The 144,179-nt window shown below is 36.2% G+C and overlaps 4 protein-coding genes across 6 annotated transcripts; 3 read left to right on the top strand and 1 right to left on the bottom strand.

Annotated features, from left to right (window-relative positions):
- Positions 1–48,977: 48,977 nt before the first annotated feature.
- Positions 48,978–126,009, bottom strand: brf1b (BRF1 RNA polymerase III transcription initiation factor subunit b). Its single transcript, XM_051138049.1, has 19 exons — positions 125,809–126,009; positions 125,067–125,267; positions 114,517–114,597; positions 110,674–110,847; positions 107,515–107,546; positions 105,385–105,457; positions 94,932–95,081; positions 92,032–92,125; positions 91,003–91,129; positions 90,571–90,610; positions 90,113–90,208; positions 89,664–89,954; positions 76,317–76,381; positions 74,454–74,535; positions 74,060–74,112; positions 73,147–73,418; positions 53,942–53,996; positions 50,106–50,289; positions 48,978–49,740 (listed from the first exon to the last, which is right to left on the bottom strand). Exons 2-19 carry the CDS (start codon positions 125,245–125,247, stop codon positions 49,703–49,705), a joined length of 2,088 nt encoding a protein of 695 aa, XP_050994006.1. The 5' UTR covers positions 125,248–125,267; positions 125,809–126,009; the 3' UTR covers positions 48,978–49,702.
- btbd6b (BTB (POZ) domain containing 6b) lies at positions 98,619–104,298 on the top strand. Of its 2 annotated transcripts, XM_051138054.1 has the most exons (5): positions 98,619–98,774; positions 100,581–100,875; positions 100,964–101,054; positions 101,147–101,265; positions 102,873–104,298. In XM_051138054.1, the coding sequence occupies exons 2-5, from the start codon at positions 100,670–100,672 to the stop codon at positions 103,903–103,905; spliced, it is 1,449 nt and encodes a 482-aa protein (XP_050994011.1). In that variant the 5' UTR covers positions 98,619–98,774; positions 100,581–100,669; the 3' UTR covers positions 103,906–104,298. The 2 variants fall into 2 exon arrangements, with proteins under 2 accessions (XP_050994011.1, XP_050994010.1); XM_051138053.1 differs by lacking the exon at positions 98,619–98,774 and having other exon boundaries at positions 100,116–100,875.
- Positions 114,765–123,318, top strand: LOC127182646 (uncharacterized). 2 transcript variants are annotated; one of them, XM_051138045.1, is made up of 19 exons: positions 114,765–115,034; positions 115,129–115,190; positions 115,279–115,365; positions 115,442–115,563; positions 115,672–115,815; positions 116,695–116,772; positions 116,861–117,028; positions 117,753–117,849; positions 117,982–118,205; positions 118,295–118,460; positions 118,656–118,864; positions 118,945–119,062; positions 119,148–119,353; positions 119,566–119,683; positions 119,763–119,932; positions 121,601–121,698; positions 121,790–121,896; positions 122,008–123,033; positions 123,169–123,318. In XM_051138045.1, exons 1-19 carry the CDS (start codon positions 115,012–115,014, stop codon positions 123,171–123,173), a joined length of 3,228 nt encoding a protein of 1,075 aa, XP_050994002.1. In that variant the 5' UTR covers positions 114,765–115,011; the 3' UTR covers positions 123,174–123,318. The 2 variants fall into 2 exon arrangements, with proteins under 2 accessions (XP_050994002.1, XP_050994001.1); XM_051138044.1 differs by having other exon boundaries at positions 114,766–115,034; positions 121,790–121,905.
- A 236-nt stretch (positions 126,010–126,245) lies between the features above and the next one.
- xrcc3 (X-ray repair complementing defective repair in Chinese hamster cells 3) lies at positions 126,246–131,374 on the top strand. The gene is made up of 7 exons (XM_051138059.1): positions 126,246–126,608; positions 126,692–126,829; positions 126,942–127,154; positions 128,777–128,931; positions 129,009–129,221; positions 129,872–129,918; positions 130,274–131,374. The coding sequence occupies exons 1-7, from the start codon at positions 126,554–126,556 to the stop codon at positions 130,515–130,517; spliced, it is 1,065 nt and encodes a 354-aa protein (XP_050994016.1). The 5' UTR covers positions 126,246–126,553; the 3' UTR covers positions 130,518–131,374.
- Positions 131,375–144,179: the final 12,805 nt, after the last annotated feature.

The following is a 144,179-nucleotide window of genomic DNA, read 5'->3' as shown; positions in this document are numbered from 1 at the left end:
GCACATCCACAGTGCATCTTAATTTTTATATTCATTTTTATTTATATATGTGTGTGTAATATGTCAAATAATAAAATATATATAATATATATATATATATATATAGATATAGATATAGATATAGATATAGATATACATAGCATATACAATTACACACATTTAAATAAAAAACTATAAAAATTATCATGAAAATAAATTAGATCAGAAAAGATCATCTACATCGTATTGCACTCCCATGGTGCACTGCAAAAAATGACATATTTTAGTATAGTTTATTTTTATTTTTATTATTTTTATATATTGAATTAATGATTTGCAGTTTTCAGTGTAAACTACTAAACATTTATTCAATATAAAATATTTGACCTTTCAAAGTGTATAAAAATGAATGTGTTGTATTAAAAACACTAGACAAATCATTACTTTAATAGTTTAATTTAAAATAATCATTTTAGATCATTACAAAATTGTTACTGACAATTGTCATTTGATTAATAACCTTTCTCTCAATAAATCAAAATTGTTACTTTAGGCATCACAACATATAAATATACAGTATGAAATTATATTACACATTAGTTTTGAGATTTGCTAAAGATTACATTTAACAGTGTTAATAAATTATTAGTGTTATTAAACAACAATTTGTAAGTTTTAAGAACAAAAGTAAATGTTAGATAATGCAAATGTGATCTAAATGTCGTGAGCATGAGTAGTAAAATATCCATTATCATCTGATATTTCCAACACAGATGGATCTTTTTTTTCCCTGATAGCTGAAATGGCACCTAACTATATGTTTGCTTTAGAATGAAGCACTCCAGAGAGCAAAATAAACTAAAATAAAATAAAATGTATAATAAAAAATAACAATAATAAAAATAAAATAATAAATAATATTAGAAAACCTATTCAGTATCTGTAGACTTTGTTCAAGTTATTTTTCCTTTTTCATATTCATCTCGCTTTGCTTTCACTGTTTATTTCTTATAAAGGTGATTGCAGTGAAGGAGAGACAGCCTGTAATTAGACAGTCTGCTCAGTCTTCACGTGAACTGTGAGTGGCCCTCCCATTGGGGGCCGCCGGCCCAAAAAGAGCAGGAAGACCTTCTGAGTGACAGGCAGGTCAGCCAACCCTCGAAACACATTCTTCTTACAGACCTATTAATGAGGCTTTTCGATTCATCGCAGTGCCGACAGATGCCTCTCCAGGGGCTGAGGAGAAATGAGACCCTTTATTCATGAGGCCAAGAGAACCATATTGATTAAATGAAGCAACAGAGCTGCTAACATAATGCTGGTGGAATTATTACATCATCCAGGGGTTACAGAAGTCTTTCAGATTATTCATACAGTCACAGTGAGAGTTATTCTAGTAAATAAATCAACTTGGCCAAATTTCAGCTCTATATTTCCAAGAAATCTCTGTTTTTATCCTTGAAATGTACACAAAGTAGTTCAAAAGACCACAGAAGTCAGGGATACGCCTCAAATAGGTATACGTCCCGCTGTGAGAAAGCATCAGCACACATAATCAATTCCACATCCCTCCCTGCCTCTTTCCCCGTATCTCAGTCTCTCAGAGGCTGGCTCACATACTCAATTAAGAAGATTAACATCAAGCAAGAGGGGAAGTGTGTGCTGAGTCTCTCTGACTGGCTGTGGAAAAAAAAAGGGAGGAAGGAGCCAGGCCATCCACTCTGAAGGAAATCAATGCAGAAACACACCCCGAGCCACAGACAGTGCAGGGCGATACCTATCGGCCGATGTGACGGCCACGCATTACAAGAACGATAACACTAATCTTTTCCAGCAAACTGTTGCAAGTGGAGGCTTTTGGAGAAAAAGACACCCATGTCGGAAAAGAAATAAGTGTGTTTTCCAGATCATTCGGTGAAAAGAAAATAAAGATGTCATCTAAGATGCATGGCCATTCGCAATGCATTTCCACAAGGAATACTCTGGTAATCATAACAACTGAGCTGAAAAACTGCTTTTCTGTGACAGACGAATACTGTATGGTAAATTTCAGCCAAGCATGTAACATTTCCTCAAATTATCTTTCAAATATTTCTTCCAGGATTAAATCTGATAACAGTAATACACTGTATAGTTCAAGTTGACATTTTTCTCCTGCCACTACAAGTACTAACAAAATACAAAAATAAAGACAGTATGCAAGGGATAATCAACGGTTTGCCGTGCATTAAAGGATTTTTAATGCACGATGCGGGGGCAAAGAACCACCTGACGCGAGTGCATTTAAAATCCTTTAATGCACGGCAAGCCGTTGATTATCCCGCTCATTCCATGGTCATTTGCCAAGTTATAGACAAGCTAAAACTAGCATTGCTCTTTGCTGCGCAATATTTGACCGAATGGTTAAAAATGAGTTATTTTAGTCAGTTACGGCATGTTACTTTTAGCATTCTGCTCGTTTTAAATCAGACACAGAGATGAAACAGTGAGGTTAGATCCCATATATTTAAATGAATTATAGGATTTATTTCAATTATTTATTGATCGAGAGAGAGAGAAACAGAGAGTTGACAGTTGTGTGTGCGTAAATAAATGAGCAATATCACACCAGTAGCCATGCAATATGGCTGTATATTGGCACAGCTGTGTGTCAGCGAGGCCGCAGGTAATCACAGCGTGCCGATATACAGCCATATCATAGAGCTACGAGTGTGATATTGCGTTTATACAACAGTTTCACTGCACAAGTGTGTATATGCACAAGAAACAATGGAGTGTCTATAAAAATCCTGTTTTGTGCAAAAATACTTCCTTCTGCCATGGATTCAAATCTCAGTTTGACAGTTTAACAGCTGAGCCCAAGCCTCCATTACTAATTCAAAACATCACTTTACAATTAGTAAAGGAGTAATGTTGAGTTGCTTCAAGTGTGATTACCTACATCTGATACAGCATTCATTCTTCTCATATCCACAATAAAACATGAGTTTGAATGTCTGCTGAAAAAAGGGATATCTTCGTCGTATTATCCTTTCATCTTTTAAGGGTGATTTCTGATGACAGCACTGCTCAGTGCATTTGTTGGCTGCGTCTTACAACGTGTTGTTAAAAGAAAAAAATCTTCCTTGTTTACAACCTCGTTTCAGCCTTGTTTAATATAAAAGTCTTTACTGCTCACTCACTCCTAAAAACAGTCTCTTGTCGCCATTTAATGGCAGAACAATTTAACTAAAATTACCATCACACACCATTTCCCAACTCTGTGCTCTGATACAGCATTAAAAATAAATATAATGTGATGAGATTTTGCCCTCAGCCAAAAATAAGATTTTAGATCATTTTGCCCTCAGCTCTGAAACAAATAATAGATTAACAAGACCAAAGACTGCTTGTTAGATTTACCCAAAATGAATTATATCTCATGTTTTACCACTATAGAGACTTCAAAGCCAGCAGCAAATTCCAGAAGATCTGGCCAAGCTGAGGCTTTTCTTGGTGGGTTCATGAGCACTGAATGGCCGCTGATGGCCTGGAGCTCACACGTCAAAAAACGTCGACGCAAATTTTCAAATAGACACTATCTTTATTAACAAACTGCATATTTGAACTATAAATGTACATTTTCACCTGAAAACCTCTTAAAATTACATTCCGTGACACAAAAACAGTAATATTTTTACAATTATAATGGATTTGGGCGTCCGCCATGACACTCGCTGTGAGAAGTACAGTACTGCAAGCAGAGTGATACAATTACAAACAGTGAAACAGCTGTTTTAGTTCTGTTGGACTTTAATATTGCGTTCTTATTAGCCAATTGAGAACTAGAAAAGACAGTTGTGTAAATATACTGTATATAGAGCTGGGATAATCGACAGTTTTTGAGTGACAACAGATAAATTAAAGATTTGTAATTCAAATTACTTAAAAATAGACAGAAATGAACTACAATCAATTGCAATGCATCCGGCAAAGCTCATGCATCATTATCAGTGTCTAATCCTAACAGCAGGAGTGAACATGCTAAATAAAGTTGGTTTGTTTTTGTTTTGATTTCATCTGTGCTCTTCGCTCCTCTCATCCTTGAGTATCAGAGAAGCATGTGTGAGCTGAGAGCAGAGGCTAATTGCAAATCAATAGGCTGCAGTTGTTTCCTACGATTAGAGAGTGAAAAAACAAGCTTTGCGGCCTCACCACGTGGCAGCTGGCATGTGAAAGAGCCATAATCATCTCCACCCTTGCTCGTCATGAGCAATTAAGCTTTGGATCATGGAGCGATCCTTATCACCCTAAGACAGACCGACCCATGAGGCCACGGACAGCCACACACACACAAACACACAAACGCACACTTCTATAGAGGCTCTCAGTAACACTTATACATATAAATGGAAAATATAAGATGTGATACTAATGGATAGCTAAAGGGATGATTGGGAAATGAGAGTACTGCAACCCACAATCCATCACACCACATGATCTCTACTTCTATATATACGGTATGTGCCGGGAATATACGTTAAATGGGGCATTTATCACAGAAAATATGTCAGTTTCCATTTCTGCTGCATGAAGATTTAGTACCCTCTGCAACTGAAGCGCAGATCTCATGTTAAACAGAGGACAATAACGTGTAGCTGTCTTCTTATCAATGTTGTTTATGGATGCTTTAATAAATTGACACTCACTTAACAACAAATAAAGATATAAGCTGTATTCACTATAGAAGCTCCTCTCACAGTTTACTTGCTGGCCTTTCCACCTTCCTGAATGCAAATCAAAGGCTTCTGTCACGCACTGCCTCACAACCAATGCATTTACACTTAATTATAGTTTTTTTACAGGATAGAGTGGACAGGAGCAGTAATCTCTCTAGCTGTTGTGTAAACAGATCCAGTTACACCATGGAGATAAGCATTTGTACAAGAGCTCAAGTATTTAGTTTATAGTATTTTGTAGGGATGTAGTAATAATACATTTTTGGCCATTACCAATAAACATTATTTTCACATGATGGACGCTTTTTAAAATGTATTTTAACATAGGCGATTAATTTTTCCAGTTTAGCGGCATTAAAAATATTTAAAGGGGTCATCGGATGCAAAGTTCACTTTTACATGTTGTTTGAACATTAATGTGTGTTGGCAGTGTATGTACACATCAACCCTATAATGATAAAAATCCATGCAGTAGTTTTTAATTAATCTGTAAAAATAATATCCCCTTTTTAAATCGAGCCATTCTCAGATGCTTGTTGGTGTGGCGTCACACCGACAGAGAGTTGATTGACATGAGCTTTTACCTCAGATCAGCTGTAACAGTCCAACCTCCACTGAGCAGAGCTCATTAACATTTAAAGCGACCTTGACCAGAACCTTGAGCTGATTTTGGCAAGGTAAAAAAGGTGTTGTTTTACACAACCATTGAGAATTTTTAACCAAAGTATATTACAGACTTTTCATTAAGACCCTAAAGAATCATATCAACTTGTGGAAAATGGGCATCCGATTACCCCTTAATGCGGTTAATGCACGGACGGGGCTAGGGTTGGCCACCCCACTGACAACTGCTGCTTCTGTCTTGTTTCATACCAGAAGTAACCTGCTCTGTCTTATCTGTCAGCATGTTGTCAGTTTCCTCGTTGCGTGAGAACATGATGTGTAGCGTGAGAACGGCATAGTTTGTCGGACATAGCAACAGTATCTAAGGAGGGCTGATTTTTGTGAAGAGTCAGTTATACTGTAATTCTGAATGGCTATTGTCAATGGTTAAATACTAGGAAAAAAAGAACAATTTCCTAAAGACATGAGTAATACTGGTATCAGTGACACTCACCATCAGTCATATTTAACAAATATTAAAAATATACTGTCTTTATGTTGTTTCTACATTCATTTAAAGATCGAAAGTGTAAAAATAAAATGAATAAAAAGTATATTTAAAAACTTCAACGTTACGTGGAATTCATCATGATTAATCGCAGTTAATTTCAGAAAAAATGTGACAGGGCTAATTATTTGTGCTTAAGTAGCTATTTAAAAAAAATGAATCTGTAACGCTTTACTAAAAATGTTGAAAAACAAGAATTAACTATGAGCAATTTATTTTATAGCATTTATTACTTTTAATGTTTGTTCATGTTAGTCTAAATGCATTACTGTGAACCAAGAGAACTTTTAATTAATTAAAAAAAATGTAAATGTAGAAATTAACATCAACTAAGATTAATAAATGCTGTAGAAGGTTTGTTCATTGTAAGTTCATCTTAACTAGAAAAATTAACCTTATTGTAAAGTGTTACCAAAAATTCCAAATGAATTCAGAATATTCAGTTTTTAGTGTTGTTAAAAATTAACTGTAAGTGAGCATTCAATAATGGCAAAGGTAATCTGAATGTAAAAATAGTAGAAATGAGCATGTACAATATATGCAGGGGTGCCCATGAGTTTTTTAGTCTGGTTCTCATAAGAGAGATTTGGTTTGCACACTGCACATAGCATGACCCCATTAAATATAACTTTAAAAAAATTAATTAATAATAGTAATAATAATAATAATATCATTGGACTTAATTCATTTATTTAAATAAAATAATAAACAAAATAATACTATTATATTTAAAAATAAAAAGGGAGTATTAAATAAAAAAACAATTATTTTATAGTAAACTTAAAAATAAAATGATAATATTTACTGTTTTTTGTATGAATTCATCATTTTCAAACCTAAATTAGCAAGCTTTTATGTTGGTGGGTTGTCGGCAAGTAAGTATATGCGTTCCCGTGTTTAGTGCTTCCGATTCAAGTGCGTTCAGAGAAGAGCATTTGCAATCCGCTTTAAAAATGTCAGCGAATAGCCTAGAATTATGTTTTCATTTTGAACAGAAATCTTTACAGTATTACAGTTTGTTGATTTAAAATGGTAATTGTGCATTAACAGCTGTCAACCATGTCAGTACACAAACGCACACTCTGAACGTATTTATACAGCGCATGGAGACCACTTATGTGCACCCCTGAATATATGCCAACATGCATAAAAAATATCTAATATCAGCTGATAACCAAAGTATATGTCACCAATATATTGTGCATCTCCAATAGAATATATGTTGTTATTTTTTAAGCTACATATTCACTATATTTGTTTGAGAATTGGGTAAAAATATTGGGTACGTCATCCTTAATATCAGTGTAAGATACATTACTGCAGCTGCTGCAAGCACATTGAAATATCAGCAGCATATTTTATATCAGACAGTTGGTTGGTCCCACTCTGCCTCCTCTTTAACAGAGTATGGCATGCTAAACAATAAAAAGTTCATAAGTATGTGTAAATAAAATTTTATGGAAATTAAATCATAAAAAATGCTATTAAGTTTATCTTGTGTGCACTCACTGTGCTATTAAAACAAAATTAAATATTAAGTAATATATTTTTCTATATATTTTAAACAGATTCCCGTTTGAGTCCACTAAAAATTATAGCTTTTCTCTGGGAAAAAATGGCTAATTTCCTCTGCAGAATCTATTTAATGATGAAAGCGAGCCAATACATTACCAAGGGAATATAGTTCCAGACCAAACAATCCAATAAAGACAAATCAGCAAAGCCCTGCCGACGGGCTTTCAGGATGTCAGATATTTCATAATCTGATTGTTGTGGGAGCAATCTAAGATATTTGATGTTGCGGCAAGATCTGACTTAGATTCATAACACTGACATTTCATGTTGCCATGTGGATTGTAGGGCATATTGAAAAGCAATTATTTCAGCACAGCACTTAAATGTGAACTAAGCAGTAATTTGTTCCACTTAAAGTTTTACAACTAAAGGAACAAAAAGAGCAAAGATGGTGGTATGCATTTCATGTACTTGAAGGGGGATCATGCACCAGCTGACAAACTATAGCGGTTGCTGACAAACAGCTTATTGAATTAGCTGCAAAGGCAACTTTTATGTTTTATTTTACATCAGTTTTATTTTAATAATTAATAAGTTTTAAATACATTTAGTCAATAATAACACCATTGTTATGAACCTTGTGACTTGTGCACACTGTGCTGTCTATTATAAAAGAGCACTTGGCTTTTAGTTGTTGTTTATCTTCCTTTGTGAAAGAGAGATGCGTTTGTCACAAATAGGCCATCTCCGTCTCTCATCCTCGTGATCAATCAATGAATATTTCATATGCCATGTGAAGTAACACATTAATTATTAACAGGGTCTGTTGCATAATCTCACCCAAAACACAGCATTTTTTCCTGCTTCTATGCCAGAAAATGTTCTTTTAACTCCAACATAAAGTCTGTTATCAATATGAAGGGTGTCATTCCTCCAAACATACAGAGTTCTGAAGAAGAAAATATCAGGTTAGTATTATTAGTATTATTCAGAGAAAACCAAACTGTATTCCAATTAACACATCTTAAAGAATTAGTTAACTTCCAGAACAAACATTCACAGATAATTTACTCACCCCTTGTCATCCAAGATGTTCATTTTCAAGATGTCTTTCTTTTATCAGTCATAAAGAAATCATGTTTTTTGAGGAAAACATTTCAGTCTATGATGCCCGTGAGTTTGAATTTCCAAAATGCAGTTTAAATGGGGTGCTATTATGCTTTTTCACTTTTTGATGTTTAGTCAGTGTGTGGTGTGTATCTTTAAGCACAAAAAAGATCTACAAAGTTACAAATCTCCTAAAGGGAGATATTTCGTTTTTAAAAAATCCCTTTTCAAGAAATACAGTGTTTTCTGCATGCAATGATGTCACAACAACGCCCATTAAAATATAATCAAATTAAATCCTGTCTACGGAAATTTGAATTGTTGGGGGGTGGACAGGTACGAGGTGGGGTATTCAATGCAGCGCGGTGGGTATAAACACAAGCATTGACTAGAGTGGCCGCTTCAGAGCAGTAACGCACCGCAGACGTGTGCAGTACAGGGGGTCGAAACACATGCCGAAGCCAAAATCTACTTTGGTTGCTGCGTCGGAGCCGTAACGTGCCACAGACATGTACAGTGTGTGGTAAGACATTTATTCTTCATACAGTGTAGATAGCTTCACTTGTAACGCAAGTGTTTTTAAAATGCATAACTTGCACTAGAATTGGCTAGGCTTATCAATGATGATGTTCTTTGATAATGTTAGGCTGCTTTTAGCCTTATGCTGGAGCTGGTTTCGGGCAATGAAACTAAGTATGTAAATCATTAAATAAATAATCACGAATAGCATAGTAAATCAGCATAGTATTTACTCACCCTCCATGCATCCTAGGTGTATATGACTTCCTTCTTTCAGACAAGTGCAATCGGAGTGATATTAAAACTTATCCTGCCACTCCCAAGCTTTAGAACGGCATAGACGGGTGTTTTTCTTCATCAGTCCAAAACAAGTCCAATAATATGCATCCATCGACGGCTCACACGGGGGGTCAATAAAGGCCTCCTGTAGTGAATCGATGCATTTTTGTAAGAAAAATATCCATATTTAAAACATAAGAATCACTTTAATCTATAGCTTGCGTTAACAGTTGTACACGGAACTTGCGTCCTAGACAAGAGGCATGGCAGTACTGTAACACCGTCTAAGCTGTTCGCCAATCGCAACGCAATGGAAGAGCTAACCAATCACAACACATTTCGTTTTACGGAAGGCGGGCATTCATTAAACCTGGAACTAATTGAGTCATTTGTGCCAGGCTGGGAGAAATGTATTGTAATAATGTAAATTATGTTAAAAACAATGCGTTTTTTTAAACCACCAAGCATGAAAGCATGTTCTAGTACACCACCAAAACAAAATCAAAACTTTGTAAAAGAGCATAATAGCACCCCTTTAAATGATCCCAGTCAAGGAAGAAGGGTCTTATCTAGCAAAACGATCAGTCATTTTCTTAAATAAATGAATGTTTATACACTTTTTAACCACAAATGCTCGTTTTGTCTAGCTCTGCGATGCACGTGTACTCTATGCACTCCGGTTCAAGACAATTAGGGTATGTCGAAAAACTCCTATCTCATTTTCTCCTCCAACTTCAAAATTGCCCTACATCCCTACATCTGCCTTCAAATGCAAGACATGACAGCGCTTGTTACTGTGTGTCATGTGCACGCTCTAAGGCGCAAATCATTCATTAGTCAGGAAAAAGAGCCACAGGCTTCCCCGAATTCAGCAACTCTAAATTCTATTATTGATACCGTGCACCAGTCTCCTAGGAAATGACTATTTTGTTCACAGGATGGAAATGGTGCTTATTCTTAAAGGTTTTATGTGATATTATAATTTTCCACACAAGCTAAACTAGCTATTATCAGTACTCTCATGGTACAGTATATTTCAAACTATTACGTGATTAATTGACATGTGCTGTAGGCATTTCAAATATAACTATATAACTCTCACCACTGAATATGTTCAGAAAAGAAAAACTGAGTGATGGAGACTTTTAGATAGGTGTAATAGCAGCCCAAAGGGCTTCTCACCCTCTGGAGCTGTTTCACCACCTTCTGGAGGCCCTGCAGATCCATCAGCACATCATGGCAAACAGAAGTGATGTCTGACTTATGGGGGCAGCTAAGGGAAAAGAAGCATGATAGAGAGATAGCCCTTCCTGGGAAAAAAAAAAACACACACACACACACACACAAAACACGATGTTATTTAGATATCTTCTTTGTCATTCAGAGATTTAATGAATGATACATAACTTTTTAGCCATGGAGATTTATGGAGAGCGTCTGCCTTTATGCATCCGAGTCATCTGTTTAATAAGCCTTGATTTATTTTATGCAAAACGAAGTGTTGTTTGACCCATGAAAACAGACAAAGCAATCAAGGTAGGTTAAAAGCAGTCTAGATTTTCCATGAATCACACTAGACAAGCCAATTAATTAGGTACTGTAAAAAAAGATAAATGTTTTTTAATAGAATACACTAGAAGATACTTCAGACAGATACCATAAAATCAGAGGCATGCGGTGGTCTTGTGAAATCAGGAAGCCCCTCGCTGCCTTTGGGTGTTTATTTATACACATTTAACAGTTACATGTTTCCTGTGTAAACATAATACCATATGTTAACTCCATTTGAGGTTTACACAGTTCATAAGTTAAATGCATTGAATCAACATTTAGCTGGTTACAGTATCAACAAGAAACTAATATTACGATATGATGTACAGGTATGTTTACATTCATTTAACATACTGTTTATTTCCTAATTTCTTAACATGTTTATGCTTTTTAAAGATCTTAACAATTCCTCGGAAGTAATACAATTACTTTATAAGCTTTTATTTGATACTATTAATAGTAGTTTTAGATATTATTATCAATTCACTTTGTCGTTGATCTCTTGATCCACCAACCGTTGATAAACAACGAATATGTCATCACAGGCACCTTTAATCACACAGGTTAATTTCAAATAATTGACATCGGAGTGTAATTACTCTAACTATTTTTAGCAGTTTAAGGCATTCCGGCCTGTTTTAATAACTACTTTCTCTTTTTGATCTTCAAATAGGTCAGAATCTAACTCATGTTAGAATTATGCAGCGACGCCATTACGAAATGACGTAAACTTCAACCGCACTAAATCGCTTTCTTGAATCAGTTAATTTAAATGAACCACTCGAAAGAATCGGTTCGTGGACATGAATTGGATTTATCACTCGTTCGCTCCTACTGACACGCCAATCCTGTCACTTGAGTCAAAAGAGATGTTAATTCTCTGTAACTGTTGGTGCTGTGTTATATTACAATTTATAATTTACATTCTACTTTTTTTCTTTTGTTTATCTTTTTCAAATGTACAGATTATTTTGTCAACTATTTTTATGAAACACTCTAAACTGCACTTACAACAACAACAAAAACAGATTTTCAATATAAAGTGAGAGATCCAGGGGTTTATCTGTCTTGGCCTGTTTCTTTACCCTGAACCTCTCTGTTTCCTGTCATCTGTATTCAGGTATGTGTTTTTGTACTTCTGTTTTGGACATCCTGTTTGATTCCCACTCCCAGCAGTTTAAGGGTTCCTGTTTATGGTATTACAAAGAACTGCACGGTTTTGTATTCAAATGCACAAGGATGAAATTAATCAAAATTGGTTGCCTGTTGCTGCTTAAGCTGATTTTACCGGGGGTCTCATCAGGATACAGAGAGCAGGCGTTTATCACAGTAGGGTGCACATGAAGACTCATTATGCATGAATATGAGGCAGATGTTTATCTGTAGTCTCCAAAACAGCACGAGAAAACATCAGTTAATAGTTACTGTGCTGCCATAATGCACTCACTCTTACCTCATATAGTAAGACAAGTTAATATGTTTATTGATAATCAATGCCGCTGCATGAAGTAATGCAAATTGCTGAATTTGCTATTTATAGACTCTTGGATTAAAGTTGTGTTACATGTTGGTCAAAAATTTGGAATAATTATGATTTTTTTAATGTTTTTTTTTTTTTTTCAAGTCTTGTTAATTTGATCAAAAATGCATTAAAAACGACGATATTGGGAAATATTATTACAACTTAAAATGTTTTCTAAATCTGCAGAACATTTCTGAGAACTGCAGTGCAAAATCCAGCAAAAGCATACTTCATAACAAGATTTCCATTCGGTCCACTTGGAATTAGATTTTCTATTTTACATTATTTATTAACACAGTTTCGGATCTTGTGAAATGAGACGCCACTCATCAAAACACACACAAGTCTCTGTCTGTCTCTCTGCAGCGGGCAGGATCCGTCTCGCACTCTTGTCATCTGTCCTATGCGGCATCCTGGCATACTGTTCTCACTCCATCCTCAGAGCCGGAGGGGGGAACAGCGGACGTCTCAGCTCAGCCGTATCATGGTTAATGCCACATGTGGTGCTGCAGCAGCCCTTGCAGATTTTGACAAAGAAGAGGGAGAGAGAGAACGAGACGGAGAGAGGATGAGTGCAGGGTTAGTGGAGTCTGGAGAGCTCTGGCATCCCCATCGTGGGCAAGTCTCCCTGTACCTGACAGCTTGCCTGCACCGCTTCAACATAACCTTAGCAGCTTTACTGAGATTTGCTCTCCACAGGGTTTAGTTCATTCATACGCTCAAGAATCCAACACCCCTCTTTTTCTGCTGCGATGTCAAGAGGTTGGGACAGAGAATTGGCTTGTGGAGAGAGACTCAGGCTTGTTTGGCTAACTCAGAGTTCCTCAATAGCTATGTTTCCATCACCTTGTTTTTTTGAAGTATCAGAAATGAGTGATGGAATCACCAAATTTCAAAAAAATTCACAAAAAAAAGTTTTTTCATGCTTGCTTGAAATTTTATGCTTGCTATCACTTGAGTCAAAAAATATATTATTCTCTGAAACTGCATCCGGTGGTGCTATTAATTAGACAATGTTACTTTATAATTAATATTGTAGCATGCTAATTTTTCACACAGTATTTTAGAGCATAATTGAGGGTTTGAACCTTCTGAAGTAGTTGCACAGAAGTCCCTCAGTTGTCCTTGGTGTGAAAAGACAGATCTTAAAATCATAGTCATTGTTGGAAAGGGTTCAAATAAACAAACGCCAAAAACCAAAGAATTTGTGGGACCTAAAGGATTTTTCTGAAGAACAGCAGGCAGTTTAACTGTTCAGGACAAACAAGGGACTCATGAACAACTATCACTAAAAAAAAAACACAGCTGTGGATCATTCAGGTAAGAACATAGCATTAAGAATCAAGGGGGTGTAAACTTTTGAACCGGGTCATTTTTATTAATTCATCTATTATTTTCTCTTGTGGACTATATGTAAACATCTTTTAGGTGAAATATCTTATTTAGGTCAGTACTAAATAAAAAAAGACCTCTTATTTTGGTAAAATAATTAACATTTTCCAGATTCTGCAAGGTGTGTGTAAACTTTTGACTTCAACTGTATATATACTTTTAGAAACATTTACCCTTTTTTTGCCCAGTGTCTAATGGGCAATGCTGAAAATAAGTCAGGAAACTGTGTGATATCAGTTTTGTCCATAGGAAGTTAAATGAGACAGATTTCCTTTCTCTAAACCTGTGCAATTAATCGAAATTCCCCATAAAAAGAAAGCAAATAAACGCCACAAGCTGAATAAACAATGCGCTGCCATAAGTGATGAAATCTGTTGTTTAACACCTCTGAGGAAGAGTTAGCATGAAGCAACTTCTCATCGCTTACGAGGTGATCTTGCCCACTTTCCTGGAGGCTGAGCACAAGAAGGCAGCCAGGAGGCCGTGTGAGGAGGAGGCACTGGAGGGCACTGCTGGCATTAGAGAGCCAGGCGGATTCAAATCTTCAGGGCTGGGTGCCCAAATGCTGCCCCATATTGCTGTCTGGCAGTGGAGCGGCGGCAGAAGGCGGCATGTGAAACGCGAGCGTGTTTGTCGCCACTCTGCTCCACACAAAGCAGACAGATGTCTTCATTATCGTAAGGAATAATGATGAAGGATCTGGATTATGATCTGGCAAATAAATGGGAAAATACAGATGGATACGAGCAGGAAACTGAAACACACATGCTCTCACACACTTATATTCAATAATGCCATGCTGTTATACCATTGTCCATCTGAAAGGATCCTCACGGTTTTCCACGTTCATGCCTCGCGGAGTGCAACGGTAATCAAACTAAGAAAACAAAAATAAAAAATGAAGCTACTTCTGTTTATTTACCTGCAGCACTGAGGCAGTAAAACGGGAAAGCAGAGAACATTTGATATTAAACAGATTCTCCTCTGTGTTTACATGCCCACGTAACCTAGTCTTGAAAACAAGCAACAGACAGCATACAAATCAGAAAGAGAAAATCCTCAAGTACAGACTATGCTATGATTCATTAAAACAGTCGAAATCATTTCTTGTTTACTTCGGCCACGACACTGAAAATAAAAAAACAATCATCTGAAGCACTTGGATGGCATTCTTTCAATGGAAATAAAAGACTGTGCAGACTTTCCCACTAAACTGAAATGAAATGTGTGGCCTGTGAAGTGTACTGTAAAAGCATCAAACAGCAGAGTGAGCACCATTTCCTGTGCCAGTACACTAATGGTCTCCCTCGTTCTCTTGTGCTTCAGTGTTTTGTGACCTTTGTATCTTGGCGTCTGACAGCCTTACAAAACTGATGTCCCCTTTCTGAAACTATGCGCTTTTTAGCATAAATAGTGTGTTCACACTAAATACCAAATAAGAAAAAGTGCACTTCGAATACCCAGATGATGAACGCCGACACATGTGTTGTGGTACTCTCGTGAATGTGCGTCAAAGACTGATACGGAAGGGAAGAAACTGTTAAAAAAAAAAACATTATTTTTGTTTTCTTTGTAGCTTGAAAAATGAAGGTTAAACCACTGATGTAACATGGACTATTTTAATGATATCCTTACTAACATTCTGGGCCTTGAATGTGTCAGTTGTGTTGCTGTCTATGCAGGGTCAGAAAGCTCTGGGATTTCATCAAAAATATCTTAATTTATGTTGCAAAGATGAACGAAGGTTTTATGACAATAATTAATGACAGAATTTTAATTTTTGAGTGAACTGTCCTTATACATTATGTCAGTTCACTTGGCAGCTATCTTGTCTTTCCCCATTCAAATAGCGATTACCTATAGAAAATAGTTTAGCATTTCCAAGGTGGCTGTTGAATGAACTGACTTGGAGTGAAACAAGTGATATGTTGGCCACGTACACACTGCAGCTAAATTCGGTTGTCAGTTCACATTTTACTCCTTAATCGCGATCTGAATACACATAATTCAATAAAATAAGAGAGTAACAACCACATTCGAAAACCGCATAAACTCCTGAAAAATACAGGGAGTAAATACAACCGCATTTACAGAAATTCTACGCAGTGTGTATGGAACCAAACTGAACAACTAGTTGTTAATGACGTATTTAAAAGTGTATCAGAAATGTGTCTTCGTCTTTATGTGAGATGTAATAAAATAACAGTGAAAGAAGTCTTAAACTTAGCACATTTTGACACAGGGCTAGTTGTGCTCACAAGCCCTTCGGTAAAGTGTCAGCATTGCCAGATCTTCATCTTCAAGGACAAGCACAAAAAAAACACTAAAACACCTAAATGCTTTATGTTTTATAACACCAAACAATCATATATCTCATATCTGAAACAGACCACTTTATTAACTCCGTAAAGTGCCTAATTTTATGAACTAAGACCAAACAACGTGCCTAAAAGCGCTTGTAAAAATGAGGAAATGCTTCCTGAACATAAGCAAAACACAGCACATCCAAAGCCACTAGATGGCAAGCCTGCAACCATTAGCCGAAAAAAGCGTAACGGCTAAAGCTAACGCACCTGGCAGTACATGGGAAAGGACACCAAAGGCTGTTTTCTTCTAATGGATGTCAAGTCGATGGTTTTTACCACGGAAAAAATGCAGTTTTATTAGAAAAATCACTGACTTTTTGCGACAGGTGGGATTCAATTTACGGCACTCATTTCTATGGTATCCATAAACGGAGACTGAGTGTCGCACAACTCTGACTGAAATTCAGTGATGTCAATGCTGTAATGTGATTGGTTATTAAGGGACATGTGATCCAAGTTAGCCGTTACGCTTTCTCCAACAGTAACTAATACTCTCTCATCACCCTGTAGTAAGAAAATCTTTGGCACGTCTATCAGCGGTTAGTCTCAGCCTCATACGTCACGCCCACAGAACATTGGCTAAACGTCTGATGCATATGGCACACTTAGCTGGAAACACTTCAGGAGTTTCTAAGTCGTCATCGGATTGGTTAGATTTTACAGGATTTCCAGGAGACGTGTGTGTCACGTTTTTTAACAAAAGCCGTCGTGTCTACAGCTGTGACAAGGAGAGCCTATTAGGACCAACTAAACCCTGGATTTTCTAAAGTATGTGAATAACGTAAAGTTTGCGGCACTGAACCTTCAAAATATGTCAGAGAGTTTTACACACCGGTCTGTTATTGTGGCGACATTTCCACGACCCTAAATATGACGCGGCACAATACAAAACTTGATTCGTTGCTTTACCTGCAGGCCTTGGCCATTCAAACTGGCCAAAGTTCCCAGACCTTCTGCCATCAGTCTGAAGGTCTGGCTAAGCAAGGCTAATCAGAGGTAGTTTAGTTCAAATCGACGGACAAAGACTCTAGACAAAAAATGGCAGATACCAAATGTCTAAATTCTTATTCACTCCCGCAAGACGCCAAAAATTGCTATGGTTACAAATGTGGGAATGACCATACACACGGAACGATAATTTACAGCACTCACTCCCACATTCAAATGCGGTTGTCACACCTGAAACTTGCAGTGTGTACGTGACCATTAAATATTTTTCTTTGGATACTTGCTACTTAAAATGGGGGAAATTCTCAGGATTGTTTCAATAGCATATAACAAATCAGCAATAACATGTCAAATGTTGCTTCTTCAGCTCAAAACAAGCCAATGTAGTACATTCTGGAGGCTAAAAGGCAGAACTTCCATTTATCCTCTTTGTTTTTCTACGAGTGGTTTGTCTCCTCCTTCTTATAGACTGTCTGATCTATTCACAGCCATTATTCTAACTGTAGAGAGCATGGGTTTCCACAGTGTAATGTGGAAGTGTGTCAGGAGACCCACAGACTGCAGTGTGGGGAGAGGCCATCTGCCGCTCTGCACCCTGTCTCCATCCTCAATTAAACACTCACCAATACAGGCACATTTACAGATACCCAGTGAAATCTGAAACAACCCTGACCTTAGTCGGGATGCCATTCAGCGCAATTAGCAATGTCAATTAGTCCGATTCCATGTGTTCCCCATGAGTCGACTCAGCTAATAATGAGCCATATCATTTGGCAGGAAAGTGACTTATGCTAAATGCTGAAAAGACCTCTGTGACCCTGGATTTTCATATTCGACACCAATTATGCCGTGAGCCAAAGTGTACCAGAGCACTGGCGCCTCTCACACTCAAAAATATAGTTTCATTAACATCATTTATTCACTGTCATGCTGTTCCAAACCTGCGTGCCTTTCTTTTTTCTGTGGAACACAACATTTTTATTTTGAAAAATGTCTTCAGGTTTTTATTTATGCAGAGTGATTTTGGACCCACTGACGTTCATTGTACGAACAAATTATCTTTTTTGTGTTCCACAGCAGTTTGGAATGACATGAAAATAGGTACATGACAGATTTTTCTTTTCTTTTCTTTTTTGGTGAACTATCCTGGTAGTTTATTTTACAGTTCTGTTCCTCATGTACATACTATGTACTTGTTATAGTAGTTACAATAACTAGGTAATAACTAACCTGAACCTACCCTTAAACCTAACGCTACCCTACCTTATGTTACTACTTTCTTAGATAAAAACATTGTAAGCAAGTACTCATATTGTAAAATACCTATCCCTTTAAGGGATGTATACACAAAGCGATACACAGTGCTTACAAATCATTAGCTTTCAATGTGAATTGGTGATTGGTGAGTAGAAATGATAGAAAATGTTATACTAGTACCTCCCTTTGTTTGTGTTTTCGGTCAGTGTTTACAGCCTTCAGCAGCTTAGCCTGTTAGCTTAGCATAGCATCAGTTATTAAGAAAAGCTCTTTTGATTAGCTAGAACAAGACATCACCATAACACTGTTTTTGATCAGGCATGAGGATATGACTTCACCATCTCACCATCTTTAGTAATAAAATCTGTCAGTGTAAACAGTGCATTACAGTATGTGAGCAAGCGCTTCCCTCTCAAACTTTTATTCCTTCTTTCTCTACATATGTTGTAAACTAAGATCACAGCAGATGGTGGCAGAGAACTAGGCTGACAGCTGGTACATCACATCATACTCTTAAATAACAAATATAATCGTGTCTGTACTGTGGAAAATGAAAACAGTGAATACAAAGAACAGACAGCCCCTATCCATGAGTAAAAAAAATGCTTAACCTTGACACTAATGCAAAGCATTTTTTTCCATCCTGGGGAACAATGACATGTAATTTATGTCAGTGCCATGCCTGAAATTGTCATTAAACCTGCAAGTCTTAATTTCTTAAAGAACAGGTCTTACGGTCCTTAATTATCCTGAGACGTGGGGGAACTGACTGGGGATCAAAATTCAAACACCCACATGTCAGGTGGAAAACACAAAAGAACCCTTCACATAATGAGCCGCCATATTTTAGGGACATAATCAGGAGTGAATTTGAGATTTGGGATGTGAGAAAACACTAAAATGTTAAAAGGTTAACTGGCAAGAAATGACATAACCCTCATCAACCACCAAAAAAAAAAAAAAAAAAAAAAAAAACATGGGTTGACATTGTTTTATAATAATGGGATAAAAACACTATTTTAAGGTGTCCTTGTTACACATATTACATGTACTTACAATCAAAATAAAAATAATTACGTGCATGTTATCCTAAATCAAACCCTAAGTCCTAACCCTAACCATACAGTAAGTACATGTAGTTAATTAATATTACTCAGCACTTAAATGTATAATTACACTGTAACAAGGACACATTTAAAAAAAAAAAGAGTAACCTATATATATATACAGTTTCAACTTTTTCCTCGCAATCACACGTTTACACAGTTGAGGTAAAAAGATTACATACACCTTGAATCTGCAAAATGTTAATTATTTTACCAAAATAAAAGGTATCATACAAAATGCAGGTTATTTTTTTTTAGTACAGACCTGAATAAGATATTTCACATAAAAGTTGTTTACATATAGTCCACAAGAGAAAATAATGACCCCGTTCAAATGTTTACATAAACTTGATTCTTAATGCTTTGTTGTTACCTGAATAATCCACAGATGTGTTTGTTTGTCTTGTTTAGTGATGGTTGTTCATGATCCCTTGTTTGTCCTAAACAGTTAAACTGCCTGCTGTTCTTCAGAAAAATCCTTCAGGTCCCACAAATTCTTTGATTTTTCAGCTTGTTTTGTGTATTTGAACCCTTTCCAACAATGACTGTATGATTTTGAGATCCATCTTTTAACACTGAGGGATTCAAATGCTTCAGAAGGAAAAACAATGCATTAAGAGCCAGGGGTGAAAACTTTTGAAAAGAATGAAGATGTGTACATTTTTCTTATTTTGCCTAAATATCATATTTTTTTCATTTAGCACTGCCCTTCAGAAGCTACAGAAGATACTTTATGTTTCTCTGAAGACAAAATAAGTTAAATTTATCTTCAAATTCAAAAAGTTTTCACCCCCCGGCTCTTAATGCATTGTGTTTTCTTAATCAGTGAGCATTTGAACCTTATCATTTTATCCTATGACAGAAACATGCTTACATTGTCACAAACACTGCTGTTAGGATGGTGAAGTAGGCAGATGAAGACGAAGGTAATTTCAATAATATGATGTCCTTTAATGGGTATCCAACAATGACAAAAAAAGAGCTAACACACAGGGTAACATCTACATTAACCGCCAAACACATAGAGTTAAAGAGGAAGACTTAAAAGGAAAACTAACAAGGGTAAAACAGGTGCAGGTGTGTACTGATAATGAACTTAACAAGGTAATGAGCAGAACCAAAAAAAGGCAAACAAGCACATGAAAGAGAAACTGAAAAAGTCCAAACAGTGCCATGGCGTGACATACATTATATACAATACATATATTTAGGGGGGGGAAAATAAATAAAGCTTATTTCGACATGAGCAGGTTCAAGACCCTTTTCCAGTAATTAACCAAGCAAAATGTCTACTACATACAGTATAATTATATTTAGAAACGGAGTGCGTTTGAACTTTAAAGGTTGTTTTGAATGAGCAAACTCACTGAATTGAGACAAAATGTGTTTACTGGATCAAACAACCACTGGACTGGAACATACAGGGAATGGAATGGCATGACAAACATGCCATAATATTTATGACAATATTTATTAAATACCATAAATATAATTACATATTAGAATATTTAATAAACACATATACATAAACGTTATGCATATATTTGTTATACATTATATATATTATATATATGTGCATGAGCTGTGTACAAACGCTTTGTGAAGACTTCCCATAAAAACAACATCTGGCATTTGTGCCACACTATCTGTTCACTCATTGTAAATGAAGGTTCTCAAAGGTGATCCATGCATTTTTCCGTGCAAGATAATCGGATGGTATCTCAATAATTAAAGAGCCATTAGAGGTGCAACAGTCCTCGCTCTCCTCACAAAATGACAGTGAAGTAATGATGTAGGTTTTGAAAACAAATCTGTAATATGGTACCTGGTGTGGCAAGGTCTTTATAGTACTATTAATTATGTATTGGCACCACTGAAACATCAGCTATCATTTCTGAAGCAGTATGTCAACCACACAGTGCTTTATCTGCTCCACTGCATGTACATTCATATTATGCGATACATGCTATTATTCATAAAAGGGAATCACTGTGTGCTGACTGATATGTGTAATAATAGCACATGTGCATGAGTCAGACAGTTGTGTAAAAATATGAATGGTTATATGGAGGGTGCAAATTGTGGTGAGGATTGCATATTAACAGCCTGTCAACTAACATACAAAATGAGCACTGGATTATATGGCCTAGTTATGATTATCATAAACTGTCACTGTAATTATGTGTGACGTGCTTGGATAAGTAGGCCTGCCATCAGCATCAGATGGGCCTGTCTGAATTTGTTTTGTTTTTTTCTTTGCAAAAAAAGTATATTGCTGTGTACTTTTATTGATATTTTGCCAGTTTAAGGTAGTCTAATGTATATTCTTTTTTTCATGACCCTAATAGCTGCATATACAAAAATGCAACATTATTTAATTCAACACACAAAACTATGGAAGCCCATTTCTGCCAAAAAATGTATGTGATTTATAGTCCAATTTCGAGGGGATAAAAAGACTGATATGTTCTTAGAATTTAAGAATTTATATCACACAATCCTGACTAAAAAATATTCTGACTCATATTTTGCAATTGTGAGCTTGTACCATGCAATTCTGAGAAAAAAGTCAGAAATAGGAGTTTATATCTCGCAATTCTGACTTTAATCCTCAGAACTGCAAATGTATTTCTTAGAACTGAGTTTATTTCTCAGGATTGCGAGTTTATATCTCACAATTCTGACTTTATAACATGCGATAGCAAGTTTATAGTCAGAATTCTGAGAACGAAGTCTGAATTATCAGTTTCATAATTCTGACTTTATTCTTCAGAAGTGCAATTTTATTTCTCAGAATGGCAAGTTTAGATTTTACAATTCTGACTTGATAACACACAAATGCAAGTTTATATCACAATTCTGAGAAAAAAGTCAGTATTATCAGTTTATATCTTGCAAATCCGACTTTATGACACACAATTACAAGTTTATATCTCACAATTCTGAGAAAAAAGTCAGAATTATCAGTTTATATCTCGCTTTCTGACTTTATTCTTCAGAATTGCAATTTTATTTCTCAGAATGGCAGGTTTATGTCTCACAATTCTGACTTGATAACACGCAATTGCAATTGCAAGCTTATTCTGAGGAAAAAGTCATTTTGTATCCTGCAATTTTGACTTTATTCCTCAGAACTGCAACTTTATTTCTCAGAATTTAGTATGTTTCTAAGAATTGCGAGTTTATATCTCACAATTCTGACTTCATAACATGCAATTGCAAGTTTGTATCATGCAATTCTGAGAAAAAAAGTCAGAACTGAGTTTATATCTGGTTATATCTGGTTTTAATTCTGACTTCATTCCTCAGAATTGTGACTATTTCTCAAAATTTAGTTCATTTCTCAGAATTGCGAGTTTATATCTCACAATTCTGACTTTATGACAAGCAATTGCAAGTTTATATCTCACAATTTTGAAAAAAAAAATCAGAATTCTGAGTTTGTATCACACAACTTCGAGAAAAAAAAAAAAAAAAACTTTTTTTGGAGATTTTGAAAATATTTTGAAAACAGATTACTGAAGTACAATTAAAAAAGAAAACTATTTCTTTCTTCTATGTCTTTCTACTTAAAATTTCATGTTTAATTTAATGTTACTTGCTAAACTTTATTTGTTTGTTGGTTGGTTGGTTGGTTGGTGGAATTTACTAGACATTTCTAAATCCTATACAATTGTTTTTTTTTTTTTTTTTTTAGTTCAATAATGTGTGAACGGTTCACATTGCGTTTAGCTCTTTAGTACTATAAATGTTGTAACTATAACATTATGGGGAAAAAAACATCTTTCTCTCAACTGAAGGCCATTCATAAGTAATCGTGTATTCTGACTACACTCATTTTTGCAGGCAATATATCAATCACATACATTTCATTATATTATAGTGGATGTTTTGGAGTGCAGCTGAGCTACTGTCATTGAGATTAATGAAATGCTAAGATAGCTTTCTCCGTGTATTACAGACCTCCTTATGCACCCGGCGCCGCTCATGCGTTGTAACGCGACACTCAAAGTTCAAACAATTTCAACTTTGACCCCATTTGCTGCTGACCTTTCAAAGCGTGGCCAATGATTACCAGACAATACACAAGACATATGAAACGTCCGTGCAGTGACTGCTCCCATCTTGCCTTTTAGAGCAAAATACAACTGAAAATATTTTAAAACAGTCAAAATTCATGAAGAGTTTTCAAACGCCTCATCTTCTTTTCCTTTGTACAAATAGTTTCTCAGTTCATGAGCTAATTTAAATTCAAGAGAATTCTGCAGTAGTTTCAACTTTTGATACAATGTATCAGAAGTCATCAGCAGGACGTTGTTTCTGTTTTAAGCTCAAATACATGCTTTTTTCTGCTTACTGGGTAGTAGAAGGTCTTGCTTTCTTGCTATCTAGAAAAGTAGTAAGCTTTCTGCTATGCTTTTCATGTGGAAGTCAAAGCGACGCATAGCACTAACAGTAAACCCCTGATGCAAGTTATTTAAAAGGGTCTTAAAAGTGCTGAAAATAAACTGCAAATTGTACACATTGACACTTTGAGAAACCTCAGCAAGTTTAGGGCATTTTAATTTTCCCTCACTTCCCTGTAATTCACACCACTGTGATTGGTTATGCAGTGAGAGTTGCCCTCTGTGACTAAATAATTTTAGTTTTTCCATTTTTGTCTGAATTTCTGATATGTACAGTAGCCTGTGTTTCCAAAGCAATATCAAAGAGCTTTATGTAGACAGTTCACAGAATCTATCTTTAAATTTAACAGTTTTTTTTTCAATGTTTTTAAAAAAAATGCTCACCAAGGCAGCATTTATTTTATCAAAAATACAGTAAAAACAGTTATATTGTCAAATATTATTACAATTTTAAATAACTTATTCTTGTAATGCAAAGATGAACTTTCAGCATCATTACTCCAGTCTTCAGTGCTTCAGGATTGATTAAAAAAAATTGTAACAATGACTGTCATTTTGATCAATTTAATGCTTCCTTGCTGAATAAAAGTACAAATATCTTTTAAAAATAAATAATAATAAATAAATATACACTACCAGTCAAAAGTTTTTGAACAGTAATATTTTTTATTTTTTAAACAAGTCTCTTCTGCTCACCAAGCCTACATTTATTGACCCAAAGTACAGCATAAACAGTAACATTTTGAAATATTTTTACTATTTAAAAAAAACATTTTCTATTTTAATATATCTAAGATGTGATTTATTCCTATGTAATTTAAAGCTGAATTTGTAGCATCATTAATCCACTCACATGATCCTTCAGAAATCATTCTGAAATTCTGATTTGCTGCTTAAAAAACGTTTTATTATTATTATTATTATTATTATTATTATTATTATGTTGAAAACAGCTGAGTATAGTTTTTTCAGGTTTCTTTGATGAATAGAAATTTCAGAAGAACAGCATTTATCTGAATTAGAAATCTTTCGTAACATCATAAATGTCTTTATTATCACTTTTGATCAATTTAAAGCATTCTTGCTAAATAAAAGTATTAATTTCGATACTTAATTGTCCAAAAATAAATAAATAAATAAATAAAATAAATATTATACTGACTCCAAGCTTTTAAATGGTATAGTGTATAATGTTACAAGAGCTGTTTATTTCAGATAAATGCTGATCTATTGGATCTATTCATCTAAGAATACTGAAAAAATGTACTCACCTGTTTTAAATATTGATAAATAGTAATAATAGTAAATGTTTCTTGAACAGCAAATCAGCATATTAGAATGATTTCTGAAGGATCATGTAACACTGAAGACTGGAGTAATGATGCTGAAAATTTAGCTTTGATCACATGAATAAATTACATTTTAAAATATATTCAAATAGAAAGCAGTTATTTTAAATAGTAAAAATATTTCACAATATTACTGCTTTTGTTGTGTTTTGGATCAAATAAATGCAGGCTTGGTGAGCTTGGTGAACATTAAACATCTTACTGTTCGAAAACTTTTGACTGGTAGTGTATAAATAAATATTTTATTTTATATATATTTTGATCATGTAATTATGTATTTAAATAAAAATGGTAAGCATAACAAAATAAAAACCTGTTTCTTTGAAGACTCATTATGGAAGTCATTATGCCACTCAGTCTCAAATATGGTGTCCAGCAGAACCCCTGTGGAGTGTGTCCATCTGTTGCATCCCACCCTCTCTGGTCTCTCCGATCCGTGCAGTGTTCGCCTCTCCACCTGCACTTCATAAAAACACTCAATCTGACCTCTATTGTTCAATTCATGTCAACACAAGGCTGAAGGTCATAGTTCTCCCTGGGTCACTGACCCTTGCTCTCAGGAGACATCTGAGAGGCCTCACGTGGAGTTGCCATGGAACTAGACTGATCAGAAGTGATCAAAACAGACACGGCGTGTTTATGAGGGTGTATGATTAGAGTTTGGGGTCTGGATCTGAGGATTTAGCCCATCCAGGATCTGGCGACCAAAGGGAGCGCAGTGAAGCCAATCGCCTCAGGGGGCGTTTCTGCTCCGGGCCTCTTAATCTATTAATGAATTCAATTACAACAGCCGCAGTGTGAGACACAAAGGGCTGAGGGATGTCTAACCGGCCCAGAACTTCACCACAGAGACTGACGCATAATTAGGATTCTCTGTGCCTAACAACCAACAGGAAATACAACTTCAGAGACTGGTTAAAGACTGAGGGACAGTGATGGTGTTAAAATTAAAATGGTTGCTGTTTTTGATCATTAAAAAATAAAGCTGAAATAAAACAATATAAACATTAGATGAAAAACTTGAAGAAAAGAAAAAGAAAAGAAAAATGCTGCTTTGGTAAAAAACTGAAATAAAGCTGAGATTCCTGGAGCTAAAACTGAAATACAAATGAATTAAATCTATATATAAAAAACAACTAATTAAAAATTATGCAAAGCACAAACAATTAAATCTCACTAGCCAATCTCAACTAGCCTAAGACATGCTATCAATGATTCATGCTAGCAGCATGCTAATCATTGTATCAATGTAAAAAAAAAAAAAGCTGGCAATGTATAAAATCATGCAAAAATATGCTAGCGGCAAGCTAACCCTGCTGAAAAAAACAAACAAACAGTTAAAACCAGCCTAAGCTGGTTAAGACCAGCCAACCAGCCTAGGCTGATTTTAGCTGTTTTTTTTTTTTTTTTTTTGTCAGCAGGGAAATCATAGTAAAACATGCTAGCAATAGGTTAAATCATGTTAACAATGGGCTAACAACATGCTAGAAACATGCTAACATGTTATTTATGCCAAAAACACCCTATCAACATTCTAATCATGTGAGAAACATGCTAATAACATGGTAATCATGCTAAAAAGTCATTTTATCAACATGCTAATCATGTTAGAAACATAATTAACAACATGCTAACTACATGCTAATCATAAATATGCTAACAACATTCTAATCATGCTATAAACATGTTAACAAAATGCTAAAAACATACTACCAACATGCTAATCATGTTAAAAACATGCTTGCAACATGTTAATCATGTTAGAGCCATGTAAACATGTTAAACATCCTAGCAACATGCTAATCCTGCTATAAACATGTCAACAACATACTAACAAAATGCTAATCATGCTAGAAACTACATGGAAATCATGCTAGCAACATGGTAATCATGCTATAAACATGCTAACATGTTAATCATGTTATAAACATGTTAACAACATACTAGCAACATGTTAATCATGTTAGATCAATGGTAACAACATGTTAATCATGCTACCAACATGTTAACAACATGATAGCAACAGGTTAATCATGCTAGAATCACGCTAGCAACATGTTAATCATGTTAGAGCCATGCTAGCAACATCTTAATCATACTAAAATATCCTAGCAACATGTTAATCATGCTAATAACATCAACATATTAATCATGTTAGAGCCATGCTAGCAAAATGTTATTTATACTAAAAACAAAACATCCTAGCAAAATGCTAATCATGCTAAAAACATGCTAACAACATGTTAATCATGTTAAAGCCATTCTAACAACATGTTAATTATACTAAAAACATCATAGCAACATGGTAATCATGCTAGAAACATGCTAGCAACATGCTAATCATGTTATAAATATGTTAACACGTTAATCACTCTAGAAACATGCTAACAACATGCTAATCATGGTAGAAACATGATTATTAACATACTAACTGAATGTTAATCATGCTAGCAAAATGCTAATGAGATGCTAGTGACATGCTAATCACGCTATAAAAATGCTAACATGTTAATTACGCTAGAAACATGATTAACAACATGTTAACTACATGGTAATCATGTTAACATGTTAGAAACATGGTAATCATGCTAAAGTAAGTTAACATGTTAATCATGGTAGAAACATGATTAGCAGTATGCTAACTGCATGTTAATCATGCTAGCAACATGCTAATCACGTTATAAACGTTAACATGTTAATCATTCTAGAAATATGCTAACATGCCAACACTAGCTAGCATGCTAGCTAATCACGCTATAAAAATGCTAATATGTTAATTATGTTAGCAACAGGTTAACTACATGGTAATGCTAACCATGCTAGAAACATGCTAATGCCATGCCAACTATGTTAGAAACATGAATAGAAATATGCTAACTAAATGCTAATAATACTAACAACACACTGATTATGCTAGAATCATGCTAGCAACATGCTAATCATATTAGAAACATGCTAGAAACATGTTAACAACATGCTAATAATGCTAAAAAATCTATGTGTGTGTGTGTGTGTGTGTGTGTATATAATGTGTGTTTGTACTGAAAACAATGACTAGTTCATTAAAACTAAAACCAAAAAAGCATTTTCATTACTTGAAATAAAATAAACATTAAGTGAAGTGAAATAGTATACAAAAAATACATATATTTTATTTCAGCTACTTGCCAAGAAAACATCTTATATTCATAACATTGAGAAAAAATAAAATAAATATATAAAAACTAATAATAACTACAAAAACTCAAATGCTCAAATGTACTAAAAACGCAAACTAAAATTAAAATGAAAACAAAAATTAAAGTCACTCAATATGTTTGCACTAAAATACTGCACAATAAGAAGCACAACTGTCATTGAATTCGCACCTGAATCGTAACAAGCAAACATCACTCAGCTCAGCCTTTTTCAGGTTTAGAGAACATCTTGTTATCTTAAAAAACAGCTGACAGAAAACACACGAACCCCACAGGAAGGGCAATTTTTGCACGAAATCTGCCAACACAGATTTCATTCTCTTGGAAATTATTGTCAGGCCTTAGAGTGGCGTTGAGAGAAAGGGTAATTTAAAGAATGACAGTGCAAATGGATGAGAGCTGATCCAGGGAAAGATGGAGGCGCCCTCACAGCCCAGGAGAGGCGCTGATTTATGAGACCTGAGGGAGGGGATCAATGCTAACCTCGGCCAAACCTCCCTACTGACACCACAACCACCCAAGCCTGCCTGAGCCCTTACCCTACGGCCCAGAACGGGATGAGGGGAAAGTCAAAGTCAGCCCTGAGGGAAAGGGATGGAGGAGCCAGTGCCGATGTCTCTTTCACCTGGTTCTCCTCCCACATTATTCCATCTCTGTTTCCAAACACCCACACACAAGCTGGAATGCATTTCCAACATGCACATATGCTATTACAAACATGCTTAATATGCAGTTGAATATAAAACACAGTCTGATTAGTGTCTTCTTTGCCCTCCAGCATTAGTCCTCTAAATAAAGTCATTCCAATCCTGGCTGTTGTTTTATTGGCCCTGCGTAGGATGGAAAACAACAAGTTCATTTTTAAATGGACAACAGCAACACTAAAGCTATTTTTTCCATGTTGATTGAGAGGTGGCAAAAAAGTGCATATTTTTGAGTATATTAGTGGGATATTTAATATCAAGTGTGTCAGTACATGACTAAAATCTGACATTTTGAATCCAAATTTACATATCATAGCATCCAGTTTTATTAAATGAACAACAAGAATATGTTGCAACAAAAAGCCCTTGAAATTTACATGAAAGCCAATACATTTATCAACAGTTTGTGTACAGTTTGTGTGCATTTTCATGTTTAATGCAGGCAGCTTGTAAAGATCTTAAGATTTACAATATGCCAAGTATCAACAACTAAAAAAAATAATCATTTGTTTTATTTTAATTTTTTTAGTTTAGTTTGGAGAAAATGTATTAGTTTATTTTATTTTTTCCTTGATATTATATTATATTATATTAACAGTGTGAAATGGTCCCTATTCTAAAGTGTTACCATATTATATTATATATATTATATATATATATTATATTATTATCACTTTTTTTGTTGTTCTGCTGTATGGAAGGCCGTTTCCACCACTGAATAAAAAAAAAAAAGTATTTTGACTTTTTATCTCACTTTTTTTTCTCACAATTGTGAGGGTACTTTTTGCAATTCTTAATTTTTTTCAGAACTGCGTGATATAAACTAAAAATTGTGAGTTACAAAGTCAGAATTGAGTGATATTAAGTCAGAACTGTGAATTTTAAACTCGAAATTCTGACTTTTTCTCAGCATTGAGAAAGAGTTATAAAGTCAGAATTGAGAGACAAAGTCAGAATTGCATATTATAAACTTGAAATTCTAACTTTTTAAAAACATTCTGACAGTTTTTACTCAGAATTGTGTGATATAAAGACAGAATTGCGAATTGTAAACTTGAAATTCTGACTTTTTCGAAATTCTGACTTTTTTTTTCTTTTCAGAATTGGGCAATATAACTCAGAATTGCAAGCTATAAAATCAGAATTGCGAGACAAAGTCAATATTGCAGATTATTTTTTTTTTCTGACTTTAAACTTTTCTTACTTGAAATTCTGACTTTTTTTCAGAATTGCATGATATAAAGTCGCAATTGCAAGTTATAAAGTCAGAACTGTGAAACAAGATCAGAACTGTGGATGATAACTTGAAATTCTGACTTTTTTTTACGCTGTCTTTTTCTCTCAGAATATTGTGATATAAACTCGGAATTGCAAGTTATAAAGTCAGAATTGCAGATTATAAACTCTATGCAAGTGCAAGTTATAGCCTAAAATCCAAGTCCAAAGTCAATTCCTCAGACTTGTTACCTAAATCTCGCAATTTTGAGTTTATATCATGAAATTCTGAGGGAAAAACGTTTATTTATTTATTAATTTTCATTTTTTATTCAGGGGTGGAAATGGCTTCCTTAGTGCTCAGTCTGTTTTTCACACAAAGCTATCATATGACTGCAGAAGCCTTGTAATATACAAATGCTTTTGTTCTGCAGATTGATCCTTCACAGTTGTTTTACCCATATTTTAAATTATGCATTGCATTGTGTTTCAGAGTTAAAAGAAATATCTGTAAACTTAACAAATAATGTCCTGGCAGAAAATGATAAGTACCTTATTTGTTTTTCTACAGATTTTTATTGCTTACAGTGATGCATGCTTTTATTGTATGAAAAAGAGCAAGATGAACATGCATGAAAATATCTCCTTTTGTGTTTCACGGTCAGGTTTAAAACAAGTGAAAATGACAAAATAGTTACTTTTAGGGGGTGAATTGTGCTTTAACTGTGTCCTTCTATTGCAATTCATTCATTTAATTAACACAAGCCGTGTGAGAGCACTAACTGCTTTGATATAAAACTAATTTCCGAGGAAAAAGGATGAGTTTTTATTCACACTTAATGATGCAGATAAATTTGGACAAGAAGAGGATGATAATTACACTTTTTTTGCTCTTTATGAGTATCCGAATAGCCCTGCAGGTCAAACAAGACAAGAGAAACCCAAATCAAAAACAGCTATTTTATACCTCCAGCACGCATGTCCATTATTCACACAAACCGTGAAAACGGCTCCAGCAATTTCCTAGGATGGAATGAACCATAACAATCAGGGTTATTTGTGATCATCACAACATTTTGGGAACAACAGACAGACGACACAGTAAGAATGAAGCACTTTTACTGCACGTTAGAGATGTTCCTTTCCGAACGCACGATGAAAAGGCCATGGGTGATTTGTTTCTATCTGATTAGACTCTTCAGGGATAGAGGAGACGGTAATAAATAACTATGATGAAAAACAGCATCAATCATGTTTAACCACATGTACAGATAAAAGCTGTTCACTTATGGCTATCATTTACATCCATTTATCAGCACTTGGGACTTTTTTGCCAGTGTGTGTCAGTGTGGGTGTGTTTAATTTAAAATACTACTAGCTTTACTGTTTTTATGTGTACATGGACACACTGAGTCTATAATATAATGACAGTGTGCATTCACATATATAGCCTATTCTCACACTGCACAGAAAAATGTGGTTTTTAAATCTGCTGTTTAAAACTGACTGCACTGTCATTTTTCAAGTGATATAATCTGATCAGGTTGTTCAGACGGTTTGTTCAGTCAATATCCAGTGTACAACATCGGTTGCTATAGTAATGATGTAAACGTCAACACAATGTCAGCAGGCTTTCTCACATAACAACTGCGAGCTGTCAGTGTGGAACGAGAGGACGGAAAACTGGAAATTTTGCCTCTGCTCATGTTTGTAATGACATCTGAACTTGCAGAACTCATGAGGTGTGTGAGAATATAAACAAATAAGGGATTTTATTGTTTACTGTTTGCAAAACTGCTTCTCATTTGCTTATTCGCTATTTACTACATAATGAGCACTACATAGGTCACTATACATGTTTAAAGGGGTCATCGGATGCCCATTTTTCAGTAGTTGATATGAATCTTTAGGGTCTTAATGAAAAGTCTATAATATATTTTGGTTAAAAATTCTCAATGGTAGTGTAAAACAACACCCTTTTTACCTTGTCAAAATGAGCTCTGCAAAAATCATCCTATTCTGATGGATTGTTCCTTTGAATGCAAATAAGCTTTGCTCGCCCCGCCCCTCTCTTCTCTCTGTGGAGTGATAAGCTGCTCTGAGAGATTTTTTTACTTTAACCACATTTAGCGCATTTAGCCGTGACACTTGCTAACTAGTACGTTATTAGGAAAGATGATTGCAGAGATTCATATAAAAAAACCCTTATACTCATTTCTGCCATAGGTGAAGCTGGATCATGAATGATTTGCGCAAACATAGACGCATTTATCTATATCGGGAGGCGCATTCCCTTCATAAACAAATGTAATCCACTGCATCTTCATGACGACCACTATGTTCATTATTACATCCAGCAACACAACACCTCAATTACTCAATCTGAGATATTCTTGTCTAAATTACATCCCTGCTCTGGCATCGAAACAATGGAGGTTGGACTGTTACAGCTGATCTGAGGTAAGACGATCATGTCAATCAACTATCGTGGGAGCGGCCTCTGTCGATGTGACGCCACAACGACAGGCATCTGAGAATGGCTTGATTTGAAAAAGGGAATATTATTTTTACAGATTAATTAAAAACCACTGCATGGATTTTTCTCATTATAGGGTAGATGTGTACATACACTGCCAACACATTAATGTTCAAACAACATGTTAAAGTGAACTTAGCATCCGATGACCCCTTTAAAATACATATAGCGATGAGGCAATAATCATTTGGTTTTACTGAATAAAACTGTTAGAATACATAATGTATGGTAAACAATAGAGCTAAAGTACATAACGCATTATAGCAAATGACTATAAAGAGGGCGCCAACAGCCTGACAATTGTTTTTACACTTTACTGCACGATCTAATCCTGGTTTAATATTGACTTAACATCTAATTCAACTGTCCACTTCGTGATTAATGTTTGGCCATTTGTTTACCACAGAAATGCTACAGCCACTGTAATTTCTTGAATATGTGGACATCAAAACATGAAAACGTAGAGTAAAGGTTTGAGCTTTTATTTTGAACAGTCAGCATATTAATGCATTCTCCTGTGTTTGTATAGGTTTATAAATGAATTACTTTACAAATGTGATGAAATGGCGCACAAAACAATATGCAGAGATGGAGTTTAAGACGCTCCACACATGGACACATGTAACCTACACGCATATAAATAATTAATGAGCATATATTAAACCTGCATTGCATATATTTATTTAATTGAATCTGAATGTTTGTGAATTCACAATAGCATTTATTATGGTTATTATGCCGCCAAGGAAATTTTTCTAATAGAGTGTTTTCACGACACGTGATCAATCAGACATGCTGGCGCCACTGAATATAAACAATGCCACTGAACCGAACGGAACTCACAAATTTTGCTGATTATTGCTGCTGAAAATGGTCAATTATTGTCATGTTTTGGCCTGGGACTGGGAAAAACATTTGGAGTAGACTGCCAAAAATGAGAAAAAATCAAGGAGAAAAGTGCACAAAACTGTCTCAGGAACAAAAGACTAAACAAGGATTTCCAGGGTGAGAATCTTGATGAAATTCTTGTTTGTTCTTATCATTTCCGGTCAGGTAGGTGAAATATTAGTCTAATATCTCAATTAATACTGCTCGTACTTATCTTTACCACCTATTAACTTCAGTTTGTCAAAATATTGCACCCTCTCCTGCTTACTAAGTCCTTCTCTATATGATTTAGCAGCTTCCACACCTTCAACCTTCAACATCCATGAAACCGTTCCATTCTACAAAAGGTTCTGTAGATTATTAAACTGTTCTTCACACTAAGAAAAATGGTTCTTTTAAGAACTGTTCACTAAATGATTCTTTGATGAACCACAAAAAAGCTTCTTCTGTGACATTTCTGTGGCAAAAAGCCAAGAGTGTATATGAAAAAAGAGTCGCCTGACTGAAGCCAGTAGGTGTGTGTATGTGTGTTTGCACCTTTGTGACCAAAGGACGACGATGCGTTATGACTGAAGTGACGAATCGCCCTAAAATTTACCCTGATTCTGATTATCACATGAGGCCACATGCAGCTGAGCTCCTATTAACTGAATTAATGATGTTTTAGGTGGGCTGCATCTCTAACAGTGCTGTTGATGCATCTAAAAGGAAAGAAAAAAATAAGTATTGGTAGGGAGTAGCATATGTGCAATGCACCAGATAGTCCAAACACAATGAATATAAATGTAAAAATCAACAAGAACTCTATACTAAAGATTGACGATAAATGATGGGACATGAAGTGGTAAATGTGAACACAAATTAATGCCTAATTTATAGATGTCTGTAATATGAGATGGAGAAATTGTTGTTAGTAAACAACTTAATGCATCCAGACCAAAAGACGTCAGTAATGAGACCAAAACCAAAGTGCTAAATTCACATTGGTAACTTGAATGCACGTCTTCCAGTGTTGGCCGCTTATGGGTATTTTAGCTGTACAAAAACAGTCCAATATGCTGCTTGATATTGCAAAGTGCATTTGTTATCGTATTATTTTTATTCATTACCATAATCATAAACACACTGGTTTGTAGTGCAAACCTGTTTACCTATTGCAGCTAATAAAGTCTTACACATTCAAAGAAAAAAAGCTTACATCTGCATTAAAATAAGGTACAATATGAATCAGTTCACTGCTGTTTGTCTTGCAGAGACTAAGGACTAGTCTATTTATAACGCATGTCTGTTGTCAAATGTATTTACATTCATGTTCTTTTATTTGATTGTAATGTTATGAGTCAACAATACACTTGAGTATCCTACCAAGCACAAAGCATGACTGTATATGCGAGTGGGTGAGACAATTAAGTCTGATTGGAAGTGTGCTGAACATTTCAAAGTCAGGTTAAATGAAGTGTGCTACACTCTAGATTGAATATCCAGACTGAAACGTATGACTTCCTAAGCACTCTCAGTAAGTTTACTATGGGCATCAGCCAAACATTTCATTATATTGTCAGCCTCCTCTGTGGTCCAACTTTAGTTAGGACGCTCAAGCATTTCTGGTCAGCTCGGAAATGAAGCGTACCTTTAGGCTTTCTTTAACAAAAATAAATAACTTGATGCAAGTAAAACAAGTTCTCAGTTTAGCATGTCAGGCATGTATTGTCTTGTCATGGTTACCTTGTCTTGTTTATTACATTTGAGGCTGATACCGCTGTATCATTTACAGGCTACAAGTGAAGTGTCTGATGGTGAAGAGATTGCTGGAGGCTTTGATGATCAAAAGCAACATTATGTCATGATATTATAACAGATGAATGGGACTTTCCCAAAATGTTTCCCACACAGATGGTGCTGCTAGAAAGACGACAAGGAAGAGCACTAAGAAGAAGCCAATGTAGCCAAATTGCATTGTTTTCATACTATAACAAAAGGTTAACCATCATGTTCTGTTTTGGTCTCAGAGACACCAAGTTTGGCAAGATCTAAAAGTATACTTAGAAAAGGATAGTCTACCCAAAAATCCTAGGCGTAAATAACTTTCTTCTTCAGATGAATGCAATCGGAGTTATATTAAATATAGCTGCAAGCAGCGATTACCAGGTTCAAGTGCTTTAAGGCATTTAAGGACATATGTAAGAAGACATTACATATTACTTATCAAGCCTTATCAGTTCAATGATTAAAAAAGCATTTTTGGCAAATCCAGGTCATTTACCATAGAAATATGATGTTTTTTAACGTTTATGACCTGTTGCATGTGCTCACCAGGTTTCGTGAAGTTTTGAGTTTTCATTTAGGCTTTATAAGTCTTTTGGGTATATTTGGACAGGCTCCTATTCTCAATTACCATGTTATAGCTTCCCAGGGCAAATTTCAACCTTTTTTTGTTAATTATTGACCTAGAGAGTCCAGAGAATTACACTGCAGTGTTTTTTCCAGATTGAGTGAAAAACTTAGGACTAGTTCACAAAAGTATTTTTTTTTAATTTTCTCAATCATTTACGGTTTGACTGACAGCAGTGGTTCTAGAGGCAAAGTTGTTTGGAATGAGGGGGGTCTGTTATATGATATGAATATCATGCGTATGTGTGGAAAAACTGTGCAATATACAATCGTTTACGCCCTTGAAAAATGTGATATCACCCCCCAGTGGTCAATTTCTTTTAAATTTCTCACAGACCTTTAGGGCCATGAGCAGTGTTGCCAAGAATTGGGCTGCTTTAACTCTGTTGCTGCGAGTTGTTTTTCATGTCCGCGAGTTGAATCGACCCCAATAGTGTGATATTTAGCCCTTGGAATCTGAATTTTACCAGGGGAACCCTGCCAAAAAAGGGAACGCGATTTTTACTGAGGGACCCCCCTCGAAATGCGATTGGGCTAGATTTGAGTAGCAATTGGGCGGGTTTTGTTGTGAAAACCTGGCACCCTGGCCATGAGTCAAACAGGCCAAATGAGTTTCATTCCAATCAACCTCCGTTAAGCTTTTCTAATAAGAGCTCAAAGTTCATTAGCCTACGGTGGCCATGTTTTTTGAAATACACAAACGTCCTTACAGTCACTTGTGGGATTTTGGACCAAGACTGTGCGTAGCGATTTTCACGTAGATACACTGTAAAATCTAATTAGTTGGGCTTACTTAAAAAAAGCATGCAAACCGATTGCCTTAAAAAAACTAAGTAAAGTGAAATAAGAATAGTATGTTGTACTGACAAATGCTTAGTTAGTATAGTTTACTTACACGGGAGCTCTAGTAACTAAAAAAGAACTGTAGGGGGTACTTAATCATTTACTTTAGGCTTACACTTGACTTAGTATAGCTACTCACTGACTCCCAGAGTGCATTGCGGCATGAATAAATTATGCAATTGCTTTGTTTTACTGTTGTTGTTTTTATTTGCTAATTTTATTTACTGACTTGTGTCAGCAGTAACACAACAAAAAGAGAAAATAAAATAATATAATGGTTATTGTCAAAATTAATAAAAATAAATAAAATTGAATTGTTACCATTGTTGTGATTCACATGCTGAATGTTGAAGTTTGTGACTTGAGCACATTATCACAAATATTAAAAGACTGTCTCAACCCAATAAAGTTTCTCAAGGTGTTTATGAAGAACAATAAAATTGTAAAAGATCATTAATAAATATAAAAAATACATTAGCTAAAGAATTGGAAAGATTTAGCTAATCGAAATATCAGAACTCGAAGGTTACCTTCTAAAAGCAACCAACTTATTACTTTTTTTCCCTTGAAATCAAAAACTATGACTTTATGTTGCATTGCTGCATCAATAGGAAGAAAATTATAATAAGAAAAGCAAAGTTTCAAGTGCCCAACCAAAGAGAACATTAATCACTATAATGGTAAGTAAAAAAAAAAAATAATAATAATAAAAAAAAAAATAAAATAAAATAAGACACACCAACAACATTTTATGAAAATCAACATCAATTTATGAAGTCAGCTTATGTGATGTTCTCTCAAATATATAGTTGTACTGAAACAACATTCAAGATGACTTTGGGAAATGAGTGAATGTAACTATGAAAAATAACTGCAGATTAACAATAGCCACCTCAAAAAAATTGCTTTTCTTCTTCTTCTGTTATTTTGCAAATTAGCAACATATTAGTGCACTGCTGCCTCTCACTGGTTTATTAATGTCATTGGTTTCTTTGTGGCTACTTGAATATTTTAAGTAAGCGTCACTCAAAGTAGTAAGTAAACTGTTTTACTCGCTTGAAAGTAGCTGTAACTTAATAAAACCTAGTAAGTATAGCAACTAAGTAAAGATAACTAATTATATCTAAGTAAGGTAAACTATTGGATTTTACAGTGTAGGGCAAACGGTTGCGTAGTTATGTCTGTTTTTATGTTATCTTATAGCGCCACCAAGTGACCAAGCTCTGTGGACTGTGAATTGAAAGTTCAACTTCTTTTTATCATTATTAATATTTACTCTCCAGAGAATCTTCCTGCACTGGTTTGGTTCTGATCAGGCGAAAAACCAAGGACTAATTTGCAAAAGCAGGTTTTTCAAAATATGGTAAATTTCCAAAATTTCCGAATGAGATGTTGACGTTTAAAAGGATTCCAGTTACGTAAGACACTTGAGCCTGTGACAAACGGTTTAGGAGTGATGAGTGATTTCATAGCGCCCCATTCAGGCGAATTGAGGTGAGTTTTGGTGAGCTGGTGACATTGTAGATGGTGTGAGTACTACCATCCTTCTAAGTTTCAAGTCTCTACGACTTACGTTTTGGTCGGCCCAATCAGTTTTACATGGATATTGCTGGTCCTTGGCCTCTCTATCACTTACAACAGGGTTTCAGTGCTACGCGCTTGACCCCCTAAAAATGTCCTGGCTCGTCCAAGCTTTATAATGGCGGTGAATAGTGGTTGAGATTTTGAAGGCCAAAAAAGTGCATCCATCTATCATAAAAAAATACTCCACACAGTTAGTCAAGGCTTCTGAAGTGAATCAATGTGTTTGTGTAAGAAAAATATCCATATTTAAAACATTTCAAACCGTAATCTCTAGCTTCCGCAAATTGTCGTACACGTGTTCATGAGAGCGTGGCAAATGATGTAGCGTAAGCTACAGTGAGTAGTCCCCCAAAATCAGGCATTCACAGCCATTATAACGCTTGGAAGAGCCAGGACATTTTTTAATACAACTCCAATTGTATTCGTCTGAAAGCAGAAAGTCATACACCACGGATGGCTTGAGGGTGAGTAAATCAAGAGGTAATTTTCATTTTTTGGTGAACTATCCCTTTAACAGACTGAAAGACATGAGTACACTAAAGTCAATCCTTAATTAGCATGAAATGCACAATAGGAGAGAAACCAACCTAGATATAATTTGATGCAATAGGTGTAAAAATAGATACAGAAACATTGCTAATTTAATTTACAGACTTTTCATTTACAGACTGCTTGTTCTGACATTTACATACTTTACAGATGTATTTAATATCAATAAAATAATGTAACCGAGTATCATTGTGCAACGGCATTGCAGCTAATGTCACACGTTGTCCTGTGTTATTGAACTGCCCCTCACCTTTTGCATCGCACATGAGAACGTAATTAGGCACTCTGGTTAAATAAAGGTTATTTGAAAAAACTAGAAGAGAATAAATGTGTGGGCTTAAGGAGCGAGGCAGGAGAATGCACAAGTGGCGGAGAAGCAGATGGCTCGGAGGGGGCTGGGATGGGGCTCGTTGTATTTAAATAGATCACTTGAATGGGACCCTGGCGAGTTTGTCTCTTCATGGTTACGGTATGTTATACCTCTTAATGTGCAAGTTACATTCTATTGTCTGCACCGTTGGGCTTTTGTGCATAATTAAGAGGCATGTGGGATATAGGTTTGGTTTCGAAGGTACAGAGGATAGGGGGTCTTCCTCTGTTAAACTGTTTCCCAGAACAGCCGAGCAGTGAGGGGATGCATGGCGAGCTGCCCCATCATGGCGAGCGCGGTAAATTTAGCAGACAACAGCACAAGACGACTCTGCAGGGAACGAAAGTGCAGAGGATGTTTTCTACATAGTGTTCCGTTACAAGACGGTGATCATTTGGAGATGTGACAGCATCTCTATGTGCCTGCGTGGGACAACCTCTGAACGGTTACATAATTGGTGCACTGCAGGAAAAGAGAGATAGGTTGCGTATATCTCTAGTTCAGTCTGCAATAACTCAAAGAGATGCAGAGAGACATGAAGAGTACGGCAGAGCAGGGGGAGACTGAGAGAATGAAAGGACAACTTTCAATGGGGAACTTAAGATATAAGGAGGGCATATTGTCTTACACAGTTTTGCTGTTAGAAACGTTAATTAGGGGGTCTTCATGAACTGTCTGCGATATACACGGGTTAAAATTCCTCAGTGGTTGTGTAAAAAAACAACACAGTTTTATCTTGTCAAAAACAGCTCTGTTCACAGCGACCCATTTTGCTGCATGTCTCTTTAAATGATAATTAGTTACGGCTCACCCCAACCCCCTCTATTCCATTTTTTTGGTTTATTCGGTGGAGCATTATCATCAAAAACAAAAACTAATCCACTGCATCCTCAGTGGCTCCGATGTCTGGAGAAAATGAAGACTTTTATGTTCACTTTTACAAATACAAAACACCAGCATTGCTTACGAGACGTTGTCGCTACAGCTGAGAAAATGCACAGAGAAAATGGCAGGCAGGTTTTGCACACACACTGCTAAGACACATTTACAGGTGAAGTCATACGTTTACATTCACCTTGCAGAATCTGCAAAATGTTCATTATTTTACCAAAATAAGAGGGATCATACAAAATGCATGGTTTATTTTTAGTACTGACCTGAATAAGATATTTCACATAAAAGACATTTACATATAGTCCACAAGAGGAAATAAAAGTTGAATTTATTAAAATGACTCAGTTCAAAAGAAAAAATGATCCACAGCTGTGTTTTTTTTTTTTCAAGAGTCCCTTGTTTGTCCTGAACAATTAAACTTCCCTCTGTTCTTCAGAAAAATCCTTCAGGTCACACAAAGTCTTTGGCTTTTCAGAATTTTTGTGTATTTTAACCCTTTCCAACAACAGTTGTATGATTTTGAGAACCATCTTTTCACACTGAGGACAATTGAGGGACTCATATGCAACTATTACAGAAGGTTCAAACGCTCACTGATGCTTCAAAAGGAAAAACAATGCATTAGGAGCTGGGGGTAAAAACTTTTGAACAAAATGAAGAGGTGTACTTTTTTCTTATTTTTTCATTTAGTACTGCCCTTCAGAAGCTACAGAAGATACTTACATGTTTCCTAGAAGACAAAATAAGTTAAATCTTCAAAGTCATGAAGTTTTTACCCCCAGCTCTCAATGCTTTGTGTTTCCTTCTGAAGCATCAGTGAGTGTTTGAACCTTCTTTGAACTAGTTGCACATGAATCCCTCAGTTGTCCTCAATGTACACAATCTCAAAATACAGTCATTGTTGTAAAGGGTTTAAATACACAAAAATGCTGAAAAACCAAAGAATTTGTGGGACCTAAAGGATTTTTCTGAAGAACAGCAGGCAGTTTAACTATCACTAAAAAACAAAACAACACAGTATTAAGAATGAAGTGTTTGTAAACTTCTGAAGAAGGTCATTTTTATAAATTTAACTATTATTTAACTACTATTATTCAGGACAGTACTAAATAAAAAAAATAGCACTGCAAAAAATGCTTGTCTTGCTTTTTATTTTTCTTAAATTTTTTGTAATGTTTCCAGCCAAAATATTTAAAAAATCTAAAATCAAGAAGGATTTTCTAGGCAAGCAAAAATTATTGTCTTGTTTTCAGAAAAAACAAGTCAAAATTAAGTGAGTTTTTGCTTGAAACAAGCTAAATAATCTGCCACTGGGGTAAGAAAGATGATCTTGTTTTCTGCTTGAAATAAGATTATTTTGCTTACTCCATTGGCAGATTATTTTGCTTGTTCTAAGCAAAAACTCACTTAAATTTAATGCCTTTTTTTCTGAAAACAAGACAATAAGTTTTGCTTGTCTAGAAAATCCTCCTTGAATTAAGAATTTTTAGATATTTTGGCTGGAAACAAGACAAAAAATTCAAATAAGAAAAGCATTTTTTGCAGTGTGCATTTTGTAAAATAATTAACATTTTGCAGATTCTGTAAGGTGTATGTAAACTTTTGACTTTTAACTATATATGCAAACACCAAGTAAAAGTAAATTTTGCATCTGATCTGTTTTTTTTTTAAGATGTATATGCTTAGTTTGGCCCGGCCTGAACCAACATAGTGAAGATCAATGAGGTCATGTTTACTCTCACCTGAGCCCAATGGAGTGACTGCAGTCAGAGGAGACAGATGAGCTATCTGCCAGCACACAGCATACAGAAGAAGCGTCACATTGTATAAATCACACAGCCCTCTACCCTCAACCTCCAGGACACAGCTGGCCTGTGGCTCACAGGAAAATGATTACTCACAATCCACAGGCTTTACCGTAGCTCGAGGCGAAGAGCCGCTCAAAACAGCCTGTGACTAGGAAGGGTGCAAACAGCATGATATGTTGCATTTGCTGTGAAATCTAAAGGGACTGTATTAATCACTTATTCATCACAACCATCATCACCGTCATTGTATCTAATGAGTGTCATAAGACATTATCATCCATTATTTTCCACTTAATGTCTACGAGCAGCATCTGTGGCATGATGTTGATTTCCAAAGAGGGTAATTTCAATTCATCCCCTCAGCTGTAATAAAAGAAAAAACAAAGCGCATATTTTTGTTAAAATGCATACATGAATTCTTAAAGGGATAGTTTGGTTAAAAATTAAACTTCTGTCATCATTTACTCACACTCATGTTTCTTCTGTGAAACACAGAAGATGATATTTTGAAGTATGCTGGTAACCAAACAGTTTTGGTTCCCATTGATTTTCAATAAATTAAAGGCTGGGACACACTAAGCCGAAGGTCGGGCATCGGTCAATGTCGGGCCGTAAGCCCACGTCTGACGAGTGAGAACTCTGATTGGATGCTAAGTTAAGGGAACGAGTCAGTGCCAGAAAATTAAAGTGAAAGTGATGAAAACAAGTAAGTAAATGAAGGTGGCACAATCAGAAGACTGTTCTAATGTTACATGATCTTACCCAAAAAATCCAATATGTGAATATTTTCATAACAACATGAGCCGCTTAAAATGAAGAAAGTTATTAACTGCTTTGTTTACGTTTTGTATATTTGCGTTTTTTGGCATTTTTTATCCTTGTTTCGGTTTCTCCTTTTGAATGCTGTATATATACTGAATAACTGCTCATATATACAGTTAATTCCTTTTTCCTTATTAATATTAAATACTATTTGCAAAATGAATACTTCAGTCATATCAGTAACCTTATAAAATCTGTTATTTTGCTTTAACAGAATTAGGGTCCTGTGAAATCAGTTTTATTTTATTTTATTTTATTTTGGAATGACATGAGGGTGAGTACATAATGACATAATTTTCATTTTTGGGGGAACCTTAAAGGTAAATGAGGCATTCCTTATTAAAAAGTTTCTTAATAAAATAGAATTAGGGCCCTATGAAATCAGTTTTATTTTTTTCCCCAAATTCTGTTTTTTTATTTAATTTTTTTTTTATTATTTTAATGGATTCTGGATTCTGTTTCATTTCTGTTCTTCTGTTTTCTATTCTTTCTAGAATCTGTTTTAATGGTTATATTTAAAAATAATTAATCAAAAAGCATGTCTAATTAATTAGAATTATGAAATGTACACAATTTATTAAAATAACTATGGAATATGTTTCCTTTTTCCTCAAATTCAGTTTTATTTTTATCAGTTTTCCATTAATTTTTTTGTTAAAATGTTAATGGTTTAATAACATTTTAATAATCAACAGCATCTGTAATTAACTGATTTTATAAATGATTATTATTTTATTTATTTCTAATTTTTCAGAAATACTATGTTGTGCATTTACATTTTTCTGGTAAATAAATGTTTGTAAATAATTTCTTTCTGGTAAATAATGTTTTAATAATTTTATTAGTAGTAGTAGTCTTACTACCATTACACTAAATAATATATTTCTGTCACAGTTTCCTTAAGTTAAACTAAACTTTTATTTTGAAAGTTTGCTGTGAAAACCTTTACAACCATTGTTTTTTTCTAAAAAAAAAAAGGTAAAATGCTTATGAAAGTGACTTTCAGAGCAGTTGTAGAGATTGCGTTTGTGTTCATGTACTCATATACTGAGGCGGCAGAGGCTGAAAACACAGAGAGCATCATATGCTTCAGTATGTGTGTAAACGAAAACCCCATGTCTGCGCCATTCATTCACACAGAGACATGCAAAACATGCAGGATTCATATTTAAATAGAATTTTTGTGGCTTTGTTCACAGACACTAGTGCATGTTGCATTTTGATTTAAGTGTACTGATCTACTTTCGATTTATTTGGTAAATTACGGTACATTCCCTGTTATACTGTAAATTCCATTTTTATGACCGGATTCTGTTCGTGTTTTCTGCATTGCGGAAATCACAGGGCCCTACAAAATAAATGAACCCTAACCTAAAATGACTAAGAAAAGGGTATTCCCATATTGCAAATGGAAAACTTTTGCATGTTGATACACCCAAACCACTAGGTGTCAGTAAAACTGACGTATCATCCACCAAAACTGAGTCCACCCCTAATTAAATACACATTGGGTACTCAAATTTACATAAATCATCTTTTGAGGTGGAGCTACATTTTTAGGTAGACAAAATACATTACGTGTTCATTTTTACGAACCTAGGGACAAAGTCAAACCTACAAGAAATGTAATGTAGAAAATGCACATCACCATCATACTAGTTGTGGGTGGTTTCCTGTTGTTTAATGGCCAAAGTCAAAATACCCTACCTGCTGTTCAACAGATCGCTCACATCTCTCCTTCATCAGCATCCTTCAAGCACATTGTCTAAAAAGAGTAACAAGAAAGGTAATGAGCATTACTCTCCTTAACAAGCTGCATGGAAACATAACTAACTTCAGTTTGGCCTGGTAATTATAAAACACAGTCCAGCAATACCTTGCGGTCATCTACGGGATGTTAAAATCACAATGTTGACCTTGCTCCGAGAGGACCGTGTGATTAATATACCAGCTCGACTGAAACCAGAGCAGGTCTGCAGCCAGACAGAGTGGGAAGCAATTTGAACACAATGCTTTGAAGAACTGAACCCGATACAGTTGAAGTATAAGGGCACCCTGAGCCTGCATCTGTGGACAAATCAAATCAGATGTGAGTGACAGGCTGCAGAACTGCAGAAGCAGACCATTATAGTGTCTTGTTACCCTTCAGTCTGATCAGCAGAGCGGGTTAAATGGGCTGCAGTTTCTCCGTACTCTCGAAAGCAAACACATCTCAAACCTCCAGGTAGCAGCCGTGTGTGAATACTGCTTTTCACACAGAGAGGCTGATGGTTATTTAGGGGTAAATGGTTCAACTGGATCTCTTTGGAGGCTTTCGTTCTAATGAGCTATCTGCTGATGAGCTCTTTCAGGATATATGAGCCACAGGCAAAGCCTGACGCATTCGTCTGACCGCAGACTCATAAAAAATCTATATCATTAGCTATTACAGTACTCACAAATGAAAACCGGTTTTGTATGTTTCAGCTTTTGCGGTTCTCGAATGCTCGGATCATAGTCGCACAGAGACATTAAGCTCAGTTCTTCTAATGAAATTCGGGAAGCACTGATGAATCGAAGTCTAAAACCACCTTGACCATGACTCCTGAACAAATCTGATATAAGACATTAGCAATTGTATTGTAGACGTGCAGCATGTGGGAAGTAAGTCTGTGTGGATGTGCAGCATGCTGTGGTTCGCCAAACTGGGGTTTGTGAGGGAACTGCAGGTGGTTTTTGAGTTAATGAAAAGCTAATAAATAAACCATAAAAATGACAATAAATAAACAATTTTGAAATACAAAATCTAAAGGTTTACACAGCAAAAAAAAAAAAAAAAAAAGCTTAAATATTTTACTGGTTTACCTCACTGTAAAAAATGCCGGTGAATTTAACAGTAAAAAACTGTAAAAATGCTACAGTAAAAACATGTTAAATGGTTAACAGTAAAAGACTGTAAAATTTACAGTGAATAACCATAAATTGACATTCCCAGAATTCCCTGTGTTACATTTTTTTATTTGATGTTTTTTTTGTTGAAATAACTCTTTCTTCTTAGTTTTTACTTAGTTTTGTACAATAGGGTTGTATGTTACATCTAATGTTGTTAAATTAATGTTTATTGCATTATTTCAGTTTCATGTGTGTTACCATGATGGTGTTTAGTGATTGTGTGAATGACACTGTGCATCTTCTATGTATGTTAATATTTAAAAGCTGTTTGCGATGAGCTTTCGTTCATCATGCCACTTTCTCATCACCACCTGCTTTTGGTGGTTATCAGTGTATTACAAAGGTACAAAACAGATTTCAGTACTTCAATAAGTTGGTAAATTAACATTATATCAGTTAATGAAATTACAGTATTTACCTGTAAATTTAAGTGAAAACCATAAAATGTTAAACGTTGCTACTGTAACTTTTACAGTAAAACTCTGGTAACCACAGCTGCCGTTTTTTTACAGTGCTGCTTTTTTTTTTTTTACAGTGCTGCTTAAGCAAAAGAAAACCACAAACATGCAAATGAATTTTCCAACAGAGGGTTTGCAATTACATCACGGTTTGGTCAGACACCCGGATGCACGGCCCTATTGGCTATACTTGGATGAAAACAACAGCATAGATTGCATGGTTAATGTACTACTGAAAATGTTGTTCTGCTAATTTATGCTGTCTAAACCTGAATGTGTGGAAGTGTGGAAATCATATGGAGAAGAACTTAGTAAGCAGGAAAAGGTGCAATATTTCGACAAACTAAAGTTAATATGTGCTAAAGATACATACAAGCAGTATTATTTAAGATATTAGCCTGATATTTCACCTACCTGACTGGAAATGATAAGAACAAACACAAATGTTATCAAGATTCTTGCCATGGAAATCCTAGTTCAACTTGGCCAACCACAAACGCCTTTTGTTCCTCAGTTTTTTGCATTTTTCTCCTTGATTTGTTGTAACTTTTGGCAGTCTATAGTACTCCAAATGTTTTTTCCTGGGCCGACTGATTAGTACAGCCCAAAACTTGACAATAATTGGCCATTTTCAGCAGCAAAAATCAGCAAAATATGCGAGTTTCGTTCGGTTCAGTGGCATTGTTTACTTTCAGTGCCGCCAATATTACCATTTGATGAGGCCTTATGAAAACACTAACTTAAAATCTTAAAACCTCATATTATTCACTAAAAACCTTAGCGAATACTTCAAGTAAATGTCAAAGGATTTCAGTAGACAAAAACCTTTAGTAATCTCTGCTGTAAAGAACTGTACAGTAGTTGCTTAAAATGAAAAATATGAAAAGAAATAAAAAATAAAAAACATAATTACAGTATGAAGAAACTCGTTCTAAACTCGTGGAACACAAAAGGGGAATTTTTGAAGACTGCAGTTCTTTTTGTTCGCAGTATACCAGTATTGACTATAATCGTGATATTAAATATATCAGTATAGTGTTAATTGTCGCAATATATCTGTGTTGGCGATATTTGAAAATGAATAGTCCACATTCGGTAACATGACACACACTAATTCAGCGTCAGCGCCATTATGGAGCGTTAAACTCTCACGTGTGATTGTTTAATTCATATTTGACACTGCAGGGCGCCCACGCACAGAAAGTCCAGAAGTATAACTCATACTAGTAATAGAACTAATTCATTATATGGATAAAGCAGCTGAACAAAATACAGAAAGAAATGTTTTGTATGATGAAACATAAGAATGAGGATCAGCGATTATAGTGATTATATGGTTTATATGCCATCTCAGGTATTTTCATATGGGTAATTCATATTTATAATGCAGTGCTAATCCTTTATCATTGTATACAATAAGAATCAGTTCACAGAATTAAGTTATTTGAAACACTCGATTGACACTATAACGCAAGTCTGAATTGCTAAATGTGATGTTTGAAGTGAAAATATTATGTTATTCTCTTAAATTGTCTTTGACACTGTGCTAAACTAAAAACGGTTAGCATTTTTTGGTCTCTTCTTTTTAGTGTAGTTCCTTTTCGTGCAATGGTGTGATTTATTGGTCCAAAAAATTCTAAAATGAAAAATAAAAAGAAAGAATAAATAAATAAAGTTTAATTGGACTGATAGCATGATTTACACTACCAGTCAAAAGTTTTTGAACAGTGAGACTGTTTTTTTTAAAGAAGTTTCTTCTGCTCACCAAGCCTGCATTTATATGATCCAAATTACAGCGAAAATACAACAGTTTTCTATTTAAATAATGTATTTTATTCCTGTGATTTTTTAGCTTAAGTTTTACTCCATTCGCATGATACTTTAGGAATCATTCTAATATTCTGATTTGCTATTCAAAAAACATTTTTATTATGTTGAAAAAAGTCGATTTTTTTCGATTCATGATTCATAGAAAGTTCAGAAGAACTGCATTCATCTGAAATATAAATCTTTTGTAATGTTAAAAATGTCTTTATTATCACTTTTTAACAATTTAAAGTATCCTTGCTAAATAAATTATATTTATTTTTAACTTAATATTAATTTCTATAATATCTAATAAAAAAGGGTTTCTTGAACAGCAAATCAGTGTATTAGAATGATTTCTGGAGGATCATGTGATCACTAAGGCCTGAAGTAATGATGCTGAAAATGTAGCTTTGATCACAGGAATAAATTACATTTTAAAATATATTCAAATAGAAAACTGTTATTTTAAATAGTAAAAATATTTCAAAATTTATTTATTTTGCTGCTTTTGCTGCACATTAGGTCAAATAAAAGCAGGCTTAGTGAGCAGAAGAGAGGTCTTTAAAAACATTAAAAACCTTGACTGGTAGTGTATGTATTATTACTATTTAACATTTCAAGATTTCTGTAGCTATCACGAGATATCGTTATTGTGAATTTGTGAGGCCACGATAATCATGTAGTGAATAGTCCGCTATCACGACAGCCCTATTTTCCACTCAATTACAATGGGGATGAGGGCATTGAATCATCAAAAAGAATGCAACACCATAAAATCTTCATAAAACATCTTCGTATCAATTTATTACCTTACATTATAATAGTGTAATGTATTCAGAAATCTACACCTGATGAATATTCAATAAAAAAAGATGAGGGTCATAACATTGGTATACAACACATTAACACTTATCATAATCCAACATTTACTTTTTCATGGAATTAAGAAATATAACAGTGCACCTAACAAAATACTGTTATTATGTACATATACACAGACATAAAATAGCTAAAACACTAAAAGTGACAATTTCACAGCTTCCTACAACATATTTACAATCAGTGTTGTACAAGTGTAAATGTTCAACAAATGGCTATTACATTGTCTCAAAATGCTTTCAATATTATTAGCAAGCTGAGCAGACATAAATACCCTTACCAACAAGTTCAAATCCTGCACCTGTAAAAACAAATTCTCTGAGACACTCAGGAAACTTCGTCAGTGCTTCCTGTCTCTTGAACTTTTTAGTGGCAACTCCAGCAAAGTGCTAAAATTGTTTTATGTTCTTCAGTCTGAAGCTGCCAGCCACCTTCTGCCATTGTAGCTCATTCATCACACAGATGCTGCAGTTTAACCAGTCATATAATGCACTGTGAGAGAGAATGACCTTTCGTAGATGTGCAGCATATTATAGGTGTCTCAAATGTGCTTTAAATTCTCCTCTCCTCACTATATGGAGTAATAGAAGTGGATAGGAGGATAAGAAGAAGTTCAGGGAACAGACGATGGGGTTCAGTCTAAAACACCTCCTCATCTTCAGCTTCACATCCGTAGTCTGTAAAGAGAAATGTTGTAATGAATTCTGTTGTTTATGGATAAATGTTGAAAAAAGAGAACGGTAAAGATTAGAAATTATATTGGTAGACTGCTTTTAGGACACTACTGTGACAAGCAACTATTTGTAGATGTACGACTTGCAGAGGAGAAGCGATAGGAGCAGTTTATCAAGATGATAAACACTTCAAATGCAGTCTGTCATGAATGCTGAAGAGTTACAGCCCACTTAGCATTATGCAATTTGTCAAAATGAAGAGCCAGACCTTGGAACTAATCTAGGAAACTCTTGATCATTGAACCCTTGAGCCGTGACTTCATTATCCTTGTCAGTGACACGGCTACAATTGGCTGTGACATACTGACCGTTTCCACCTATCAGCTCCATGGCGCTAATGCAAGACTCCTCCGCCTCTTCCTCATTGTCCTCTTCTTCCTCAGCGGGTTCCTCATATGCCACAGGCCCACTTTCCAAGACGGGAGGAGGGGTGGGGGCCGGAGGGGGCTCTGGGGCTGCAGGGGGCAACATCATGGCACTGCTGGGAGAGACCTGAAATAAATAATGTTTTAGAACAATAAAATGAAATTTTACAGTCGGATATAAATCGTGCTTATGTTAGTGATGCCGGTTCGCATTTTTGTCTGCAATGTGTTTTGATCCCTCAATCTGTCTAATTGTCTTCATAATGTTCAATACAGAAGTGCAGTGGCAAAGTGTGCATCTAATGCATTGAATTGTGCTGCTCATGTGGGTAATGTAGATTTAAATCTGGCCTGCAACAAGTCCTGATCCTATTTGCTCCAAATAATTTCCATAATAATGTCTAATATACTGATTCTTAGTTAGCATCATAGTATGGTGGCTAGCAAATATGCTTCTGATATGTTAAATCATGGTGCCCATGTGGGAAATGCAGGTTTGAATCTGGCCTGCAACAAGACCCAATCACATTTCCCTGCTTTATCCTGAATACTTTCCATATTATTATTAGTGGCTAGTATACATGTATTTAACATGTTGAATCATGGTGCTCATCTGGGAAATGCAGGTTTGAATCTGGCCTGCAACAAGTTCTGAGCCCATTTCCTGTGTCTTCCAAATAATTTCCACAATAATGTTCAAAAAACTAATTCTTAGTCAACACCATAGTGTAGTGGGTAAAATATGCACACCTAACACATTAAATCATGCTGCTCATAGGGGTAATGCAGGTTTGAATCTGGCCTGCAACAAGTCCCAATCACATTTCCCTACTTTATCTTGCATAGCTTCCATATTAATTTAAATTTAAATTAATATGGAAGTTATGCAGGATAAAGTAGGGAAATGCTATTTTTAGTCAGCACCATAGTGTAGTGGCTAGCATATGTGCATCTGATGACGTTGAATCATGGTGCTCATGTGGGAAATGCAGGTTTAAATCTGGCCTGCAACAGGTTCTCTCAAATAATTTCCAAAATAATGTTAAAAAAACAAATTCTTAGTCAACACCATAATGTAGTGGCTAAAATACAATATGTGCATCTAACATATTAAATCTGGCCTGCAAGTCCTTATCCCATTTCTCTACTTCATCCTGAATAATTTCCATATTAATTTAAATGTTATTTTTAGTCAGCACCATAGTGTAGTAACTAGCATATGTGCATCTAACATGTTGAATCATGGTGCTCATGTGGGAAATGCAGGTTTGAATCTGGCCTGCAACAAGTCCAGATCCTATTTCCCTGCTTTATCCTGAAAAATTTCCATATTAATTTAAACGCTATGTTTAGTCAGCACCATATTGTAGTGGCTAGCATACGAGCAGCTGACATGTTGAACCATGGTGCTTGTATGGGAAATGCAGGTTTGAATCTGGCCTGCAACAAATCCTGATCACTTTTGCACAAATATTTTCCATGCTCAATACTGATTCTTACTCTGCACCATGGTGTAGTGGCTAGCATACGAGCAGCTGACATGTTGAATCATGGCGCTTGTATGGGAAATGCAGGTTTGAATCTGGCCTGCAACAAATCCTGATCACTTTTTCACAAATATTTTCCATGCTCAATACTGATTCTTACTCTGCACCATGGTGTAGTGGCTAGCATTAGTGCATCTGACATGTTGAGTCACAAGGCCTGCAACAAATTCAGATCCCTTTTTCACAAATATTTTACTCTGCACCATAGTCTACTGCATCTGAAATGTTGAGTCATGCTGCTCATGTGAGAAATGCAGGTTTGAATCTGGCCTGCAACAAAATCCCAATCCCTTTTTCACAATAATTTTCCATAATATTGCTTAATAATGATTCTTACTCTGTACCACACTGTAGTGGCTAGCATTTATGCATCTGACATGTTGATTCATGGTGCTCAAATGGAAAATGCAGGTTTGAATCTTGCCTGCAGCAAATCCTGATACCTTTTTCACAAATATTTTCCATAATAATGCTCAATACTGATTCTTACTGTGCACCATAGAGTAGTGGCTAGCATTAGTGCATCTGACATGTCGAATCATTGTGCCCATGAGCATTAACATGTTGGAGCGTATGTTGCTCATGTGCTCCAGTTGTGACTCTGGCCTGCAACGTGTGGTGATTCCCCTCCCCTTCTCTTCTCCATAACAATTTCCTTGTTATCCTCTACTATCTGTCCAATAAAAAGAAAAAAACTAAAAATAGTGATTCTACACAGTCAAGGAAAAAACTGAGATTAAATCCAAAAGAACAAGCCCAAGTGAATCAGGGCTACATTTCCCAGCAGGCATCTGTGTAAGGAAGTACAGCTCAGGGGAAGCAGAGGCCTAAATCAATTATCATGTTGTGAAAAACGGAAGAAGAGCATGAAAGTCTCAGTGGTAATTATAACACAGACTTGCCGCTGTACCGTGAGGCCGCTCTTCAGGCAGTGCCAGTAAAGGCGAAACAGCAGCAGCGGGGTTCTTGTAATAGGGGCTGCCAAGCTTGGCAAACGCCTAGAAGACGCCCTGCAGCTCACCTTTGGGTTACACCCAGAGTGAGCAACCCGGGCTGGGATCACAGAGACAAGCAGAGGCCTAGTGGCTAGAGAATCTGGGCTAGGGCATTAATGATCTCATTAGGAAGAAGAGAATTAAGAAAAAGATAAAAGATAATATTCCAGCACTTATACTTCTACAGCTCCTTACAACATCTGAACTAAGACCCTTTATGCATGTCTCAAGCACTGCATGCATGCTCTGCTTGTTCTTGTTTTGTGGGAAAAAAAGAGAACGGCTAATGTTTCTTTCTTAAGAATGAGTCTCCTCTGAATCTCTCTGAGAAAGGCACAATACCTTATATAACACTGATTTATTTCAATTTATCTTGGCAGCAACCTGGATGAGACAGCAGGGGGCTTCATTGCGAGAGCAAATTTGACCTCTGCAATCATTTTGTGCGTGATTTTTCCCCAACAACAGCTATTTTGTCTATTTGTACATGCACATCAGTATGGTTGCCTTCGGGCCACATTGCTGCTCATTCAAGCCTGACTATTTTGAAGAGAGACACTAGCCAGCACAGAGGCAGTCCATCAAATTTTGTGGCTTGGACATTATCACAAATATTGACTTTCAATTAAATGTATATGCCATATTTACCCTGTATTGTGAAATATGCTGGTTCGCTATTTACTGCCGTGACATTTAGCTATGAAGTTTTTGATTATTGTGATGGAGTTACCACTGAAGTCAAGTAGGGTTAGTCAAGTGAATTTGATTCGACCTCTGCTAAGCTGATATTCATGAAATATTGTTCATTAGGTCAACAAGAAAACAGACCACGAGATGCCATTCAGTAATCACATTAGATCTTGGGTTATGAAATGAGGTGCATAGTCCAGTACAGGATAAAAAATTCTTGCCATATATTTGTTTTAAATGTCCAGGGCAGTAGTTTCTATCAAATTGGTCGCTACCAGAATAACCAAGGTTTGTGCTGCCATCACCAAACATTTAAAATAATACTAAGGATTAATTTATAAAACTTAATTTTGCATATTGTTGGGCATACACTACCAGTCAAAAGTTTTAACATTAAAAATCTTACTGTTCAAAAACTTTTGACTGGTAGTGTATTAACATTTGAAAACATTTTTGTATCATAAAAATACATTTTAGTAATGTTCGATTACCATTTGATGTCCAATGTAAAACAAACTTATTAACATATTAACAATATTCAACCTACCGGTGTGGCTGCTGTCCTCTTCTTCTTAGGAGCGGATGATATTAAGGGGCGGAGTCTAGAGAAAGCAAGGCAGAAAGGTAAAATACGTATTTAGTGAATCGTCAGTGGCCTCAGCTTTCTTCAGAGCAGCTTACACATTGGCATAAGAGCTCAAGAGCTCATAACGGCCTAATTTTCCTTTTAAAAATATGAAAATATGAAGCATACTTCCTGCCCCCTCTTTACTCCCACCCCACAGCAGATTACTGAGGCATATCTAAAGCAATAGATTCACACTGAGACCTGCACTACTGGGGCTAAAGAAGCCCTGTGGCGCTGATGAAATGCTTAGCTTACACTTCCCGGCGACTGGATTTAAACATCAAACACAAGCACTATTTTGGGCTAATATTAAAGAGACCAGTATAAAACATTAATTAGTTTGATGGGGGAAGGGGAGAGGGGAATAAGGGAACTTTCTGAAATGAGAATGACCTTGATCCGGGTTCATGTTAGTCTGGTGTAAACAGTGAAGAAAGTTATTTAAAGGGATAGTTCATCCAAAAATGAAAATTCTGTCATTAATTACTTATCCTCATGTCATTCCAAACGCGTAAGACCTTTGTTCATCTTCAGAACACAAATTAAGATATTTTTGATTAAACCTGAGAGCTTTCTGACTCTGCATAGACAGCAATGCAACTACCACGCTTAAGGCCCAGAAAGGTAGTAAGGACATTGTTAAAATAGTCCATGTGACATCAGTGGTTCAACCATAATTTCATTAGCTACGAGAATTCTTTTTTTGTCATTTTTGGGTGAACTATCCCTTTAAGTAAAAAATAAACATGAATATATTCATGTACACTGCCATTCAAAAGTTTGGGATCAGTAAGATTTGTAGTGTTTTTTAAAGAAGACTTTTCTGCTCATCAAAGCTGCGTTTATTTGATTAAAAATACAAAAAAATTAAAAATAAAAATAGCTGCAAGCAGCGATCACGGGCCCAAGCCACCAGTGCCAATGCGACCCTGGGGGTATATGGAAAAAAATTGTGAAATATTATTGCAATTTAAAAATAGTGGTTTTCCATTGTAATATACTTTAAAACAGAATTTATTCCTATGATGCAAAGCTGAATTTTCATCATCATTACTGATATCTTGGAGATAAAATTTCTTTGTTTAAAAGAAATTAATACTTCTATTCAGCAAGGATGTGTTGAATTCATAAAAACAGTAAAGACTTATATTGTTAGAAAAGATTTCTATTTCGAAAAATGCTGTTCTTTTTTACTCTTTATTCAAAGAATCCTGAAAAAAAAAATCACAGGTTTCAAAAAACATATTAAACAGCACAACTGCTTTTAACATTGATAATAAATTAGCATATTGCAGTGATTTTTTGATCAAATAAATGGAACTTTGATGAGCATGAGACTTATTTAAAAAAAATATTTTAAAAATCTAACATATCTCCAACCTTTGAACGGCAGTGTATAATAATAATAATTATTATAATAATAATAATAATAAAATTATATAATGCATTTAAATTCTACAGCACCTTTCATAAATAAATCTGTCTCACAGGCAAAAATAAATAAATAACTACAGCAAGACAATGACATACTGTAATAACAATAATGATGATGATTTTAATTCTATTATATATTTAATTTACATAGAACCTTTTACACATAAAATACAACTCAAAGTAGTGGAAATAAATATAATTATTATCATTATTAATAAAAAGCTAACTTTCACCAAGATTTTCACCATATTTTTGAAAATCTGAATGCTTGAAGCTTGTCGCATTTTAATCTGGAAAAGTTTACTGATTTTGGAGCATAATGGCTAAAAGCAGTTCTACCAGATCTACCAGAACAAATAGTATTATTTGTTGTGTAAGGTGTCTTCGAATTCCCAAAGCTTCAACTGAACGTATTATAACTGGGCAAGCACTGGCTATTGATAAAAAGTTGCCTCCTAAAGATGAAGGTGTTTTTACAGTGAATATCACTGAAGATGCAAGCCCAAAAAATCCACAAATTTTAGAAAGCTGCACCATTCTGATGTCTAAATTTATGGTATACTTGCACAAATATTGTTGAACAATGCATATTCACATTAGAGTCTCAATATTGTCTAAATACACAGAACACCCACACAAACACACACTCTCACACAGGCATACAGACACAAAGTAAAGTGCAGAAAAGCTGGGCAGCGACTGCGCCTCCCTGGTGAGATCTCCCCAAGGACTTAGTGAGAGCACTTTCTTGGCCGATAAGCGAAAGTGCTGCTAATTAATCTGCTTAAGGAAGAGAGGAGAAGGAGGAGAGAAAGAGTGAGCGAGAGAGAGAAAGTACATGCTGAGAAAGGGGCTTCCTTTGTGGTAACTCATTAGGAGTGGCGGCCTACATTAGCCATCTGCAGCATGCTGGCCAGACAGAGCCCAGTCGAGTCTGTCGTGGCCAGATCTGCTCCATGCACCGGTGTCCTGGCCCTGGCACACATCCTCAACATAACTCCAGCATTCGGATTATCCAACACATTACTGGAAAACACAATCACCCCCGAGCGGCCTCGCAGAGTGAATAGTCTTGGGAAGAGGCGCAGATCTACAACCCGAGTGTGACTAATACACTTACAAATCTTCAGCCATGGAAGTAAAATGGCCTCCAGTTAAATCTAGAGCACATATTGTGTATCGGATGCCTCTGCTTGCGGGGATTGAGAAACGTAGATAATCTTACAATACTGAATGCATGAGCTCAGCTGAAGTGAGGGAGGATGCTGCTAAAAAATGAGCCAGGCGGAAGACCTGAGCAAAAGGTTCATGTGGTTGTTTTTCCTTTCTTCTCTTTTTCGTTTTTTAAAAAACATCGAGATATCTTTAAAACAAGAACAATTTATATGAAAAGCAACTTATGTAAAATAAGACTTGTTTTCATATCATATTTCGTGAAATATGCAAGTTTACTTATGGTTAAAACAAAAAGCTGGTGAGGAAAATATACTTAATTCAAGACATTCTCTGTAAACAAGCCATCATTTTGTTGTGTGGAGTCGACTGAGCTGTAAGTGGGTCCTCAAAACACTACAGTAAAGAGCATCTGCTATAAAGTAAACAAATTACTGTTATTTACCTTGTTTTAAAGGTGCTAAAAGGGATGTTAACTGCTTCACTAACCTCCGCCACTGAATTAGACCGCCCATCTCTACAAACTCCTGTCCTCCAAACCCAATGTCAGCTAACCTGGCTGCTCAAAATGACTGACAGGTAGAGAACGCCTCTAAATGTTCAGACTAAAATAGCCGCCTGTGGTAAGATTCACTTTTGGAAAAAATCAGGAGGCTTTCGGTAATATCTGGGTCATTCCACGAAATTGGTGCCTTTTCCACTTGGAAAAATTGAAAACTAAAATAAGTTTAATCAATATTTTTTATACAGCCACAAAATGAAGACACCTTAAAATGACAAGAAATTGTATTGTGCCATCTCAGGCTATGTACTTTATTATTTTATGACTATTTTTCTATCTCATGTTTTGGTATTTTTGTCAACCCTTTTACCAACAAAGCGTTACTAGATACTATAGTTTAATTAGAACTCATCTGCTGGATGGCATAGGCATTAGCTCAATAATATACCGAGGGTGACCTTTAAAATGTTTGAATTTTACACAGACAATATTTAAAAACAGGGTCAAACATAATCAATGTCATTCGTGTTACCCACATCAAAACCTGTTACTTTAAAAAGTAACAGGTTGACAGTAACAGGTTTGACGATTTCAAACAAATTCGTTCATTTCTAGCTAACAGCCAAGTTCACAAAAGCACATATTGTACACTTTGAAAGGATTTTACTTGTAGATAAAGATCATATTAAATGTAAGAAATAATTGTTTAAATTTACATTTTAAAAATGGTAACAGCATTGACGTTGCATGATGGCTTCCTCAGTCAAGCCTCATAAATCATCAAAAATAGAACATTATAGAGGAGTGAGAGAAACAAGCTTATGTTTTAAGTGTTGAAATCCTGATTGAGAGATGATGTAACCTCCTAGAAATGATGTCACTTGAATGTACAGTCTTTTACAAGGGTTTTTTGATGAGGGTAACAGGGCTGACATGAAATCAGGGAACACCAATAAAATGATTTATATTTTATAGAAAATGCATAAAAAAATGCATACTTATGCCAAAAACATTGCTTAACAATGAGACTATATTTACAAAAGTATGCAAATTTGATTTTTATATAATGTTGCCTTCATTTTGTAAATTAAAAATCCTGCTGAAAAAGAAAAATCATAGTGAGAGACAGGCCAAAAACCTTACCCTTACCAGCATAAATGCTATTTATTTAAAATAATATCTAATAGCCTTTTTTAATGTACTATTGATGAAAGCATACTTAGTATTGTTTTTAATTTGCACGTTTATTAGTTGTTATATTAAATCTATGGGACACAAAAGACACCGATTTCACAGAATAACCCATCTGTCAGATAGTACTGTGTGTCCATGTTGCATGTTAGTCCAAAAAGAAAGATTCACTTACACAATATACTCTCTTTCAAAGAATAGGCACCGAAACTGACTCCTTGTTTTGACCAAAATCTAAGACAACACTGACATATTTTACATGTATTTTTTCCATATTAAAAATATAGTTAAAATAGACTATTTCTCTAATTGTTTTGTGTGTACTATGAATTTTATTATACTATTGTGTTAGTTTAGCAAGACTGTGATGATGCGTTTTGACAGTTATTAACTGTCTATTTTTGGAAGTCATAGATATGCTGTCATTAATTTATTCTTTGCTATTGCAGCAAATGGGAATGTAAAAAATATATTTGCTGTAGTTTCCATTCCATGATCACTTCTGGTTCTAAGAACCTCAAGAAATGTGAAATGGGTCCACTGTGAGCCAAAGTCAAATCTTGCTGTGCAAATAGCCGGTATAAATCAGGATGTTGTCTAACATCACGTACTAAACAGCAGGATACGAACTGGCCACACAGCCAGCTGATGTTCAGGTATTTAATGTGTAATGTGCAGTTATGTGACTAATGGGGAACCCTGGGTATTAAGACTTGTATGGCTTAATATAACATAAATAATGTGTCTTATTGAAAAATGTAGTAGAAAACCCCTGAAAGATTTATGTTATTTAAAAAATCCATATTGTTTTATACATATTTTGGACTATAGGGGCGTCATTATTTCGTTGAGGTAACATGGTTGCACTCGGTGAGCTACTGGCGCTACCTGTTGCTTTTTTACCTCAACTCAACTCTGAATACACAACTTAATAAAAATAAAAAATAAAATAAAAATACTGATACAATGCCACATTGTGCACTGTTTGGTTGCAATTTTCAGTTAACGGACAACAAAAGAAGCAAAGCAAGTCTTCATTGCTCTCCTAGCGATAAGAAGAGGGGGAAAAATGAAAGATGCCTGTGGACGAATAAAACTTCCTAAAGACCCGCATCTTTGTTCTCTCCACTTAAGCCCTGATGCCTTTGAGGCTCTTAGTAGACCATAGCTACTGAAAGAGCTTGCAAACGGCAGAGACAAGAAACGCTAGATGCCATCCTGGCAGGATGTAAACATACTAACCATTTTACTTAATTGAAATAACGGTGCCCCCTATAGTCCAAAATATATATAAAACGATTTAAAATTTTTTAAAAACATATTTTTTCATGCTTTTTCTACTACATATTTCAGTAAGAGACATCAAATTTGTTATATTAAGCCATATAAGTCTTAATACACAGGGCTCCCTTTAAGGCGTCGTCACATTTACATTTTACAGTGAAATTGCATGCCATTTTAATAAGAATCCATGGGATTAGAAATTTTGCATTAATTTTGTTAAACTTTTAAAAACGATAACTTACTGTTTTTACCAATACAAAGCTGCTTGGTTTGGAAGTAAGTGAAGTAAGTGGTGTTTAATGCATCATTACACTATCGACAAAGGAACTACGAAATAAAATTTCACTGAGGTCTCGCTAATGTATGGAAGACAACAGAACACAGTGTTTTTGAAGGTAGCAGCCTATTAAGACAGCAGACAGCCAGGCATCTCGTCAAGATTTGGATCAGAGCCATTAGCTCTCAATCTGATGCACGTCAGACATTTTCGCTCGAACACAGACAAACACCAGCTCCTGAGTACAGAGAACACTGACCCTCTCATGGCCGCCTCTATAAATCACTGATGCAATTTATGACAGACCGTCTGTTCGTCTCTAAACACATTACAATCAGCCGGCTCGGCACACGGGCGGCACTGGAGCCCTTTAACCGGCAGAATTAACAGCTTAAACTCCAGTGTCAGATGGGCAAAACACTGTAAACACATTCAATTATTCTTCAAGAGCTCTTCTGTGTGTTTAATAGCGGGTATCCGCAGCCCAGAGATGTCAGATCAGTGAGCAGCAGAGAAAGAGAGAAAATGCGAGATGCACACAGAGAACAGGACCGTACATGTATCTCGAGGACAAGCTCTAAATATGACTGTTGAACTCTGCTCTTCTCTGTCTCTGTTTCCACAGCGCTGCCCCTTCATGCCCGGCAGGGGCTGACCACATCACAACCCAATCCCCCATAAGCCTCTTGGGTGCCACACTCACATATTACACACATGACTGAGAGTGACACTAAGCTGAACGGCCTCTGGCATGTGACCTGGCCAACTGGGAACCCTGAGGGTCCTGTATGTGTTTGGAGGTTAGATGTCAAAATGGGTCCTGCGTAACCACACATTCAGTATTGTGTGTGCATACTCTGAAAAGCGAAGGGTAAGTGACCAATGATGTCAGTAGGTGTGTGTTTGCTCTGTGAGCTAAGTGTGAATTACAGTGGAGTGTGATGCTGTGGCGTTTGCTAATGCACCTTGCTGGGAAACTGGTCTGCCAAAGACAGGGGTCACACTAAGGCCACAAACCAAATATGCAAGACATGAAATTATGAACAAGGCTGATTAAATTTACTCAGTCGTTTCGATTAAATTAAATTCCAGATTGTGTATGCTGTGTCTCATTAGATGCCTATGAATTAGTTTACTGTGAATACAAATTTGGGTACAGGCAAGGGTCTTGAGAGACTAATGAGTTAAAAGAATAGTTCAACCAAATAATAAAAATTCTGACATTAATTACTCACCCTCATGTCTTTCCAAACTCATAAGACCTTCATTTATCTTCAGAACACAACAAAAAAGATATTTTTGATGAAATCTGAGAGCTTTCTGACCCTGCTTTCTGACCGTTTCATAAACAAGGTGCAGATAGAGTGTAAATAAGAGATTCATTGTGCAATGTAGAGAGCTTTGTTGATTATAATGAAACTTTGTGGGAATGCGATGAAATAAGATGAGTGACAGCTTTTAATGATTTTTAAGGGAGTTTGTAAATGAGATTTTGTTTCAATACAACAGTTAAACAAACACAAAGTTAATATTAAGTGACTAACACTGCCTGACTGTAACACTATTGCCTGATTTTGCTCTATTTTGTCATCAAAAATAGTCTAAAACAAGTCACAACTGAGCCGCTGTGGATCTCTGTTCAAACACAGCGGTGTTTCGTTTATGAATGAACGTGCGTTTTTAAATGAATGTAGTGAGTCAATGCTTCAATTTCCCATTTATAAAGACAGTCACTTGCTTTATTCCTGAATTAATCAGAAGTGTGAATGAATCAAATGAATGAATGATTCAGTAATCTATGACTTGCCACCAGATTTTGTTTTAAAATTATCTTTTCAGTTATTTAAATCATTTAATATTTCTATATTCAAAGTTTTATATTTAAAACAATAATCTCAACATAAATTTATGAATTTAATTGCACTCATGCCACCTCTGAGCCTCATTAAACATCAAAATACACCTACAAGACACTTTTGTGTTCTTTTTTTAGTAAAAATTAATTTTAATACTGATTTCATTTGATTGGTAACTTATTCTTATTCTACTTGTTCTTATTCTGTTGTTTTAATTAAAAATTTGAAAAAGCTTAAAAAATAATTTTTAAAAAATCTGACATAAAAGATGACAGTTTTAATAAAGTTAGAAAAATTACAAAGGTAAAAATAAAATTTCCCTTTAAATCACTCTAAGGAGTCAAATATCACCTCATAATGGGAAGGATAAGTTTTGATTATTGATTAAAACATGCACCTAAAAATTTGACTGTGGTCCTAAAGTTTTAAGTTAGGAGCACAAGTGCTCCTAAATATAAAAGTAAGCGTAGAGCCCTGAAACAGCTAAATCTGAGTCAAATGTGACAGAACACAAGGCTCAGTTTAATTTATTGAGTAATGAATTTGATTACATAGAGAAAAGTCTGTCAAAACATTATTTTCAGATGATATACTGTACACAGGAGGTACAACATCAGGTAGCATCTGTGCATTGCTTCCCCCTCACAGGATTTTCACAGGTGCCTGGCACTAGGCGAAAGTGTGAAGTCAAAATCGGTACATCTGCAGAACAGAACTGTGACATCTTAACCGAAAATAAATCACCAGAACCAGATGGACGACCTGCATTATTGAACAGAGTGCTACATTTTGCGTGTCCCTCTTGTGACCTCTCAGGAGGAGGTAAAAAATGGGCCAATCCACAGGTCAGACTGGGTTCCCCTTAGGGCTGAATGGGTGAAGCTGGTGAGGACGCCCAGTCCTTATGCCAGGCTTCACACGCCCCCCGGCAGCCCGCTCCCGCCCCGGGCCAGATGGTGAATGAGCTGGCTAATGGAGCGAATTCATGCAAGACAAATTTGCCCACTTAACAATCAATCCCAACACTGCTCTGTCATCAATAATTTCCTAGGATCTCCCAGGACTCTTTCAAATGCAGGATGAAGCACTGATGTAAACACCATCAGGTCTATGAGAGATAAAGCTTTGAATAAACGAGCAAGCAAACAAAAGCATACACAAATGTTCAGTATGCAGTCTAAAGCATGTTTCCATAAATATATAAACATAACTGAACCTGTTTGGATTTAATAATGTTTGGATTTATTAATTGTATTACGTCTTGTCTAAGTCTGCGTGAACTATGGTCAAGACAGTATGTCGAAAAACTCCCAAGTTGTTTTCTTCCCCAACTTCAAAATCGTCCTACATCGCTGCAGAAGTACCGACCCAGTGTTTACAAAGTGAACATGCAAGGAAATCAAATGTCCTTTACAAAAAAAAAGGTAAAACAGCGATGTAGGATGATTTTGACACTGAAGAAGAAAACAAGACAGGAGTTTTAAAAACATACCCTAACTGTATTGACCCGGATTACACAGACTATATATGCGCATCGCAGAGACAAGACGAGACAAGACAAGCGTTTGAGGTTAAAAAGTATATAAATTGAATTTGTTTCGAAAATGACTGATTGTTTCGATAGGTAAGACCCTTCTTCCTCAGCTGCGATCGTTTAAAGCCTTTTGAAGCTGCATTGAAACTGCATTTTGGAAGTTTAAACTTTGGGGCATTATTGAAGTCCACTATATGGAGAAAATTCCTGAAATGTTTTTCTCAAAAAGCATAATTTCTCATTGACTGAAGAAAGAAAGAAATGAACATCTTGGATAACAAGGGGTGAGTAAATTATCTGTAAATTTTTGTTTGGAAGTGGACTTCTCCTTTACGCTAAAATCAATTTAATGCACAGCCTCTCGTGGCTTTTTGCTTTAATAACACAGGATAAAAGCTTTGGTACTTCTAGTCTAAATTTACACAGTTGTTTCCTCATCCCCCAGCTACAGATTAAACATACATGTAATTCTAGCAGCAAAGTATGTATAAGTATTTGAGCACCAAAGCTAACAGTCTATTCACATATGGGTTATATATAACACGTTAAAGGCTGTAGGGCGGAAATCAAACACTTCCACTATTACTGATGTGTTCTTATGGGCTTTGTAGCTAGGCAACACATTTAAACGGCTCTTAGTGTGATCTCATTTTAAAAAAAAAGCTGGCCCAGACTCAGCCATTTTCAGAGGGAGCACTTCTGCTCCACCGGGCCCATATGCCAGTCTGTCAATAATGCATGTCGATGAAATCTGACAGGGGGGAAGTAATATTTCTGTTGAGCCAATATCACACGGCAGCTGGCTTTGTGTAAATAAATCTAAGAGGGGAAAGGAGTGTAATGGGTGGAGGCTCACCACCAGCTTTGGGTGCCACTACGCAGCTGTAATCCCTGCTCTCCAGCTGGGGGTATAAGCGTTTAAGTTGTAGGGGCAGTTGGAGAGCAGATTGAGGGGCAGGGCTAAGCATAAAATTCAAATATTCATAAATAATTCAAAATTAATTAGCTAAAATATATTTATCAGAACTCCAGAATGCAACTAAAATGAGTGCAAAGACTACAAAAGGCAACTACTGAAATTTGTCAACTAAGTTAATTCGTTTTAAAAGTCAAATGCTCCATAATCATTTAACATCGGATTCCAATTTTCCACAAGTTGGTATGATTCTTTAGGGTCTTCATGAAATGTCTGCAACATATTTTGGATATAATTTCCCAATTGTCGTGGAAAACAACACCATTTTTACCACAGCCGTGTTGACAGCAACCTGTTTCGGTGCATAGCTCTTTAAATGAAAATGAGCTCTGCTCACCCCGCCCCTCTCTTCTGTGGCTCTGAAAATGTCGGAGAAAATAAAGACTCTACAACTACAAATACAAAACGCCTGCATTGCTTACAAGACACTGTTGTCGCTACAGCTGCTCGAGTGTGGAGAAAATGGTGGACAGAGGGCGGAAATATGCAAATACGGGACAGTCCGTCAGCAGTTGTGGGCGGGGCTTGAGCAGTATGATGTCGTATTGCTCAGAAAATCAAAACTGCTTGATAATTAAGCATGTTGGGTTTCTTGAGGATTAAAAAAAGGAAGTGAATTAATTTTTATTATTATAGGGTGGTTGTGTCCACAAACTGCTAGGACACATTTATATGCAAACACCATGTTAAAATTAATTTTGCATCCGATGTCCCCTTTAACAGCCCTGTTTATGTATTTATCATGCTCAAAACAAATACAAACCAAACCTTAAACCTTTATTTGAAAAATAGCTTCTAAAAAAACATAAAAAATATTCCAACCAAAAAGGTGAAAAGGTGAAGGATAGAAAGCATGTAAACAAAACCAAAACATCAGGCAACAGGGTTCAAACCAGTGTCTAAACTACTTTACCACTAGTCTCCAATGACCTATAATAGCCAAACCCACTATTACCCCTTTAGGAGTGAACCTCATTCCTCCTCAAAGTGGTTGCACAGCTAGAAAAATATCAATAATAACCATCAAATATCACTGAACTAAAACAGTGGGGAAGCTTACACAGAGTCTGTCTGCACTTAGAAAGGGGAAAAACAACGGCAACACATAACAAAAAAGCATCCCCATCCTCTTCCTGAAGGACAAAGCCATTATGCATTCAGCTTCTTCTTTCAGATCTAGCATGATGGAGGAGATATAGAGGATAGACATGCAATCTGACCCTGGAGGAGGCAACAATTAGGACCCAGTGGTTTCTACACCTCGTGGTGACAAGGCATCTTATCACACTTCCTGCAGGCCAGTGAGGAAGGCCCCCAGGGGTCTGACTCGGGGACAAGGCTTCGAGAGAAATAAAGATCCATGGAGGAGAAGAAAGGTGTGATTATCCTACTTATACCTCACCCTCAAGCAGTCCACAGCAACAGAGGGGAGGTGGGATTTGTCACTGGTTTCACTATTGTGACTTTGTTCAGTATTGTGACTGATTTCACTACTACTTCATTTGAGATGGATATATGGCAGATCGCAAGGAAAGCATGTCAGAAATGTCACAGAACTTGTAAAAAATAAATAAAATATTTAAATATCTGAATAATATCAAATTTTATTTCTACACTATCAGTCAAAAGTTTTTGAACAGTAAGATTTTTAATGTTTTTAAAGAGCCTGCATTTATTTGATCCTAAGTACAGCAAAAACAGTACAATTTTGAAATATTTTTATTATTTAAAATACCTGTTTTCTATTTGAATATATTTTAAAATGTAATTTATTCCTGTGATTTCAAAGCTGAGTCATTTGATCCTTCAGAATTCATTCTTGCTGCTCAAAAAACAATTATTATTATTATTATTATACAGAAAACAGCTGAGTAGAATTTTTTCAGATTTCTTCGACGAATAGAAAGTTCAGAAGAACACATACGTGAAATAGAAATCTTTTGTAACATTATAAATGTCTTTATCCTCACTTTTGATCAATTTAAAGCATCTTTGCGAAATAAATGTGTCACACAAGACTGGAGTAATGATGCTAAAAATTTTTTTGATTTGATCACAGAAATAAATTACATTTTAAAATATATTTAAATAGAAAGCAGCTATTTAAATAGTAAAAATATTCACAATATTACTGCTTTTGCTGTATTTTGGTTTAAATAAATGCAGGTGAGCAGAAGGGAATTCTTTATAAAACTTTACAAATCTTACTGTTCAAAAACTTTTGACTGGTAGTTTATATCTCATTTTTATACAGCTAAATAAAATCTGCTTTAAATTTATAAAAATTACAGCTGTTTTGAACTATCTACTCATCAAAGAATCCTGAAAATAAACATATTCTGACCCTAAACTTTGAACAGTATTGTAAACATTTTGAATAGGCACCCCAAAATTACATATACAATACATGCACGCACAAATGTGCAATACACTAAAATACACACTGCCTTCAACACTCATATTATTCACAGTCACCAACCATGGCACTGTTGAAGCGACTTCTTGATCATTGCCTACCACCAAACAAAACAGTGTGTGGGAGTGAGAACGCCCTGAACCGATCACACACGAAGAATTTGACATGCCGTGAAGCCTCCATGGAGCAAGTAGCAATTTTCTTCTCATCAGAAAGGACCGCTGCTTAGTAACAGCTTTCGCCCAAAACCTGTAGTGCTTTGTGTACGACAAAGCGATCAAAACCTCGCAGTGGCAAGGAAAGTGCACGGGAGGTTCTATCACCTGCAATCACAATAACATCTGTACATGCATATCTGCCCCGTGCCACCAGGAGAGAGAAGTTTCCATTAACGGCTTCGAGTCAGTCAGGGAAGATGAGTGGGAGAAGACGCCTGCTGACACAGCTCGAGAAGTGTGCTGTGACTGAGTCAACCTCCCTCTGTGACTCTAGTGCAGATGGAAGGAAAGGGTAGGAGAGCTCGCAAGGTTTTCAAGACGGCCTCTCGGCATCACCTGCAGATCTCTGGCCCTGTAACATCTGCTGAGGTGAGTGACGGGTGTGGAGGAAAGTCGACGGGGAGGGCTACAGAGCACAACAGGCAAGTTTTGGAGGTAAAAAGCTCATTAATTTTCTCCATACCTTAACAGTAACGTTTCAAGACGTGAGATATGAGATTTTTATGATTATATATTAGTGGTGTCACTATTAATCCCACCTAACATTGAAGTTTTTAAATATACTTTTTGCAATCATTTCACATTTAATCTTCAAATTAATGTAGGAACAACATAAAGAGTATATTTTTAATATTTGTTTTTTTTTTTATGACTGAATATCACTGATATCAATATTACTGATGTCTCTTGGAAATTTTTCTTGTTCTTTTTTTCCTAATATTTAACCATTGACCCTAGCCATTCAACATTACGCATTTTTCACGCAGTGAAAAATACATTGCGGAACAAAGACGAAACTGACAACACGCTGACAGGCAAGACAAAGCAGGTTACTTCTGGTATCAGCTTTAAAATGTAATTTTTTAAAGAAATTCAAACAATAAATACCATTTTGTAGCTATTCTGTGTGTCGTGACAGATTACTGTATTGCCTTATTAGATCAGTCAACACATGAAACGATTGTCTTTTCTTATTTACTTGAAGCACAAAATAAACATGAATAAACATCAGAACATATTTATTTCAACCACATAAGACAATTTTTTAAGTTTAATGCCACTGAAGTTAATGTACTCTCCTGTCTGATTTGTTTGTCGGACAAAATAGCAGATTCTGCGTTATGATTGGTTAGATCGCTAAAAATGTATCTTGAGCATCAAATCAGCATATTAGAATAATTTCTGAAGGATCATGTGAAACTGAATACTGGAGAAATGGATGCTACAAATTAAGCTTTGCATCACAGGAATGAATTACATTTTAAAATATATTCAAATAGAAAAGTATTATTTTAAATTGTAATAATATTTAAATATTTAAATTATTCTATAACATCTTGTCTATCATCTCTGAAAATATCTTAGCAAAATTCAGTTGTTTAGTGCAGAAAAACAGCGATTTATTGCAGCAAGCAGAAATAACTGTCTTGCTCTTATGTTAAGAATGCGCAGCGGAGGTGCTTTCTCCTAACACTACACCAGTTAACCTATCAAAATAAACCATGTAACATATTTAATAAATGTGTATCAATGCAGATTCCCTGCCGATCCTGTGTAAACTACGGCATGAAAACTTTTTTAATTTATTTATTTTTTAATAATGTGATATGGCAGAGCGCAGTGCTCACTTAAACGATCTTACTCGTCTCAATCTGCTCAATCTTGGTGATGTCAGTGCCCTTAACATAATGTTATAATGGACTATTTCACATCCAGAGATGAAGGATTGGATGATGAAGTTACTGAAGAGGAAGAGTCTGATGACGGTCTATTATATGCACAGTGTGCGAACAGTTGTGCTGCGCTCACCATTCTAAATCTAAACTACAAGGTACACTATTTGTACTATCTAAACGTACAAGGGGTGATCAAAAGTTCAGAGACTATGCCCATGATAAACAATGGAAAACAGTCCTCTGCAGTATAGAGCTCCTGATAGTCAGCTCTCGTTAAACCCGTGAAGTGAAAGTGAAACCGTCTCACTTTAAACCTGTTTTTCTCAAAATTCCATTCCTGAAAATCATAGCTTTCATCAGTCAACTTAAGACTTTTGGAATAGGGCTTAAACCCAGCTGTCATATGGTATCAAAACCTAACAATTTCACCATGTGTTGGGTCTTCCTAGATCACATTGTAGATCATTGATCAACTATGGATTTTCTTCCCTTATTATTGTGAGCCACTCTAAAATCCAGAGTTATCTGACCTCACTATATGAAATGAAACAATCCAGCTGCTTTGTCTCGACTAAACATGATTCCCATCAGCAGGATGTGGCTCCCTTACTCCCACCACCAGACATCCTCTGAACTAACAGATCTCAACCCACTGATAAATGGCATTCTCAAACAATAGACCCCTCCATGCTGAGAGACCCGGCCTAAAACCTTTTCACCGAGCTTAGAGGTCGAGAACCAGGCAGAAGATGATTTTAAGAGGTTCTTCCTACCGCCTTATCTCACTTAGGCCTACGAGTACAACCACAAGAGATTTTCAGCAACAAAAGTCTTTAGAGAAGGACTTTGCTATACAGCCAGACGGTTCCAAGCTGGTCCTGGGTCAACGTGACCATGCTAGAAACAAACAAAATGACTCATTCTGCTGCTCTTGTTGCTAGGAGGTGGTAAAGGGTTTTTGGCGACAAGGAGCTCCATTGAGACGGACCGAATGACACACTCCACGGTCGGTTGCCTTGGTTTCCTGCCCTCTAGAACGCAAGTCGATGGGGTCTAACAGTATGGACATTGAAAGCCCGCTGTAATAATGAGCGAAAACCCATACTGCTGGAAGTGGACTAACGTTAGGGTGGAAACAATGACATTTTAGTGTGGGAAACCGAGTCAGACAGAAAGAGAGGATCTGCGAAACGCATCAGGGCACCCGGGCTCATTGGCTATTTCCGGATGTGCCAGGCAAAATAAATGAGAGGTCTCAGTGTACTCAGCGTAGGCCTGGTGGAAAGCACATCTCAGGAACTCATGCCATCTGACCTTAAGCTAACATTTACAAATCAATCTCCACTCACATTGTCATGGAGCTAAAAAAACCAGACTGTATATGGTGGAGAGCAGAAATACTTATACTTCTCCTCTCCCAAGTCCCCAGGGTCGACGCAGCTCCTCAAATTGTGAGTCTGATTTCAAAGCGGTAGCTGTTACTGTAAAACGAGGATCAGAAACAGGATCAGGCAGCACGCTGGAGCTGGGAGGTGAAGCGTTCTGTCGGGCTGTCACTTTTTCTGAGGTACGCCGAGAAAAGAAGCATAGACAGGTCATCCTCACGCAACGAGATCAGATTTACACTTCAAAAAGCAAATCCCAGCAGTTTTAAGAACGGTAAGCTTTTACTAAAAGGCAAAAAGGTTTGAAGAGGTGAAAAAAGGAGGAAAGAAATTAAAGAAAAGGAACTGGGTGGCAATTATCTTCTTATCTTTTAGGAGGAGTGCTTCCTTGCTGTTAGATTGGAGGTCGTGCAGAGGTTCAATCTGGCAGCTGGTGTGTGAGGCTGGTAAAGGGGGAGGGAAGTTGCCAATTCTACCTGGTTAGCAGAGCATCTAGAAGAGGTCTGGTGGCTACTCAGTGTAGTGTAACAACAGTACCTATATAGATCTATGACTAATAGATCTATTCAGGACCAAAAATGACTTGTGTACCAACTCATACAAGAAAATATCTTGAAGAAATGTGCTTTGATCAGTTAGAGTGTGAGTTTTCTGACAGATAAACTGCATGCATTGTGAACGATGAGCAATTGGGCAATTGTAGACATTTATTTCTGCAGGCTTAGTCAATCGAGAAAAGAAAATGGCTACAGGTTCTTTTGAACCATTTATCTCTAAAAGTACTGCGTGAAATATCTTAGACAGTTTCTACTTGCAAGTTGTGGCAACAAAACTAAAACTCTTTGCCCTCCCATGACAGCTCATTACTAATGTTCCCATGTTTCAACAGGAGTGGAAACATGCTCTCTCAACTGGAGCTGGAACTAAATTTAAGTTTATCGTCCAATTTGTTCCAGTGTCATCAGCCTACGATGATTCAATATTTTAACACTGGCCTCTGCTTTTCTGCCAGCTGATGGGGCGAACAACAGTTCAAGCAAAGTGACTTACATCATGCCTTGCAACACTAGAGGTTTTCATGAACAAATTTTGGTATTAAATTAACAAACTAATTAAATAAATTAAAAATGGCTTTTAGGACGTAGACATAGCCTTTAATATGAAATTCCTGAATAAATTAAGGAAAGAAGTATTACTTAAGAAAAAGAAATACACTACCAGTCAAAAGTTTTTGAATTTAAATTTTTTTTTAAATGTTTTTTTAAAGAAGTCTCTTCTGCTCACTAAGACTGCACTTATTTGATCCAAAGTACAGCAAAAGCAATAATATTGTGATTTTGTTTTACTATTTAAAATACCTGTATATATTTTAAAATATGTAATATTTGTAAAATGTAATCTATTCCTGTGATCAAAGCTGAATTTTCAGCATCATTACTCCAGTCTTCAGTGTCACATGATCCTTCAGAAATCATTCTAATATGCTGATTTGCTGTTCAAGAAACATTTGTACTATTATTATCAATATTTAAAACAGTTGAGTACATTTTTTTCAGAATTCTTTGATGAATAGAAAGATCTAAAGATCAGCATTCATCTGAAATGTATCTGAAAGACATTTATGATGTTACACAGATTTCTATGTCAGATAAATGCTGTTCTTCTGAATTTTTTTATTCATCAAAGAAATCTGTAAAATTTGTACTCAACTGTTTTCATCATAACAATAATAATAAATGCTTTTTGACCAGCAAGTCAGAATATTAGAATGATTTCTAAAGGATCATATGAGTGGAGTAATGATTCTGAAATTTCAGCTTTGAAATCACAAATAAATTACATTTTAAAATAAATTCACATAGAAATTGGTTATTTTAAATAGCAAAAATATTTCAAAATTGTACTGTTTTTGCTGTACTTTGGATCAAATAAATGCAGGCTTACTGAGCAAAGGAGACTTCTTTAAAAAACATTAAAAATCTAACTTTCTAAACTTTTGACTGGTAGTGTAAATAAACACACTACTGTTCAATGGTTTGGTGTAAGTTTGTTGTTTTTTTTTTAATTGGTACAAAAACATTTTATTCTATTCTATATGCTGAAAAGGTATAACATTTTGCACAAAATGTGTTCTTAGCATTGATAATAATAAGAAATCAGCTTATTAGAAGTATTTCTTAAGGATCATGAAGATCCTAAAGACTGGAGTAATGATTCTGAAAATTTAGCTTTGCCATCACAGGAATAAATTACAATTTAAAATATATTTAAATTGAAAACAATTATAAACTTAGCATTTTTTGTATTGATGAATTCTAGGTGAACATTAGACAAATCCTAGCAAACCCAAATCTTTGAATGGTAGTGCAACAAAAACAATAAATTTTTAAAAATATATTGCATTTCCACCAGACAAAGAGAGTGATAACTGTAGCTGGCTACGTTTTTATATCTTCAGGATATCCATTTATATTTCAAAAATCTCAAAGGTAATAGAAGTAATGTTATAGTTTGTTTCAAACACATTCATGAATATAAGATTGAAAAGAAAAGGGTCAGTAAATTGCCTTTTCGAAGCTTCAGGATATGAGGTCTCCGACAGCGTTCATATGTCTGATTCATCATCATCTCACCATTCAGTATGAAATTAGTAATTATCATTAACGAAATGGACTGGAGGAAAGACATCACACAATGAGAAATTATCTTTCAACGCCAAAGTGTAGAAGTCATGATCTTGCGCTCCGTCTGTCGTATATTCATTACTTCTCTCACAGGGACGTTTGGAGCCCTGGAGGACTATTAATTGGAGAAGGGGCAGGCTCCCAGCATGCACTACAGGGTGCCAGGTGATGGCAGACAGACAGTCCTGGCACTGAATTGATGACAAGCTTTCTCCTGGTGGAAATGACTGTGAAGGTCAGCCAAAGGAGCAAAGCAAAGACAAAATGTTGGAGGCCGACAAGAAGAAAAATGTAGTCCTCCAAGGGCAAAGAAACTGCCTTTTTGATCACGTTCCTTTGTCTGAGGAACAAAAGAGTCTCTTTGGCACAAGGAACAGGTCCCTGTTACTACATAAAGACAGACTTAGTGGTTTGAGGGAGTGAAAAAGCAGAAAAAGCTGCAAAGCTGAACTCTGAGCCAACAGTAACCAAGTAAATAAATAAATAAACAACACATTCGCTCTTCATTAAATCCTCACCTCTTGCCCATGAGGCTTGCAGGTTTTGCGAGGCCAAGATTGCTCTTGTTTGGCTGCTTCTTGCGGCGGGTCAACTTTTTGCGGCCAGAGCCACCGGCAGGCACATCCTCCGCTTGCTGAGCGGCGTTGCTCCCGCTGCCCTTGCTGTTGAGGTCCCGCAAAACATCATAATTGATCTTACTGGAGATCTTTTTCTGCTCCAGCATCTTCTCTATGGCCTCTCCCGCAGTGCTGGCCAGGATCGGTTCCCGCTTCTTGGACGGCTTCTTTGGCTAGACGAATTGGAATAGAAGTTGTTTACAGTGAAAAACAAACATTGGAGTCAGTGCTTAGATGGCTCTTATTCATAGAGTCCTTTGGCTTTCTAAAAACACATCTGAAGGCTAAAAGCATACTGGTAATTCTCTTAAATCTCTTTGGGCATCTGGGTATCATTTAAACAGTGCATTTCCCCCATTGGGCCTTGATATAATGATGTCAAGCTAACAGCTGTCAACAACAAAGTGACAGAATCCCATTAGTAGCCTGGAAAAGCTATCAAGGCCTTCTGATCTGGTCACCGCTGACCGTGTTCCTCATGTAGCAAAGGGGAACAAGTCTCTTCGCAGTCACAGTCACAGACTGCTGTACCTGAAATTGCTATTAGGCTCAAGGCACCTCATTAGAGGTGCAGAGCAGGGCCGGCTAATCCAACCCCGACTGGGAGGCACGGTGCAGATGTCAGAGCAGACAGGTTAAGGAGAGGCGACACTGAGAGCCTGGGGTGAAACCAGAGGAGCAAGTGAAGTTAAAATGGAAAGTATGCAGTCTCGTAGGACCTGCAGCTGCTAAGTGTCTGAAGACCCCGGCATGTGAGGGAAGCCCACGTCGACACCATAAGAAAAAGGCAGACGTGCACACACGACTTACTCACCTTCTCCTTATAGGTCCCTTGTTCCTTCTCTTTAGCTATTCTCTCTTCTTTTTCTGAAAAAAAGAGAGCACACAATGCCTGTGTTTTAGAGTAGACACAAAAAGCAATAAAAAACGTTGAGCAGATTAACTTTAGGAGGTCAATCTTTTAGTTATCACTAGTATTTTTCATTTATATATATTTTTTTAAATCAAACTTAATCTCACAAGGTTCTATCGTATAATGAAATCGCACGAAGTAGTTCACTGTGCCAGTATTTAAAATCAAAATCCTTCCTTCCACCCAATTTTTTTCTTTGTGGCTGAGCAGTCGATTGGTAAGACACATGCCTCTGACATCAGCACAGATCTAGTGTTAATAAATGCACTACGCTCTTCTTTTCCTATTCGCTTACCTTTCTGTTCCCTCAAATACTCCTCGTTCTGTTTCATCCACAGCTCCGTCTTGGCCTCCACCTCTATGTCGTTCAAAATGTACTGCAGAGAAGATAACTGGCCTGATAAGTAATGCTAAGAGGTGATCATTTGTAAATCTGGCATGCAGAACATCAGACTGTTTTTTGAACTACACATGACCTGCTAATATTCAACAGAAGTTTCAAGCTCTATTTTCAGAGAACAGCACAGTAATGTGTTACATTGCAAAATCTAATTTCTCTTGGTTTTCCACAAAAAAAAGATGTACTTGAAAAGCAAAACTGCATAAGACATAACACATGCTTTTAGAGACTATTATATTATATGTGATCCTGGACTACAAAACCAGTCTTAAGTAGCACGGGTATATTTGTAGCAATAGCCAAAAATACACTGTATAGGTCAAAATGATTGCTTTTTCTTTGACGCCAAAAATCATTAGGATATTAAGTAAGGATCATGTTCCATCAAGATATTTTGTAAATGTCCTACCATAAATATACCAAAACTTATTTTTTATTAGTAATATGCATTGCTAAGAACTATAAAGACAATTTTCTCAATATTTTGATTTGAAACCTCAGATTCCAGATTTTCAAATAGCTGTATCTCGACCAAATATTGTGTAATCCCACCTAACCAACTACCTAAAATTTCCCCTTATGACTGGTTTTGTGGTCCAGGGTCACATATTACAAGCAAATTTGTAAGCAGAAATCCAACAATGTTTTGTGAGATCTATGTCTTATTACCTTACAGAATTTTGCTTCAAGAAAATGTTTCTTCTTGTTAAGATGTTTAGATATTTTACCAGAAAAAAGTGATAGACGGAAATACTGATTAAAGGAATAGTCAAAGACTATAGAAATACAAAGACGGTTCACTCTTATGACACTTATGACTGGGAGAAACTGCAACGCTCAATATGAAAGAAACGCTTCTAAATGAAAGAGCCAATCGCTGATTGGTAAAGTCATTGCCTTTAGAAGCTCTGGTTCCAGTAGAAACCTGAGGGTAGACCAGACAATCTGCATGGTCTAGCCTGAAATATAAGCTTTTTAAACGCTATTTGAGTATTAGAAACAACATTCATGGGGCAGTTCATTTCAGATTTTGTTGCTGATTTGAAATATGTCATTTACTTGCGAGTTCAGCTAGCAGTTTTGGAGATTTCAGGATTCCCCCATTCATTTAGATAGGACTTGGTCTTGTATGAGCTGCCCGGAGGCACTGCAAATATGGCAGGCGAGTGAACAGACTATCCTTGAAAGGGACTTTAGGTTTGTTCACCCAAAAATGAAAATTCTGTCATTAATTACTCACCCAGATGTTGTTACAAACCTGCAAAACCTTCGTTCATAAACTGTTGATGAAATCCGAGAGTTTTCTAACCCTTCATAGACAGCAATGCAACTAAAACATTCAAGGTACTAAGGAAGGACAAAAACAGTCCATGTGACATCAGTGGTTTAACCTTAATTTTATGAAGCTATGAGAATACTTTTTGTGCGCAGAGAAAACAAAAATAATCAGACTTCTGTCTCTTGTAGCTTCATAAAATTAAGGCTGATCCACTGATGGACTATTTTAACCATATCCTTATCACCTTTCTGGGCCTTGAACGTGTTAGTTGCGTCGCTGTCAGAAATGCTCTCGGATTTCATCAAAAATATCTTAATTTGTGTTCTGATCTTACGGGTTTGGAACGACATGTGAGTGAGTAATTAGTGACAGAATTTTCATTTTTGGGTGAACTATGCCTTGAAGAAAATTATTTTTGCAGTGTAAGTGAAGTGAATACAAAGGTTTATCCATAAATCCATTAATAACAAACTACATACCTTTTCAATCTCTTCTTCGTCAATCCCATTCAGATCTAGTTCCCCATTATCTGATTTATCCTCCACTATAGAAAGACAAAGACACAAAAATTAATAAAATGAGCAAAACATGATGACAAAGGAGTCTGACTATGTGATTTTTGGGGGAAGCAATTCCCATCAGATAGTATGCAGGCTATTCAGGTGAATTTTCCATTTCAGTGTGAAACTGAAGAAAACTGTCCTGCTTGACTGGAGTCTGCAGCTGTCAGCGATGGTACACTACACAGGAAGTACTTTGGTGGCATTCTTTCAATAATACACGCACTGCCAGCTCTTTGTTGTGTAATTGCCATTAATAGGCTTAGCCGTGATGTGAAAGGATTTTGTGTTCCTGAAATACTTTCCCAAATTGTCTTAAAATCCACAGTGTCACATTTATTAATCCCTAAATTAAAATCTCATATTGAGGCAAATATGAACAGCAGTGTTACTGTATGCTAATACAACGCCCTGATGTAACCTCAGATTCATATAAATATGTGTTATAAACACCACCTGAATACAATTAGCATGTGTCTGTAGGAATATATAAATATAAATGAGATCAGGGTAAGACGAGAACTGTAAATAGACATGATGAAAAAAACAGTCACAAAATATGGCAGCATCTCCGCCTGTAAATGGGAATATAATGGTTAGAGAATTAAAAACATCTGAACATTTGGAATGCAATAATCAATAGTGTTTACTCAAGATGGACCAAGTATAAACTATCTAGATAACACAAAAGAAACACCCTAATTCCAGTTACCATTTGTTTTCAGTTTTCCGTGATCTAGTCAAGCTTACCCTTTTTAAAAACCTAGCCAAAGGATTGAACTAAAGCAAATAACATGCAAGCCTTTCTCTGTAAGAGTCTTTAAAGCTGATTTCAATATGACGAAAGTGCTTTCTCCAAATATAAAGAGATGCAAAAGTTGGCCTGGGAAAAGTGTGATTGGATTGGTGGAGCCTCTGTGGATCAAGACCAGATGTTCATTAATTGAACATAGAGAGATCTGAACGCCGTCTCTACTGTGGCCATCCGACTCACATTCACACGCTCTGACGTTCTCACAGCACGACCGGCCAGGGAGAACAGATTTAAATATCTGAACTGAGACAAAAGAAAATAGGTCACAATCTGTCCCCATCTCAGATTCTTACACTTGCATGTGTGAGCTTTAAGACACATCACACTACTTCAAAGGCCGTGTCCAGTATCATTTGACTGAGAACCACTTGAGACGCAAACATCAGAGGCACCTTCTAAAAAATGGATTCTGACTCCAGTTTAACAGCCACAGAAGGAAAAACAAGTCACATTATATAATCTTGGATCCAGACTGGAATGCTTGAGGGTCCAAAGAAAATTAGGAAAAAAAAAAGTTTAAATCATTAAATTAAACTATTAGATCAGAAGTCGAAAAGAAATTAAGGTTTTTGAGGAAAACATTCCAGGATTTTTCTCCATATAGTGAACATCAATAGGGATCAGCGGGTTGAAGGTCCAAAATGCAGTTTCAATGCAGCTTCAAATGGCACTACATGATCCCAGCCGAGGAATAAGAGTCTTATCTAGTGAAACGATCTGTTATTTTCTAAAAAAACAAACAAACAAACGTATATGCCTTTTAACTACAAATGCTCAACCTCACACGTTACTAGTCACCTAGTGCAAACATGCAAAGAAAGTCTAACACCCTTTACAATAAACAGTAAAACATCTATGTTGGATGATTTTGAAGTTGGAGGGAGTTTTTCGTCCTACCCTACCTTTTAAAACCGAAGTACACAGACAAAGAACTAACCGCACGGGACCTTTTCAACATGATTACATAATGCATGAAGTCACAGGCGTGCATCGCAGAGCTGGTGCAAGATGAGCATTTGTGGTTATAAAGTATATAAATCTGTAATTTTTTTATAAAATTACTTATCGTTTTGCTTGATTAGACCCTTATTTCTCGCCTGGGATCATGTAGAGTCCTTTGAAGATGCACTGAAACCCCACCCGTTGATCCCCATGGAAGTCCACTATATTGAGAAAAATCCTGGAATGTTTTCCTCAAAAACCTTTATTTCTGTTTGACTGAAGAAAGAAAAAAAAGGTTAAAGACCTCTTAAAAAGTTAGACTGCTGAGAAATTTATAGTTAGATTCCTGAATAACAACACATCCAGTTTAATGGCAGACATCTGAAGGCAAATCTATCCTCCCCTTGAACACTGAGGTTTGTTACCAGCAGTAATGCAAAGACACTAGGCAAGTATGTGCAAGAGAGCTGGATGCTTCCAAAGTTTTGATCTAGCAATTGGGTATACACGTATTTGTTAAGATTGTGTTTTGTCCTAACTCACAATTTCTTTGTCACACGGTTTCAGTCCAAGGCCAGTGTCTTTGTGGTTTGTGGTTGTTCCTACTGCCTTCTTCACACCGTGTATTAAATCTACTACTATCTCCAATTGCCTGCTCTAACACCTGGTTTTCAACGGGAAGGTGAATTCTAAATCTTTAGTAGGACTGTAATTGAATCCAGGTATCTCGTCTATACGACGAAGATAGGATACTTGCTCAGGCATGGACCAACATGGGCACACTGGTCTATGAGGGAATTGGGCTTGTTTGCAGGCAGCTTGGAGTGGCTGTCACATATCAAACCCAGTGGAGCAAATCACAGCGTTTCCCCAGAGCGATTGCACAGCCGGCTCGGATAGAAGGGAGAAAGAAAAACAACATGGCGCGATCAGGTTTCTGCTCTTTAGAAGGTTGACGTGTGGCTGATTGGGGTTGGATAGATGATGGTAGCCTCTCACAAGGAGCTCTGGTTTCGAAGGGGGTTGAAAAACATAGAAGAAGTCACCCAAAGGTCAAATAGACTAAGCTATGCAACGAGCAGGGAATGGTATACAGCCTCAAGTCACCAATTTTAGCAAAATTTTGTAGCCAAAAATGTCAATTGGCAAAACATTTTTCAACAGTATACAGATATATAAAGCACTGCTCACACAAAAGTCAAACTAAGCAGCTTTCTGTTAGTCAGTGAGTTGAATTTGCATGACCAACATGAGACACTTTTTTTGCCCTCCCACGAGATTCCTATTGGAATGACTCGATATCACCAGTGACATTTCACATGAGCAATGGTAAATGAGACTGCACCTTTAGGGGGTGTAGCACAATGCAGCTTTTGTCGAACAATAAACATCCAATTTATTTCATGTTCATGGCAACCATTTGATAGCTCTAAACTGGCACAACAGTACAAAGCAACATTTCGAAATCCCCAAAAAAAAACTCACTCTGAGAACCTCAAAGCATTCTGTCATTAATTACTCACCCTCATGTTGTTCCAAAGCCGTAAGACCTTTGTTCATCTTTGGAACATGAAGATATTTCTGATGAAATCCAAGAGCTTTCTGATCCTGCATAGACAGCAACAGAACTACCACATTCAAGGCCCAAGAAAGGTAGTAAGGACATTGTTAAAATAGTCCATGTGACATCAGTGGTTTAACCTTAATTTTATAAGGTTACGAGAATAATTTTGTGTGAAAGAAAACAAAAATATTTACTTTTTCTTCCCTTCCTTTGATTGTTTCAACTGTGTTGCTGTCTGTGCAGGGTCATAAAGATCAGATTCAGATTTCATCAAAAATATGTGCTATTTGTGCTTTGAAGATGAACTAAGGTCTTATGGGTTTGGATTGTCAAACCCGTGAAAACTTTTTTAGGGTGAACTATCCCTTTAAAAGTAGTCGATATGAATTTCAAATAGCTGTGTGATGAATAAATCGAAATTTGAGTCATTACTGATCCTCAAATTAAATGCAACGTTTGTTCATGAGACGCGTGCGATTCAATGATTTGATATGTGACCCTGGATCACAAAACCAGTCAAAAGGGTCAATTTTTTTTGGTATATTTACGGTAGGAAATTTACAAAATATCTTCATGGAACATGATCTTTACTTAATATCCTAATAATTTTTGGCATAAAAGAAAAATCAATCATTTTGACCCATACAATGTAATACTGGCTGCTGCTACAAATATACCCAATGCTACTTATGACTGGTTTTGTGGTCCAGGGTCACATATTATTGACATCCAACCCATGGCACCATATTTGATTTGAAATCTGGCTTCAGAAAGCTTGAAACAGTCTCAGCTTTTGAGATGCCATTTGCCATTTTGGATCAAATTAGTGTGCAAAAAAAACTGTGTGACAATTCTTCTTTTGTGTTTCACAGAAAGAGGAACAGGCTTAGCAACAACATGAAGGTGAGAAAATTGCTGAACACTACTCATTTTTGGGCCTTTGCCTGCTTTAAAAACATGGCATGTTGTTTGAGTGATGACATTAAGTATTCAAAAAAAGATTAAATGCTCATAATGCAATATGCCCCAACATGTTTCAATGAGGAAAGAGCTTCTAATATGAGTACGCACTTGACTGAACATAATCCAGATTACATAATGAATCAAATGAATCATTATGCAAATAAACAGATCAGCTTGATGCTCAACTGTGAAATGCCACAGAGGTGAATGAAAATTGGGATCAACATTTGCATTTTGAGATTGAAAAGCCCAATGTTTGTACATTATATTTGCTGGAATAAATAATAATACCTGCCATCTGTGTTGTTTCATTTATAAAATCAATTTATAGAACAACAGTGTTATCATTTAAGGACAAATTGTTAGATTTCTCATAACGTTAACAGGAGACTGTGAAGATGTATAGTTGTAAACAAACTTATTTTGCTTAAAGCTTGAAAAAGAATCAAAAGATCTTGTAGGCTGAGAGTGTTTCACGCTCGTACAAAAATGAGGACAAGGTGGAAAAAAAAAACCCCTCTTGCAATATGGCATGATAACCTCTGAGGGCCTTTTCCAACCTCACCACCTGCTCACACTGTCTGTGCCATGGGCAAGCAGGCCAAGACGTGAAGAATATATGTGTGTATGTGTGTGTATTCTTGTCTATGGGTCAGCTACAGTAGGCAGCTACAGTATCTTTTAAATCAGACTCTGTACCTAACACATTGACATTCTGCACATGCAGTTAACTATAGATGCGGATAGACTATAAAATAGCCTTTCGCTCTTCGCTATCCCTCAGCATGTTTTGATCACGTCAAACACATCCACTTGAAAGGTTAAATGCCGTATTTGCCTGCAGAAGCTGTGCTTTCCCATGCGTCATTCAATGCATGTCCTCCTAGACTAACTGTCATCTCCATCTACACGCTGTCTCCCGTCCCTCTCTCGTTCCCCAAGCCATTGGTCAATCGCTCTGAATCAAGCACAGCTGTCTGACTGCATGCAGGCCATTAGATCGATACTTTACACATGCAAGCAGAAGTGGCATTAACAGCAGAGAGAGGGAGGGACAGCGCTCAGAGCGCACTGGACCGTGAGGCAGCATCACCACAGCTGAAGCTTAGTACACAACAGGAAATGCAGTGTAGCAATGCAGTATGGGAGGAGTTGCAAGCAGGTGTAATCAATCAGCGTCCCTGCTGCAGGAAATCCATGGCATGCCCCTCAATGCATACAGACAGGAGCATTTCACTTTTTTACCCTTAGGATAGACGCTCAAAAATGAAAAATGAAATGTCTGCAACATGCTTCGGTTAAAATTGGTTGTATAATATTTATATATTTTACCTTGTCAAAAACAACTTCACAGCGACGCATTTGGCTCATGTCTCTTTAAATGATAATGAGCTACTGCTCACCCCGCCCCCTCTTCCGTTTTTTGTGTATTCGTTAGTGCGTTACCATCAAAAACAACACTAATCCACTGTCTGAGCATAGAGAAAATGGCAGACAGCATACAACTGGCTGAGGGTGTAAATATGCGAATACGGAACAGTCTGTCAGCAATCGTGGGTGGGGCTTCCGGGAAAATCAAAACGGCTTGATAATTGAAGTTTTTTGGGATTGAAAAAGAACTGATTTTTATCATTGTAGGGTGGTTGTGCACACAGACCGCTAAGACACATTTATGTTCAAACACCATGTAAAAATGAATTTTGCATCCGATGTCCCCTTTAAAACTGTAAGCCTTAGAGCCTGTTTACAAGGGATGTGTTGTTTATCTGTTGGTGCTGTTTTTTACTGTTCCTATGCAAACATAAACTCTTTTTTTCAGCGACTTGCAGCATGAGCACTGCATTTTTAAAATGCTGTGTTTATTAAAAGAAGTTAAAATTTATTACAATATAATATACATTATGAAAAATGGTTGTTTTGAGATTAGCTAAGATTTTGCATTTAACTGTTATTAAAACATTTTTATACAGATTATCTGAGTGCTAAATGATGGCAAAGCAGTGTTATTTTAGCGTTAGATGTTTAATATTATTGTACTTTTTAATATTTTGAACAAGCTTTTGTTGTTACATTTTCATTTTAGTTGCATTTTTAGTAAATTAGCTTTTGTTGTTTTCAATAGTTTTTAAATATTTCTATTCAGCTTTAATCTATTTTTATTTTAGTTTTAGTCATTTCAGCACTTCAAGGCAACATTTTTATGTTATTTGAGGGACTCACATGCAACTATTACAGAAGGTTTAAACACTCGATGCTTCAGAAAGACACACAATGCATTAAGAGCCGGGGGGTGAAAACTCTTTGAATTCGAAGATCAGGGTACATTTCACGTATTTTGTCTTCTGGGAAACATGTACGTATCTTCTGTAGCTTCTGAAGGGCAGTAGTACTACATGAGAAAAAAAATGATATGTAGGCAAAGTAAGACAAATGTACACATCTTCATTCTGTTCAAAAGTTTACACCCCTGGCTCATTATGCATCATTTTACCTTCTGGAGCATCAGTGACTGTTTGAACCTTCTATAATAGTTGTTGTCCTCAGTTGTCCTCAGTGTGAAAAGATTGATATTAAAATCATACAGTTATTGTCAGAAAGGGTTCAAATACAGAGTTTGTGGGACCTGAAGCATTTTTCTGTTTAACTGTTAAGGTTTAACTAAGGTAACAACACAGTTTTAATAATCAGGCGTATGTAAACTTTTGAACTGGCTAATTTTTATAAATTAAACTATTATTTTCTCTTATGGACTATATGTCAATGTCTTTTATGTGAAATATCTTATTCAAGTCAATAAAAATAACAAATAAAAATAACATTTATTTTGTATGGTCCCTCTTATTTTGGTAAAAAAATTAACATTTTGCAGATTCTGCAAGGTGTATGTAAACTTTTGACCTCAACTGTATTTAATGATATAAATTACATTTAGATACATCCTTATTAGAAAAGCTGGCCAAACTGAGTTTTCTTCCACGTCGTCACACTTTTCAAATTTATCCATATGTCTGCTCTCCTCTCACTCCCAGATGTTGAAATTTTTAATGTTTTTTAAGACATGCAGCAAGTGTTAGTTTATGTCCCACCAGTTGACTGGATCTTTTCCTAAAACTTCCTTTATCTTGTTTTTATTTGTTGACGAAAATGTCAATAGATTTTTGTCATAGTTTCTGTCATTCATTATCATCTTGTTTTAATCTGTGAAAATTGTTGATGAAAATTACAAAGAAAATGATTCATCAACGAAATTAAAATTGTTGTACAATGTATAGATATCGACAGATGCAGGGAAAAAAAACTGTAATATTGGCTGATTGGCCGCTACGGTACCAATATATTATTCACCCCAGTAGGAATGGATTGTGTGTGAACAGCCCGTTATAAGTCCATAAGGGGATGAGGAAACTCATTAGTATGCTCATTATAAAATCATTAGTGTGCCACATACTAATTGGATTTAAACCTATAGAGTCACATAACTGTCTTCAATAAGATCAATATACGCTTTTTTTAAATCTTATATTAGGCCTGTTTCCACATGGAGAAGAAAAGAAATGGAGAATGGGATGCGTAAATGTCACAAAAGTGTGCTAACTGCTCGGCTCCAAAACAGTAACAGTACTTACTGATGATTCAGAGTCATTCGGAAAATCTGATGAAAAACATGTGTTGTACATGCTGGGGAAATTGAAATTTGAAGGCCGAGCGTTCAACTCTCCCGGTAAAGCTTTGACACCAGTAGATTCTCAACGCTGAAAGTTGCTCATCACACCAGAGCATTAAAATATCTTGGTTTCAAATAGATCCAGGAAAGGGATGGTCACAGGAAGCTTTGTAAGAACAGGCAGGCCTTTCCTTTGAGGAAAGTTCCTTTCTCCTCTCAGTGGTGGACATGTTGGTTAATGCCTGGCATTTAAAATGGCAAAGTTCAAACAGGGTTCATAAAACCACAGCAAGCCCAAGGGAAAATCCTTCCCATATTTTTATCTTTTCACTCTCTCTCTCTCTCACGCACAGACAGAGTCAATCCGAAATGCATTATCCAAGATCTGGTGGCCAGCTCTGTATGGGGTTGGAATATATTGAATAGTGAAAAACAAAAATTGATAATGGACTCCCTTTATCATCATCAGATAAAATTTATATTTCACTCCACTTGCTGCTCTGGAAAATATATATTGATTAAATAAGTGGGACTCCTTTAGATACCTTGCGAGGTAGATTTCTGGGTTAAAACTGGTGCGGCGATGGGAAGTGAACCTGCGTGGAACAGATGCTATTGATGGAAAGGAGGCTGTGGAATTGGCCAGTCGCTCTCTTCACTGCAGTGAAAGTGAGAGAGCGAATCTCACGTATCCCCAGAGAAATGAAGAGACAGACAGTCTGAAAGAGTGAGACACTTCAGTACGACAGCCTGTCAGAGTGAGAGAGGCATCTGCCAGACCTCACACATACACAGACACACACACATTCTTGGTCACTTGCTTTCTATCTCTCTCACTCACTCTCACTTTGTCTCTGTCTGTCTCATGTGTTCCCTATTTAGAGAACACAAAATTTATGCAGACCTGCATACTCCAGCAGTTTAAAAATTCAGCTTTTTGCACTTTCGGTGCCTGCATTTTAGTCTCTGCTACACTGGAATATGCCTACTCATAATACGATTATAAATACTATATAGTGATTTATAAAGCAAAAGAAAAATACAATGAAAATAGGTCTGGCCAACTATCAAAGGTGTTTCCCTGCCTGAGGCCCGAGATCCTAAAACAGGCTCCAGCATTCTTGCAACCCTACATAAAATAAAATTAAAAAAATAAATAAAAAATAATTTATTTTTAAGGACCAAATCGGATGTTCATTTTGTTCATAGCATTTAATGACAAAATATTTAATTTTACATACTTGCAAATAAAATAAAATAAAATAAAATAAAATAAAATAAAATAAAACAAAAATACAGAATAATTTTTAAGGACCAATTCTAATGTACATTTTGTTCATAGCATTTAATGAAATATATTTATTTGTATATTGCAAATAAAGTAAAATAAAATAAATGAATATTTTTAAGGACCAATTTTAATGTACATTTTGTTTATAGCATTTAATGAAAAATATTGTTTTTTTTTCACTCAAATAAAATAAAATAAAATAAAAATAAAGAATATTTTTAAAGACAAATTCTAATGTATATTTTGTTCACAGCATTTAATGAAAAATATGCTTTATATCTTTGTAAGTAAAATAAAATAAAAGACTACTTGTAAGGACCAGTTCTAATGTACATTTTGTTCATTGTATTTAATGAAAAATATTTATTTGTATATCCTTGCAAATAAAGAAAAATAAAATTAAATAAATAAAGAATATATTTAATAACCAATTCTAATGTACATTTTGTTCTTAGAATTTAATGAAAAATATTAATTTTATTTCCTTCAAATAAAATAAAATAGAATAAAATAAAATAAAATAAATAATAAAATAAAATAATAAAATAAATAATTTTTTAAAGACGAATTCTAATGTATATTTTGTTCACAGCATTTAATGAAAAATATTTTTTATATCTTTGCAAATAAAATAAAATAAAATAAAAGATTATAAGGACCAATTCTAATGTACATTTTGTTCATAGCATTTAATGAAAATTATTTATTTTTAAATCCTTGCAAATCAAAACAAACAGGACTGCCATCTACCCAGGCTGTTTCCGTGCCTGAGGCCCCAGATGCTAAGATAGGCTCCAGCATCTTTGCGATCCAACATAACATAAAATAAATAAATGAAATAAAATAAAATTTAATATTCTGGTTTTATACCTATAAATACAAAGCTTAAAAAAATTTCATACCTCTCTATTTCTTGCTCTTTTCACTGTTTTTCTTCATCTTTCAATGTGCACACAAACACATATTCACAACCCAACATTCAGAGTGACCAGCAGTGCATCTTTGGCCTTATAGTCTGCTGTATGTATTGTTATGAGCAGTGAGAGTCATCCACGTTGAGTGGAACCCCATAAAGCCGTCTTTATGAGCGACTCTAAGAGGCTTTCACCCCTGCAGAATCATCACCTTCTCCTGCAAAGGACAATGACGATGAGGGAAATGTATCAGCAAACTGCCATAGCAGAAATAGTCCACGGAAAGCTGCTCAGACAGCAAATCACAGTCTGCACTGCTTTAAAATAAAGCAGCTCGGCTCCGATCTCCTAGACTGGCCTTAGGAGACATGTGCTATGTCCAGATAAACCACCACTGCTCGTCACTCAGAGCTGCAGGGAACACCTAGGTCGAGGAGTCGTCGGGGTCAGGGTCAAAGGTTAAAAGGGAATGGCCTGAGTTCAGCTAGCGAGCAGGTGCTGAGGTCAGAGAAGTGTTGCCGGACTGATCTTGTGATATTCTAATCGGCCCTGTGACATTTTATTTTCAGGGTTGCCTTTGATTGCTTTCAGTAATCTAAAGCTCTTTGTAAATAAAAGAGGCAAATCAGCATATTAGAATGATTTCTGAAGGAGTAATGATGCCGAAAATTCAGCTTTGCCATCACAGCAATAAACAGAAAACAGTTATTTTAAATTGTACAAATATTTTGCAATATTACCATTTTCACTGTATTTTTGATCACATAGACACAGCCTTTGTCAAAACATTTGAACTGTAGTGTATTGTTTGTGTTTAACTGAACCTTCTCATGTTGAACGGCAGTCAAATAACAAATACAGTCATCTGTGCAAGTAAAACAGGAGAGCATTTAATAACCTCGGAGTAAAGCTCCATACGTTTCCCGTCTCTGAAATCATATGCTCTCTATAAACTGAAATGAGATCAGCATAAAAACACTATAATGAGAAAGTACATCTGTGGCTTTTGCTCTGCTGTACGGCATGAAGCAGACAGATTGGAGCAGCTCTTATTAGATGTCTTAAAAGGATTTCAAAAAGCTCTAAGTGATTATGTCTGGCAGACCCTCCATCGGAGCGCTGACTTTCACAATAGCAAAGGGTTAAAGCTTTCCTAAAGATTAAACATTCACCACACTTCCTACAGTCATCCATCTTATAATAAAGAAACCCGGTGACTTTGAAGAACAAATTCTGCTTGATATGGAAATATTTTGTTTCAAAAAACAAATGGACCACAAGAGTCTGGACCCATATAAAAATGGGATAAAATATTATAATAATAATATAATATTATTATCAAATACAGTTGAAGTCAAAAGTTTACATACACCTTGCAGAATCTGCAAAATGTTAATTATTTTACCAAAATAAGAGGGATTATACAAAATGCATGTTATTTTTTATTTAGTACTGACCTGAATGAGATATTTCACATAAAAGACATTTACTCATAGTCCATAAGAGAAAATAATAGCTGAATTTAAAAACAGCCCCGTTCAAAAGTTTACATACACTTGATCCTTAATACTGTGTTGTTATCTGAATGATCCACAGCTGTGTTTTACTTTTCTTTTTATTTAGTGATAGTGAGTCCTTTGTTTGTCCTGAACAGTTAAACTACTTGCTGTTCTTTAGAAAAATCTTTCAGGTCCCACAAATTCTGTGGATTTTGCATTAAGAGCCAGGGGTGAAAACTTATGAACAGAATGAAGATGTGTACATTTTTCTTATTTTGCCTAAATATTGTATTTTTTCATTTAGTTCTGCGTTTCAGAAGCTACAGAAAATATGTACATGTTTCCCAGAAGGCAAAATAAGTGAAATGTACCCTGATAATCAAATGCAAAAAGTTTTCACCCCCTGACTCTTAACGCATTGTGTTTCCTTCTGAAGCATTAGTGAGCGTTTGAACCTTCTGTAATAGTTGCATATGAGTCTCTCAGTGTGAAAAGATGGACCTCAAAATCATACAGTCATTGTTGGAAATACACAAAAATGCTGAAAAAGGCCAGAAGGATTTTTCTGAAGAACAGCAGGCAGTTTAACTGTTTAGGAAATACATGCATTTTGTATAATAATGTATAATTTTGGTAAAATAATTAACATTTTGCAGATTCTGCAAGGTGTATGTAAATTTTTGACTTCAACTGTAGTTCATTAAGCATTTAAAGGCATAGTTCGCCCAAAAATTAAAACTACCCCATGTTTACTCAACCTCAAGCCATCCTAGGTGTATTTATTCTTTATTCTTTCAGACGAATACAATCAGAGATATTAAAAAAAATGGCAGTGAATGGTTGTTGAGAATTTGAAGTCCAAAAAAGTGCATCCATCCATCATAAAAAGTGCTCCACCCGGCTCTGGGGGGTTAATAAGGCCCCCTAAAGTGAATTGATGCGTTTGTATAAGAAAAATATCCATATTTAAAACTCACTAGAGAGTGGCGTTCCAATGGACGACATAAGACTTCCAATGGATGACGTAAGACATGAATTAGAAGTACAAAAAGAGGATTTGTAAAGAAAAATTTCCATACAAGCCAAGAGGAGACTGGTTTTCCTTTGCTGTATACAAAACTTGGTTCTTGCGAGACTAGCATATTCTCACCGGAGCTTATGCTACACCTATGTCCTGCATCATCCGCTGGAATGCCACTCTCTTGTGAACGCATGCACGACAGTTAGTGGTTAAAAGTTTTAATATGGATAATTTTCTTACACAAATGCATCGATTCACTTCAGAAGGCCTTTATTAACCCCATGGAGCCTTGTGGAGTACTTTTTATAATGGATGGATGTACTATTTAAACTTCAAAATCTCAACAACCATTCACTGCCATTATAAAGCTTGGAAGAGCCAGGACATTTCTTTAATATAACCCTGATTAATCGTCTGAAAGAAGAAAGTCATAATATACCTAGGATGGCTTGAGGGTGAGTAAACTATGGGGTAATTTTCATTTTTGGATGGACTATCCTTTTAATTAAACAGCAGTGAAAAATCAGTATGGTGTAATGAATGCCCTATTTGGCCTAAGAGAACATACTGTACTGAGGAACCTGACACACTCACCGTTTGTTGTGTCCTCCTCTGTGATGCATTCCCGAATGGAGTCTGTTAGACCAAGGCTGGCTGCACTGGGCAGAGGGCCGAGGAGGGCTGTCAGTGGCACATGCGTGGCCTGACTGGAGAGCGGTACTGTATCCCTACTCCCCTCCTGATTCTCCACTCCTCCCTGGTCTCCCTGTTCAAGCACCTCACTGATAAACTCCTGGTTGAGATGTTGAGCTGCCGCCTCCATTTCTTCATCCTCTGGGTCTTCGTCTCCAGTCATCCCAGAGGCCAAAGACACACAGTCATCATCTGAAAGCATGTTATAGCATGAATCAAAAACCAGTACCTGCACATGAATCAGCATAAAACTACACAATAATCTCGATTAAGAACAAATATCATCAGTGACCTGTGCTCAGATGAGCCTAGGTACTAAATAAACATGCAGAGCACTTGATTTGATCTACCTTCTCTTGCGTAGGAGGCATAAATCCCTCTCAGTTTGGTTCTGCTGCTCGCTGCCAGCTGTGTCTCAATCTCTTCGCGGTATGAGTTGATCTCACCTGCAGACAACGTACGCACACATACACATAAGATGTCTCTGATTGACAGTTCGATTTTTTTTGGTCTGAAAAATATTTAGCATGCAACATGGATTCCTTTGTGGAGTGTATTTAATGTTCAGATTATGCATGCCAACGGCACGTCAAGGAATGAGGTATAGTTCTAATATATGGAGGCATTATGGAAACAGCTGCTGTCGGTAAGGTGCGCACTTTAAACCACAAGGGAGTTTGCCATTCATAATCGTTGAAAAAACTTGAAATGCTTAGTGTAGTCGAGATAATGCACCGCAGAGAGCATTCAGATGCCATGTTGAGTCAATAGAGAGAATCAATATCTTATTCCAGGAGGACAGACTAACCTTGATATTCCTCAAGTTTCTTGGCCAACTCCTGCTCCAGCTGAAACAATGACATTTCAATTAAGAGAACCATTTATCCAGAGTCTCATATGGCTGAATATTATATTCATAGCTTCATATCTGGTCACACACACACACACACTATGCTTACCAAGACTGCATTTGTTTAGTCAGAAATACAGTAAAAATTATCATAAGAAATATTATTACAATTTAAAATAACTGTTCTAGTCTCTAGTATCACATGATCTGCTGCTTAATATTTTGTGGAAACTGATACATTTTCTTCAGGATCTTTCAATAGAAAGTTCAGGGACAGCATTTATTTGAAATCGAAGCCTTTTGTAAATGTATTTATGAAGGTCTTTACTGTCACTTTAGATCAATTTAATGCCTCTGCTCCTAACGGTAATGTATCCCTCATATGGGTACCTGCTGCATCTTGACTTTTTTCTGTCCTGCAACAAAAGACGGAGGATCACATTCTTTTTCAAGGTCCACTCGCATGAACTCATCGATGGTCAGGGCACTTGTGGGAGTCTCCTCAAACTCCGTCAGCCTGGTTGATACAGTTATTAAATTAGATTAGATTGACAATATATACCACCCTAGTTTTACTGTCAAAAGTTTACATACACTATGCAGAATCTGCAAAACGTTAATTATTTTACCAAAACGGGAGGGATAATACAAAATGCATGTTATTTTTTGTTTAGTACTGACCTGAATAAGCTATTTCACATAAAAGACATTTACATATAGTCTACAAGAGAAATACAAGAGAATAGTTGAATTTATAAAAATGACCCTGTTCAAAAGTTTACATACGCCTGATTCTTAAAACTGTGTTGTTACTTGATTGATCCGCAGCTGTTTTTTTTTTTTAATGATAGTTGAAAAAAATATGATATTTAGGCGAAATAAGAAAAATTTACACATTCTCATTCCGTTCAAAAGTTTACACCCTCCTTCTGAAGCATCAGTAAACGTTTATATCTTCTGTAATAGTTGCATATGAGTCCCTCAGTTTTCCTCACTGTGAAAAGATAGATCTCAAAATCATACAGTCATTGTTGGAAAGGGTTCAAATACACAAAATGCTGAAAAAATAAAGAATTTGTGGGACCTGAAGGCTTTTTCTGAAGTACAGTGGACAGTTTAACTGTTCAGGACAAACAAGGGACTCATGAACAACTATCACTAAACAAAAAAATTATTCAGGTAACAACACAGTAATAAGAATTAAGAATCAAGAATCAATAATATTCAGGTTAGTACTAAATAAAAAATAGCATGCATTTTGTACGGTCCCTCTTATTTTGGTAAAATAATTAACATTTTGCAGATTCTGCAAAGCGTGTGTAAACTTTTGACCTAAATTGTATATTTAAACCATTAGCTGACAGTGACAACAGCAGACAATTTCCTCAAAAATCTGCTTAGATCAGCCATGACATTCACCTTTTTCTGAGCGTGGCCTCACACACCTTGACGACAGATATTACTTCCTTCACCGTACGACGGAATTCATGCATACGAGCTGCTACGAGCAGAGCTGGGGGATACATGGGAGAGAAAATGAGGATAAATGTTTTGTCCCAAACCGTATTGTTCTCAATTTGTATGACATTTCACCACCGTGCAAATATACAATGTATGTACCATACAAAAGTGTTGAGAGTGCATTTTTTATAGTAATGGGGCATTGGTAAAAAGAATCTCTGCAGATGCTGAGGTGTGTTTTGTGATATAGTAGCCTGGTTAGTAGGCATTATGTAAATTGTGCTGCGGAGCTGTGTTTAAAAGAAAAACAACAAAACAAACCTATACAAGCAATTTTCCATCCACTGTCAACATAAAAGCAAATGCTCATCCAATATGTTTAGACAATATTTCTTTAAGCTAACAACAAAAAACGTATTTTAGACTAATTTTGATCTGTATAAAAACTAAAAATTATAGTTTACAAAAATGTATTAAATGTTCATTTTAAAAAAATTAAATGTTTGTAAAATATGAACATAATATAGTATTATAATTTTTAAACACAATATTATCTTCAGTATATTAATATTCATTATATATCTTTATAGCTTGGACACACATCATTTTGTTATATTTAGACAGTATTTCCAATATATTTTGACAATATTTCCATAAACAAACTATATATTTAGTCACTAAAACTTGCGTAGAAATTTTTATTGTCTAAAAAGCATTTCAGACAAATTTCAATTTGTATAAACAAAAAATTACAGTTTACAAAATTTAATTAAATGTTAATTTTAAACTTTTAAGTGTTAGTAAATGTAAACATAATGTATTATAATTTTCGAACACAATATTTTCTTCAATATATTTATATTTATTATATATCTTTGTTGCTTGGACACACATCATTTAGTTATATTTAGACAATATTTCCAAAATATTTAGGGAATATTTCCATAAGCAAACAATATATTTATTCACTAACACTTCAGGAATTGTTGTTTAAAAACACAAAATTTACAGTTTACAAAAATGAATTAAAATTCAATGTTAGTAAAATGTAAACATAATATAATATTATAATTTTCAATCACAATATTATTAACATTTATTTTTTATATTTATATTAATATATTTATTTTTATTATATATATTTATTGCTTAGACACACATCATTTTGTTGTTCTGAAATACGTAAAACGTACTGTATGTTCACTTAGTTGTTCCAATAAACATTTCAAATACATATATTATATTTTATGGTAATACAGTAATATTGTGGAAAAATTATTACAATTTAAAATGCAATTCTATTTTAAGAGATTTCAATTTTTATTTATTGCTGCAATGCAAAGCTGAATTTTCAGCTGTCTTCAGTGTTACATGATCCTTTAGAAATCATTAAAATGCTCAAGAAACATTTCTTCTTATTATCACTGTTTTAAGCAGCTGTGCTGCTAATTAGTCTTGTGGAAACTGAGATACATTTTCAGGATTTTTGATGAACAGAAAGAGAACAGCATTTATTTGAAATAAAGTATGTACTGTCAGTTTTATAAATTTAATGCATCGTTGCTAAAAAGAAGTACTTCTAAATTGCATCTTAAATTCAGCCAAAACCTAACTACAAACATACTGCAGAATCATTATTTCTTCTGGGTGAAAGCGTTCGCACAAACACACGTCTTTTTTGCTTTTATCTTGATCCTTGTTTTTGCAGCTCTCACACTCTGAGTCAGAAGGTGAAGTGTAGTTGTGTTGTGTTTACTCCCCTCGCTCTAAAACAATCAACCTCAATACAGAAAACTGACATTTACACTTACCATATTCCCCTGAATACCGTGAATGATTAATGATGAATTATTAATTATTCAGATATTGCAGCAGCGGATGTTAGATGGGAAAAGTGAGACAGTGAGAGCGGGCTGAACCAGAGATGCAGGCAGGAAGTCTGCCTTCTATTCCTGAGCAGTCAAAGCATCACGCTGACGACAAGAGTGCAGGGACCAATGCGCTCTGCTTCAGATCGAGGGCACCAAGATCTGTGCGGTGGCAAAGCGCTCGCCGTGATCTTGTTTTTATCCTTGTTATGGAACTCGCTGCTCCAGTTCCCACGTCAAACTTTTAGCACATTAAGGGATTTGCTTTATGATCTGACAGATGCGCAAAGCTGAAGACTGAAAAAACACGTAGACTATTTTCATTTCGAGCTGACAAAGGAAGCGTCTAGTGAATCTTTTAACAACTTGGAGGTTACGCCAAAACAAAGAAAGGACTGAGGTTTAAAGAGAATATTCCTGCTGTTGTAATAACCAATGGGGTCCAAAAGTTTGGAAACACCCCTGGCAAAGTATGGTTTTGGATGATATCAGCATAAATCCTTTTCATTTTTTGGTGCAAATACATTAAAGTAACTTGACATTATTATTGAAGACCAGCAAAAATAATTTACATTTTGATATAATAATGGCAATATATACATGTCAAATCAGACATGCCCCTTTGCCAGCTGTGATGCCTGGTTTCTGGTTTAAACTTGGCCCAGCACACCTTAATAGCTTCAACAACTGATTGCCAATTAAGTTTAGAATACAATGAATTTAGGCCCAGATTATGCAGAGCTGTAATAGCTGCTAATGGTGGATGGAAGTTTTTTCTATGTATAAAAACTGTTTTTGTAATAAAATATGTTTTCGTAGTTTGTGTTGTCCCTTATCAGTGCAAAATGATCACAAATTAAAAAGGATTCATGCCAATATTGTCCAAAACCCCATTTTTCTAGGGCGTTTCCAAACTTTTGGAGGGCACTGTAACTTTCAAGAGATCTTTAAATACAACAGTGTTTATTATTTGAACATTAGACAATCTACCTGCGCCACACAGGCCTGATGGTCGCCGTCCCGTGTGCATCCAGTCTCTTTTCATCCTCTGCAGCAGTCTGAGAGCAGTCATCGAAACCTCATGAGTCTTTTCACCGAACTCCAACATGTGGGCGAATCGTGGAATGTACAGACATGGATCTATAGATAGAAATAAACAGATCTGTAATCAGCGTCTGGACACGAACCTGAGAGCACAACCTAAATATATAACTTTGGATTGAAAACTGAGTTCGAGTTAATTACAAATCAAGGCTTCACATCTCTGTGTGCTTCAAAAGATTAAAAAAAGCATCATTTTTTTGTTGTTCTCCATGACTCCATGTTGAATCTAGATCATGGTCCTCCTATGGGAAACTTTAAAAGAGGCTTGGCTTAAGAGTCACTCCGTGGGAGCAAATATCCCTCACTTCCACCTACTTCTAAGTCCTTGGGTAAACTCATTCTGCTGGCCCAATAAAGCCTAAACATCACTGCTGTCCTAATAAGAAGGAAATGAGCTCAGCTAAGAAAGGCGGCCATCTATGATCCTATCTAAGGCTACACTATAGGGACTGCACCTGCATTTACGAGACATAGCATGTTCATCGAAATCTTCCAAGACTGTGTCTGTCACTGGCCTTTTTATACAGCTAAGTAATTTTATATTAAATTATCATATTAATGCAGTAGTGCAGAGCGCTTGACAGAACAAATATTCAGTGCCATCTGTGAAACAGGAAATAGTTTAAGTCGTTTAAGAAAAATTTAATTTTCTCATGTAACATTCTTTGGAATGATCCATACTGCTCTGAAAATAAATTGATTTTCAGACTTCTATTTCAGTCATGGCTGTAAAATGATCTGATTTGTGAGACTGCGCCTGTCAGAGTTTGATTAAAGGAAACGTGATAAATGAACACGGGAAGAAATAATCAAATAGATCTGTAAGAATTGTTGGTGGGGACTGGAAACTTGGCTTTGCAGAAAAAGAGGCCTCTTGGTGAGGGTTGTGGACATTAGAACAGGTAGGGAAAATTCTTTATCCACCTTATTTGTCCCATAGGAGCGGGAGTCATTTGTAAATTTTATGGGTCTGGCTTCCGGTCTCATTGGCACCCAGCAATTTTTAGCTGTACAAATCAGCTCGTTTTGCTGCTTGATACTGTGATATTGTTGTGTCTTACCATGTTATTTTATTGTATTAACCGTAATAAACAACCATTCACCGTTGTTATTCTTCTCGTTATTTCCCGGAAGTATCGTCCATAGATTTACCTCCGTGTTGAAGAATATAACTTCAATGGTTAAGAAAGCCACATCTGTATATTCCAACAACGGAGACTCTACTGAAGCAAAATTATGGATGATGTTTTTCATTTTGGTGCTAAAATTACTTCTGATGTAGGTTGAACAAAGACATCCCTTAGAAGATATATTGAGAGATCAGACTCTGACCTTGTCTTTCACTTGTCTGATGTGTCTGTAATTGTTAAAATCATTATTTGCTTAAGGGGGAGCTTGATTTTGACACAGTGGGAGTGCTAAATTGAAGCACTAATCAAGACCTTCTGCAATTAGTACTTGACAGAAGCGGTAACTGTATTTTCAATATAAAGTGAATTCTGCAGCCCAACAAGGTGGAAATGTCTAAAAATCCAAATGAAACTACAGAAATGCATAACTAAGAGAACATAACAGCTGGGTGAATACTATACGACAATACTAATTAACAATGACTGTGAAAAAACAGTCATCTTAAAGAGATAGTTCACCCAAAAATGACAATTCTGTCATTAATTACTCACCTTCATGATGTTACAAATCTGTAAAACCTTTAAGATATTTTTGATGAAATTCAAGAGCATTCAGACCCTGCATAGACAGCGACATTCAAGGCCCAGAAAGGTAGTAAGGACATTGTTACAATAGCCCATTTGAAGTCAGTGGTTCAGCCATGATGTTATAAAGGTCCAACAGTACTTTTTGTGCACAAAGAAAACAAAAATAATGACTTTATTCAATGATTTCTTTTCTTCCGTGTCAGGAGAGCACCATGACGTATGCATGTGATGCTCCTGACGCAGGAGCCGGCGTTCTGACATTGAACCCAGATGCCTGTTTACAAGCAGTACATAAAACAGTCTTCAAAAACATGTCCGAAGATTTCAACTGAAAGTATGACTTGTAATTTTTTGCTCAGCCTTACTTATTTGAACCAGAATATACAGACGATGAACTAAGAGAGATGGATGTTCTATGTCAGAACGCCGGCTCCTTATGCATGCGTTGTGGTATTAAAGGAGAACTCCAATTCCAGAACAATCATTTACAAATAATTTACTAAATGAATATAACCAATTGCTTAGCCAGATAAGACCCTTCTTCCTCGGCTGGGATCGTTTACAACCGCATTTAGGATTGTTTGAAGCCGCATTTAAACTTCCTTTTGAAAGTTCAAAATTGGGGCACCATATCAGTCCATTATGTGGAGAAAAATGCAGAAATGTTTTCTTCAAAAAAACATAATTTCTTTATGACTGAAGAAAGAAAGACATAAACATCTTGGATGACAAGGGGGTGAGTAAATTATATGTGAATCTTTGTTTTGGAAGTGGACTTCTCCTTTAATGTGACTGCACGTCGAAGACATACACAAGAGAAGAAATTTTTGAATAAATGTTTGGTTTGCACAAAAACTATTATTGTAGCTTTAAAACATTACGGTTGAACCACTGATGTCACATGGACTATTTTAACCACGTCCTGACTACCTTTGTGGGTCTTTAACGTGAAAGTTGCATTGTTGTCTATGCAGAAAGCGCTCAGATTTAATCAAAAATATCTTAATTTGTTCTGAAGATGAACAAAGGTTTTACAGGTTTAGAATGACATGAGGGCTGAGTAATTCATGACAGAATTTTCATTTTTGGATAAACTATCCCTTTAAATCTTCAAATAGTTCTTATATCATAAACTAGAGTTGTGTAGGATGGAGTGCTGTGTTGTCACAATCACTTTGCATTGTGGTATATGCAGCTCCCTGTGTAGTCTTAAACTGTTACATTAATGGCTATTGTTGGTACACAGCTGCCTATTGCATTGCCTTTTGACTGATTTGGTTTACATGTTTTTAGATTTACTTTTGTCGTAAAAGCACTTTGAACACTTACTAAAAGCATTATATCCACCTTATTTTTAACATAAGAGTTAGTGGAGCCATTAGTTAATTGATTGTGAAAGGCTTCCGGTGTCTGATTCCAGTTATCTGTACAAAAACAGCTCTTAATGCTGCTTGATAATGCAAACTGGTATGTTTTATCATTATTTTAATCTTTTACACGTTTTTTTCCTGCCAATAGTTTTATCATTTAACGCACTTTATTATTCTTTTATTTATTGACCTATAGCTGTATACACTGCCATGCTTTATATTATGTGAGTTTTAATTACAGTTTTTCAAAAGGGTTATTAAAGTCTTAATGTACAGAACTTTTTAATTACTCAGTGCACCTTTAAGACGTGAACCAGCTTCTTTGACCCAAAGTGGCTTACTGAAAGTGCTTTACATTTAGTACATTTCACTCTCTATGTGCATGTTTCACACACCCAGGCTGGCAAAAAACATCATTGTCTAAATTGTGTGAGATAGATAAGCCGCTTATCGTAGGCAAAGGATCCAGTTTCCAGCGCCGGAGCCCTCTGTTGGAGATCCGGGAAAGCTGTGCAAGCCCAACCCCCTCTCTCTCTCATAGCACAGTGTAGATTTAACATGGCTCCTGGCTGCCAGCGAGCCTTCAAACATCAAACCTGAATGTATTTTCCTGGCAGCTGCGCCTCGGTCGGCTGAATAAGGTAAAGAACGACTAATGATGTGCTATTTCAGTTCCTCTGCGGTTATTGCTTTATTGAATCGCGAATAATGATTCATAATACTTCGACTAAAGAGTCCGTTTTGGTGGACAAGTCTATGCTGACGGTAGCTGTGTCCTGCTGCTACTTTATCTCTTTAAAACCGGTCTGTAAAAAACGCTTGCGCTACAATAAATGATCGGACATGTTAATCGTGAACGCGGACGATATTTCTACCGAGCACATCAGAGATTTGCTTAGTAGGTTGAGCACTTCGTTGCAGATGTTTATCCCCTTATGAGACATTTAAGGCTGCATCAGCAAATTGACTGATCCTGTGAAGTTGAAACACTGCAACTGAAGCTCGGTGATGCTCGTAAAGCGTTGAGTTCTGTATTGCGCGTTGGTGGAAAAAGTTAGTTTATTAAATAAACAAATCCCTTCAGAGCTTCGCGCGGGATTTCATATAAAACAGATCAAATCGGACCTCAGGTGATGATGACATGTATAACACAAGTGTGAGATGCGATACATTTTTTAATTCCCGTACTGCTGTGGAAGTGGTGACGTGAACATACATTGTCAACAATAGAAATGGGAACCGTGATTCTGGTTCCGACGGCGTTTTGGTGAACGATTAAGGTTGCCAAGGTTGTAATTATAACATCGTGTCAGATTCAACACAACAAATAAACGCAGTAAGTTAGCCTACATTTGTTTTTTCCAAAATGTGACTTTTTCACATGCTTTTTTGAAGCATTTACTTTTGACTGCACTTAAATAGTAAAAAATGTGCTGCACCATCTTTAATTCCTTTTTTAATAAAATATCACTGTGTATGTATCTCCCACACCTAACGTTAGTCTGTATACACATATTTAGGTCTTACAAGCCTTGAACATAACACATTAGCAGTTCCTGCTTTATTAACGTTACATGAAATGTATAACTTGCGAGTGAGGTTATTTCAGTAACGCTGCAATTGATTCTTAAATGTTTTGATGCATAAGAGTCGATTCATTAGAATCGTTCGATAGTAGTCGCGTATGCTTTTGATTCGCTTAAAAGAACCGACTCACAAGAGTCATTCGTTTGATCTGTGTTGCGCTGAAGTGTCAGAGTATTTTAGTAATGTGTTCAATGAAAATAATTCGATTCGTTTGTTGTTTTAACGAAACGGTTATCGGTTTCCAGCCGTAATAAACAATCACCAAAGGGTTAATTGGTGCTCGTGTGAGCGGCTAGAGAGGGGCTGGTCGTTTGGCTGTGGGAGGCGCCTCTGGGCTACTGACGTCCGATTCACTCGTAGTTTGATTTGTCAACATAGAGCTGGGCGTCCTCGCCCGTCACACAAAACGGGCTTTACAATACGGAGACGCTGAGAGCGGATACACCACAGATGTGTAGGATGACAAGGACCACGTAGCTTTTTTCTTGGTCTGTTCGGACCTCTTGATTTATTTACCCGAACGTAGTGGTTTGCTTTAACTGTTACTTGCATCGTATCACTTTTACTTGAGATCAGGGATCGTGAGGATGAGATGAGAAAGAGGAAAAAGTCTTCGAGCTGGAATATCTCCGCTGGACGGATACGTAGATTTTGTGTCTAAAATGGGACAACATGCCATGGCGCGTATTTAGAGTGACTGATGCCTGTAGTTTCTAATTAATTAAAGGAGCTGTTTTCCTCGCTACACCTGCCTTTTAATTACTCCGCAGACTGGTGGATAGACTTGCTGATGCCAACAACGCCAGATTGCCTATATGGCAGGATCATGAAGTTTTTGACGTTTTTCCTTTTGCTTCCAGAAACCTTGAAAAGGACTAGAAAGAGTGGAAAACAGCTGAGCAAGCTGCCAGTATGCTATGAAATCGTGACTTTGTCCTTGAGGAAGAAGATGGCTGCAGAACTCTATCCTGCCAGCATAAATACCAACCTTCCAAACACTAACAGCACAGCAGTCACAGCTGCCAGCAAAAAGACCATCGTCCAAGTCACTCAAACGGTGACAACGCCGACTACAACTGCCACTCAGCAAAACATCAACAATAATAACGTCGAGACTGCCAGCTGGCAGTCCACTCACCCGACACTGCGAGAGAGGTAAGTGCGCATTCGGCTCGCTTTTCGAATCGTCTACGCTGTTATGGGTGCATAAACCAAATATTCTCTTGTACTGTGTTCTCTTCAGGAATGCTTTGATGTTCAATAACGAACTCATGGCAGATGTTCATTTTGTTGTGGGTCCTCCTGGCGCGTCCCAAAAAGTTCCAGCACACAAGGTGAGCGCATCCTCCCGTGTCAAAACGCATCTCAAGTGTCTGCTTCATCAAGCGTCTGCTTAACCGCTCTTGTGTGGCATTTGTGCTTCCAGTATGTGCTGGCAGTGGGGAGTTCTGTTTTCGGTGCCATGTTTTACGGAGATCTAGCGGAAGGAGAATCTGAGATTCATATTCCTGACGTGGAGCCTGCTGCTTTTTTAATTCTTTTAAAGTAAGTTCTGCACTTCATCTTAATTATAATTTGCCAATTACGTGATACTCATTTTCTTAGTCCACATCAATTAAAATGTTTACAAACGTTCAATGCAAACCATATAGAATGACTTGAATACATTTGTATTTAATTCCTGAACTAACCAGTCAAAGGATTAATCGCATCGAAAATAAAAGTGTTTGTTTACATAATGTGTGTGTACTGTGGATTTATTATGTATATAAAAATACACACAAATGCATGTACATATTTAAGGAGATATTATGTTTATATATTACATATATTTATATATGTAACCCTGGACCACAAATCCAGTCATAAGTGTCAATGTTTTTGAAGGTTTTATAGTACATTTTATAAATAGCTTTCTGTTGATGTATGGTTTGATAGGATAGGACAATATTTGGCCAAGATACAACTATTTGAAAATCTGGAATGTGAGGGTGCAAAAATAAACAAAATATTGACAAAGTTGTCCAAGTTAAGTTCTTTGCAATGCATATTACTAACCAAAAATTAAGTTTTGCTATATTTACTGTAGAAAATTTACAAAATGTGTTCACAGAACATGATCTTTATATCCTAATGATTTTTGAAAGAAAAATCTATAATTTTGACCCATACAATGTATTTTTGGTTACTGCTACAAACATACTTAAGACTGGTTTTGTGGTCCAGGCTCACATATAATATAATTTATATTAATATAAATATGTACATGTAAATACTTTTTAAAATATATACTGTATGTGTGTGTATTTATATATACATAATAAATATTAGACACATCATGTAAACAAAAACTTATTTTGGATGTGATTTATCGTTTGACAACACTATTTCCAAATAAATTTAAAAAAAAAATAATAAAAATGAAATATTTTAACAATTACTTATTAATAATTGAAAAATTTTGTAGTCATTTGGTGAAAATAATGTTGAGAAGAAAACTTAAATAGTCACTCATGAGTGTCAAGGTGAATAAATCTGTTTAAATACCAGAGAATTAGACTTTTAGGACAAGGTTAGTTCAGGTTTTAAATGTCATGTGGTGCAACTATTTATTAAATAAATATTTATATGTACACAAGGTGTAAGGAAAATTTTATCATTTTTACTTGGTTACACCACATGACTTTGGTGCAACTCCCTTATGATGTAATATTAACTACAAATTCATAATTTGTTTTGTTTTTGAAAAATAAGTAAATAAGTATTTATATAATAATAATTATATAATAATTATATAGTAATTATATAATAAGTATAAGTATATACACAAGGTGTACGGAAAATGTTATAATTTTTACTTGGTTACACCACATGACATTGGTGGAACTCCCTTAAAATGTAATAATTTTGAATTCATAATTTATGATATATATATATATATATTTTTAAGTATTTAGCAAAGAAGTATTTATATGTACACAAGGTGTAAGGAAAATATTATAATTTTTCCTTGGTTACACCACATGCCATTGGTGCAACTCACTTTAAAATGTAATGATACTTATGAATTCATAATTTGTTTTGTTTTTGAAAAATAAGCAAATAAGTAAAGACACTGTTGATTTCTAAGTCCTTTTTCTGTTCACTTCCAGGTACATGTATAGCGATGAGATTGAACTTGAAGCGGACACGGTGCTGGCCACTCTGTACGCTGCCAAAAAGTATATAGTGCCTGCACTGGCTAAGGCCTGTGTCACCTTTCTGGAGACGAGCCTGGAGGCCAAAAATGCCTGTGTGTTGTTGTCCCAGAGTCGACTATTTGAGGAGCCTGAGCTGACCCAGCGGTGTTGGGAGGTCATTGATGCTCAGGCCGAGCTGGCGCTTCGCTCTGAGGGCTTCTGTGAGATTGATCTTCAAACGCTGGAGATCATACTAAAGCGAGAGACTCTAAACACCCGGGAGGCGGTGGTCTTCCAGGCAGCTCTCGACTGGGCTGTGGCTGAATGCAAAAGGCAGGGACTGGGACCGACCTCTCGTAATAAAAGAGCAGTGCTGGGCAAGGCTCTGTACTTGGTTCGCATCCCAACCATGACCCTGGAGGAGTTCGCCAACGGAGCCGCACAGTCAGACGTTCTAACGCTGGAAGAGACTCACGATGTTTTCCTGTGGTACACAGCAGCCAATAAGCCCAAGCTCGAATTCCCACTGCAGAAAAGAAAGGGGCTAACGCCACAGCGCTGCCATCGTTTCCAATCCTCGGCATACCGTAGTAACCAGTGGCGCTACCGCGGACGCTGCGATAGCATCCAGTTCGCGGTGGACAAGAGGATCTTCATTGCAGGGCTTGGCCTGTACGGCTCCAGCGGCGGAAAGGCAGAGTACAGCGTCAAGATCGAACTCAAGCGCCAAGGGGTGACCCTAGCCCAGAACCTAACAAAATTTGTCTCAGACGGATCCAGCAACACCTTCTCAGTATGGTTTGAACACCCGGTCCAAGTGGAGCAGGACACTTTCTACACAGTCAGTGCCGTTTTGGATGGGAATGAACTTAGCTACTTCGGACAGGAGGGTATGACGGAAGTGCAATGTGGAAAGGTGACCTTCCAGTTCCAGTGTTCCTCGGACAGTACCAACGGAACTGGAGTACAGGGGGGTCAGATCCCAGAGCTGGTCTTCTATGCCTAAAATTGTCAGGATGTCAATATTGCAGTGCATTCCGCTCACTGGAGTTGAATACAGGGTCTCGTGAGGCTCTTGCCTTTATTATGTAGCAGCGGTGAACTTAATGGTAATGGCACTTCAGAACCACAGTGGACTCAGATAGAAGGAATGTTCTTCAGCTTTATTTATTGCAAAAATTATATATATTTGATTTAATTATTGACGCTGCTGCAAGCAGATCTATATATATATAAATGAAAATAGTTGTACTGCTCTAATAGTGGACGGAAGCCACTAGTGTGTCATGTTTTGTACATAACTTATTTGTTTTCAGCTTGATGCTGATTGACAAATAAAATGTCTTGTATTAGTGATCAGCTTCCTGAACTGCAGATTATAAATGTTTTTGTGACTCGAGTCTGATGTTTTTTTCACTTCTTAATCATAGACACAAATGAATTAAATGATGCCATTCACCCAACAAGAGAGGTTGAACTCAATCTATATTTTAGATGCCCTAAAAGTGTATACACTTTAAAATAAAGTCATTCAAATAAGGTAATATGACCATGCTCTATATAACTGGCATGCATTTGATTCAAACTGAAATGAAAAAAAGAACCCACACACCACAACAGCAATGGGCTTGTGTAAATGAGACAGTGATTGTTAAGTGTGGATGAAATATTCATCTTGAAAGGCCACATAAAGAACCCATTATCCCCAGCGGGCTGCATGAGGAACTGAAAAGGGAGTCTGTTTGAATTGAGCCCATAGAATCTGCTGCTCCACCGTTTGCATTCTAATTGATGGTTTAGTAAACATGGAGCAGATGCAGCTTGGTTAAACAGCAGATTTTTGACCGAAAAAAAACAAAAACCCCACACAAAAACAGATGAATATGGAATTATGACACATGGAGAGCTGCTAATCAGACTGCATTCTTGGATTATGCCCAGTACTTTAACATTGGGATGCTCTCTGGTGCATACTTGAATCGTTTTGTCTCCGCTTCCTCTAATCTGATGAGCTCGTTTAAAAACCTGCAGACCTGTTCTGTCCTCACAGTGTGTGCAGAAGGTGAAGAGGGGTTGTGGAGAATATGATGGACCGTAATGGATTTTTTGACAAGACACAGTGCCCCCTAGTTACATCCGGCTAGACTGCAACTTGCTATGAATATGATTTCCAGATGGGTAAAACATTATCAACCTGTTTCTGCTTGAATTACAGAACACAGATTACAGTATGTGTGTGGATGAGAGCACAACAACAGCAAATCTCCCTTTTGATGCAACCAGGAATCCATAGGCCAAATCAGATGAACAGATTGAGTATACTTGTATTGATCCAGCTGTGGTGTATTATTGATAACCAATTTAGCAAATGAATTGTTTGGAGAGATGCTGCCTGGTTTATTAATGAGGTTCATTCAAAAGCACTGTTCCGGTCAGCTGAATTACATTAGAGATGTCACAGAGAGGTCATTACAGGAAGACTTACCGACAGCCGGAGCGTTGATACAGAGCTCTCTAGCCAACAGGAGGAAGGTCTTTCCCAGTATGTAAACATTAACCTACAACAATAAGAAATAAAACTGAAAACTGTGAATTATATATTATATATATATATATATATATCAGACAAAGCTCAGTAAATATTAGTCACAGACATAAAGACTTACTTTAAATTTCACTAAACTGATTTCTCATTAAAAACTCCCTCAGATTATGTTTCTTATTTTGATGTAACTAAGTGGTTATATCTAAGTGTATCTAAGTGTGGCTATATCTCAATGGGCTCAGGGGAGGCGAAAGAGACACGGACTCTTGCTGTAACTTTACCCGCTGTTGAACAATGTTTCTTTAGAAAAACTAGTGATTTATACCTCATATATATGATATATATAAAAGGGTTGTGACCTGAGCACCAGGTCCCTAGTTAGCCTGGCATCCAGGCAGGATAAACTGGGGTCCTGTCAGCTTAGGTGTGGCTACACTTGCTAAAGATTCATGACATATTTGAGCCTCCGCCCCAACCATCCAACGTCTGTTCTATAGCAGATACAGCTCAGTGGACAGCTGGGGAGTAAAAATAACATTACACCAGTGCTTAAGCACAGAAATGTCTGGCCCTAAAATAACTGTAGAGTATATATTGTCATACAGACAGTACTGTGTATTGTTTCACAAACAAAATGTAGCCTCATATCACCTACTTGCTGTTTAACACAGCAATAAAGCATTAAAAGATGTGTTTTATGTTCTTATCGTAAAATCACGGTACCGTAGCCTTGAATGTCTTAGTGGTTTATTAAATAATACATAATTGATCCTATATGCAGTAACGTGTGAGAGTATAATGGCTTTGTATGTGAATTACCCAATCAGATTTAAGAGTTACAACATTCTATAAAAGACATTTACAGTTGAGGTCAAAAGTTTACATACACCTTGCAGAATTTGCAAAATGTTATTTTACCAAAATAATCATACAAAATGCATGTTATTTTTTATTTAATACTGACCTGAAGATATTTCACATAAAAGATGTTTACATATAGTCCACAAGAGAAAATAATAGTTACATTTATAAAAAATTACCCAGTTCAAAAGTTTATATACATTTGATTTGATTGTTTTTTTGTTTAGTGACAGTTGTTCATGAGTCCCTTGTTTGTCCTGAACAGTTAAACTGCTGGCTGTTCTTCAGAAAAATCCTTTAGGTCCCACAAATTCACATGGTTTTTCAGCATTTTTGTGTATTTGAACCCTTTTCAACAATGACTATGATTTTGAGATCTATCTTTTCACACTGAGGGACTCATATGCAACTATTACAGAAGGTTCAAATGCTCAGTGATGCTCCAGAAGGAAAAAATGATGCATTACGAGCCAAATGATCTCAAAATCATAGTCATTGTTGGAAAGGGTTCAAATACACAAAAATGTTGAAAAACCAAAGAATTTGTGGGACCACAAGAATTTTTCTGAAGAAAAGCAGGCAGTTTAACTGTTCAGGACAAACAAGGGACTCACAAACAACTATCACTAAACAAAAAAACACAGCTGTGGATCATTCAGGTAACAACACAGTATTAAGAATCAAGCATATGTAAACTTTTGAACAGGGTCATTTTTATAAATGCAACTATAATTTTCTCTTAGTAGTCAATATGTAAACATCTTTTATGTAAAATATCTTATTCAGGTCAGTATTAAATAAAAAAAACAACAACAAGCATTTTGTATGATCCCTCTTATTTTGTTAAAATAATTAACATTTTGCAGATTCTGTAAGGTGTATATAAACCTTTGACCTCAACTTTACCTACATTTATTTCTGTGCGAATCACAGAAATGTTAAAAAGTTTGGCACTATGCTAATATATGAAATTCCAACTGAAGTTGGAAATATAACAGAATTTCTGACATTATCGCCCAACACTGGCATCTGCCTACCTGTTATGTCATTTGCAATGCCTCATTCAGTATTACATTCATATGGTGATATGGACATTACAAAGGATTATTTCAAGGTTGAACATCATGCAACTTAGCACAGCTGCTTAGATTGCGTCATGTTATTCAGAGTAAGTATTGTGGAAAGAAACTGAAATGAAAGGAAGCATACCTGTAGAAGATCACTGAGATCCAGAAGCATGTCTGTACATCAGTTAAGTGAAAAAGAATACAAAACAGTTAGAATATATCATACAAAAGGGTTGAAAGTGTGATAAAAATCTAAACATCTTTATCCAACTACACAGCTAAAAATAAGAAATCAATCCTGCTCCCAAATTAATCCTGGTCACAGTGATTAATTAAGCATTGGACAGCTCAGTAATTGTCACTGGGGGAGTTTTGACTTTACTGATCATCTCTACATCAACGGGCTTCGGGCAGGATCTCCTTATCTCTGCAAGAGATTCACCCTGACCATCTGTTAGTGCTCACCTGAGTGGCACACACACACACACCTGAGGCACGTGTCTCTATGGTGACTAATGCCCCGTTTAGCAAAAAGATTAGCATCACTACAAGACAAACTAATCCCACTTTATCAGGAGTCTGACGGCCTTAATTATGGCCTGCCGTCAAAGACAGAGAGTATTTATACTTCTATGACTGACATCAGTGATATTGATAACTGTCTTATCTCTTAAATGCTACAAGACCAGATATGAACCATTGACAAAAACTGCAGATATACTGCAGGGGGTCAAAATTCTACAATAATTCTGTCATATCATATTAAGGCATGAGATAAATGCATGGATGTTTGATGAGGCAAAGCAGAACAGTACATGTTTAAAAACAATATTTGGAATGGGTTTGGCAGACTGTAAAGTACTAGACTACTTCTTTTTGTGTCTGCTCTTTAGCGTGAAGCACCGTACCTTAGCACGCAACTGAAAGAGCCCCACCCAAAGAGACGGAACAATTCTCCTTTGGCAACTGTAAACGGCACACCAGGTACCCAGTCAGGCCTGACGCCACACAAAAGCGGAGTGGAGATATAGGTGTGACCCAAGCCAGACACATACTGTATGATGGTTCTTGTCGGCATGAGTAAGTAAAAGACCGTCTGTTTGTGAGACAGAGAGCGAAAGCAGTGATGTAACACTATCCAGACGTGCTGTGTTGTAACACAGGTGTGGCGAGTCTCAAACACATAATCTGAGAACAGAATTATGACAGGTTGGGGGGAAAGACAAAAATGTGGAACAGGGGAATGATATTTCCCTCAACTATGGTTTCAAAGTTTCAGATTTTCACAACAGTATTCACAAGGAATTCAACAAAGGTCAAGTAAGTGTCACTTCAATTGCTTTTGTACACAACCAGGATGAAGAGTGAAAATCTATTGAACAAAATGAGGGAGGAGTGACTCAAATAGCTACTCGCTGGGCTGTTTTCCATGATTTACTCCAGGGAACGTCCTCTGAGATTCTGAAAGGTGCAGTAAACACTCTTCCTCTTCCTCTGTTTCCTCTCTGACAGCATATTGCAGCACTATTGTTTTCACATCCTGACACGTCCTTCCAGACCCTAAACCAGGTTTTCCCTAGGGAAAGTATGGACTGTTGGGAGAGACTATCTTAGACCAGCATGAATTTTTATGCTGGTAGCAGTGGGTGATATGACCAAAATCTTATATCATATACCACTTCCTTCTATTTCAAGTTAACAATATATGTCACAATATAGTTATTTTTGCTTGTCATCCGAGAGGTTCGTGTCTTTCTTTCTTCAGTCGTAAAGAAATTATGTTTCTTGAGGAAAACATTTTAGGTACGTTCTCCATATAGTGGACTATGGTGTCTGCGAGTTTGAACTTTCAAAATGCAGTTTAAATGCAGCTTCAAAGGAAGTTGGAAGTTCAAACTTGCAGGCACCATAGAAGTCCACTATATGGAGAAAATTCCTGATTGTTTTCCTCAAGAAAACAGAACTTACGAAGAAAGAAAGAACTTACGACTGAAGAAAGAATACATGAACATCTTGGATGACAAGGGGGTGAGTAAATGAACTGTACATTTTTGTCCTGGAAGTGAACTTCTCCTTTAAATAAGGTCTTTATGTAATAAGGTCTTTCACCCGTGACAAAAAACAAAAAAAACTAAACTCAAGCTTACTGAACACAAGTAAACAGTCAGGGAATAAGAATAAGAAACTAATTACAAGCAACAAGACATAAAAACTGCAGCTGAACAAAAAGAAAGAAATGCTACATATATTGTAGAAAGTAATCAAATGTATAACAACACTGAATATTCTTCTTATTAAAGTTACAAAAGTGATTCAGTCAAGAGCAGTGAAAGATTTTCTCTTCTGCCATTTGATTAACATAAATGACAAAAGGCAGGAGTATTAAACTGCTGTCACTTTAAGAGCTGCCCAGATCCAATATACTGTTACACGTTTTCTTTCTCATCTGTTTGCTTTTACTTTAAACCTAAATTAATGTGTTTGCAAAGATACTTGCAAAGACAGACATTCTGACACATAAAAGTGTGTGTATTTAACCATTTAAGACCTATAAAGCAGAAAAAATAACTGTTCAGTTCTCCCACGCTCTATAATCACCATCTTCACATGCGCGTACCTCTCTTAACAGTGCTCGGACAGCATGCGCATACAGCAAAACGAGTTCCCTTTCGCTGCTGATTGCGTTTTAATGGCTTAAAATCACCTGTTTTTAAACCGCAATTTTTAAAAACGCATGCAAACTATTTTTCTGACCATGTACAGTCCTAAAAATAAAGGTGATTTGCGATGCCATAGAAGAACCTTTTTTGTCTAAATTGTTCCAGAAAGAACCTTTAACATCTGAAGAACCTTTCTGTTTCACAAAAGGTTCTTTGTGGTATGAAAGCTCCTTTATTTTTAAGAGTGTAGCACAGCAATGCCACGTGAGTGTGTAACCTTGATAGAGACGATAGTCCAGAATCTCTACCGGTGTATCGCCCACTGCTTTGGTTCTGGTCCTACCTCTGAGGAAACTGGCTAACCAAAGATATTTTGCTTGTTCAGCTAGTTGCCTATAAAACCAACCTATATATATATATATATATATATATATATATATATATATATCGAATCCAAGACTACAGGGTTGAGCTATAGGCTTCTTGCTATTAAAGACCTGAGATTTGCTCTTTTTGCTGTAGCCTAATGTGGATAATGTGCCTAACCTAATTTCAATTGTGCACACTTTTCTCAATGGATTACCATTCACAAAGGGTTTAGCTTGGGTTTCACAGCCTAGGGATCATTGCGAGAAGGATACGTGGCGTTCCCTCTGTCCTGCAGACCAGGTAGAGGCAGGCGGCTATGACGTGTGTCATCTTGCGCCCTCGTGTCAAGTGCTTGCTCACCACCATCTTGAAGAAATTAAAGGCCGTGTCCAGGCAGTGCTGGTTCAGCTGCAGCTGGCTGCCGAGGTTGTGTATCTGTCGTTTCCCTAGAGACAGGACACACATATGCATCAGATTGAGCAAACATACACAGATCCACACATGCACGCTTGCGCACCAAGGCATGACTTCACACGCAGGTGTTTGGTTTTCCAGTAGCACTGATGTCATGAGAATGGTGCACAGCCAGACAGGCTTTTAATGGAGCCTGGAAGTGAAAACGGGCAGAAAGACAGCTGTTTTATGTCCCATATGAGTCCCCATTTTTCCTTCTTTCACAGTTGCTCTTACATTCACTCCTTCACAGACGATCTCAAAACAGGCCAAGTTGTAATTCATTGGACACACAGAATAAATCAGTCTGCCCTGAAATCACACATTGGGCTAAGATGTGTTTAACATATTCAAATCCACATTAAAAAAACACAGTCCAGTGGGCTATCTGGCAGATTTCTGTTTTCTTAACACATCATTTAGCAAAAGACCAGACAGTGAAAGTCTCCCACATTGTAAACAATGACAATGATTCAGGCTGCTTCACCATGTCTTACATGCAAAGCTGTTTTGCTGGGCTGAAAGTCTACAGATGTGATGGAGCTGATGAGTTTGACATGTGAAACTCCACATGTAGATGTGTTTATAAGAAACATACGCTTTCATCAATCTGTCCTCTGAATGTGCATATATGTAATAATGAGTTCAGCAGATGCATTGATGCATCAAACTCTTTATTTAACCCAGGGATTCTCAAACTGGAAACCGATGATACCCTACCCAAGGTGGCAAGGGGGTCTTAAAAAACTTTTTTGGGGAAAGAAAGAGAATATTTAATTATTCTGCTTTTATAGATACGAGTTGGACAATTAATACTGACTGTTTTGAAATAACAAATGTGCATATAGTTTTATATAGTTTTCCTTCCATATATATATATATATATATCTATATGTAGAGTGGAGATCAAAATTAAAGAACAACCTATAATTTCCTAAATTTAATAAAAAAAAAAAAATCTGAAGCACAGTATTAAACTTCAATGAGATATTTGAAAAAGAACTAGTAGAGAAGTAGAGAACACTTACAGAAACCTCCAAGTTATTGGTGTTAATCTGGCACTAATTTAGTTAACTGGTGCTAATTTCCTTTTATTATATGACAAACCCTATTTAACTGGTAGCATTCCTCTAATTTTCAGTGAGATTGCAAGATGGTAGACTGCTCTAAGGTGACTGAAACCCTGCGACAGGAGGCTGTCCAGATAAAGGCCAAAGGGATGACACTTTCAGCCATTGCTAGAGAAGTTGGCCATTAAAAATCTGTGATTTCTCAAATATTGCACATTTAAAATGACACTAATTCAGTCTAGTCCCCCAAAAAGGCTGGTTGTCCATGTAAGACAAATGCACGAGAGGACAGGATAATGCAGAGACTCTCAATGGGGAATCGGTTCAGCGCTGCAGCTGGAATTGCTTGCCAGTTTAGTGCTGAATAAGGTAAGGATTTGTCTTGCATGTTTAAGAGAAGTTGGGCTAAAAGTGCACTCTGCAGTGACCAAGCCTCTCATCAGCAGAGAGAATCAACAGGCTAAGATCATCTGTGCTGAGGAACATGTTGTGTGGAGAGAGGAGAACTGTTCCAAAGTTCACTTTAGTGATGGGAGCAAGTTTAATTTATTTGGGTCTGACGGGAAACATTTTGTTCGCGTCAAACTGAGAAAAGACTAAAGCCAGAAGTCAGTGAAAGGTGGAGGAGGAAGTGTCATGGTTTGGGGGATGTTTTCTCCCAATCAGCCTGCAATTTCCATGCAAGACAATGCCCACGTCAAACTGCAAAACAGGTAAAGCAGTTCCTTGAAGCTAAGAACACTGACATATTGAAATGGCCAGGCCAGATTCTTGATCTAAACCTGATTCAAAATCCTTGGCGACAAAACGTTATGGCTAAGAAAACCACTACAGTTACCAAACTATGCAAGAGAGTGGAAGAAGAGTGGACTAAGATCACACAAAAGCAGTGTGAGAAACTAGTGATGTCCTGCAGCCACAGATGTGCTGAAATCATTCAATGCAAGGGCCTCTATACTTCCTACTAATTTCTGACAGCTGTAACCCTCCAAAATTTTTGTTTTATTCTTCTCTCATGCTACAGTGGCTACTGTTCTCTAATTTTGATCACTGTTTTCCACAAAATAAAGGTTTTTGTTGAAATGCCTTGGATACTTTGTCAAACATGTTAGTAGACTGTGGTATACCTACAGCTAATATTCCTTCAAATTTTGAGCAATGAAAACTGACGTATTTATAAATTGTTCTCTAAATCTGATCCCCACTGTATATATATATTTACAGTTTACACAGTCTTTATGCATTAAAATAAATAGCTAGCAAAAGGTGGTCCATTGCATTATATATATGGGAGTCCTTGGCATCAAAAGTCTGAAAACTTTTGCTTTGCTTTTTGCCAGTGATATAGACAGAGCCACAGATGTTAAAGTGGATGTTTGACTTTTGTTCCCCAACTGTGGAGCCCAGAAGCTGTAGTGTCAAGTGTCATGTTGGCAGGCCAAAGCCAAAAATAACTCCAAAAGCTTTTAAGAGCGTAATCCTTCTATTCTGGAAGCACAGTGTGCCAACTCTCTGAAACACGCTCCAGACCTGTCTAATCCCAGAGTGCTTTTCACGCTGCACATGCCATTGGATTATCAGCCAGGTCTGCGGTGACCTCTCTGAATGACAGCAGAATTACATAACTTCCGCAACACTGCAGAGACACGGGACACCTTCACTTAATTTAATAAATGAAATCTTGTGACCACGGGGACACTTTCATAAATCATAAATGTTTACCTGAATCTTTTATATAAACTAAAGCTACCTGCCAGACATAGTCATATGCGCTATTATGTTTCACTCATTTAAAAAGTTTTTGATCTGTTATGAGAAGTTTCTCAGTCTGAAATTGAATCATGTGTTTATACAGTTGGTGACCTTGATTCTCAAAGTATTTTGCTTCCGGTTCTTAAAGCTCTGAAAACACACCAGGACAGACAGCTGTAATTGAGCAATATGATGCCACAAAACTGTCACAGCCACTCTGATTCATAGATATTTACACAATGCCATACCTTATATTTGCTAAATCAATACACATCTGCAACCCAAAGACATTTATCAGGGAGCTCTGTGAAACAGATCACCAGTTAATTATGTTGTGTGTTTTTCAGAAAAGCGCAGATGCAAATGATGTAAATTTAATTAGCACTTGAGATGTAACTGGGTCGGAAATTAATGTAGATGATTCAATGAAACCTAATACTAAAGGGATATGTATCCACAAAATGAGAAAACATCTAATGCATCTAATGGCACCATATTTGATTGAATTTAAATTAAATTCTATCATATGGCTTTCTTCCAGAAGAGCCATATGGGCTATTTTTATCTTACACTTATGATCCTTTATTCATTTTTGGAGCTTGCCAGCACTTATCCTTATTCACTTTCATTATACAGAAGAGAGTTGCCAAGACTTTCTTTAAAAACTCATCTTTTGTGCTTTAAAAAAGAAAAAGTCATGCAGATTTGAAGTGTGATTATATAATAACAGATCTTTCAATTTAGCATGAGTTATCTCTTTAATAAGTTTTATAAACAATCGTTCACTGACTGAACAGTGCACCTACAAACCATTGTTGACTAATATAAAGGTGTGCCTACCGTTCTGGAGCGTCTGAGCTCGGGATTCTTTTCCCAGACTTGTGTGAAACCCACTGCCCAAGACCGGAGCTTTGGAAGTACCTGAAAACAACACAAAAATACAGTTTACTGTGTTAAATATAAAGGCAAAATCAGTCAATTCTAAAAAATATGTATGAATTTGACTTATAGTATATAAACAGGTGTACAAATACCAATGACATTTTAAGGCTTTAAACAAAGCTTTAGCGCACTCCTGTGGCTGTCTGTGTAAAAACAGCATTATCATTTGTATCCTTACTACAGTGACACCTGTCGGGTGCCAGTGTCTCTACACATGTTTCTATAGCATCCAAAAGAGATTGATTGACACACCTGAGACTGATAACCAAGTCAGAGGAGCAGAGGAGAGTGACAAGACGATTCAAATAAACCACAACACTGTTTGGCTTTGCTTCTCAGTAGCATATTGCTCAATTATATAAATTATTTTCTTTAGCTAGTGTTATTGTCATCATGTATGTTAGCTTCTGCTTTGGGTAAGTTTCTGTGAATAATTTACAACACATTTGAATATGCAAAGCTGCAACATATTGAATCACAAAACTGACATGCAGAACTGATACACCCCAGGCTTCTCCTCCTGTGCTATCAACTGTGTGAGGTGAATGGAAGCTATGTTATGGATCCACAAGGTCTGTTTATAAGGACAAACAACAAAATTTCTGCATATAGGAGTACATTCTGTTAAATGCAAAGCTGTAATGAATTTTAATACTTCAGGTGCCATTGAGACCGAATGTCGTGATCGATATTTCTGGGTGTCTGTTGATGTTGGCTTTGCAGGCCGTATCCGATTTGAGGCTGTAGGTATGGTGCTACGGCTTGATTTTAGCAAATGATCACATATTGTATTTTAATACTCATATCAGTGCATGTTTTTAAGTTGAAAATGGAGTGCACATCATTGGTGAGGATCATGCATCCATGTGTGGTTACACGGTGAGTAACTTGAATGGACGGGTGTCTCTGAGGGCTTCCTATTTCTCCTGCCACACAGAAAACCAGGCAAGAAAAAAATCGAAATATAAAACTTCATTGATTCGTTCTAGAACTATCAGATCTATGAGTCTTGATTATGGCTTTTTGATAACATTGTGTTCTGATGTCTTGTAGAATGACAACAACTTCCTTTTCAAGCTGAATGTTGTTTTGACTGACCTTTCGGGGAAAGAGAATAAATACTCTCTCTCAGAGACATGCACACTACCGCTTGACTGGTCTGCAAAAGAGATCGTCTGTGAAGAAAACTACATAGAGGTAGGACTGTGCAAAGCAGGCAGTGTAAATCATGTGTGGTATACAGCTGTGTTGTTATTGTTAATGAAAACTATTAAAAACGGTTTCTGTTTATTTAGGGTGTGTTCACACTTGTCATGTTTGGTTTGATTAAAATAAACTCTGGTGCAATTGATCTGTCAGTGCGATTCATTTGAGTAAAGTGTGAACACTGCCATTCAAACCCATTCAAACAACCAATCAGGTTGTTAACATATCACTATGCCTATGGTTTGGTAGGTTCACTGTCAAAAATGCCAGTGTGAACACTAAGCCAACATGACCAAATGTATCATTTTCCATTTTGATCCGGACCAAATGAACCAAACGAGCTAAACTGCAAGGGTGAACACACCCTTAAAGGGATAGTTAACCCAAAAAAGAAAATTGCCACATTATTTATTTACCCTTTTGTGAAGTACTTTTTATGATGGATTCATGCACTTTATGTTGCTTCAAAATCTTGGCCACTATTCACTGCCATTATAAAGCTTGGAAGACATTTTTTAATATAACTCTGATTGTAGTCGTCTGAAAGAAGAAAGTCATATACACCTAGGTTGGCTTGAGAGTGAACTATCCCATTAAATACAGCTGGAATCAAATATAAATATTAGATGGAAAAACAAAGCAAAATTAGAAAGAAAAAGTTCAAGTTAAAATACAAAAATGACTAAAACTGAAATAAAGCTGAACATAGGCATTAAAAAATAAGCACATAAGAAAATGACTAAAACTTAAACTAAAATGAAAATTAAAACTGAATTCAAAACATGAATAAATACTACAGTTGTATATAAAAAAAAAAATTAAAAAAAAATACTAAAGCTTGTCAACAATATCTGGTTTTCTCTAAACTAGGTGACGGTGGCAAGAGATACACCTTGCACATCTGATAAACGCACCACTACAGAAGCCTGGCTAGCTGCTCTCGCTTTTGTAAGAAATATTGAGGTTTACTTTATTTTCATGTGTGAACTACTTCAGTTTGAAATTCTCATTGTCAGCCTTGTATTTTCACATGTAGGCCCAGAGATCTGCCATCTCCGAGTGGCAGATAATGTTCCTGAATCAGGACCGCTTGGATGCAATGTCTATCTCTGATGCCAGGCGAATGGGATACATGGTGGATTCCACTCCAAACAGGGTGGTCTTTCGCTCTGCCTACAATCAGCCACATTCATCAATCACAGAGGCAGGTGAAACTAAAATTAAAGGGATAGCTCACCTTAAAACAACAAATTCAGTCCTTATTTACACATCTCAAATCATTCCAAACTTGTATGGTTGATGTTCTTCAGTGGAACACAAAAGACATTTGAAAAATGTGATACTGGATCACACAACGCCGGAAGGGTCCATTTTCTAAAAAACTGAGATTTATACCACCGAAAGCTGAATAAATAAGCTTTCCATTGATGTATTGTTTGTTAGGATATGGCAATATTTGGCCGAGATACAACAATTTGAAAATTTGGAATCTGAGGGTGCAAAGATATCAAAATACTGAGAAAACTGCCTTTAAAGTTGTCCAAATGAAGTTATAATCAAAAATTAGATTAGATTACTAATCAAAATTTTAGTTTATATATTTATGGTAGGAAATGTACAAAATATCTTAATGAAACATGATCTTTACTTAATATACTATAATGATTTTTGGCATTAAAGGGAAATCGACCATTTTGACCCATACAATGTATGTTTGGCTACAAATATACCTATGTTACTTACTGGTTTTGTGGTGCAGGGTCACAAATGTCTGTATTTTATACATATACTGCTGTTCAAAAGTTTAAATCTTTAAATGTTCGACTTTTTTGTCAATTATCCCTTTAAATATTAATTGCGCAGGTTCCACCATCATAGTATCTCAGGATTATATAACATGACGGCTGAAACTAGCCTTGTTTCCTCAGATTGATGGCATTGCTGTAGAGGTGATTCAGGCAACAGTGTTTTTCAGGCAGAAATGGGCAGTAGTGATGCTTGACACATCTGCGGCATGTACAATAGGTAACTCACTGGTCATTTTCAATTTCTGATACACCATAGAACTGATTATTGATCTAAATGTACATATAATATCTTAAATAATTAAAAGCTGTCATAGGCTGTACTTCTCTCTTAGTGTTGCATATTTATCAGCCCCTAGCTCATTTAATGGAGTGACTTTGCATTGGAGAACTCCTAAAGTCATGACGCCACTGGTGCAGGACCCCTCTGGGTTTGTAAGCAGGAGTATTGAGCTGGGTGTGGATGGTCAACTCTTGAATGAGGCAACCAGAAAAGCCATGGGTTACATACTGGCAGATGATGGGCAGGTGGTGCATGTATCAGTGCCTTTTGGTGCACCAGGAGGTTACAGAATGGTATGCACAGGACAAACCAGTAACCAATGTTGTGTAATTTTCCAGAAGTAAAAGAAAGAAGACCAATATTTTTGTGCTATTTGTTGCAGAGCATAGTCGAAAACAATACATATAAAGAGAGTTACAAGGCTTTCCTGTGCTATGAACACATCTATTCGCATGTATTTATGGATGATACTCAAATAGAGACCAGACATCGCCAGCTACGAGTTATGGAGACACCACTCATTTCTCGGATTCCTTTCACTGTAGATGGTGAGATTATTACCGTACCATTATACAATAGACTGACATTGATTTATGATTACTAATTGACAACCAATAACGGCTTACTGACAGAACACATCATGTGTTTGATTAATACTACTTTTTATTTTGTATTAATTTATTTGATCCAGATGATTGCAAATTTCAGTCACTATATATTGAGCTTTTTTCCCCCTCTAACAGAAACTTTGCCTCATGAAGAAGTGTTCACCATATATCTTGGAAGTTTTGCTTCAGATGTGGAGCTCATCGCAATCAAGCTGAATGAGAACTATCTGTTAGTAACAGATGCAATTCAACAGAATTACTTCATTACAAAAATTTCCCACATCAATGGGACCCACGGCTTTATCATCAAGGTTCCTTTTGAAGATAAATCTGTTAACAGAGTGGTGAGAGTTTTTACTTTTATTTATCATTCCCACAGTATTATATTTATCTTATTTAAAAAAATTTTTTTTCTAATCAACAGTATTTGGGTGAAGGACTTCTCCAGTACTCTGTGGAAATTAGTTACACACTAAATATCATCGGGCGAAACGACACATTTTTCCACCACGTCTCTGTTGTGGCGCACGTTAAAAATGCTTGTAAGTCTTAAAGAGTTAATGATCTTAAATTACATAACATACAAGTGACCAACAACCTAAGTCTTACTTTTTCCCTCTCATTTAGTCCCTCCAGATGTCACTGCTTTCTGTACAGCACAGAGCATAATATTCAGAATAAATCACCCGAGGCAAGCTGGACTTTGGGAGGTCTGTGTGGGGCATCAAGCTCTCACATTTGACTTATCCAGACTGAAGGGATACATACTGAAGAACGACAATGACAGTATGACTCTGGAGGTCCCACTCTTCACATCGGGCTACAATTATGAGGCAAACAAAAACAACTGTAGTCCCCAAAATTTTGTTTTTCATAATGTCATGGCAGAATCAGATCTCCTTTTGTTCTTAACATTAGAATAATAAACTCGTGCTCTATTGACAGCATCTAAAAATATAGTCTTGTAAAGAAACAAAACTGTAAATATGCACTAAAAATGGAAGTATAAAGGGTAACCTAACATTTTATGTTTCCGTTTTTCCAGGACATCACATTGAGAAACTTTATCGGCACTTTTGAAATTCTTATAAGAGACTCAAAGACTCTGGAGATTCACAAGAGAGCAACAAAGAGCTGTTACTTTCAGACTGAAGAGCTAACAGGCAAGTCACCATAAAATATTGTTTCTAAGCTTTAAAATGTTACCTCTCCACTAATAAACAATAATTTCTATTCTTTTAGTGTGTTCCACAGATGGATTGATGACTGTGGTGGCGACCACTACAAAAACCTGGCCAACAGTGCCACCTAGTAGCACAACCCTTCTAGACAGAAGATGCAGGCCCATGGCAACCGATGAGACAAGGGTCATGTTTTCTTTTGGTGTGGATACATGTGGGACTAGATTAATGGTAAATGCATTGGATAAATGGAATTCTCTTACGATCACTAAAGCAACTGAATTAATTTGATCAAAAATACAGTAAAAAATTGTGAAATGTTATTATAATATCAAAATAACTTGGTTTGAGATCAGTAAGATTTTTGTCTCTTATGCTCATCAAGGCAAAAAACAGTAATCGACTCTTAAAAATAAAGGTGCTTCACGATGCCATAGAAGAACTTTTTTGTCTAAATGATTCCATAAGGAACCTTTAACATCTGAAGAACCTTTCTGTTTCACAAAAGGTTCTTTGTGGTGAAAGAAGGTTCTTCAGATTATAAAAAGGTAAGAAATAGATGGTTCTTTTAAAGGACCTTTGACAGAATGGTTCTTTGTGAAACCAAAAATGTTTTTTCTATGGCATCGCTGTGAAGAACCTTTTAAAGCACCTTTCTTTTTAAGAGTGTATTATGAAATATAATTGCAGTTGTAATATTGGTTTCCTATTTTAATATACTTTAAAATATTTATTTATTTCTGTGATGCTCACTGAATTTTTATCAACCATTACTCCAGTCTTCAGTGTCACATGATCCTTCAGAAATTATTCTAATATGCTGATTTATTGTCAGTGTTAAAACTGTACTTTTTGGAACCAGTGATATTTTTTTCAGGATTCTTTTAAAAAGAACATAATTTATTTAAACTAGAAAATGTTTTTAACAATGTAAGTCTTTAGTATCACTTTTTATCCATTTAACACACCCTTGCTGTATAAAAGTATTAATTTCTTTATAAAAAAGAAAAAGAAAAAATATATTAACCCCAAACTTTTGAATGGCAGTGTATATTGTAACAAAAAATTAATATTTTGAATGAACGCTGTTCTTTTTAACTTTTTATTCAAAGTATCCAGAAAAAAGTATCACATGTCCCAAAAATATTAAGCAGCACAACTGTTTTCAATGTTGATTATAAATCAGCATCATGTGGACCCTGGAAGGATCATGTGACTCTGAAGACTGAAGTAATGATGCTGAAAATTCAGCTTTGCTTCACAGGAATAAATTACATTTTAAAGTATATTAAAATAGAAAACTGTTATTTTAAATTGTAGTAATATTTTACAAAATTTCACTTTTTTCTGTATTTTTGATCAAATAAACGCAGGCTTGATGAGCATTCCTGTGATGGCTAAGAAAGCTTAATTTTTCAGCAGGTTTTATTCCAGTCTGCAGTGTCACATGATTCTTCATAAATCATTCTGATATGCTGATTTTCTGGAAATATTGATGATTTTTATTATCACAGTTAAAATGGGTTTGCACCTTAATGTTTTTGTGTAAACTTTATATATGTATATATATATATATATATATATATATATATATATATATATATATATATATATATATATATATATATATATATATATATATATGTATGTATATATATATATATATATATGTATATATATATATATATATATATATATATATAATTTTTTTTTTTTTTTTTTTTTTTGAATAGAAAATTCAAAGGGACAGCATTTAAAATATAAATCTTTTGCAATTATAAATGTATTCACTGTCACTTTTGATCAGTTTAATGTGTCCTTGCTGAATAAAAAAATGTAAAAAGCTTATCGACCTAAAACTTTAAAACAGTAGTATATATCTATCATATCCTTGTGTAGTTGGGTGACGACTACATTGTGTACGAAAACGAGGTCATTTCTGATGGAGGTGCCATAACTGACCAGGAATCAGCCATTACAAGGGAATCAAAATTTAGGTATTTGTCAAAATATGAAACTAGTAAATATGTGAAAATTAAATTAAATATGATCTGATCAGCTCCTTTTTGTCCTCACTCCCCATTTCAGGCTCACTGTGAGATGTTTCTACCCACTTGACTCTGTTAAAAAGGTTTTTACATCCAGATTGTTTGAAGGACCTGGCTTTGGTACAGTCAAAGTTACAGATACTACAGGTATAAAAGGTTAGTACTAACACTTTATATTACATGACAATCAATCAAAAGAATTTAATTTAATTCAAAATTGCTTTAATTCATTTTTTCTCTCTGTATAACCTATATAAGGACTTCAAGGAAACCTTATCAGCTCTCAGACAGCCTCTGTTTTTGACCCTAAACCATGGCCTAAACTTCCTTATGAGCTACAGTTTCTGCAAAGAGGACTTCCACACTCTGCGTATCCCTCACTAAATCAGGGCAGAACGACATCAGAGGACAATTACCACACCAGCAATATTCCCTATCCACACAGACGTACCCAACTCTTCAAGGAACCTGGTGTGCAGTTTAACCCTGAAGCGATTATTAAACACCACTCTGATCCATCTATGACACATGCAGGGCAGCAAAACTCTTTTGAAGACTACAGAAATTTCCTTGTTGATGTCCCGCAGAAAACTCCTATGATAAGAAGTGGCCAAAATCAGGGCAATTCTGTCATGATTGGTGACGACAGTTCTGCTTTAGCTTTCTACAGGGGATTAAAAAACGCACTGCATGTCGTAAATGAAACCTTGCCTTCTATTTTACAATCTCTCATTGCCATTAGTCATGCAACAAACTACAATCCAAAAAGCAATGAAGAGACTGACCAGCTTTTCCTGAGAGAATACATGGACGATTACACTCCTGACAGTGGTTTTCAACACTTTCCAGATCATTTTAATGAACTGGTTAACAATCCGTCTACAAAAGATTCTTCTCTCTACACCAAAAATATTATTTCTAACACAGCTGAAGCAAGCAAAAAGAAACATTTGGAAAGTTACATACTTCCCACATTTGACATGAAATATAAGAACAAACTTGCCAGTGAAAGCAGTGTTGAGCCATTTAAAGAGTACGAATTGGAAAAAATAGGTCTTTTACATATAGCAGATAAGCACAACAGTTTCATGCACGAAGATGATGACTTTAATCCAAAGAACTTGTCGCATTCGCAACAGCAAAAAGAAGTCAACGATGGGCATATTCTTTCTAATAATAAGCTTTTAACGGTAAAACCATCATATGACAAATTGAGAGGGACCCTGTTCTTCCCTGGTAGCAGAAGCCGTTATGGTTCCAGTGTTCATAAAGGAATAATAAAAGGTAATTTTCTATTGCTAAATTATGTACATTAAAGTGACGTAATGATACAACAGTTATTGTAAGCAATTTGTTTACAGTTTGTCAAATTTTCCAAGTTAATGTATTATAATACTGAAACCACACATTCTTTTCTAGGATGACCGTGGACCATTGTCATGTTGAGGAAGCTGCAATGAGATTTGGTAAATAACATGATAGTCCCAGGTGGAAAAATCAAGCCCTTTCAAACTGAGGGTGTAATGTATTTGTCCAGTCCTGGCATACTACTTTTGCAAATAAAATGCATTGTAATCACTAACTGTCAAGATAAGTTGCAGTTTTTTTTTTTTGTTAACAAAAAACAACAACAACAACAACAACAACAACAAAAACTGTACGCTACCAGTCAAAAGTTTTTGAACAGTAAGATTTTTAATGTTTTTTTAAAGAGGTCTATTCTGCTCACCAAGTTTGCATTTATTTGATCTGAAGTACAGCAAAAACAGTAAATATTTTTACTTTTTTTTAAATGTGATCTATTTAAATATATTTTAAAATGTAATTTATTCCTGTGATTTCAAAGCTGAATTTTTAGCATCATTACTTCAGTCACATGATCCTTCAGAAATCATTCTAATATTCTGATTTGCTGCTCAAAAAAACATTTTTATGTTGAAAACCGCTGAGCAGATTTTTTTCAGGTTTCTTTGATGAATAGTAAGTTCAGAAGAACAGCATTTATCTGAAATAGAAATCTTTTGTAATATTATTAATGTCTTTATTATCACTTTTGATCAATTTAAACTATTTAGTTTCTAATTATAGACTTTTATTTACTTTAAAATTATACTGACTCCAGCTTTTGTTACAAAAGCTTTTTATTTCGGATAAACGCTAGTCTTTGGATCTTAATATTCATCAAAGAATCCTGAAAAAAATGCACACAACTGTTTTAAATATCAATAATAATAAAAATGTTTCTTAACAGCAAATCAGCATATTAGAATGATTTCTAAAGGTTCATGTGACAATGAAGACTGGAGTATTGATGCTGAAAATGTAGCTTTGATCACAGGAATAAATTACATTTTAAAAATATTAAAATAGAAAACAGTTATTTTAAATATAATTTTTTTTTTTTTTTTAATTTCAAAATTGTACTGTTTTGCTGTACTTTCAATCAAATAAATGCAGGCTTGGTGAGCAGAAGACACTTCTCTAAGTTCAAAAACTTTTGACTGGTAGTGTATGTTAAGATCTGATTAAGTCCAAATGCATGCTAAACCAAATTGCATGTCACACTTATATATAGAAACATTAATACATTTTTAATCAAATAATTTACTACCCTGGAACTAACTAACCTGGTACCAACCTGGAAACCATTACATGAAAAAAAAAAAAATTCTCCAGTTGCTCTTTTTGTGGTTATTCTGATTCAACTGTTGTTCTTTTGGATTTGTACATTTAATAAAAAAGACTATTTCCTAAATTATTAGGACTAACATTTATAATGAGTGTGCATAAAAATACAGTTGTTCATAGTTTGTTCTTGTTAATTTACAGTGCATTAACTAATGTTAAACACAACTTGTAATTTTAATTAAGCATTAGTAAATGCTGAAATTAACAGCTAAGATTAATAAATGCTGTAGAAGTACTGTAGAATATGTTCATTCTTAGTTCATGTTAACTAATGTAGTTAACTCATGTCACAATAAACCTTATTGTGAAGTGTTACTGTTAAATTGACTAAAAACAAACAAAAAAAATTACACTTGATTTTAAGGTGTTCCTGTTTTATTAAGTATTGAGTAATATTAAATAACTAGAAGTACTTATGTTAGGATTAGAGTTTGGCTTAGGGTTACTTAGGGTTATTATGCATAATTACTTGTTATTATAAATATAGTAAGTACAGGTAGCATGTGTAACAAGGACACCTTAAAATAAAGTGTTACCCAAAAAACTTCAAAAACATTGCCATTGTTGGCCCTTAAAAGGTGAATGACGCCAGTCCCAACTGTGTTTAAGTTCAAGTGAATAGCTCTTACCATCAGCAGACACGAACTGGCCAACAGCTGAAGACACCCCTCCACTGTTTTCCACAAACTGAACCTCAGATACGATTATATTATCCTCCAGAACCGAACCACAGGCTGTGCAGACCGCACTCCCCCGGGCTGGGTCTGTGTCGATGTCTGCTCCACCACAGTTCTTACACTGACGACTCATACTGGCAGACAGATTCAGACCTGAGAAAGATGAACATGAACACCATTACTGAACAAGAAACATTTGACTAAACACATCATCTATTTAATAACGTCAGTTAGTTATTATTCAGATATTACAACAAGATGCTTAATAAAATCCAACTGAAATTTATAATATATCGTGAGTGATACAGTAACCGACACACTGCGTCGCGACCGGGAATTGAACCCGGGTCGCCGGTTTTCAAACGTCTCTGATCTTCCGCTTCACTACGTAACACATCGCACATCCCTCCACAAAAAACCCTCTTGAGCCACCTTTATTGTCGTTTACATAAACATTTTACTTTTTATTATAAATATCTCTATTATATATTTCTAGTGTCTATACACCTTGCTAAGCTAATATTTTGATACGTGCACATATGCTAACAAATGAAAAGCTAGCTTGCAAAGCCTGTGATACAAATATAAACATAATACAAACAGCCCATTTTATCGTTTTATTCTTTATTTAATATCATAAAGACGCACATAAAGGTAAGACATCAACGCTAGCCTTCAATAGCAAACCACTCACCAGTCAAAAGAAGAAAGACTTGACTTAAAATCAAATACTATCAAGCAGTATCCAGTATCCTTCAGTCCTATTTATTCTCAGCTTTCACAAACTAATTAAGCAACATGTTTAAAAGCACTAAATTCATTTTTACAGTAAAACATTTCACTTGATTCATAACAACATTACTGTTGTGACTTTCTACCCAACTGCTATACAACACTGCGGGCTGCTCTAAAAACTGAATCTAGAGGGGTGGCCGCTATGCCACAGTTTTTCTTTTGGATATTTTATTTAGTTTATTTAACTAATATGAGTTCTTTATGTTATACCACACACTTCAGGAAATATTAATGATAAATGTATCTACACTACAATCCTAGTTATTCGATTTAAAGAAGCTCTTACATTCACAACAGCCCCATTTTGATAATGAACTGGTCCAGTGGAGAACCCCGGTCTTAAAGCGCGATAATATGAAGGGAGTGTGTTGTTTAGCCGATACGCTATCGCAGTCTTTCTCTTATTGGTTTGACAAAATAAAATATCGTTCGTTATATTTGTAATCGCTTGTCTGTTCTTATATAAACACCGCTAGGTTAAAAATAATAAAACGAGACTTTGATTTTGACAGTTTATGACATGCTGACCGGGAAGTAAATGTTGCACAGTTCAAATGTGTGCAGATAGTTTTAGTAAGGTAAAATAACAATCAAACGTTATTTTATTAAGCATACACATCTTAAATGGAGATTCACAAGAGGTGATGGAGTGGGAACAGCTCGATCTGAATCCAAGGATTATTACTGCTGTTAAAAAAGGTTGGCAAGAAATCCACCTGGAGTACACTTAGATTTAAGTTTAATTCGCTTCTTATTTAATGTTATTTTAATGTGTTGTTCAGCCAATTTTAGATCAGCCAAGGAGATCCTCTGTGTCTCTGGTCCAGATTTACAGAGACTGACTCGTTTGTCAAAGACTGATGTTCAGCGCCTGCATTATGCTGTAGCGGCTACTGTCCGCAAGTCCAAGCCGGTTACAGGTGGGCTTGGTTGATTTCGACCACTAAAGTACCACTTTTCATTCATATAATTAATTATTTTTAAATAAAACAGCTATTTTGAAGCCAAACTAATGTTTTAATATACTGTCAGCTTTACAGCTTTTCCAGGGAGAATGTCCTGTTTTGGAAGCTGGACACAGGCTCTCTTTTGCCTGCCCCATTCTGGACGGTCTGATGCGTGGTGGTCTCCCGTTACGAGGAATAACAGAGCTGGCAGGCGAGAGTGCTGCTGGAAAAACTCAGTTTTGTTTGCAGCTTTGCCTGTCTGTCCAGTATCCTCAAGAAAACGGAGGACTGAATTCAGGTAAGGGGACATGAGCCATCGAGACCCCCTTGGAAGTTTTCAGAGGTCCCCTAACGAGCCTCGGTCCCCTGGTTGAGGACCACTGCTGTAGATTGCAGACATTTCAACTATCAGAAAAGCTTTGAGTAGAGTTTGAAATCTCTTCTGAAACTGGCAACGTGAGATTACTGGGGTAATAGTTGAGAAGAAAGTAATAATTTTGACAAATTTCCGCTGACCTGCTGTATTAAAGGCATGGTTCACCCAAAAAAAATGAAAATGACCCCATGATTTACTCACTCTCAAGCCATCCTAGATGTATATGACTTTCTTATTTCAGACAAATGCAGTCAGAGTTATATGTGACCCTAGACCACAAAACCAGTCATAAGTGAGCTTTATACATCATCTGAAAGCTGAATAAATAAGCTTTCCATCGATGTATGGTTTGTTAGGATAGGACAATATTTGGCCAAGATACATCTATTTCAGTATATGGAAACTGAGAGTGGAAAAAATTCAAAATATTGAGAAAATCGCCTTTAAAGTTTTCCAAATTAAGTTCTTTGTGATGCATATTACTAATCAAAAATTAAGTTTTGATATATTTACAGTAGAAAATTTACAAAATTTCTTCATGGAACATGATCTTTACTTTATTTCCTAAGGAATTTTGGCATAAAAGAAAAATCAATAATTTTGACCCATACAATGTATTTTTGGCTATTGCTACAAATATACCCCAGCGACTTAAGACTGTTTTTTTGGTCCAGGGTCACATATTAAGAAAATGTCCAGGCTTTTCCAAGCTTTATAATGTCACTGAATGGGTGTTGAGATTTTGAAGTTCAATAAAGTGCATCCATCCATCATGAAATGCACACCACATGACTCTAGAGGGTTAATATAGGCCTTCTGAAGCGAATCGATGCGTTTGAGTAAGAAAAATATCTGTATTTAAAACTTTAGAAACTGTAATCTCTAGCTACCGCTAACTTTTGTCATCCAGCGGCGACGTAGGTTTAACGTAAGCTCGTAAGTGAGAAATGACGAACATGGAAGTGCAGAGGAGAGAGCAAAACAAAACACCGGTCACAAATTAGAAGTACAAAATGAGGAACTGTAAAGAAAAATGTCCGATGATTTAAATATAAGCCAATAGGAGACTGGTTTTCCTTTGCTGTATACAAAACTTGGCTCTCATGAGGCTAGCATATTTTCACCGGAGCTCATGCTACGCCTACGTCATCTGGTGGAATGCCACTGTCTTGTGAACGCATGTGCGACAGCTAGTGGAATCTAGAGATTGTAGTATATAAAGTTTTAAATATAGATATTTTTCTTACACAAATGCATCAATTCCCTTCAGAAGGCCTTTATTAACCCCTCTGGAGCCATGTGGAGCACTTTTAATGATGGATGGATGCACTTTTTTGGACTTCAAAATCTTAACGCCCATTCACTGCCATTATAAAGCTTATATAAAGAGCCAGGACATTTATCAATATCACTCTGATTGTATTCGTCTGAAAGAACAAAGTCATATACACCTAGGATAGCTTGAGGGTGAATAAACCATAGGGTAATTAAAATTTTGGGGTAAACTATCTCTTTAAAACACATTTTATATGGTAATTTAACAGGAGCTGTTTATATTTGCACTGAGGATTCCTTCCCCATCAAACGACTAAGGCAACTTATTACCCAGCAGCCCCGGCTCAGACCAGATCTGCCACCAGCTCTGATCCGCAGTCGGCGTTTTAGCGACAACATCTACATCGAGCATGCAGCTGATCTGGTAAGACTTGCAAACACTCCTCTTAATTAAGTTCATAACTATCAGAAAGCTCATAATGCTGGTTGATATGTGAGCAGGAGGCTCTGCAGGCGTGTGTGTCTCAGCGTGTGCCCGTGCTGTTGAAGCGAGGGCTGGTCAGACTGCTGGTGGTGGATTCTGTGGCGGCTCTGTTTCGCAGTGAGTTCCAGGCTGATGAGGCTATAGAGAGGTCACGCCACCTGCTGGCCTTTTCCAACAGACTTCACCACCTGAGTCATGAATACGGTGCACCTGTAGTCTGCGTCAACCAGGTTAGACTAGCATCTCATTTCTAACACCTGATCAGAAATACTATTCAATATGCTCTGCAAACACTATAGATCTTACCATTTGAATTTAAAGGGATAGTTCTCCAAATAAAAAATCTGTCATTAATTACTCACCCTAATGTTGTTTCAAACCCGTAAGACCTTTGTTCATCTTCGGAAGACAAATTAAGATATTTTTGATGAAATCTGAGAGCTTTCTCGCCCTGCATAGACAGCAATACAACTGACACGTTCAAGGCCCAGAAAGGTAGTAAGAACATCGTTAAAATAGTCCATGTGACATCAGTGGTTCAACCGTAATTTTATGTAGCTATGAGAATACTTTCTGTGTGCAAAGAAAACAAAAATAACAACTTTATTCAACAATTTCTTCTCTTCTGTGTCAGTCTTCAACGCAAATTCAAGTACCATGACCTTTCTGGCCCTTGAACGTGGTAATTGCGTTGCTGTCTATGCAGGGTCAGAAAGCTCTTGGATTTAATCAGAAATATCTTAATTTATGTTCTGAAGATGAATGAAGGTCTTACAAGTTGGGAAAGACATGAGGGCGAGTAATTGATGACAGAATTTTCATTTTTGTGTGACCTATCCCTTTAAATAACATAGAAATTGTTCTTATTTCTCTGCTCCAGGTTACAGATGTTGTGGATGGACCAAATCAAGGAAGGTGTGACTATGGGTGAGTGTTTTTGTGTCAGTGGCAAGAAAAATATGTGAACCCACTGTTTTTCGGCATTATTCAAATGGCATCTGATCTTTATCAATAAAAAACACAATGTGCTTAAGCAAATGACACATAAACAACTCTAATCTTTTGTGTCTTTTATTGAACACATCCCAATAAATATTCCCAGTGCCTTAAGCTTATTGTGCTTTTCTATAATTGGGAATTTCATAGAGATCAGATTACATTTTATGACCAATTAATGCAGAATACTAACCAATTCCAGTGGCTTCATATACTAGTTCTTGTCACTGTATAAAAGCTCAGCTCATTTCATCATATTTTGCCATTTCTAACTTATCATACACAGGCTGGTGGGCAGTAAGGTGCTTCCTGCATTGGGCATTGCCTGGGCCAACCAGGTGATGGTGAGACTCATGCTCAGGAGATTGACGGGTCAAGTCCAATCGGACAACCGAAGCAGTGCTCCTCGAAAATTAGAAGTGGTTTTCGCCCCACACCTCCCTCGAGCGAGCTGCTTGTGTGGGGTTTGGGAAGAAGGAGTGAGAGGGATCCCTGATGACCACTCAGACCTGCAGCAGGGCTCTTCATGATGAATTATCTGCAAAATGAGCAGATGGAGAGGACATTCACTACAACATGGCAGTTAACAACTGCTAATGGACAAAAATGTTTATAAAGGACATTTGAATGTTTTTTTTTGTGAGGAATGGCTACATTTTTACCATTTGAAATTAATGCTGCACATTATTAATATACAATTCTCAGAGGTATTATGTCTAAATAATTTTGTAAAATGTAATCCTGTTTTTATAACAATTGTTATTATTATTATTAAGCCCTTGGTCCACAGAATAAATGTTTTACTTAAATATATATGTTGTCTCAGCTTTCAGACATAAATATAGTTCTAAGCAGCAATAAGTAAGGTGAATAAAGCCTAATTGTCACCTCACAGCTGTCCTTGAAAAGAACAGGTTGTTTTGTTCTCTCATATCAGAAAACAAAGCAAATTCAATTTGCTCTATAATTGTCTGTAGTCCAGTCACTCCTCAATCGATCTACCGACCTGCAACACTCAAATCACGGACAGAGAGCATTAGTTGAGACTAGGCTATGATATTTTAAACAGAAAGGCAAATATAGCACTTTTCCCAGAAAAATGGGCTGCCCTTTTCTACAATGTTTTCATGCCGTGGTGTGGCCATGTAGTAAACCCTAGCGGTATGACAAAAAGGGTCATGTGACAATGTAAAATTCTAATGTTGTACATGATCCTTCTTAACATGAAATCAGTGTTTTCTATTTTGGGAAAGTTCAAATGGTAGAATGTATATACACACTACCAGACAAAAGTTTTTGAACAGTAAGATTTTTAATGTTTTTTTAAAGAACTATCTTCTGCTCAGCACGACTGCATTTATTTGATCCAAAGTACAGGAAAAAATAGTACAATTTTGAAATATTTTTACTATTTAAAATCACTGTTTTCTACTTTATTATATTTTACATTTTAATTTATTCATGTGATTTCAAAGCTGCATTTTTAGCATCATTACTTTAGTCACATGATCCTTCAGAAATCATTCTAATATTCTGATTTGCTGCTGAAAAACTTTAGAACATAAAGTTTAGAAGAACAGCACTTATCTGAAATAGAAACCTTTTGTAACATTATAAATGTCTTTATTATCACTTTTAATCAATTAAAAGCATCCTTGCTAAACAAAAGTATTAATTTTTTATCATTTCTTTCAAAAAAAAAAAAACTGACATGATTTCTGAGCGATCATGTGACACTGAAGACTGGAGTAATGATGCTGAAAATTTGGCTTTGATTACAGGAAGAAATTACATTTTAAAATATATTAAAAGTTATTTTAAATAGTAAAAAAAAAAAATATATCAATGTTACTGATTTTGCTATATTTTGGATCAAATAAATGCAGGCTTGGTGAGCAAAAAAGAATTCTTTAAAAAACATTAAAATTCTTGCTGTTCAAAAACTAAAAAATAAAATAAAATAAAAAAGGAAGACAAACAGAACCACCCATTTTCAGATTTTTTGGTGATTATTATTCCACCTATATATCTTCTTGTTCAGGACCTGTTATGAGTCACTTGTGACTATTTATAATCTGTTGAAAGCTATTCTCACCAGCAGAGGGAGTTGAAATCCCACAAAACTCACTGTGTACATGCTACATGGGATTGTCCTAAGACATAGATCTCACTGACAGTCTGGCTTGCCACTGACGTGGATGGGCAGATAGAGCACTGATAACAATAAGTGATCCACAGCAAACCAGATAAAGCTTTCTGGTATACATAACTGATAGCAAACAGTGCAACACCAGGGGAGCTGTGTAAAAATATGTTTTAAAACAAAAACCTTAAGGTATGGCAGTGATCTGAGTGGACATGATATAAAAATGCCTTATTTTAAAAATCTGAACACTGTACTTGTATTAGTATCCGAGTTTGACTCAACGGGCCAAGGTTTAACTGTTTCTCATTAGCTATGCTAATTGATTAAACCAATTAACACTGATGGCTATTCAAAAGTTGGGGTGTATTCATATAAAATACCATTCAAAAGTTTGGGGTTTTATTTATTTAATTTTTAAAAAGTCTCTTATGCTTACCAAAAACAGTAAAAACAGTAATATTGCAAATTATTATCATTTAAAATAACAGTTTTTTATTTGAATACATTTTTAAAATTCAGAAATCATTCTAATATGCTGATTTGCTGCTAAAAATTTAATTTTTTAACAATATTCAGTTTAAGTGAGATTTATTGTCATTCCACTCTGTGTAGACATACAAAGGAACAAATATTGAAAAGCTTAATATTTTTGCAATAATAATTCTTTATATTAATACTTTTTTCAGCATTCTTTGATAAAAGGAACGCTTAAAATAACAGTGCTTATTTAAAATAGTAATCTTTTTGTAATATTACTGTCACCCTTAAACCATTTAATGCATCCTTGCTGAATAAAAGCATTCATTTTTAAAAAAGGAAATCTTACTGACCCCAAATTATGAACAGTAGTGTATATATATTACAGATATTTTGTTATATTAGATATTTTGTTTTTGGAGCGCCCATTTTTTCCTCTCTGCTGCCTTTCACATCAAATCATCAATTGATTTATGAGACATGCTGGGTCTTATGAGAGAATTGATCTAACACTGCGGTCCAAACCATATTGCAGAGCTGTGAAAAACCCTGAGTCATCCAACTCTATTTCACACTGTTTTTCACAGTACATTTAAAACAGAATTTTGCAGCGTACATCCTCTTCAGTTCCACATTTCAAGATGTCTCTCCAAACGAAAGTGCAAACTAGCCAAAATGCCTGGCAGTGATTAAAGTCCAGCTCCACAGAAAGGGGTTTTTGAATAGGCTTTTAATCCTGTGAAGCTACTTAACACACACACACACACACACACACACACTGAGTTAGCCTCTTTATCAGCATCAGAAAAACGAATATTAGTGCACATAAACAAACGCACTCATATGCAACTAAACGCTGTGAGCAACTACACTCGCCTTTGAGCTCGTCCTGTCACCATGGCGACGATCACATGGGTTGTCTGTCCCAGATTGTTTGACCACCCCCACCCTCGGCAAGACAAGCACCCTCTCCATCCATCGCACTGCAAGCTGAACTCAACCCCCCTCCATCCCCTTCTGCAAACACACACACACACACTTTCCTCCTTCCACTCAGCTGTTTATTGCCGCACTGATGAAAACCTTGTTATGTAACTCCACCGGTCTTAACGGGCTACACACAGACGGGCTTTCAGAATACATGCATAACCGCCCACATCTGCCACCGTCTTCAAAATGACTGCCGGGCTTTGAGAGCTCCTCACACATCAAGCGGTCTTAACCCGGACTCTGGTTTGTCAAGCAGGCGTCTGTTAGTATGCAACCCACATCTACTCGTCTCAGCCAGGGGCATCGGAGAGACGGATGCAGTGACTGCAGGCTGCAAATCTCTCTCTCTCTCATACAAACATGCATATACGGCCATCTTGGGAAACAGGAGTCGAGGAGGAGAAAAATGGATTCTTGTGTTGAGGCCTGAGGAGAAATGTAGAGCATGTGAAGGTGGAAATATATGCTGAATATTATATCAAAGAAAGACAAGGAACACAGCTGCAAAAACAACACGAGGTTACACACCATGATATCTTTACGTGCCTCCCCCCTTTATTTAAAATACCAGAAAAAGAAAATCTTTTATATTTTTACCCTAACAATGTAATCAATATTCTGTTTATTAAAGCAAAGTATGAATCTCATCTAGTGTTTTTAAGCATTTTACATTTATTCCAAAATAGTAACTCAAAAGCATTAACAATTAAAACAATATATTTTATTTGTGAACTTATGTTCAGCTATTCTTTTTAATAGTTGACTTTTAACTATTTTTACATTTTCAGATCATCAGTCATCAAAGCTCGGTAAATATGGTCATAGCTGATAGCTGATTACTCACTAAAAACACCCACAGATCATATTTTCAGGCCATTTTAAGTCTTATTTTGACGTTACAAGTTGTTATTTGCATTTTTAAATTAGTCTTCCCATTAACACCTTTATATCGCTTATTCAGAATGATTCGCGAACACAGAACGTGAACGAACACAAGAGATGGGATTTATCGCATGAACCAATCACAGCCGAACATAACCAGTCATATCCAATCATATCGCGATGGAGGCATTGCCTCCTCTCATGTGACTTCAGTCCATTCATTCTCAATTACCCCCCACCAAACTCACCGCACGCTTTAGCGGGTCTGTTAAAACTCAGTGGGCTCAGGGGAGGTGAGAGAGATGCAAACAACCATGTTTCTTTAGAAAAACGAGTGATTTATACACTTTTTAATGTTATATTTTGTAATGTTGTTTTATTTTCTTATCCAATATTTTGAAATAAAATATATTTTCAATAAAAATGAAGGAAATAATGGAAAAGTTGAAAATAAAGTATCGGTTAGGGTAGGTGTAGGGAGGGCTTTATTGTTCAATAAGGTGGCATCAATTTAATAATTTGAATTAAAACTATAATTTACACTCAATACATTATGATTGCATACTGTTTTATAATGTATCTACTACAATACTGAGGTGCAGATAATTGCCTCTATTTGCAAGAAGCATTATAAATAGCAGAAAATCCTACTATTTTAACAGAAATAGAATCTATAGCCATTTGCACTAACTGTAAATAGCATCTGTCATTAAGAAAAGTATCTACATACACTTAGTGCAAATAGCCAGTGCCATATATATATATATGATGTGAGTACTCATGAAGTCTTGTGAGTACTAAACTAAGTTCTCTTTTATGTCTTATTGCACCTAAACTGTCCTGAGTTATAAAAACAGTTGGTTATGTCTGTGAAGGTAAACAGCTAGAAAATAAATCACATTTATATTAGATCTGTGTGGCAGCAGTGTAACATACAGTAATTAAATTAACTGTTCTCTCGTCTCCTCTAAGGCTAGGACTCTAAATAGTGACGCTCCCCATAACACTAACTGTTGCCAGCAGGTGGCGCTATGGCTATAACTGAATACAGTCATGGGCATGTATTGAGGACAGCACTCTTATCAAATATGTAAATTTTAGTGCAGATCGGATATTGTATGCCTCAATTATAACAACTTCCTTTTTAATGGCGAAACATCGAAGTTTGTCAGGCTGCCACAGACACGCCATTCAATGAAAACTGAAGACCTTTACAATTTAACATTACAGAGGGCTTTAGATTAGACTGACCAAATTTGGTTTTGATCTGTTTAAATCTCTAGGAGGAGTTCATTTAAATACAACACCTGAAAATGGCAAAAACGGCACAAAACTAAATATTAAAACTTATCAAAAACGTATTAAAACTAAATATCTTTTTTGAAGGTATCGGTGTGTTACATGCGTCTATCGAATTTCGTACATGTATGTGAAACATAGCTTAAGGGGCACTTTGTTGAAATTTTAAAGGTGGCACTATCGAGCCATTTTGCCACACCCATTTCTAAAACCCATATCAGATGGGTTTCAGCACTTTTGGTGCATGTGCAAAGTTTCATGAGTTTTCCAGCATGTTTAGGGCTTAAAAAAATGTGATTCATTTTGAAGAAGAAGACGAATCTAAGCAATTCCAATAAGGTCCATCAGTGCTCAGGCCCTAACAAACTAATTTTACTCAGAAACAGAGCTTTTCTGAGGGGTTCGGGAAAATCAGACTTATTTCTGTTGCAGAATATTATCACGTCCCAGTCCCAGCTCCTATCAAAAGAGTCACAGCTGCATTCAAATTAGCTCTCCAGAAACACAGATGTGCAAGAATGAGGGCATAAAGTATATATGTGTGATGTATATAAAAAGACGATTAGCACAAAAATCAAACAGAAAAGTGAGAGTCTGAATGGCTTTTATGGCAGGAGACAGGCAGCAGCTGGTCGGTTGCTAAGACAACCAGGATTAGTCCTGCGCCATTGGCCCTCAGCTGCGCCACAGACGCTTTCTCCAGGAGGTCTGAACACAATCCCACCTGGATTACAACACATCTGCCTCAAATCATCATTTATATCATAACATATTTGTTAAAATATCACATTTCATGTGATAGTGCATACTATACCTAAAGTCAACTTGTTAACAATACTGGTTTACAGAAATCAAGCAAAAGAGGAGGAAAAATGATTGCTGGTTTAACATATCAGTCATTTATGACACTGTAATAGGAGAAAACAATCTGGAAGCAAATGTAAACAAACAAGGAGAGGGAAGGACACAAGAGTATGACATCATCAGTAGTGATGCAGAACGGTGCAGTAGCAGAATTCCACCACAGGGGGCACAGTGACGTCAATACAAACTACACTCTTAAAAATAAAGAGGGTTTTCACATGCCACAGAAGAACCATTTTGAGTTCCCCAAAGGACCTTTCAGCAAACAGTTCATAAAAAGAACCATTTTTTCGAGCAACATTTTAGTTGCCAGATCCTTATTTTTAGGCATGTATTTTCATGGAAAACGTTTGATCTTTTAATTATTTTTAGGGGCTTTAAATTTCTGAAGTTCTGTAAAGACCAAATTCAAGTAAACTAAGCTATTTACTATTGCCTATATACAGTATCTGTCACTGAAACAGCACAAGTAGCATGGCTACAATATTTATTCCAGCCTACTGTGTCAATCCAGACAAGATTCACGCAGACTAAAATAAGTCTTCTATAAAATTGGCCTGTTCAGTTGCCTTCTTTTTTCGTAAAGCAAACAACTAAACTGGTTCCAGATCAGCTCACATGCCAGCATGTGAATCAGGCATGTGAACCACTGACTGAGAGTATTGTCCAGTGGCAGATGAAACAGTTTCAGATACACAGTAGTTTTATTCAGAAAAGCAGGCTGGGCCGACCCATTATGTAGATTTTGCAAAACGGGGGGTTTGCACTCTGAGACCCTCTTTACTGAACTAGGTCACACGTTGTCATGAAAGCAAAGAATTTTACTGAAAAGAAGAGAGAAGTTAACAAACAATCCAGTCAGCAACGTGTGCATGTTGGGGAAATCATTGATTTTGCTAATACCTAGTACCAGCACTGCTCGATAATCCAGAATTGATTGAATGCTCTCTCCTTAGCTTAGTTTATCCCTCTATCTTGCTCTCTATCACAAACTCACATTGTCAGGCAAGACCAAACATCACTTCCAGGACGTTTGGGAAGAATCCGTAATGAGACAGAGGCATTGTGGCATTGAGGCGTCTCCATGGTGACAGGAAGCCAAGCTGGAAAAAACACACAATAGTCAGCAGCAGTGGGAGGTAAATGTGAGAATACGCGGAGAGGGGTTTATCGGTGTGTGAACAATAAGTAGAACTGACGCTGAGCCTCAGAATTTCTTACATTATGAAACAATAACGACTGTAAATGGCTTCAAGATGATCATTGCTTCTGGGTCAATAACATAATCCTTACTTATCTATTAATTCATTCATAAATACATTAAAATTCATTCCACATATACCTCATGAAACACAAAAAGACCAAATTTGGTAGTAAAGTGCTCTGACGTAAACTTTTGAATTTATGAATATGTCAAAATTAGCACATTAACACAGGTGATTATTTTTTTCCAGTTTAACGGTGCTACAGGGGTGGGGCTAGGGTTGGCCACTCTCTTCACAACTGCTGTCTCTTTTTTCTTGTCAAGAAGTGCGTTTATTTAGTCGCTTCACGTTTTTACGACCACATCAAATGGGAGACTTTTCAGAAGCGGCCTCCACTTCGCCTCAGCGACAGGTGCTAGTCAAACGAATGTGGGAAAGGTACTGATGACGAGAAGCTTCAAGTGAAACAACAGTAAACTGTGGTCAGATGAGATGTTGTCAGGCTATATGTCCCTAAAAATGAATCTTCCTGTCCTGTCAGCAATTACACTGTGCTCGAAGCAAGCGCACTTCAATTGCACGCACAAATGCAGCAGCACGCGCTGTAGCCTGTATCAATTCATATTAAAGCACGAATGAAACTACGAGCATGCGTGTCAGATACACGTCATCTTCAGCAGCAGCAGCAGCTCTTAAAGGAGAGGTCCACTTCCAGAACAACAATTTACAAATAATTTACTCACCCCTTTGTCATCCAAAATGTTCATGTCTTTCTTCAGTCGAAAAAAAAATTATGTTTTTTGAGGAAAGCATTTCAGGATTTTTCTGCAAATAATGGACATTGGTGCCCCGAACTTGAACTTCCAAAATGCAATTTAAATGCAGCTTCAAAGAGCTCTAAACGATCCCAGCCGAGGAAGAAGGGTCTTATCTAGCGAAACGATTGGTCATTGTTTTCAAAAAATAAAAATTTGCATACATTTTAAGCACAAAAGCTCATGTAGCACAGGCTCTGGGATGCACATTCACGGGTCGTTCTTGAACAATTCATTCATTTTGAACAAATCTTTAATCGGGAAGAACGAGTCATCTCGGGGAATGATTCGTTCAGTCTCGTATGCGCAACATCCTATTAGGTTCTGTACTGGAATTAGTTCACCTGTTTCTTCGTCTTCGGTTTTTCAAGTTGTTCGTTCATCTTATGAGGCTGTCATGTGATGCTGATTTTGCTAAAATGAACGAAATGACAGATACATTCATGTTGCTGAACGAGACTCAAAGGTCTGAGTCAGTAAAATGATCCGAACTTCCCATCATTACTATGAATTACTTCTTCAAATCACCACAAGTTCATCGTCTGCGTACTCCGGCTCGAAAAGGTAGAGCAGGGGTCACCAGTTCCAGTCCTGGGCGGCTGGTGTCCCTGCAGAGTTTAGCTCCAACCCTAATCAAACACACCAGAACCAGCTAATCAAGGTCTTATTAGATATACTTGAAACTTCCAGGCAGGTGTGTTGAGGAAAGTTGGAGGTAAACTCTTCAGGACACCGGCCCTCCAGGAACAAGTTTGGTTAACCCTGAGGTAGAGCATGTCAAAAAAATCCATGTTATTTTCTCCTACAACTTCAGAATTGTCTGATATCGTTGTACCTTTTTGTTTGTAAACAGCGTTTGACTTACTTGCACTTTCATAGTCGTTGCGCGTTCACTTTGTAAACACTGGGTCTGTAGTTCTGCCTACGTTCTGCATTACCTTTCAACTTAATTCCATATAATATGAACGCGCATCCCAGAGCCTGTGCTACACAAGCTTTTGTACTTAAAAAGTATACAAATTTCTGTCAAAAAAATGACAGATCATTTAGTTAGATAAGACCCTTCTTCCTCGGCTGGGATCGTTTAGAGCTCTTTGAAGCTGCATTTAAACTACATTTTGGAAGTTCAAAATCGGGGCACAAATGAAGTCCATTATATGGAGAAAAATCCTGAAATGCTTTCTTCAAAAACCATAATTTCTTCACGACTGAAGACAGAAAGACCTGAACATCTTGGATGACAAGGGGGTGAGTACATTATTTGTAAATTGTTGTTCTGGAAGTGGACTTCTCCTTTAAAGTAATAGCAGCCAAATAACCCAATAACCCAACTGCTGTGATGTCTGTTAATCAAAGTTTTAAATTTTTGTAGCTTTAAGGGTTCATCTACATTTAATTTAGTATTTAGTGTTTGTTATGTGAAGATTGTTTTAAGTTCACTTAAATTAGAAATTGTTTTTTTTTTTCAGGTCTGAGAAATGTTAAAATTGACAGCTCTCAATTATACTGTAATGTTGAATGGTTAAATATTAAGAAAAAAAGAAAAGTTTCCTAGAGACATCAGTAATACTGGTACCAGTGATACTCACCTTCAGTCATAAAAAAATAAAATTAAAGGTAAAATATTTAGATTTTTTGAATAAAATATGCAAAATCTACTAGAACAGTTATATATTTTGCAGACTTGTATACCTACATTATTCCAGCTGTTTCCAAGAATATTTAAATCCAGAGAAAAAAGTAATTTTAATTAGTATACCAGACCATGTCACTGCATCGCCTGCCAATGACATCATACACCCTCGATTTTTCCAGTTTTATTTTGTAGAAATCATAGAAACCCCAAAGACACTGTAATATGTTATGCATTTTATTTATCTAGTGTGATAAACCAGAGTTACTTTTTCCTACATACGCATGAAAGGAAGAAATGGAAGTGGAAGTGGTCAACTGTCGCATAATAAAAGCTACGCTGCTTTCGAGCCTTGTATCGCGCTTATCCTTCATTAGTAATCGCTCCAACGGCCTCATTACGCTTCTACGACTTTAAGCCCCACCCTGCTTCATTGTACAGTGACTTTAATAAGTCTATAATACATTAGCTCATCAATGAACACGGCTGTGAGGATGAAGACAACAACATGCTCACGGCGTCATCACACTACGCCTTTGTTTCTTGTTTGTTTTGAATATGCACCCTCTAGCAGTGAAAACGTACATATTGTGGCTTTAAACAAATATTAAAAATAAACTGTCTCTATGTTGTTTCTACATTAATTTGAAGACTGAATGTGAAATTATTGCAATAGAAAAGTATATTTAAAACTTTAATGTTAGGTGAGCTTACATTTTTTTAATCAATTGACAGCACTAATATTTAGGCGAGTTTTCTTAAATGAGGTCCAGTGACCTCAGAACACCTCCTCAATAAAGAACATGTTTTTAATTTATGAATTTAACAAAGAATGATCTGCATTCTGCATTAGAGATTAGATCTCAGATCTGGAGCATCTGTCCTGATAACATGGTGAAGAAAAAAGTAAAATAAGCCTCATTAAAAGAACAAAATTCTTGAAAAATGAACAATGTTAGCACTCCAACACTTGTGCGAGCGACACATGCTGCTCATTCGTGGAAACTGGACTATGCAGAGGACAATTAAAGCAGAAGGTGAAAGTACATTTCAGATCAGTGCCTGTTTTTAGCAGCGCCAGCATTGTCCTAGACTGACTGACTCCCTCCTGCCTGTTCCCCACAGTGTTATGTAATCCTCCAAAATGTACCAATTTTGCAATTTTATTAGACTCACAAATCAAAACGGCTTTGGGAGAGACGGATGTTACCTATCCTTACATTTAAATGTTTGGAGGTACCCACAGGGTAGCCGTCTGAAGGAATACACCTCTAAGAATGCCTCAGGACTACTCACATTCACCAAAAGTAAACAGTATGGTTTTGGTATTTAATTATCATACATAATTCCATTGACTCTAGTGCACAGATGCCATTTCAGGGTCACAAAGGTCATTTCATTACTGAAAGACAATCACAGGGGTGCCATATACTACAACATGATGACTGATGTACTCCATGAGCTAAGAAGCGCTCCAAATTAAACAGCCAGCGTCCTTTACGTTTTTACTAAATTGGACCATCTATGATTGATTGTTCTCTGTGGAGCCTGACAAACCCATCATGCTTTGTATTAATTTGACCTGAGGTAACCTTGGAGTATCTGCTCCAGTGTTATGTCATTTCGGCTCTATTTTTTAGTTTTTATTCGTACCCATTTTGTCCTTCTTCTGTTCTCTCTTCCTTAGATAATACCTTCTGTTCTTAATGACCCGGGGACGGAGCACAAAAACTGCAAACACAACAGAGACCATCTGTGATGTCTGAGTCCTATGTATATTATTATGCATGCTGAAGGTTATACTTGGAGGATAAGGTGCTGTTAAAGGAATAGTTCAAAAATGAAAATTCTGAAAACATTTCCTTTTTACATTTTTAGAAATAAACGTTTCAAATTTAAAGGGATAGTTCACCCAAAAATGAAAGTTCTGTCATTAATTACTCACCCTCATGTCGTTCCAAACCTGTAAGACCTTCGTTCTTCTTCAGAACACAAATTAAATATTTTTGATAAAACCTGAGAGCTTTCTGACAGCTTTTCTTTTTAAACAGCAACGTAACCTCTACGTTCAAGGTTTGAAACAACATCATGGTAAGTAGTCAAAGACAGAATTTTCATTTTTGGGTGAACTATCCCTTTAAGAACCATTTTTGGTTCCCCAAAGAAGCTTTCAGTGAACAGTCCTTAAAAGAACCATTTTTAATTAACTTAAATAAAGCAGCTATTTAGCAGAATGTCCAATCTGCTCTTTTCCATACAGTGAAAAGTTTCTATACTGCGTTTGATTACGTAACTCTACATTAAATCAAAGTGCCACCTGCCAGACGAGGAAGAATTACCGCTGCAGTAAAACACTTCCTAACCTAGTCACCACGATTAGACACTGATTCAGGCTTATCCCATCTGCGTAAGTGATTGTCTCAACTCCCTAAATAGAGTGACATGCCACCAAACTAACTGCAAACACTCTGACCATCAACCGGATGTTTACAAGCACTGGGCATCCTCCACATAATTAAGTTCCCATTGAGAGTAAGTGTTCCTCATAATCCTAATTACACACAATTACAAACAGACACATTAACTGAGTCTGTTACAGCATGTGAGAGAGAAGGACACAATGATGACTGCAAGCCCTGACTCAGGAATAAACCACCAGACAACAATTCTTCCCTAGCAGCATTTCTGTTTGCAGTAATGGGCTAACTAATGTTAGACTCAGGCTGTAAATTAGCACTTGCCAAGAACTCAATGGGAGCTTTAGGGGCATCTTAAACACGTTTTTAAAAATCTTACTGACCTTTTAATGTTTAGAAGTGAGGAAAACCTCAGTGCCCCTAAATACATATTCTTCCATTTAATTGTGTTAATTTAGGCCAGGCAAACAAACCAGACAGAGCAACCAGTCACTAGTCAGTCATCCTAGGTCTAATCAATACCCGTCCGGGTAGTGATGACAGTGTACCAGTCTTACTTTGTCACGGCCCATTTAGCAGGAGGCCGAATGAGGTCGTTTGCTAACAGTGTGTCTCTTTTAGCACTAGTTGTGGGTTTGGAAGAAGATAAACAGTTTGAAAGCAAACGAACACTACGAGTGTTAAGCATCTAGAATAAAGGTTCAGGCAAAAAACAAAAAGCTGCCTTTCATTTTCATGAAAGTGTTCACACTCTCGCAGCCTCAGAATCTGTTCTTCAGCTCACATCTATCAGTTTATTCATGCGTGTGGAGGGGTATCAAAAAGCTGTTAGAAAAAGTGAGACAAATCCTTTGTGTCTGGAGTGAGAGCCACAGGGGGGAATGAAGCAGACAGTCTGGACATCCCAATCAGGAACAGACCGGTCTGTACGTTTCTGTAGGGTTTCATAAAACACATACTGGTTTTGCCAACATAGGCTCTTTGGAAAATATATGCTTTTATACATTTCTGCAAAACTGAAAAAACGTACCTTTATGTATGAATCACTGCAGTTTCAAGATGAAATGAACACTAGAGGCAGTAAAATCTATTTTTATTAAAAAAGCCTAATTTTAACATGATTACTTGCAGAATATTATGTTATGACATCTTGTGCAATTTGAAAATTGATATTTTTGAACGCTGTCGTCACATATACAGCTTCATATGCGTGAGTTTTCTAATTCAGCAGGTTTGCTTGGTAGTTCATGCGATACGGCTTTGAGTGATGAAGAGCTCCAGTACAAACCCCGTGAAACTACAGTTTGACAAAACAGCTTAAATCTGCATAAGGAAGTTAAAATAGCACAGCTGCATCAACAATTGTGTGCATTTGTTAACACTATCGGGTAGATTTAGGGTTGGGTTTGGTGTAGGAGATATTTCCAACACAACAGAGCATTAATCTTTAGCGACACTACCCGG

The sequence above is a fragment of the Labeo rohita genome, chromosome 20 (assembly GCF_022985175.1).
Source record: "Labeo rohita strain BAU-BD-2019 chromosome 20, IGBB_LRoh.1.0, whole genome shotgun sequence".
In the NCBI taxonomy this organism is placed as follows: Eukaryota; Metazoa; Chordata; class Actinopteri; order Cypriniformes; family Cyprinidae; genus Labeo; species Labeo rohita.
The sequence above is the reverse complement of the archived record's forward strand: the minus strand, read 5'-3'. Positions and strand labels throughout refer to the sequence as shown.

Excerpts from the sequence above, each read along its gene's own strand:
- btbd6b (XM_051138053.1), top strand. The coding sequence starts at position 100,511 with ATGCCAACAACGCCAGATTGCCTATATGGCAGGATCATGAAGTTTTTG. Across the intron at positions 101,055-101,146 it reads AAAAAGTTCCAGCACACAAG|TATGTGCTGGCAGTGGGGAG; the intron begins GTGAGCGCATCC and ends TTGTGCTTCCAG. Across the intron at positions 101,266-102,872 it reads GCTTTTTTAATTCTTTTAAA|GTACATGTATAGCGATGAGA; the intron begins GTAAGTTCTGCA and ends GTTCACTTCCAG.
- LOC127182646 (XM_051138044.1), top strand. The coding sequence starts at position 115,012 with ATGTATGTTAGCTTCTGCTTTGG. Across the intron at positions 115,035-115,128 it reads TATGTTAGCTTCTGCTTTGG|GCTTCTCCTCCTGTGCTATC; the intron begins GTAAGTTTCTGT and ends GATACACCCCAG. Across the intron at positions 121,699-121,789 it reads ACAAGGGAATCAAAATTTAG|GCTCACTGTGAGATGTTTCT; the intron begins GTATTTGTCAAA and ends TCCCCATTTCAG.
- brf1b (XM_051138049.1), bottom strand. The coding sequence starts at position 125,247 with ATGAGTCGTCAGTGTAAGAACTGTGGTGGAGCAGACATCGACACAGAC. Across the intron at positions 110,848-114,516 it reads AGCTCAGACGCTCCAGAACG|GGAAACGACAGATACACAAC; the intron begins GTAGGCACACCT and ends TCCTGTCTCTAG. Across the intron at positions 105,458-107,514 it reads ATCTCAGTGATCTTCTACAG|GTTAATGTTTACATACTGGG; the intron begins GTATGCTTCCTT and ends TTATTGTTGTAG.
- xrcc3 (XM_051138059.1), top strand. The coding sequence starts at position 126,554 with ATGGAGTGGGAACAGCTCGATCTGAATCCAAGGATTATTACTGCTGTT. Across the intron at positions 126,609-126,691 it reads TATTACTGCTGTTAAAAAAG|CCAATTTTAGATCAGCCAAG; the intron begins GTTGGCAAGAAA and ends TGTGTTGTTCAG. Across the intron at positions 127,155-128,776 it reads AAACGGAGGACTGAATTCAG|GAGCTGTTTATATTTGCACT; the intron begins GTAAGGGGACAT and ends GTAATTTAACAG.